Genomic DNA, 125,012 nt, shown 5'->3' on the forward strand with positions numbered 1-125,012 from the left:
TGGGAGTCTCACTGATTAACACTGAACCCTGTGGGAGTCTCACTGATTAACACTGAAACCTATGGGAGTCTCACTGATTAACACTGAACCCTGTGGGAGTCTCACTGATTAACACTGAACCCTATGGGATTCTCACTGATTAACACTGAACCCTGTGGGAGTCTTACTGATTAACACCGAACCCTATGGGACTCTCACTGATTAACACTGAACCCTATGGGAGTCTCACTGATTAACACTGAACCCTGTGGGAGTCTCACTGATTAACACTGAACCCTATGGGAGTCTCACTGATTAACACCGAACCCTATGGGAGTCTCACTGATTAACACTGAACCCTGTATGAGTCTCACTGATTAACACATAACCCTGTGGGAGTCTCACTGATTAACACTGAACCCTGTGGGAGTCTCACTGATTAACACTGAACCCTATGGGAGTCTCACTGATTAACACTGAACCCTGTGGAAGTCTCACTGATTAACACCGAACCCTAAGGGAGTCTCACTGATTAACAATGAACCCTGTGGGAGTCTCACTGATTAACACCGAACCCAATGGGAGTCTCAGTGATTTACACTGAACACTATGGGAGTCTCACTGATTAACACTGAACCCTGTGGGAGTCTCACTGATTAACACAGCACCCTGTGGGAGTCTCACTGATTAACACTGAACCCTATGGGAGTCTCACTGATTAACACTGAACCCTGTGGGAGTCTCACTGATTAACACTGAACCCTGTGGGAGTCTCACTGATTAACACTGAAACCTATGGGAGTCTCACTGATTAACACTGAACCCTGTGGGAGTCTCACTGATTAACACTGAACCCTATGGGATTCTCACTGATTAACACTGAACCCTGTGGGAGTCTTACTGATTAACACCGAACCCTATGGGACTCTCACTGATTAACACTGAACCCTATGGGAGTCTCACTGATTAACACTGAACCCTGTGGGAGTCTCACTGATTAACACTGAACCCTATGGGAGTCTCACTGATTAACACTGAACCCTGTGGGAGTCTCACTGATTAACACCGAACCCTATGGGAGTCTCACTGATTAACACTGAACCCTGTGGGAGTCTCACTGATTAACACAGAACCCTGTGGGAGTCTCACTGATTAACACTGAACCCTGTGGGAGTCTCACTGATTAACACTGAACCCTATGGGAGTCTCACTGATTAACACTGAACCCTATGGGAGTCTCACTGATTAACACTGAACCCTGTGGAAGTCTCACTGATTAACACCGAACCCTAAGGGAGTCTCACTGATTAACAATGAACCCTGTGGGAGTCTCACTGATTAACACCGAACCCAATGGGAGTCTCACTGATTAACACTGATCCCTGTGGGAGTCTCACTGATTAACACTGAACCCTGTGGGAGTCTCACTGATTAACACTGAACCCTGTGGGAGTCTCACTGATTAACACTTAACCCTATGGGAGTCTCACTGATTAACACTGAACCCTGTGGGAGTCTCACTGATTAACACTGAACCCTATGGGAGTCTCACTGATTAACACTGAACCCTATGGGAGTCTCACTGATTAACACTGAACCCTATGGGAGTCTCACTGATTAACACTGAACCCTGTGGGAGTCTCACTGATTAACACCGAACCCTATGGGAGTCTCACTGATTAACACTGAACCCTATGGGAGTCTCACTGATTAACACTGAACCCTGTGGGAGTCTCACTGATTAACACAGAACCCTGTGGGAGTCTCACTGATTAACACTGAACCCTATGGGAGTCTCACTGATTAACACTGAACCCTGTGGGAGTCTCACTGATTAACACTGAACCCTATGGGAGTCTCACTGATTAACACTGACCCCTATGGGAGTCTCACTGATTAACACTGAACCCTGTGGGAGTCTCACTGATTAACATTGAACACGATGGGAGTCTCACTGATTAACACTGAACCCTGTGGGAGCCTCACTGATTAACACTGAACCCTGTGGGAGTCTCACTGATTAACACTGAACCCTATGGGAATCTCACCGATTAACACTAAACCCTATGGGAGTCTCACTGATTAACACTGAGCCCTGTGGGAGTCTCACTGATTAACACTGAGCCCTGTGGGAGTCTCATCGATTAACACTGAACCCTATGGGAGTCTCACTGATTAACACTGAACCCTATGGGAGTCTCACTGATTAACACCGAACCCTATGGGAGTCTCACTGATTAACACTGAACCCTATGGGAGTTTCACTGATTAACACCGAACCCTATGGGACTCTCACTGATTAACACTGAGCCCTGTGGGAGTATCACTGATTAACACTGAACCCTATGGGAGTTTCACCGATTAACACTGAACCCTGTGGGAGTCTCACTGATTAACACTGAACCCTGTGGGAGTCTCACTGATTAACACTGAACCCTATGGGAGTCTCATTGATTAACACTGAACCCTGTGGGAGTCTCACTGATTAACACTGAACCCTATGGGAGTCTCACTGATTAACACCGAACCCTATGGGAGTCTCACTGATTAACACTGAACCCTGTATGAGTCTCACTGATTAACACATAACCCTGTGGGAGTCTCACTGATTAACACTGAACCCTGTGGGAGTCTCACTGATTAACACTGAACCCTATGGGAGTCTCATTGATTAACACCGAACCCTATGGGACTCTCACTGATTAACACAGAACCCTGTGGGAGTCTCACTGATTAACACTGAACCCTATGGGAGTCTCACTGATTAACACTGAACCCTGTGGGAGTCTCACTGATTAACACTGAACCCTGTGGGAGTCTCACTGATTAACACTGAAACCTATGGGAGTCTCACTGATTAACACTGAACCCTGTGGGAGTCTCACTGATTAACACTGAACCCTATGGGATTCTCACTGATTAACACTGAACCCTGTGGGAGTCTTACTGATTAACACCGAACCCTATGGGACTCTCACTGATTAACACTGAACCCTATGGGAGTCTCACTGATTAACACTGAACCCTGTGGGAGTATCACTGATTAACACTGAACCCTATGGGAGTTTCACCGATTAACACTGAACCCTGTGGGAGTCTCACTGATTAACACTGAACCCTGTATGAGTCTCACTGATTAACACATAACCCTGTGGGAGTCTCACTGATTAACACTGAACCCTGTGGGAGTCTCACTGATTAACACTGAACCCTATGGGAGTCTCATTGATTAACACCGAACCCTATGGGACTCTCACTGATTAACACAGAACCCTGTGGGAGTCTCACTGATTAACACTGAACCCTATGGGAGTCTCACTGATTAACACTGAACCCTGTGGGAGTCTCACTGATTAACACTGAACCCTGTGGGAGTCTCACTGATTAACACTGAACCCTATGGGAGTCTCACTGATTAACACCGAACCCTATGGGAGTCTCACTGATTAACACTGAACCCTGTATGAGTCTCACTGATTAACACATAACCCTGTGGGAGTCTCACTGATTAACACTGAACCCTGTGGGAGTCTCACTGATTAACACTGAACCCTATGGGAGTCTCACTGATTAACACTGAACCCTGTGGAAGTCTCACTGATTAACACCGAACCCTAAGGGAGTCTCACTGATTAACAATGAACCCTGTGGGAGTCTCACTGATTAACACCGAACCCAATGGGAGTCTCAGTGATTTACACTGAACACTATGGGAGTCTCACTGATTAACACTGAACCCTGTGGGAGTCTCACTGATTAACACAGCACCCTGTGGGAGTCTCACTGATTAACACTGAACCCTATGGGAGTCTCACTGATTAACACTGAACCCTGTGGGAGTCTCACTGATTAACACTGAACCCTGTGGGAGTCTCACTGATTAACACTGAAACCTATGGGAGTCTCACTGATTAACACTGAACCCTGTGGGAGTCTCACTGATTAACACTGAACCCTATGGGATTCTCACTGATTAACACTGAACCCTGTGGGAGTCTTACTGATTAACACCGAACCCTATGGGTCTCTCACTGATTAACACTGAACCCTATGGGAGTCTCACTGATTAACACTGAACCCTGTGGGAGTCTCACTGATTAACACAGAACCCTGTGGGAGTCTCACTGATTAACACTGAACCCTATGGGAGACTCACTGATTAACACTGAACCCTGTGGGAGTCTCACTGATTAACACTGAACCCTATGGGAGTCTCACTGATTAACACTGAACCCTATGGGAGTCTCACTGATTAACACTGAACCCTGTGGGAGTCTCACTGATTAACATTGAACACGATGGGAGTCTCACTGATTAACACTGAACCCTGTGGGAGCCTCACTGATTAACACTGAACCCTGTGGGAGTCTCACTGATTAACACTGAACCCTATGGGAATCTCACCGATTAACACTAAACCCTATGGGAGGCACACTGATTAACACTGAGCCCTGTGGGAGTCTCACTGATTAACACTGAGCCCTGTGGGAGTCTCATCCATTAACACTGAACCCTATGGGAGTCTCACTGATTAACAGTAAACCCTATGGGAGTCTCACTGATTAACACTGAACCCTATGGGAGTCTCACTGATTAACACCGAACCCTATGGGAGTCTCACTGATTAACACTGAACCCTATGGGAGTTTCACTGATTAACACCGAACCCTATGGGACTCTCACTGATTAACACTGAGCCCTGTGGGAGTATCACTGATTAACACTGAACCCTATGGGAGTTTCACCGATTAACACTGAACCCTGTGGGAGTCTCACTGATTAACACTGAACCCTGTGGGAGTCTCACTGATTAACACTGAACCCTATGGGAGTCTCACTGATTAACACTGAACCCTGTGGGAGTCTCACTGATTAACACTGAACCCTATGGGAGTCTCACTGATTAACACTGAACCCTATGGGAGTCTCACTGATTAACACTGAACCCTGTGGGAGTCTCACTGATTAACACTGAACCCTATGGGAGTCTCACTGATTAACACTGAACCCTGTGGGAGTCTCACTGATTAACACCGAACCCTATGGGAGTCTCACTGATTAACACTGAACCCTGTGGGAGTCTCACTGATTAACACAGAACCCTGTGGGAGTCTCACTGATTAACACTGAACCCTGTGGGAGTCTCACTGATTAACACTGAACCCTATGGGAGTCTCACTGATTAACACTGAACCCTATGGGAGTCTCACTGATTAACACTGAACCCTGTGGAAGTCTCACTGATTAACACCGAACCCTAAGGGAGTCTCACTGATTAACAATGAACCCTGTGGGAGTCTCACTGATTAACACCGAACCCAATGGGAGTCTCACTGATTAACACTGATCCCTGTGGGAGTCTCACTGATTAACACTGAACCCTGTGGGAGTCTCACTGATTAACACTGAACCCTGTGGGAGTCTCACTGATTAACACTGAACCCTATGGGAGTCTCACTGATTAACACTGAACCCTGTGGGAGTCTCACTGATTAACACTGAACCCTATGGGAGTCTCACTGATTAACACTGAACCCTATGGGAGTCTCACTGATTAACACTGAACCCTATGGAAGTCTCACTGATTAACACCGAACCCTAAGGGAGTCTCACTGATTAACACCGAACCCTATGGGAGTCTCACTGATTAACACTGAACCCTATGGGAGTCTCACTGATTAACACTGAACCCTGTGGGAGTCTCACTGATTAACACAGAACCCTGTGGGAGTCTCACTGATTAACACTGAACCCTATGGGAGTCTCACTGATTAACACTGAACCCTGTGGGAGTCTCACTGATTAACACTGAACCCTATGGGAGTCTCACTGATTAACACTGACCCCTATGGGAGTCTCACTGATTAACACTGAACCCTGTGGGAGTCTCACTGATTAACATTGAACACGATGGGAGTCTCACTGATTAACACTGAACCCTGTGGGAGCCTCACTGATTAACACTGAACCCTGTGGGAGTCTCACTGATTAACACTGAACCCTATGGGAATCTCACCGATTAACACTAAACCCTATGGGAGTCTCACTGATTAACACTGAGCCCTGTGGGAGTCTCACTGATTAACACTGAGCCCTGTGGGAGTCTCATCGATTAACACTGAACCCTATGGGAGTCTCACTGATTAACACTGAACCCTATGGGAGTCTCACTGATTAACACCGAACCCTATGGGAGTCTCACTGATTAACACTGAACCCTATGGGAGTTTCACTGATTAACACCGAACCCTATGGGACTCTCACTGATTAACACTGAGCCCTGTGGGAGTATCACTGATTAACACTGAACCCTATGGGAGTTTCACCGATTAACACTGAACCCTGTGGGAGTCTCACTGATTAACACTGAACCCTGTGGGAGTCTCACTGATTAACACTGAACCCTATGGGAGTCTCATTGATTAACACTGAACCCTGTGGGAGTCTCACTGATTAACACTGAACCCTATGGGAGTCTCACTGATTAACACCGAACCCTATGGGAGTCTCACTGATTAACACTGAACCCTGTATGAGTCTCACTGATTAACACATAACCCTGTGGGAGTCTCACTGATTAACACTGAACCCTGTGGGAGTCTCACTGATTAACACCGAACCCAATGGGAGTCTCACTGATTAACACTGATCCCTGTGGGAGTCTCACTGATTAACACTGAACCCTGTGGGAGTCTCACTGATTAACACTGAACCCTGTGGGAGTCTCACTGATTAACACTGAACCCTATGGGAGTCTCACTGATTAACACTGAACCCTGTGGGAGTCTCACTGATTAACACCGAACCCTATGGGAGTCTCACTGATTAACACTGAACCCTGTGGGAGTCTCACTGATTAACACAGAACCCTGTGGGAGTCTCACTGATTAACACTGAACCCTGTGGGAGTCTCACTGATTAACACTGAACCCTATGGGAGTCTCACTGATTAACACTGAACCCTATGGGAGTCTCACTGATTAACACTGAACCCTGTGGAAGTCTCACTGATTAACACCGAACCCTAAGGGAGTCTCACTGATTAACAATGAACCCTGTGGGAGTCTCACTGATTAACACCGAACCCAATGGGAGTCTCACTGATTAACACTGATCCCTGTGGGAGTCTCACTGATTAACACTGAACCCTGTGGGAGTCTCACTGATTAACACTGAACCCTGTGGGAGTCTCACTGATTAACACTGAACCCTATGGGAGTCTCACTGATTAACACTGAACCCTGTGGGAGTCTCACTGATTAACACTGAACCCTATGGGAGTCTCACTGATTAACACTGAACCCTATGGGAGTCTCACTGATTAACACTGAACCCTATGGAAGTCTCACTGATTAACACCGAACCCTAAGGGAGTCTCACTGATTAACACCGAACCCTATGGGAGTCTCACTGATTAACACTGAACCCTATGGGAGTCTCACTGATTAACACTGAACCCTGTGGGAGTCTCACTGATTAACACAGAACCCTGTGGGAGTCTCACTGATTAACACTGAACCCTATGGGAGTCTCACTGATTAACACTGAACCCTGTGGGAGTCTCACTGATTAACACTGAACCCTATGGGAGTCTCACTGATTAACACTGACCCCTATGGGAGTCTCACTGATTAACACTGAACCCTGTGGGAGTCTCACTGATTAACATTGAACACGATGGGAGTCTCACTGATTAACACTGAACCCTGTGGGAGCCTCACTGATTAACACTGAACCCTGTGGGAGTCTCACTGATTAACACTGAACCCTATGGGAATCTCACCGATTAACACTAAACCCTATGGGAGTCTCACTGATTAACACTGAGCCCTGTGGGAGTCTCACTGATTAACACTGAGCCCTGTGGGAGTCTCATCGATTAACACTGAACCCTATGGGAGTCTCACTGATTAACACTGAACCCTATGGGAGTCTCACTGATTAACACCGAACCCTATGGGAGTCTCACTGATTAACACTGAACCCTATGGGAGTTTCACTGATTAACACCGAACCCTATGGGACTCTCACTGATTAACACTGAGCCCTGTGGGAGTATCACTGATTAACACTGAACCCTATGGGAGTTTCACCGATTAACACTGAACCCTGTGGGAGTCTCACTGATTAACACTGAACCCTGTGGGAGTCTCACTGATTAACACTGAACCCTATGGGAGTCTCATTGATTAACACTGAACCCTGTGGGAGTCTCACTGATTAACACTGAACCCTATGGGAGTCTCACTGATTAACACCGAACCCTATGGGAGTCTCACTGATTAACACTGAACCCTGTATGAGTCTCACTGATTAACACATAACCCTGTGGGAGTCTCACTGATTAACACTGAACCCTGTGGGAGTCTCACTGATTAACACCGAACCCAATGGGAGTCTCACTGATTAACACTGATCCCTGTGGGAGTCTCACTGATTAACACTGAACCCTGTGGGAGTCTCACTGATTAACACTGAACCCTGTGGGAGTCTCACTGATTAACACTGAACCCTATGGGAGTCTCACTGATTAACACTGAACCCTGTGGGAGTCTCACTGATTAACACTGAACCCTATGGGAGTCTCACTGATTAACACTGAACCCTATGGGAGTCTCACTGATTAACACTGAACCCTATGGAAGTCTCACTGATTAACACCGAACCCTAAGGGAGTCTCACTGATTAACACCGAACCCTATGGGAGTCTCACTGATTAACACTGAACCCTATGGGAGTCTCACTGATTAACACTGAACCCTGTGGGAGTCTCACTGATTAACACAGAACCCTGTGGGAGTCTCACTGATTAACACTGAACCCTATGGGAGTCTCACTGATTAACACTGAACCCTGTGGGAGTCTCACTGATTAACACTGAACCCTATGGGAGTCTCACTGATTAACACTGACCCCTATGGGAGTCTCACTGATTAACACTGAACCCTGTGGGAGTCTCACTGATTAACATTGAACACGATGGGAGTCTCACTGATTAACACTGAACCCTGTGGGAGCCTCACTGATTAACACTGAACCCTGTGGGAGTCTCACTGATTAACACTGAACCCTATGGGAATCTCACCGATTAACACTAAACCCTATGGGAGTCTCACTGATTAACACTGAGCCCTGTGGGAGTCTCACTGATTAACACTGAGCCCTGTGGGAGTCTCATCGATTAACACTGAACCCTATGGGAGTCTCACTGATTAACACTGAACCCTATGGGAGTCTCACTGATTAACACCGAACCCTATGGGAGTCTCACTGATTAACACTGAACCCTATGGGAGTTTCACTGATTAACACCGAACCCTATGGGACTCTCACTGATTAACACTGAGCCCTGTGGGAGTATCACTGATTAACACTGAACCCTATGGGAGTTTCACCGATTAACACTGAACCCTGTGGGAGTCTCACTGATTAACACTGAACCCTGTGGGAGTCTCACTGATTAACACTGAACCCTATGGGAGTCTCATTGATTAACACTGAACCCTGTGGGAGTCTCACTGATTAACACTGAACCCTATGGGAGTCTCACTGATTAACACCGAACCCTATGGGAGTCTCACTGATTAACACTGAACCCTGTATGAGTCTCACTGATTAACACATAACCCTGTGGGAGTCTCACTGATTAACACTGAACCCTGTGGGAGTCTCACTGATTAACACTGAACCCTATGGGAGTCTCACTGATTAACACTGAACCCTGTGGAAGTCTCACTGATTAACACCGAACCCTAAGGGAGTCTCACTGATTAACAATGAACCCTGTGGGAGTCTCACTGATTAACACCGAACCCAATGGGAGTCTCAGTGATTTACACTGAACACTATGGGAGTCTCACTGATTAACACTGAACCCTGTGGGAGTCTCACTGATTAACACAGAACCCTGTGGGAGTCTCACTGATTAACACTGAACCCTATGGGAGTCTCACTGATTAACACTGAACCCTGTGGGAGTCTCACTGATTAACACTGAACCCTGTGGGAGTCTCACTGATTAACACTGAAACCTATGGGAGTCTCACTGATTAACACTGAACCCTGTGGGAGTCTCACTGATTAACACTGAACCCTATGGGATTCTCACTGATTAACACTGAACCCTGTGGGAGTCTTACTGATTAACACCAAACCCTATGGGACTCTCACTGATTAACACTGAACCCTATGGGAGTCTCACTGATTAACACTGAACCCTGTGGGAGTCTCACTGATTAACACAGAACCCTGTGGGAGTCTCACTGATTAACACTGAACCCTATGGGAGACTCACTGATTAACACTGAACCCTGTGGGAGTTTCACTGATTAACACTGAACCCTATGGGAGTCTCACTGATTAACACTGAACCCTATGGGAGTCTCACTGATTAACACTGAACCCTGTGGGAGTCTCACTGATTAACATTGAACACGATGGGAGTCTCACTGATTAACACTGAACCCTGTGGGAGCCTCACTGATTAACACTGAACCCTGTGGGAGTCTCACTGATTAACACTGAACCCTATGGGAATCTCACCGATTAACACTAAACCCTATGGGAGGCACACTGATTAACACTGAGCCCTGTGGGAGTCTCACTGATTAACACTGAGCCCTGTGGGAGTCTCATCCATTAACACTGAACCCTATGGGAGTCTCACTGATTAACAGTAAACCCTATGGGAGTCTCACTGATTAACACTGAACCCTATGGGAGTCTCACTGATTAACACCGAACCCTATGGGAGTCTCACTGATTAACACTGAACCCTATGGGAGTTTCACTGATTAACACCGAACCCTATGGGACTCTCACTGATTAACACTGAGCCCTGTGGGAGTATCACTGATTAACACTGAACCCTATGGGAGTTTCACCGATTAACACTGAACCCTGTGGGAGTCTCACTGATTAACACTGAACCCTGTGGGAGTCTCACTGATTAACACTGAACCCTATGGGAGTCTCACTGATTAACACTGAACCCTGTGGGAGTCTCACTGATTAACACTGAACCCTATGGGAGTCTCACTGATTAACACTGAACTCTATGGGAGTCTCACTGATTAACACTGAACCCTGTGGGAGTCTCACTGATTAACACTGAACCCTATGGGAGTCTCACTGATTAACACTGAACCCTGTGGGAGTCTCACTGATTAACACCGAACCCTATGGGAGTCTCACTGATTAACACTGAACCCTGTGGGAGTCTCACTGATTAACACAGAACCCTGTGAAAGTCTCACTGATTAACACTGAACCCTGTGGGAGTCTCACTGATTAACACTGAACCCTATGGGAGTCTCACTGATTAACACTGAACCCTATGGGAGTCTCACTGATTAACACTGAACCCTGTGGAAGTCTCACTGATTAACACCGAACCCTAAGGGAGTCTCACTGATTAACAATGAACCCTGTGGGAGTCTCACTGATTAACACCGAACCCAATGGGAGTCTCAGTGATTTACACTGAACACTATGGGAGTCTCACTGATTAACACTGAACCCTGTGGGAGTCTCACTGATTAACACTGAACCCTGTGGGAGTCTCACTGATTAACACTGAACCCTATGGGAGTCTCACTGATTAACACTGAACCCTGTGGGAGTCTCACTGATTAACACTGAACCCTATGGGAGTCTCACTGATTAACACTGAACCCTATGGGAGTCTCACTGATTAACAGTGAACCCTGTGGGAGTCTCACTGATTAACACTGAACCCTATGGGAGTCTCACTGATTAACACTGAACCCTGTGGGAGTCTTACTGATTAACACCGAACCCTATGGGAGTCTCACTGATTAACACTGAACCCTATGGGAGTCTCACTGATTAACACTGAACCCTGTGGGAGTCTCACTGATTAACACTGAACCCTGTGGGAGTCTCACTGATTAACACAGAACCCTGTGGGAGTCTCACTGATTAACACTGAACCCTATGGGAGTCTCACTGATTAACACTGAACCCTGTGGGAGTCTCACTGATTAACACTGAACCCTATGGGAGTCTCACTGATTAACACTGAACCCTATGGGAGTCTCACTGATTAACACTGGACCCTGTGGGAGTCTCACTGATTAACACTGAACCCTATGGGAGTCTCACTGATTAACACTGAACCCTATGGGAGTCTCACTGATTAACACTGAACCCTGTGGGAGTCTTACTGATTAACACCGAACCCTATGGGAGTCTCACTGATTAACACTGAACCCTATGGGAGTCTCACTGATTAACACTGAACCATGTGGGAGTCTCACTGATTAACATTGAACCCTATGGGAGTCTCACTGATTAACACTGAACCCTATGGGAGTCTCACTGATTAACACTGAACCCTGTGGGAGTCTCACTGATTAACACTGAACCCTATGGGAGTCTCACTGATTAACACTGAACCCTGTGGAAGTCTCACTGATTAACACCGAACCCTAAGGGAGTCTCACTGATTAACAATGAACACTGAGGGAGTCTCACTGATTAACACCGAACCCAATGGGAGTCTCAGTGATTTACACTGAACACTATGGGAGTCTCACTGATTAACACTGAACCCTGTGGGAGTCTCACTGATTAACACTGAACCCTGTGGGAGTCTCACTGATTAACACTGAACCCTATGGGAGTCTCACTGATTAACACTGAACCCTTTGGGAGTCTCACTGATTAACACTGAACCCTATGGGAGTCTCACTGATTAACACTGAACCCTATGGGAGTCTCACTGATTAACACTGAACCCTGTGGGAGTCTCACTGATTAACACTGAACCCTATGGGAGTCTCCCTGATTAACACTGAACCCTGTGGGAGTCTTACTGATTAACACCGAACCCTATGGGAGTCTCGCTGATTAACACTGAACCCTATGGGAGTCTCACTGATTAACACTGAACCCTGTGGGAGTCTCACTGATTAACACAGAACCCTGTGGGAGTCTCACTGATTAACACTGAACCCTATGGGAGTCTCACTGATTAACACTGAACCCTATGGGAGTCTCACTGATTAACACTGAACCCTATGGGAGTCTCACTGATTAACACTGAACCCTGTGGGAGTCTTACTGATTAACACCGAACCCTATGGGAGTCTCACTGATTAACACTGAACCCTTTGGGATTCTCACTGATTAACACTGAACCATGTGGGAGTCTCACTGATTAACACTGAACCCTATGGGAGTCTCACTGATTAACACTGAACCCTATGGGAGTCTCACTGATTAACACTGAATCCTGTGGGAGTCTCACTGATTAACACTGAACCCTATGGGAGTCTGACTGATTAACACTGAACCCTGAGGGAGTCTCACTGATTAACACCGCACCCAATGGGAGTCTCAGTGATTTACACTGAACACTATGGGAGTCTCACTGATTAACACTGAACCCTGTGGGAGTCTCACTGATTAACACTGAACCCTGTGGAAATCTCACTGATTAACACTAAACCCTATGGGAGTCTCACTGATTAACAATGAACCCTGAGGGAGTCTCACTGATAAACACCGCACCCAATGGGAGTCTCAGTGATTTACACTGAACACTATGGGAGTCTCACTGATTAACACTGAACCCTTTGGGATTCTCACTGATTAACACTGAACCATGTGGGAGTCTCACTGATTAACACTGAACCCTATGGGAGTCTCACTGATTAACACTGAACCCTATGGGAGTCTCACTGATTAACACTGAACCCTGTGGGAGTCTCACTGATTAACACTGAACCCTATGGGAGTCTCACTGATTAACACTGAACCCTATGGGAGTCTCACTGATTAACACTGGACCCTGTGGGAGTCTCACTGATTAACACTGAACCCTATGGGAGTCTCACTGATTAACACTGAACCCTATGGGAGTCTCACTGATTAACACTGAACCCTGTGGGAGTCTTACTGATTAACACCGAACCCTATGGGAGTCTCACTGATTAACACTGAACCCTATGGGAGTCTCACTGATTAACACTGAACCATGTGGGAGTCTCACTGATTAACATTGAACCCTATGGGAGTCTCACTGATTAACACTGAACCCTATGGGAGTCTCACTGATTAACACTGAACCCTGTGGGAGTCTCACTGATTAACACTGAACCCTATGGGAGTCTCACTGATTAACACTGAACCCTGTGGAAGTCTCACTGATTAACACCGAACCCTAAGGGAGTCTCACTGATTAACAATGAACACTGAGGGAGTCTCACTGATTAACACCGAACCCAATGGGAGTCTCAGTGATTTACACTGAACACTATGGGAGTCTCACTGATTAACACTGAACCCTGTGGGAGTCTCACTGATTAACACTGAACCCTGTGGGAGTCTCACTGATTAACACTGAACCCTATGGGAGTCTCACTGATTAACACTGAACCCTTTGGGAGTCTCACTGATTAACACTGAACCCTATGGGAGTCTCACTGATTAACACTGAATCCTGTGGGAGTCTCACTGATTAACACTGAACCCTATGGGAGTCTCACTGAATAACACAGAACCCTATGGGAGTTTCAGTGATTATCACAGAACCCTGTGGGAGTCTCACTGATGAACACTGAACCCTGTGGGAGTCTCACTGATTAACACTGAACCCTATGGAAGTCTCACTGATTACCACTGAACCCTGTGGGAGTCTCACTGATTAACACTGAACCCTGTGGGAGTCTCACTGATTAACACCGAACCCTATGGGAGTCTCACTGATTAACACTGAACCCTATGGGAGTCTCATTGATTAACACTGAACCCTGTGGGTGTCTCACTGATTAACACTGAACACCCTATGGGAGTCTCACTGATTAACACTGAACCCTGTGGGAGTCTCACTGATTAACACTGAACCCTATGGAAGTCTCACTGATTACCACTGAACCCTGTGGGAGTCTCACTGATTAACACTGAACCCTATGGGTGTCTCACTGATTAACACTGAACCCTGTGGGAGTCTCACTGATTAACACTGAACCCTATGGGAGTCTCACTGATTAACACTGAACCCTGTGGGAGCCCCACTGATTAACACTGAACCCTATGGGAGTCTCACTGATTAACACTGGACCCTGTGGGAGTCTCACTGATTAACACTGAACCCTGAGGGAGTCTCACTGATTAACACCGCACCCAATGGGAGTCTCAGTGATTTACACTGAACACTATGGGAGTCTCACTGATTAACACTGAACCCTTTGGGATTCTCACTGATTAACACTGAACCATGTGGGAGTCTCACTGATTAACACTGAACCCTATGGGAGTCTCACTGATTAACACTGAACCCTATGGGAGTCTCACTGATTAACACTGAACCCTGTGGGAGTCTCACTGATTAACACTGAACCCTATGGGAGTCTCACTGATTAACACTGAACCCTATGGGAGTCTCACTGATTAACACTGGACCCTGTGGGAGTCTCACTGATTAACACTGAACCCTATGGGAGTCTCACTGATTAACACTGAACCCTATGGGAGTCTCACTGATTAACACTGAACCCTGTGGGAGTCTTACTGATTAACACCGAACCCTATGGGAGTCTCACTGATTAACACTGAACCCTATGGGAGTCTCACTGATTAACACTGAACCATGTGGGAGTCTCACTGATTAACATTGAACCCTATGGGAGTCTCACTGATTAACACTGAACCCTATGGGAGTCTCACTGATTAACACTGAACCCTGTGGGAGTCTCACTGATTAACACTGAACCCTATGGGAGTCTCACTGATTAACACTGAACCCTGTGGAAGTCTCACTGATTAACACCGAACCCTAAGGGAGTCTCACTGATTAACAATGAACACTGAGGGAGTCTCACTGATTAACACCGAACCCAATGGGAGTCTCAGTGATTTACACTGAACACTATGGGAGTCTCACTGATTAACACTGAACCCTGTGGGAGTCTCACTGATTAACACTGAACCCTGTGGGAGTCTCACTGATTAACACTGAACCCTATGGGAGTCTCACTGATTAACACTGAACCCTTTGGGAGTCTCACTGATTAACACTGAACCCTATGGGAGTCTCACTGATTAACACTGAACCCTATGGGAGTCTCACTGATTAACACTGAACCCTTTGGGAGTCTCACTGATTAACACTGAACCCTATGGGAGTCTCACTGATTAACACTGAACCCTATGGGAGTCTCACTGATTAACACTGAACCCTGTGGGAGTCTCACTGATTAACACTGAACCCTATGGGAGTCTCCCTGATTAACACTGAACCCTGTGGGAGTCTTACTGATTAACACCGAACCCTATGGGAGTCTCGCTGATTAACACTGAACCCTATGGGAGTCTCACTGATTAACACTGAACCCTGTGGGAGTCTCACTGATTAACACAGAACCCTGTGGGAGTCTCACTGATTAACACTGAACCCTATGGGTGTCTCACTGATTAACACTGAACCCTGTGGGAGTCTCACTGATTAACACTGAACCCTATGGGAGTCTCACTGATTAACACTGAACCCTGTGGGAGCCCCACTGATTAACACTGAACCCTATGGGAGTCTCACTGATTAACACTGGACCCTGTGGGAGTCTCACTGATTAACACTGAACCCTGAGGGAGTCTCACTGATTAACACCGCACCCAATGGGAGTCTCAGTGATTTACACTGAACACTATGGGAGTCTCACTGATTAACACTGAACCCTTTGGGATTCTCACTGATTAACACTGAACCATGTGGGAGTCTCACTGATTAACACTGAACCCTATGGGAGTCTCACTGATTAACACTGAACCCTATGGGAGTCTCACTGATTAACACTGAACCCTGTGGGAGTCTCACTGATTAACACTGAACCCTATGGGAGTCTCACTGATTAACACTGAACCCTATGGGAGTCTCACTGATTAACACTGGACCCTGTGGGAGTCTCACTGATTAACACTGAACCCTATGGGAGTCTCACTGATTAACACTGAACCCTATGGGAGTCTCACTGATTAACACTGAACCCTGTGGGAGTCTTACTGATTAACACCGAACCCTATGGGAGTCTCACTGATTAACACTGAACCCTATGGGAGTCTCACTGATTAACACTGAACCATGTGGGAGTCTCACTGATTAACATTGAACCCTATGGGAGTCTCACTGATTAACACTGAACCCTATGGGAGTCTCACTGATTAACACTGAACCCTGTGGGAGTCTCACTGATTAACACTGAACCCTATGGGAGTCTCACTGATTAACACTGAACCCTGTGGAAGTCTCACTGATTAACACCGAACCCTAAGGGAGTCTCACTGATTAACAATGAACACTGAGGGAGTCTCACTGATTAACACCGAACCCAATGGGAGTCTCAGTGATTTACACTGAACACTATGGGAGTCTCACTGATTAACACTGAACCCTGTGGGAGTCTCACTGATTAACACTGAACCCTGTGGGAGTCTCACTGATTAACACTGAACCCTATGGGAGTCTCACTGATTAACACTGAACCCTTTGGGAGTCTCACTGATTAACACTGAACCCTATGGGAGTCTCACTGATTAACACTGAACCCTATGGGAGTCTCACTGATTAACACTGAACCCTTTGGGAGTCTCACTGATTAACACTGAACCCTATGGGAGTCTCACTGATTAACACTGAACCCTATGGGAGTCTCACTGATTAACACTGAACCCTGTGGGAGTCTCACTGATTAACACTGAACCCTATGGGAGTCTCCCTGATTAACACTGAACCCTGTGGGAGTCTTACTGATTAACACCGAACCCTATGGGAGTCTCGCTGATTAACACTGAACCCTATGGGAGTCTCACTGATTAACACTGAACCCTGTGGGAGTCTCACTGATTAACACAGAACCCTGTGGGAGTCTCACTGATTAACACTGAACCCTATGGGAGTCTCACTGATTAACACTGAACCCTATGGGAGTCTCACTGATTAACACTGAACCCTATGGGAGTCTCACTGATTAACACTGAACCCTGTGGGAGTCTTACTGATTAACACCGAACCCTATGGGAGTCTCACTGATTAACACTGAACCCTTTGGGATTCTCACTGATTAACACTGAACCATGTGGGAGTCTCACTGATTAACACTGAACCCTATGGGAGTCTCACTGATTAACACTGAACCCTATGGGAGTCTCACTGATTAACACTGAATCCTGTGGGAGTCTCACTGATTAACACTGAACCCTATGGGAGTCTGACTGATTAACACTGAACCCTGAGGGAGTCTCACTGATTAACACCGCACCCAATGGGAGTCTCAGTGATTTACACTGAACACTATGGGAGTCTCACTGATTAACACTGAACCCTGTGGGAGTCTCACTGATTAACACTGAACCCTGTGGAAATCTCACTGATTAACACTAAACCCTATGGGAGTCTCACTGATTAACAATGAACCCTGTGGGAGACTTACTGATTAACACCGAACCCTATGGAAGTCTCACTGATTAACACTGAACCCTATGGGAGTCTCACTGATTAACACTGAACCATGTGGGAGTCTCACTGATTAACATTGAACCCTATGGGAGTCTCACTGATTAACACTGCACCCTATGGGAGTCTCACTGATCAACACCGAACCCTATGAGAGTCTCACTGATTAACACTGAACCCTATGGGAGTCTCACTGATTAACACTGAACCCTGTGGGAGTCTCACTGATTAACACTGAACCCTATGGGAGTCTCACTGATTAACACTGAACCCTGTGGGAGTCTCACTGATTAACACTGAACCCTATGGGAGCCTCATTGATTAACACAGAACCCTATGGGAGTCTCACTGATAAACACCGAACCCCATGGGAGTTTCACTGATTAACACAGAACCCTATGGGAGTCTCACTGATTAACACCGAACCCTATGGGAGTCTCACTGATTAACACTGAACCCTATGGGAGTCTCATTGATTAACACTGAACCCTGTGGGTGTCTCACTGATTAACACTGAACCCTGTGGGAGTCTCACTGATTAACACTGAACCCTGTGGGAGTCTCACTGATTAACACTGAACCCTATGGAAGTCTCACTGATTACCACTGAACCCTGTGGGAGTCTCACTGATTAACACTGAACCCTATGGGTGTCTCACTGATTAACACTGAACCCTGTGGGAGTCTCACTGATTAACACTGAACCCTATGGGAGTCTCACTGATTAACACTGAACCCTGTGGGAGCCCCACTGATTAACACTGAACCCTATGGGAGTCTGACTGATTAACACTCAACCCTGTGCGAGCCCTACTGATTAACACTGAACCCTATGGGAGTCTCACTGAATAACACAGAACCCTATGGGAGTTTCAGTGATTATCACAGAACCCTGTGGGAGTCTCACTGATGAACACTGAACCCTGTGGGAGTCTCACTGATTAACACTGAACCCTATGGAAGTCTCACTGATTACCACTGAACCCTGTGGGAGTCTCACTGATTAACACTGAACCCTGTGGGAGTCTCACTGATTAACACCGAACCCTATGGGAGTCTCACTGATTAACACTGAACCCTATGGGAGTCTCATTGATTAACACTGAACCCTGTGGGTGTCTCACTGATTAACACTGAACACCCTATGGGAGTCTCACTGATTAACACTGAACCCTGTGGGAGTCTCACTGATTAACACTGAACCCTATGGAAGTCTCACTGATTACCACTGAACCCTGTGGGAGTCTCACTGATTAACACTGAACCCTATGGGTGTCTCACTGATTAACACTGAACCCTGTGGGAGTCTCACTGATTAACACTGAACCCTATGGGAGTCTCACTGATTAACACTGAACCCTGTGGGAGCCCCACTGATTAACACTGAACCCTATGGGAGTCTGACTGATAAACACTCAACCCTGTGCGAGCCCTACTGATTAACACTGAACCCTATGGGAGTCTCACTGAATAACACAGAACCCTATGGGAGTTTCAGTGATTATCACAAAACCCTGTGGGAGTCTCACTGATGAACACTGAACCCTGTGGGAGTCTCACTGATTAACACTGAACCCTATGGAAGTCTCACTGATTACCACTGAACCCTGTGGGAGTCTCACTGATTAACACTGAACCCTGTGGGAGTCTCAGTGATTAACACTGAACCCTATGGGAGTCTCACTGATGAACACTGAACCCTGTGGGAGTGTCAGTGATTAACACTGACCCCTATGGAAGTCTCACTGATTAACACTGAACCCTGTGGGAGTCTCAGTGATTAACACTGAACCCTGTGGGAGTCTCACTGATTAACACTGAACCCTATGGGAGTTTCACTGATTAACACTGAACCCTATGGGAGTCTCATTGATTAACACTGAACCCTGTGGGAGTCTCACTGATTAACACTGAACCCTATGGGAGTCTCATTGATTAACACTGAACCCTGTGGGAGTCTCACTGATTATCACAGAACCCTGTGGGAGTCTCACTGATTAACACTGAACCCTATGGGAGTCTCACTGATTAACACTGAACCCTATGGGAGTTTCACTGATTATCACAGAACCCTGTGGGAGTCTCACTGATGAACACTGAACCCTGTGGGAGTCTCACTGATTAACACTGAACCCTATGGGAGTCTCACTGATTATCACAGAACCCTGTGGGAGTCTCACTGATGAACACTGAACCCTGTGGGAGTCTCACTGATTAACACTGAACCCTATGGGAGTCTCACTGATTAACACTGAACCCTATGGGAGTCTCACCTGCAGCGCGAGGCGTGTGGGCCCTGAGTTCCGTCCCGTCGCGATGCACTGGAACGTCGCGTTCTGCCCCGCGTTCACCTCCACGTTCCCCAACTGCAGGAAGTGGGGGGCCTTGTCTGTATGTGCGAGAGTGGGGGGCGGGCGGGGGGGGCGGGCAAGAGTTCAGAGATTTGTGATCATCATCAGCCACGATTTATCCACTGCTGGACGAAGGCCCCCCTTAAGCCTTCGCCATGGTTCCACGGTCCTGCCTTCCAACGATCCACCTGTAGTGTTGAGTCTATGGGTGGTAGTGTTGAGTTATTGTTAAATGAGAATCGCAGTTCCTATGATTACTGTTGTAAAATAGTTTATTGAGCTTTTTTTTGGTGATTTCGAAAACATAGGGTTAATCTATCTTATGGTTGGTATTGTTTGACATGCATCACACTGGGATTTGAGCATACAGCGTTGTAATACTTTTTTAAAAAGATTTGCTGGTTTATCCATCATCAACACCATCACCCATCATCAACACTCCGGTAATCAATACATGTTCTTACGGAACATTCTTAATCTATAAGTAAATTAAATGTATATTCTTAGTTTTTTCGGTAAAGTCACGTTGAAAAAACTAAGAATATGAATTACTGCAGTCACGAAAGCTTTAAATCAAAATTTAAATTAAACGTAATTGAGGATTCAGGCTTTGCCTAGAAAAAGGTTAGTAGGCCTCAAGCATTAGGCCTAACGGTTTAAACTTTAATTTGGCTACCCAACTAAGGTGTTTAAAAACTTAATTGCAGAGATCGATAGGTGGCAGATCTTCAGTCACCCCTAAATCTGTTAGTGCATTTTTTACTAATTTGAGGATTAATTCTCACGCCGCAGGCTTCGTCTATCGTCAGTGTGAGTGTGAGGTTGTCAGTGTGTGAGTGTGAGGTTGTCAGTGTGTGTGAGATTGTCAGCCTGTGTGAGTGTGAGGTTGTCAGTGTGTGAGTGTGAGGTTGTCAGTGTGTGTGAGATTGTCAGTGTGTGTGAGTGTGAGATTGTCAGTGTGTGTGAGTGTGAGGTTGTCAGTGTGTGTGAGGTTGTCAGTGTGTGTGAGGTTGTCAGCCTGTGTGAGTTTGAGGTTGTCAGTGTGTGTGAGGTTGTCAGTGTGTGAGTGTGAGGTTGTCAGTGTGTGAGTGTGAGGTTGTCAGTGTGTGTGAGATTGTCAGTGTGTGTAAGTGTGAGATTGTCAGTGTGTGTGAGTGTGAGGTTGTCAGTGTGTGTGTGAGGTCTTTGCGTGGGAGCGGTTGGCACCACGCGGGCTAGGCCGCAGGCTTTCGGCCGTCTGCTCCCTGAGTCGCTGCGATTTTTATATTTTATTATTTTTAATTGTGATTTAGTGTGCCGTGTGTATAATGTGTACACGTGTGTATAATGTATGTGTATAATGTGTACATGTGTGTTTAATGTGCGTATAATGTGTTCGTGTGTATATGTGTATCATGTGTATAAGTGTGTGTATAGGTCTATGTATAATGTATGTGTATATGAAGTGTGTGTATATTGCGCACTGTGTTGGTGTGTACTGTTGAGAAGAGTTGAATGGACTTAGTGTGTCACTACCCAACCACGTGTCTCTCTCCCCGTGTCCCTCTCCTTGTGTCTGTGTCTCCCCGTGTCTCTCTCCTCGTGTCTGTGTCCTTGTGTCTCTCTCCAATAGTGTCTCTCCCCGTGTCTCTGTATCCTAGTTGTCTCTGTCTTTTTCCCGTGTCTCTCTCCCCGTGTCTCTCTCCCCGTGTCTCTCTCCCCGTGTCTCTCTCCCCGTGTCTCTCTCCCCGTGTCTCTCTCCCCGTGTCTCTCTCCCCGTGTCTCTCTCCCCGTGTCTCTCTCCCCGTGTCTCTCTCCCCGTGTCTCTCTCCCCGTGTCTCTCTCCCCGTGTCTCTCTCCCCGTGTCTCTCTCCCCGTGTCTCTCTCCCCGTGTCTCTCTCCCCGTGTCTCTCTCCCCGTGTCTCTCTCCCCGTGTCTCTCTCCCCTTGTCTCTCTCCCCGTGTCTCTCTCCCCGTGTCTCTCTCCCCGTGTCTCTCTCCCCGTGTCTCTCTCCCCGTGTCTCTCTCCCCGTGTCTCTCTCCCCGTGTCTCTCTCCCCGTGTCTCTCTCCCCGTGTCTCTCTCCCCGTGTCTCTCTCCCCGTGTCTCTCTCCCCGTGTCTCTCTCCCCGTGTCTCTCTCCCCGTGTCTCTCTCCCCGTGTCTCTCTCCCCGTGTCTCTCTCCCCGTGTCTCTCTCCCCGTGTCTCTCTCCCCGTGTCTCTCTCCCCGTGTCTCCCTCCCCGTGTCTCCCTCCCCGTGTCTCCCTCCCCGTGTCTCCCTCCCCGTGTCTCTCTCCCCGTGTCTCTCTCCCCGTGCATGTCTCCCCGTGCATGTCTCCTAGTGTCTCTTCGTGTCTCTTTCCCGTGTCTCTCTCCCCGTGTCTCTCTCCCCGTGTCTCTCTCCCCCAAACACGAACGATACAACAACACGACGTTCGGAGTGCAAAGTTGAGAGAGAGAGAGAGAAATGAGAATTTTCCCGGCGGGCGTAACTGGGTGGGGCCGTGGGCTTCCGGTTATTGTAGCGGCGGAGAGCATGATCCATCCACTGCTGCCCTGAGGGCAGAGAGAGTCGTGATCCATCCACTGCTGCCCTGAGGGAGCCCCGTGCTCTGTCCACTGCTGCCCTGAGGGAGAGCCGTGCTCTGTCCACTGCTGCCCTGAGGGAGCCCCGTGCTCTGTCCACTGCTGCCCTGAGGGAGAGCCGTGCTCTGTCCACTGCTGCCCTGAGGGAGCCCCGTGCTCTGTCCACTGCTGCCCTGAGGGAAAGCCGCGCTCTGTCCACTGCTGCCCTGAGGGAAAGCCGCGCTCTGTCCACTGCTGCCCTGAGGGAAAGCCGCGCTCTGTCCACTGCTGCCCTGAGGCAGGGCCGTGCCCCGTCCACTGCTGCCCGGAGGGAGCCCCGTGCTCTCCACTACTGGCTTGAGGGAGAGCCGCGCTATCTCCACCACTGCCGTGAGGGAGCCAGACTCTCTCTCTCTCTCCTCTGCTGCCCTGAGGCAGGGTTGTGCTCCGTCCACTTCTGCCCTGAGAGAGAGAGTCGTGCTCTCTCCACTGCTGCCCTGAGAGAGACAGTCGTGCTCCATCCACTGCTGCCCTGAGAGAGAGAGTCGTGCTCTCTCCACTGCTGCCCTGAGAGAGAGTCGTGCTCTCTCCACTGCTACCCTGAGAGAGAGAGAGAGTCGTGCTCCATCCACTGCTGCTGCCCCGAGATGTCGCGGGCGCTGCCCCAGAGCAAGGAGGCGCTGCTGCAGTCGTTCAACAAGCGGCTCAAGGCGGACGTGCGCTCCATCCTGGACAACTTCACGGAGATCATTCGAGACGGCCGAGGGTTGTGAATGAAGAGTTCCCTGTGTTGGCTTCAGTGGGGCCGTCTGGACGGGCAGCAGAGAGACGAGAGGCCAAGAAACGACATTCCAGTCGTGGGCTGAGCTCAAGGAGGGCTAGCTCGAGCACCATCCTGCGGCGGGGAAAGGAGGTGGTGCAAGCGGTTCAGCCGAGCCCACAACAGCCAAGAATCTGCTGTCTGGGAGAGGGGGGTGGGCGCTGTTAAACCCTAGCACGTGGGCGAGAAGCCGTGCATGTGTGACGAGTGCGGCAAGACGTTTTCTCGCACTCGGCCTACAAGTATATATATTTTTTTCTATTTCCACTTGTGTGTAAATCTGTGTATACCCCGGATATTTTAGAGATGGCAATTCTCCTGCTGTGTCTCCTACTGCTGTCCCTCCCGGCCATATCTAGTGCCACACTCAACTCTACAAACGGCTACCCTCGTTATTTTGCGTCCATACTTGTTGCTCGATTTGCCACTACACCTGCAAATGAAACAGCTTATAGACACTTCTACACTCCATCATTGTATCCTTTTAAACCCTATCTTTGTCCCATTACTTCACCAGCACTCCTTCCAAACTTCATTCTGCTCTTAAAAATAACACCATCTGCGAGCTGCTGATATTCGTCCAAGGTTCGCCGCTCTTCATCCTTTCACAGAAAATACTTATGCAAACTGTTACTTCTACTTTTCTTATTCCTGGGTGGTATTGAGCTTCATCCTGGCCCAAATGAAAAGAGCTCGTATAATTCTGTAGATTTTTCTGGCAGGAAAGGTGTTGGTGTTCTACATGTCAACATCAGAGGGCTTGTGATTAAAGTAAGTCAACTAAAACTAGAAGTGGCAAATCTTGATCCGGACATTTTTTGCCTAACAGAAACATTTCTCACTCCTGCCGTCAATGACTTGCAGATTACGATTGAAAACTACAACCTTTTTCGGCTTGACCGAGGATCTAAAGGAAGTGGAATTGCCATCTATGTTCGTAACACTATTGCATGTTCACCAGCTCACTCCTTGTTTAAAAAATGTTGCTTTGAAGGTCTGGCTCTCAGAATAACTCTCCCAAATAATCAACAGATATTGGTAGTGTGCTGCTATAGACCGCCTTGTGGGAAGGATGTTGAAGCTGCATCGGCACTGAGAGAGCTTTTTGGGGGCCTCCCTAAAGGTGAAATAATTTTAGTGGGTGATCTAAATTGGAATTGGCTAAACCCGCCGGCCGTGGCCACAAATTTTACAGATGAATTTAACTTGTTTCAATTAATAAATGTCCCCACAAGACCCAACCTAAAAAATCCGGGACAGTCAACTCTGCTTGACGTCCTATTGACAAATGCCCCTCACAATTTCGCACTGACTGGTGTTCTGGGTAATAACCATAGTGATCACTCCTTCATTTTTGGTGTGAGATCATCAGCCAGACCCAAAGCCCCCCCTAAAATTGTTGAGAAGCACTCTTTGAGGCACTTCAGCACTCAGGCATTTACAAATGATGTGCTTCACTCGGATATTGATAAGGTCTGTGATATCCCCAACCTGACTACGGCTTGGGAGACTTTCAGGTACACGTTTCTCCAAATTCTTAACAAACATGCTCCGTTGGTTAGATTTAAAACTAAAGGCAACCGCCCACCATGGTATGATCCTTTGATTACAAAGCTCATGAAAACTAGGGACAAGGCTTGGGCATGTGCTCAGAAAAGTAATTTGGTAAATGACTGGCTAGAATACAGGATTTTAAGGAATAGATGCGTAAAAAAATACGGCATCCAAAAATGCCTATTTTTCCTCCACTCTCCTGGAATCACATGGAAATGCCAGGATTTTTTGTAAAACAATCAAATCTATCGAAAAGGCATCCAAAACAGAAAATCTTCCCGTTGAGCTTCACCGAAATGGGGAATATTTTTCAGATCCCAAAAAAATAGTTGACAATTTTAACCTTCATTTTTCTGAAGCTGGTCACCTTTTTGATAATGTATTGGGAGTCACCCCTGCTCCTGCAAATTCCTACACCCCTGTCCAAACATTAAACGAATTTAGTTTCCAACCAATCCACGAAAGTAATCTTCTGAATCAACTGCCCTACCTCAAAGGGTCCTCCTCTACCGGAGCAGATAGTTTTTCCGTCTTTGCTCTACTAACTGTTGGTCACCTAATATACAAACCTATAGCCCATATTTTCAACCTGTCCATCAAAGAAGCATCAGTTCCTCTAGAATGGAAACATTCCTATGTCCGTCCACTTCACAAAGGGGGCCCTAAAGATGATCCCAATAACTACCGACCTATCTCAATTTTGTCCCCATTGATGAAAATTTTTGAAAAATTATTGAACTACCAAATTAGCAGTTTCCTGTCCACCAACAATCTACTACATCTAAAACAATCTGGGTTTTGGAAAAAATACAGCACCACATCTGCTGCATTAGACTCTTTGAATCAAATTTACAATAGCCTTGATAATAAGCAGTACTGTGCCTGTCTTTTTCTTGACCTGTCCAACGTTTTGATACAGTTGACCACAACACCCTGCTTAGTAAACTAAGTTGCCTCGGTTTTTCCGAGAACACAGTACAATGGTTAAAAAATTACCTCTTTTCTCGCTCCCAAACTGTATTCACAGATGGTTGGAGGTCAAACAGTGTTAAGATAACAAGAGGGGTTCCACAGGGTTCCATCCTTGGCCCCCTCTTGTTCTCTCTTTATGTCAATGACTTGGGCACTGAACTGGATCATTCCAGGGTAAATCTTTTTGCAGATGACACGATACTGATTACTGCTGGCCGCTCTCCAGATGACGTAATTGTTAAGCTCCAGGGTGATTTCAACAAACTACAACATCAGCTAGTTTCTCTTAAACTAGTCCTGAATACCTCCAAAACCAAGGTGCTATGCTTCTCTCCGGGACTAAAGCAGGAAGTTATTTTTCCCCAATTACATTCCTTGAATAATTATCAAATAGAGCAAGTCAAGATCTATAAGTATCTTGGGGTCATCCTGGATTCAAAACTTAGTATTGAAGATCACATTGATTATATTGGTAAAAAGACAAAAATAAAAATTGGTTTTCTGTATCGACACAAGCACTGCTTCCCCCCAATGTTCCGTTTGGAATTGATCAAAGCTACCATACTGCCTCTACTTGACTACTGTGACATCGTGTATAAATCAGCCCCAAGTACTGTACTGAAGAAGCTTGATTCCATCTATCACTCGGCCTTAAGATTTGCATTGAACTATCCATATAGGACTCACCACTGTGATCTCTACATTGGGTCAAACTTAACATCTCTTAATGTCCGACGGCTTGTGCACCAGATCTTATTTATTCACGAGGCACTTACAAAAAATTCCGCAGACTACCTACTGGATCTCCTCTCTGTTTCAAAGAACAAATTTGACCTCAGGTCTTCGCTCATTTACCAGCTTCACATTCCCTATTGCCGTACAAAAACTGGAGGAAGGGCCTTTGCTATTAATGCCCCCAGGGTCTGGAATGCTATTGCCAATAAACTTCAACTTGAATCACTACCTATGAGATCTTCACTCAAAACTGCTCTAGAGGAGTTGTACAACCCTAGCTGCCACTGCTATTCAGTGGCCTAAAATATGGCTCTAGATTGTGGTGTTATAATTTATTTATGTAGTTTATTGTTAAAAATTCGGTCACAGTCCCTATGATCACTGTTACATTGGATTTATGACTTTTATTTTGGTGATTTCGAAAAGTTTTGTTTTGTTTTGGCCATGTTTTTTGTTTATTGTAGTACGGAGTTGTCTTGTGGTTGTTGTTGTTGTTATTTGACTTGCATCCCACTGGGATTTTTGCACACAGCGTTGGTGTATGGTGCTATTTCAGGAATATTTTGATATTTTTTTCCTGTATTTTCTGTTTGCACAGTCACATAATCACTTTAAGATGTTTTCTTGTTCATGTTTTTGTTTGTTGCGGTTGCACCCGATTTAAGAGCCGAATGGCTCACAGGGCTATACCAAATAAATGAACTATGAACTATGAGTTTATTGCGACGAGTTCGGCACCCACGCCCCATCCCTCCACTTATGGGACAGGCTCATTAACATAAATTATTTAAGTTACAGAGCCGCCCATTGTGGGAGGGGAGTGTCTTATTCCCGCAAGTGACGTCATGTCACCGCCTCCTGCCGCGTGACGTCACGAGGTAACAGGAATCTGCCGCTCCGCGCGTGAACTGAAATCCGAGGTGAGAAATTATCATCGCGGTTATGGTGGTTGTGGTTGTTGTGGTGGTTGTTGTGGTGGTGGTGGTTGTGGTGGTGGTTGTGGTGGTGGTTGTGGTGGTGGTGGTTGTGGTGGTGGTTGTGGTGGTTGTTGTGGTGGTGGTGGTTGTGGTGGTGGTTGTGGTTGGTGGTTGTGGTGGTGGTTGTTTACCGAGCTAGAGCCTCGCTCTCTCTGTCGTAGGGATGTCAATTGAGTATCAGCGAGCATGGAAGCGATGTCCAGGTTGGAACTTTACAGCGCGGGGCCTAGCCACGTGGGATATTGCCTCCTGCCCTGGCCTGATCGCGTTTGCTTCAATTCTCTCGCTTAGTTGAGCAATCTTTGTAAGAAAGTAATCAACCAGGCTATGCGTTACTTGTGTGTTGACCGACTCTCTGTGTTGCATTACATTTCCTAATTGTACTCAGTTTTATTAAGTGTGCTTTTTCTCTGTGTGTGTGATCGTTTTATTATTATTTACTGCAGTCACCAAAGCTCCAATCTCTCATTGACACAAGGCCATAATTATAATATATTATAATTATAATTAATTATAATATATAATATATTATAATAATTATAATATATATTGGAGGGGACATCCCCCCCAATAATCAAATATGCTCAAAATGCCCCCCCCCCCTCCCCAATATATTGCTATAGCAATATACAATATATAATATTGCTATAAAAATGTTTTCTAAATATTAATTGCGATGCTTTGTTAATAAATACAACGATTTGCTAAACCTTGGCAACAAAATCTGGACTTGTCTTCATATAACAATGCATAGATTTCTGTTTATATGATTGCGCTGTACTTTATGAATCCCTAATCTCTGCCATTACATACTATGAAACAAGAAAAGTAAAAAAAACTGAGCAATGTAATACAATACACTCTTTGACATTATTGTATCAAATAATGCAAAATCCATCCCATGTGTTAGTGAAATTTGTTAATATTTTATGCAGGAAATGGCAGGAAATGAGTTTTCAAATTTACATTTTTTTCTGGGGGGGGTTCCCAGACCCCCTGGAAGATTTGGTCCCCCCCAATGTTGACTCCATGGCTACGGCCTTGCATTGACTTGCTAATTTCTCTACCCCCCCTCTCTCTCTATATTTAAGGCCTCATCACAGAGGCGTTGTATTTCTGTGTGCCTATGTGTGTATCTCTCTCTGTGTGTCTCTGTGTTATCTCTCTCTGTCTACGTGTCTCCGTGTCTGTGTTTTGTCTCTCTCTCAAATTGAGCAATCTTTGGAAGAACGTTATCAACCAGCTGGGGTGCTGTTGACTGTTACGTTAGCCGACTCTCTGTGTTGTATTGCATTACGTTTCTAAGTTTTACTAGGTTCTCTCTTTTTCACTTGTACCTGATGATGATTGCTTGTGTTGCAATCAAAACGTCGCATGCTATTTGCACACAGCGATGGTGTACGGTGCTTATTGTGGAATATTTTGCTGTTTTTCCCTGGAATTCTGTTTGCACAGTCACATAGTCACTTTAAGATGTTTTCTTGTTCATGTTTAAGTTTTTTGATTGTTGCGGTTGCACCCGATTCAAGAGCCGAATGGCTCACAGGGCTATACCAAATAAATGAAACTGAAGCTGTAATTTAATTTATTTATTTATTTCTACTTGACTTTACCGAAAGAACCGAAGAGAATCTTGCTTTAGTTTAAATTTCTCTTCACCTGCCTCGCTACTCTGTAACTTTGTTTTGTTTTAAATATTCACAGTCTTATTTTTATTTTTTTTACCAGGCCACGCCCACGTTGAGCTGGTGAAACCGGTCTTGTTTTCAGAAGCAACCTGCCCACAACAACAATAACAACAAGGTGGGGCTTGTCAACAGCGTGGCGGTGTTCACTCTGGGCGCGTGGCGGTGTTCACTCTAGACGCGTGGCGGTGTTCACTCTAGACGCGTGGCGGTGTTCACTCTAGATGCGTGGCGGTGTTCACTCTAGACGCGTGGCGGTGTTCACTCTAGACACGTGGCGGTGTTCACTCTAGACGCGTGGCGGTGTTCAATCTAGACGTGTGGTGGTGTTCACTCTAGACGTGTGGCGGTGTTCACTCTAGACGTGTGGCGGTGTTCACTCTGGATGCATGGCGGTGTTCACTTTGGGCGCGTGGCCGTGTTCACTCTCTACATGTGGAGAGGAAACCCGGTGATCGGGAAGGAAATCCATGCGACCACGGGGAGAGTGAGAGAGACAGGCAGCCTCGGCTGTGTTGATTTATCCTCAATGAATTACTTGGTGGAGTGAGGAAGCATTAATACTGAGCAGGTGAAGGTGGCCAGGCATGGGTCTGGACACACCACCACCTGTGAATCATGCCAGTGTGTGACAGTGGTGGAGCCAGTGGGGGTGGGGTGGCACGTTCCTCCCCAACGATCCGATCGAAATCCCTAATTTCGATCGGATCCTTGGGGTTTATTAGTAACTAGCTTCACTACCCGGCTTCGCCCGGGACTTGGATTCTTGTCTTGGATACATTTCATATTCCTTTATATTTCAACTGAAAAACCCAGAAATGTTGATGCTCGCACGAAGGAAAAAAGCCGAAACAAATCAAGTAACCTAAATCGGATGTTTTCACTAATGGAAATTTAACCTTAATCCACTTCTACGCAAGGTCGATTTTGGCCACTCGGGAAGGGAATGACGTGGCGAGCTGAAAATAGTCGCGTTCACTTAGAAATTCCAGACAGCATGAGCTGTGAAAATTTCATGACGCCAGAGCACAGCGTTGGAGAGGTTTTGCTGCGTCACACAAACAGGTGTAATGTTCTGCTTTATATTTAAGATAGCCGTTGTACCCGTTCTTCGCACGGATATGTATTGAAACTCCGAGAAGCCAATGGCTTCATCAGCCAGGAGCGAAGCGCCACCTAAAATCTCCCGGCACGCTGTTAACACCTCCTAGAAGTACAGCGCACGAAGAGCCATATGGTAGGGGTAAACATTACAGAGCGCTTAACTCAGGTGTGTTGCGGGTTGACTCCACAAACGTCATGGTCATTCCCCCACCCTCCTCCCCCTCCCCCCCAGAATTTAAAAGTCTATTTTTATTATTTTTACGTTGTGTACAATATGGAACCTACCGACATGCCAAGTCTCAAGTGTGTAGCATGTTGGGAAGTATGCTAAACATTTCGACCAGACACACATATCCACACATTTTCCTTTTTATATATATAGATAAATCAGCATTTTGCGACCCCCACTGCCACCCTGTGGCATATTATTACGTGCCAGGGACTCTATGAGAGGACAACAGTCCGAGTCCATAATTGGCAATAATTAACGGCAAAGCAGTTACAAGCGACTCAGAGAATTGTGCGCAGTTGCGTATACAGTACACGACTTCCCTGATGGCAAACACCTTCAGCGAGCGTGATGCCTTTCACACGCATTGATTAAAAAGCAAGGGACAAGTCAAATTTTGATTTAAAGCTTTCGTGACTGCAGTAATTCATATTCTTAGTGCTTTCGGTAAAGTCACGTTGAAGGGAAACAATAAAATACTAATATATATAAAACAATAAAAATTCTCACGACGTTTCGACCATAACACAACTGTTTGTGTTATGGTCGAAACGTCGTGAGAATTTTTATTGTTTTATATATATTTTATTATTTTATTGTTTCCCTTCAACGTGACTTTACCGAAAGAGCTAAGAATATAAGGGACAAGTCCTTAGTAACAACTCCTTACGAACAACTCCCTACTTACTAACAACTCCCTACTAACAACTCTTTACGTACTAACAACTCCCTACTTACTAACAACTCCTTACTTACTAACAACTCCTTACTTACTAACAACTCTTTACTTACTAACAACTCTCTACTTACTAAGAACTCCTCTCATTTTTCATTGCTGGAGGGGTTGCCCCTCCCACCTGAAAATCCTGGCTCCACCTCTGAGTGTGTGGCAGTGTCAAGTTTGTATTTGCAGTAAAGTCTATTAACTCTATTAGAGTATGGCGGTTATCGCAAAACAGTAGTTTATTTAGTTTTTCTCCGGAACTCTTTGTAAGAATGGAGTCAGGAAGTTATCACAGCAAACGTGCAGCTGAAGTCGGAACTGTTCATCCCAGCATTCAAGGACATCTGTGCCTGGCTTCACACCTCTAAGTTGCAATTGAACATTAATTTATGCATTTCTGCATAACACTAATAGTATTATTTTCAACACCCTTTGCTATGTCAGCTGAATTTAGCTTTCATAAATGTTCCTTTTGAAGCCAGAAAGCCGAAATTGTGTGCTCGGAGTTTTGGGTTAACATTCATTTTGAAGATACGAGGGCTTCCAGGCACGATTGTGACATTTGCCCACTCATTGTGTGCCATAACAGCCCGTGTGATGAATTTGGGACGCTTTTTCACTACAACATGAATATATGAATAAGTATAGACATGTAAGTCACGTGTGACTGTGTGTATGCATTCCTCTGTGCATCGATACTGACGTGTAGATGGTGTGGATATTTTTTTTTCTCTCTGCAGCTGTCGCTTCCTCTGCAGAATTTGTCTCATGGAGCAAAGGCACTCGGCGCGGCTCGGTGCAAAAAGGCAGAAATGCGTCCGGCGTGAAAACAACCCGGATCGTACTGGAGATTTGACACGGCACCAGATAACTCGCACAGGAGATGAACCCTTCAAGTGCAGTGTGTTTGGGAAGGCGTTTACACAGTCATCAAGTCTTGTAGCACACCAGAGAACACACACGGGAGAGAAACCCTTCAAGTGTAGTGTGTGTGGGAAGGCGTTTGCACAGTCATGTACTCTTAAAAAACACCAGAGAACACACACGGGAGAGAAACCCTTCAAGTGTAGTGTGTGTGGGAAGGCGTTTGCACATTCATCTACTCTTAAAAGACACCAGAGAACACACACGGGAGAAAAACCCTTCAAGTGCAGTGTTTGTGGGAAGGGGTTTGCGCAGTCATCTGCTCTTGTAACACACCAGAGAACTCACACGGGAGAGAAACCCTTCAAGTGCAGTGTGTGTGGGAAGGCGTTTACAGATTCATCTGCTCTTGTAGCACACAAGAGAACACACACGGGAGAGAAACCCTTCAAGTGCAGTGTGTGTGGGAAGGCGTTTGCACAGTCATGTACTCTTGTAGAACACCAGAGAACACACACGGGAGAAAAACCCTTCAAGTGCAGTGTGTGTGGGAAGGCATTTGCACATTCATCAAATCTTCATGTACACCAGAGATCTCAAAAGCATCAGAAGATCCACAAGGAGTGGAGTCTGAAATCAACTTGTGAAAGTCAAAGTGCCGCAATGAGCCCATCCCTCATGAAACAAGAACCGGAAGAAAATCCCAGCCTGGACACTTTTAAAGGTATCGAGGTAAAATATGAAGAGGTGAAGGTGAAATGTGAAGAAGTGATGATGAAGAGCGAAGTAGTGAAGGTGAAATGTGAAGAAGTGATGGTGAAGAGCGAAGAAGTGAAGGTCAAATGTGAAGAAGTGAAGGTCAAATGTGAAGAAGTGATGGTGAAGAGCGAAGAAGTGAAGGTCAAATGTGAAGATGAAGATTCAACTCCAAAATCGGACCTTCACATCGATGGAGGCAACGTGAAGCAGGAGGATAATTCTGACTGAGGCAGAGCGAGGCAACTCCCAGCAGTTCGTGGAAGTGGAAGTGTGGGTGGACTTCCTCCGAGACAATACAAAGTCAAATGGAGACCCGGTAGATGTGTAAGCTTGAGACGATGTCGCTCCAATAGATGCACCTTTGTCACAGGCCTTTAATGACAAGAATGTGAAGTTGAACACTCAATTCCTAGGATCAACCAGCAGGGTAACAGTGGCCAGTCTTTGTGGACCTGTGGGTTGGGTAGATCTCTAACCAGGAGCGAATGCCAATAAGCTCCCAAGCGTTGACTATGTTATCATAATTGCATTTATATGGTGCTTGCTTTATCGCCTCTGGCAATTCGGAGTTTTGCGTCGTATCTCGTCTCAAACACTCGAAGAGCATCCCCAAGTAGCAGCTGCCCCTGTGTGGCACAAGGTGGTGGCCCTGCACCGGCCTGCATGTGGACAAGAGCCTGTCAGTAGGGGGTGATTGTTGATGTGGCATCTCAGTTGTGGAGTTTGTAGGTAATGTTTAGAATTTGGTACATTTTGACCCAGATGCCAGCAGGCAATGGTCTACTCGTTTTGAATGACACAATAGAATGTTGTATATACATTGTTAAGCATACGGTGTGTATGTTTTAAAATAGCTTCTTAGTACGATGTAACCTGATGCAGTATATTTCAGTGCAGTATTTCAGTTTTGTTAATATTCCTGTCAATAATTTAGAATGAATACTTGTCTGAATGTGTGCGCACATGTAACATTTTGCCTATGAGGGTCAAACATTGAATAAGTGATGCTTGGACAAAGTGTGTATTTTGGAAGTAACCTGTACAGATAACTCAGGTGAGACTCATTGTTCTTGTGATACAGGTCAAAGGGTGTTTTTGTGTTTTCAGGAAGCATCTCCCTCTGGAGCAACTCATTGTTTTTTTAAATAGGCAGCACACTCGGATCATTTATCAGTTACAAGGCATACCACTCAAAAGTTACACATAGAGGAGATACATTCTCTACAACACGAATTATAATTTTGTATTACGTGTTGACGTAGGTTTTGTCGAATTAGCACGAGAAATGGTCCTTGCTGATTAACGTCTGGATGTTCACAACCAAGGGTTGAAGCAAGCCTGACCGCCTGCGGCGCCCCTCACAACCATTTACGGCCTTGGGCCAGGAAAGTCACGAAAAGAATTGCACACGAACGACGCCTCCACGCAAGCTGCCGATGCTCCGTTTTGAAGTTTGAAAATGAAACAACTTTGTACTGTATTATTTTTTTGAATTAGATAATTGTATTTCTTCATTAAAAGCTTATTCATTGAAAACGATATTTCGTGTGAATTTCCTCTCGTCGTTAAGTAGATGGCCTTGCCGGGGGTTCGGTTCGATGCGGACTTTCACCTGGTTGGGATCGCGGGATCGAGATGAGGCGACACAGAGCTGGCCGTGCGACGAGACCGCCGTCCGCAGATCGAACGTCTGTCCCTGCGCCTCCGTCATTAATGCAGGGGGCGCATTGGTTTGCAACGCCTCCTGCATGAAAACTCTCTGCATGTGGAGTGGGATCCAGAGGGAAATCAACACAACCACAGGGAGAGAGAGAGAGAGAGACACGCAAACTCCAAATATACAGCAAGCGTCAGGGTCGGGTTCGTACCCACGACTTCCTGTATGCCAGGAGAGGTAGTTAACATCTCACCACATGGAGAGAGAGACACGCAGCCTCAGCGATGTTGATTGATCTTCAATTAATTACTTGGTGGAGTAAGGAAGCATTAATACTGAGTGAATGAAGGTGGCCAGGCATGCGTCTGGACACACCACCAACTGTTTACCATGCCAGTGTGTGACAGTGTGAAGTTTGCATTTGCAGTAAAGTCTATTAACTGTATTGAGCACGGAGGTTGCATCAAAACAGTTTATTTTTGTTTTCCTCTGGAACTCTTTGTAAGAATGTAGTCAGGAAGTTATCACAGCAAACGTGCAGCTGAAGTCGGAACTGTTCATCCCAGCATTCAAGGACATCTGTGCCTGGTTTCACACCTCTAAGTTGTGATTGAACATTCATTTATGAATTTCTGCATAACACAAATAGTATTATTTTCCACACCCTTTGCTATGTCACCTGAATTTAGCTTTTATAAATATTCCTTTTGAAGCCAGACAGCCGAAATTGTGTGCTTGGAGTTTTGGGTTAACATTCATTTTGAAGATACGAGGGCTTCCAGGTACGTTTATGACCATTAGCCCTCTCATTGTGTGCCGTAACAGCCCGTGTGATGAATTTGGGACACTTTTTCACTATATCATGAATATACGAATAAGTATAGACATGTAAGTCACGTGTTACTGTGTGTATGCATTCCTCTGTGCATCGATACTGACGCGTAGATTGTGTGTATGTTATGTTTCTGTCTGCAACTGACGCTTCCTCTGTTGCTTCCTCTGCAGAATTTGTCTGATGGAGCAAAGGCACTCGGTGCAGCTCGGTGCAAAAAAGCAACAATGCGACCAGTGTGCATACAGCACGGATCGTAGTGACCATTTGACACGGCACCAGAGAACTCACACAGGAGAGAAACCCTTCAAGTGCAGTGTGTGTGGGAAGGCGTTTGCACAGTCATTTACTCTTGTAGCACACCAGAGAACACACACGGGAGAGAAACCCTTAAAGTGCAGTGTGTGTGGGAAGGCGTTTGCACAGTCATTTACTCTTGTAGCACACCAGAGAACACACACGGGAGAGAAACCCTTAAAGTGCAGTGTGTGTGGGAAGGCATTTGCACATTCATCAAATTTTCATGTACACCAGAGATCTCAACAGCATCAGAAGATCCACAAGGAGTGGAGTCTGAAATCAGCTTGTGAAAGTCAAAGTGCCGCAATGAGCCCATCCCTCATGAAACAAGAACTGGAAGAAAATCCCAGCTTGAACACTTTTAAAGGTATCGAGGTGAAACATGAAGAGGTGAAGGTGAAATGTGAAGAAGTGATGGTGAAGAGCGAAGAGGTGAAGGTGAAATGTGAAGAAGTGTTGGTGAAGAGCGAAGAAGTGAAGGTGAAATGTGAAGAAGTGATGGTGAAAAACGAAGAAGTGAAGGTCAAATGTGAAGATGAAGCTTCAACTCCACAATGGGACCTTCACATCGATGGAGGAAACGTAAAGCAGGAGGAGAATTCTGACTGAGGCAGAGCGAGGCAACTCCCAGCAGTTCGTGGAAGTGGAGGTGTGGGTGGACTTCCTCCGAGACAATACAAAGTCAAATGGAGACCCGGTAGATGTGTAAGCCAGAGACGATGTCGCTCCAATAGATGCACCTTTGTCACAGGCCTTTAATGACAATAATGTGAAGTTGAACACTCAATTCCTAGGATCAACCTGCAGCGTAACAGTGGCCAGTCTTTGTGGACCTGTGGGTTGGGTAGATCTCTAACCAGGAGCGAAAGCCAATAAGCTCCCAAGCGTTGACTATGTTATCATAATTGCATTTATATGGTGCTTGCTTTATCGCCTCGGCAATTCGGAGTTTTGTATTGTATCTCGTCTCAAACACTCGAAGAGCATCCCCAAGTAGCAGCTGCCCCTGTGTGGCACAAGGTGGTGGCCCTGCACCGGCTTGCATGTGGACAAGAGCCTGTCAGTAGGGGGCGATGGTTGATGTGGCATCTCAGTTGTGGAGTTTGTAGGTAATGTTTAGAATTTGGTACATTTTGACCCAGACGCCAGCATGCAATGGCCTACTCGTTTCGAATGACAATAGTATGTTGTACATACACTGCTAAACAGACGGTGCGTATTTTTAAAAATATCTGCTTGTTAATACGATGTAACCTGATACAGCACAATTCAGTGCAGTAATACAATTTTGTTAAAATGACTCAATAATTTAGAATGAATACTTGTCTGATTGTGTGCGTACATGTAACATCTTGTCAATAAGGGTCATACATTAAATAAGTCATGTTAGGACAAAGTGTGTGTTTTGGATGTAACCTGTACAGACAACTCAGGTGAGACTCATTGTTCTTGTGATACAGGGCAAAAGGTATTTTAGTGTTTTCAGGAAGCATCTCCCTCTGGATCAACTCATTGTCTTTGAAATAGGCAGCACACTCGGATCATTCATTAGTTACACGTAGAGGAGATACATTCTCTACAACACGAATTATAATTTTGTATTACGTGTTGACGTAGGTTTTGTCGAATTAGAACAAAAAATGGTCCATGCTGATTAACGTCTGGATGTTCACAACCAAGGGTTGAAGCAAGCCTGACCGCCTGCGGCGCCCCTCATAACCATTTACGGCCTTGGGCCAGGAAAGTCACAAAAAGAATTGCACACGAACGACGCCTCCACGCAAGCTCCCGATGCTCCGTTTTGAAGTTTGAAAATGAAACAACTTTGAATTGTATTATGTTTTTGAATTAGATAATTGTATTTCTTCATTAAAAGCTTATTCATTGAAAACGATATTTCGTGTGAATTTCCTCTCGTCGTTAAGTAGATGACCTTGCCGGGGGTTCGGTTCAATGCGGACTTTCACCTGGTTGGGATCGCGGGATCGAGATGACGCGACACAGCTGGCCGTGCGACAAGACCGCCGTCTGCAGATCGAACGTCTGTCCCTGCGCCTCCGTCATTAATGCAGGGGGCGCATTGGTTTGCAACGCCTCCTGCATGAAAACTCTCTGCATGTGGAGTGGGATCCAGAGGGAAATCAACGCGACCACGGGGAGAGAGAGAGAGAGAGACACGCAAACTCCAAATATACAGCAAGCGTCAGGGTCGGGTTCGTACCCACGACTTCCTGTAAGCCAGGAGAGGTAGTTAACATCTCACCACATGGAGAGAGAGACACGCAGCCTCAGCGATGTTGATTGATCTTCAATTAATTACTTGGTGGAGTAAGGAAGCATTAATACTGAGTGAATGAAGGTGGCCAGGCATGCGTCTGGACACACCACCAACTGTTTACCATGCCAGTGTGTGACAGTGTGAAGTTTGCATTTGCAGTAAAGTCTATTAACTGTATTGAGCAGGGAGGTTGCATCAAAACAGTTTATTTTAGTTTTACTCTGGAACTCTTTGTAAGAATGGAGTCAGGAAGTTATCACAACACACGTGCAGCTGAAGTCGGAACTGTTCATCCCAGCATTCAAGGACATCTGTGCCTGGCTTCACACCTCTAAGTTGTGATTGAACATTCATTTATGCACTTCTGCATAACACATAGTATTATTTTCCACACCCTTTGCTATGTCACCTGAATTTAGCTTTTATACATATTCCTTTGGAAGCCAGACAGCCGAAATTGTGTGCTCGGAGTTTTGGGTTAACATTCATTTTGAAGATACGAGGGATTCCAGGCACGTTTATGACATTTGCCCTGTCATTGTGTGCCATAACAGCCCATGTGATGAAATTGGGACACTTTTTCACTATATCATGAATATATGAATAAGTATAGACGTGTAAGTCACGTGCTACTGTGTGTATATGCATTCCTCTGTGCATCGATACTGACGTGTAGATGGTTTGGATATTCTTTTGTTTCTGTCTGCAGCTGACGCTTCCTCTGTTGCTTCCTCTGCAGAATTGGTCTGATGGAGCAAAGGCACTCGGCGCAGCTCGGTGCAAAAAGGCATCAATGTGACCGTTGTGCATACAGCACGGATCGTACTGAACATTTGACACGGCACCAGAGAACTCACACGGGAGAGAAACCCTTCAAGTGCAGTGTGTGTGGGAAGGCGTTTGCACATTCATCTGCTCTTGTAAGACACCAGAGAACACACACGGTAGAGAAACAATTCTAGATTTAAAGCTTTCGTGACTGCTAGGATCCATACTCTTTGGTTCTATTGGGTAAAGTCACGTAGTTGAAAATAAAATAACAAAAAATCACAACGTTTCGGCCACAACACAAGCGGCCTTCATCAGGTGAAGGGACGAGACTGTCTGGAGGACAGCGCTGGAGTGGGAGAAGCCACGCTTAGATCACGACCTTTAAGCTGTGTGAGAAGAAAAAGACCAGGCGCCTTGACAAAGGAATTAGCATATAATTTAGCATTGAAATGGCTCATTGAAATAGCTAAGTTAAAGTATACACATCCGCAGAGGTACCCCTTGACAAAGGAATTAGCGCTGGAGTGGAAGAAGCCACGCTTAGATCACGACCTTTAAGCTGTGTGAGAAGAAAAAGACCAAGCGCCTTGACAAAGGAATTAGCATATAATTTAGCATTGAAATGGCTCATTGAAATAGCTAAGTTAAAGTATACACATCTGCAGAGGTACCCTTTGACAAAGGAATTAGCATCGAATTTAGCATTAACATTAACACAGATAATTCTGTGACCAGTTACAAGCTAATCACTCAGCTATTTCAATGCTAAATTAGGTGCTAATTCCTTTGTCAAAGGGTACACACACAGCAGATAAACCCTTCAAGTGCAGTGTGTGTGAGAAGGCATTTACATTTTCATCTGCTCTGGTACAACAACAACCGCCATTCGCCACTAAGTGGCGGTGACGTCACCACGACGCTTGTGCCAGGCCATGTGCACCGTGAGGCCACGTGAAGTGTCGAACGCCCGCTGGCAGGAGGTCACTGGGCAGATCCAGGTGCCACGGGTCGACTGACTGAGATGACTGGCTGATGCACCACCTGTGCCCCCTACTGTGCCAACCTGCTGTGCTTTAGCCACCCGGCGCTCCGCTCGTTGTTCTGAGCGTCGCTCCTCCACCCTCCGTTGTTGTTGGAGGGCGACTGCCTCCAACTGCCCAGTAGCATCCTTCACGAGCCTCCTCCACAGAGGCCGATCTTGACACCGCTGGTACCAGTCATCGGCAAGTCCACTCAGCTCCACGTCCTCCTGTACCACATCACTCCATCTCTTCTCTAGTCCGTGCCGCGCCCGCTTAGCCCCCTCAATCCGGCCAAACAAAAGCTGTTTCGGCATGCGGTGGCTGGGCATGCGGGCTACATGACCCAGCCATCGCAGCCTTGCCTGCCGGAGGAGCTCACCGATGGGACCCTGCCCAGATCTTTCAAGGATTTGTGAGCTCCTCACACAATCCAGTCTGGTTAAACCCAGGATGGATCGTAGGCAGGCCAGCCTAAATGTTTCTAACCGGCGAAGATGTTCCACTAGGGGGGTCCACGTTTCGCAAGCGTAGAGAAGGGAGGGAATGACCGTGGCCGAGAAGACCTGAAGCTTAGTGCGGAGCGACAGACCAGGTAGCTTCCACACAGCGTTACGCCACCGATGAAAAGATATTGCCGCTCGACTGATTCGGAGTGAGACCTCTGCTGTTAAACTGGAGCCAGTCATAAGCACACTGCCCAGGTATGGGAAACTCTCCACTCTCTCCACAACTGCCCCATCACCGATTGGGAGTTGTGGGGGTGGAGTGTCCGATGGTACAAAATACCCAGGCAGGTGCTTAGTTTTGGTGGGGCTGATGTTAAGGCCCCACCTCTTAGTGGCACGCTCCAGTCTCAGCAGCAGCGTCTCCAACTCCTCCTCTGACTGAGCAGCTATTACCAAATCATCAGCATACATAACGTGGTTGAGCAATAGGGAGCCATCCCTTGACCGCACCCGGGCATCGATTAGCCTCTCATTATATCTGTACCATATGGAGATTCCCCCGGTACAGCTATTGAAGGCTTCACGAACTACGTGGTCAAAATAGATGTTAAATAATGTGGGAGCCAGAGGACATCCCTGTCGCACCCCAAGGTGTACAGGGAATGGCTCTGACTCCCGGCCACGTAGTTTTACCCGGGCCCGCTCACCATCATGAAGGTCCTTAATGATCGTGAGCAGAGGGTCAGGTACTCCAAAAGCACGAAGAACGACCCAGAGCCCAGGCCTACTGATGGTATCATAGGCCTTGACCAGGTCAATAAAGCAGAGATGTAGGTCTTGTTGGAATTCCCTACACCTCTGCTGTAGCAGACGGACAGAAAATATGGCATCTGTGCAGGACCGCCCTTTCCTGAAACCGCATTGGGGCTCCGCAAGCCTCTCCTCAGCATGCCTGGCAAGGCGATGCTGAATAATCCTTGCCAGGACCTTTCCCGGCACACTGAGGAGTGAGATGCCCCTGTAGTTGTTACAGTCTGTGCGGTCCCCCTTCTTAAAAAGGGGGACCACCAGGGCATCCTTCCAATCCTGCGGAACCCGTCCAGTGGTCCAGACTGTTATGATGTCATATAGGGCAGTCTGTGCACAAACGCCACCCTCCCTCAGCATTTCGCTTGGGAGATCATCTCTGCCCGCTGCCTTTCCTGGTCTCAGACTCCGGATCGCCTTCAATACTTCTTCAGCAGATGGCACCTCAGCCAGCCACTCACAGGGGGTGACTTCTTCCAATATTTGAGGCACCGCAGCCTCAGCAGGGTCATCCTCACTTTGTGCCACGATGTTTTCCTGGCTGAGGGATTTTCCCTCCCCCAGGACCTCACAGAAATGCTCAGCAAATCTGCGAACCTGTTCCTGGGGTCGGAGATTGGATCACCGTTTTTTCCCCTAATGATGGTAATAGGTGTGGCGCTGCAGGTTACTTTTTTGATGGAGTTAAATAGAGATTTGTGATCACGGGCCACTGAGGCAGACTCCATCTCCTCAGCAACCCGCGACCACCACCCATCCTTGCAGCGCCTCACGGCTCTCCGAACCTCCGAGCGAAGGCTGCGGTAAGCCTCCTCATTCTCTGATGTGGGATTCTGTAGCCGATGACAGTGGGCCTGTCGCTTTTTCTCAACCATCCTGAACACCTCCTCTGTCAGCCAGGGTCTCTGGGGAGGTCTGGACCGCGTACCCAAAGCAGCCATTGCAGCTGCATGAGTCACAGTCCTAAACCTCGCCCATTTACCCTCGACATCAGGAGGAGTCGGGGACGATGCCAATCCCAGCCGCAAGCGATGATGAAATTCTCGCTTGCAACTTTCATCAGATAACTGAGACCAGGCCACTTTATGTTGGAATGGGGTCCTGGGTGTACACCCACCACCGGAGTGTTCTCTGGTGTGTGGTAACACACCAGAGAACACACACGGGAGAGAAAACATTCAAGTGCAGTGTGTGTGGGAAGGCGATTGCACAGTCACCAAATCTTCATGTACACCAGAGATCTCAAAAACATCGGAAGATCCACAAGGAGTGGAGTCTGAAATCATCTTGTGGAAGTCAAAGTGCCGCAATGAGCCCACCCCTCATGAAACAAGAACCGGAAGAAAATCCCAGCCTGGACACTTTTAAAGGTATCGAGGTAAAATATGAAGAGGTGAAGGTGAAATGTGAAGAAGTGATGGTGAAGAGCGAAGAAGTGAAGGTAAAATGTGAAGATGAAGATTCAACTCCAAAATCGGACCTTCATATCGATGGAGGCAACGTGAAGCAGGAGGAGAATTCTGACTGTGAGGCAGAGCGAGGCAACTCCCAGCAGTTTGTGGAAGTGGAAGTGTGGGTGGACTTCCTCCGAGACAATACAAAGTCAAATGGAGACCCGGTAGATGTGTAAGCTGGAGACGATGTCGCTCCAATAGATGCACCTTTGTCACAGGCCTTTAATGACAAGAATATGAAGTTGAACACTCAATTCCTAGGTTCAACCTGCAGGGTAAGAGCGGCCAGTCTTTGTGGAACTGTGGGTTGGGTAGATCTCTAACCAGAAGCGAAAGCCAATAAGCTCCCAAGCATTCACTAGAGTCTATTAATTCCATTTATAGGGTGCTTGCTTAATCGCCTCTGGCAATTCGGAGTTTTGTATCGTATCTCGTCTCAAACACTCGAAGAGCATCCCCAAGTAGCAGCTGCCCCTGTGTGGCACAAGGTGGTGGCCCTGCACCGGCCTGCATGTGGACAAGAGCCTGTCAGTAGGGGGTGATGGTTGATGTGGCATCTCAGTTGTGGAGTGTGTAGGTAATGTTTAGAATTTGATACATTTTGACCCAAACGCCAGCATGCAATGGCCTACTCGTTTAGAATAACACAATAATATGTTGTACATACACTGTTAAGCAGACGGTGTGGTCTTTTTAAAAATATCTTCATGTTAATACGATGTAACCTGATGCAGTATATTTCAGTGCAGTAATAACATTTAGTTAAAATGACTCAATAATTGATAATGAATACTTGTCCGATTGTGTGCGTACATGTAACATTTTGTTTGTAAGGGTCAAACATTGAATAAGTGATGCTTGGACAAAGTGTGTGTTTTGGAAGTAACCTGTACAGATAACTCAGGTGAGACTCATTGTTCTTGTGATACAGGTCAAAGGGTATTTTTGTGTTTTCAGGAAGCATCTCCCTCTGGATCAACTCATTGTCTTTGAAATAGGCAGCACACTCGGATCATTCATCAGTTACAAGGCATACCACTCAAAAGTTACACGTAGAGGACATACATTCTCTACAACACGAATTATAATTTTGTATTACGTGTTGACGTAGGTTTTGTCGAATTAGCACGAGAAATGGTCCTTGCTGATTAACGTCTGGATGTTCACAACCAAGGGTTGAAGCAAGCCTGACCGCCTGCGGCGCCCCTCACAAACATTTACGGCCTTGGGCCAGGAAAGTCACGAAAAGAATTGCACACGAACGACGCCTCCACGCAAGCTCCCGATGCTCCGTTTTGAAGTTTGAAAATGAAACAACTTTGAATTGTATTATTTTTTTGAATTAGATAATTGTATTTCTTCATTAAAAGCTTATTCATTGAAAACGATATTTCGTGTGAATTTCCTCTCGTCGTTAAGTAGATGGCCTTGCCGGGGGTTCGGTTCGATGCGGACTTTCACCTGGTTGGGATCGCGGGATCGAGATGAGGTGACACAGAGCTGGACGTGCGACAAGACCGCCGTCCGCAGATCGAACGTCTGTCCCTGCGCCTCCGTCATTAATGCAGGGGGCGCATTGGTTTGCAACGCCTCCTGCATGAAAACTCTCTGCATGTGGAGTGGGATCCAGAGGGAAATCAACGCAACCACAGGGAGAGAGAGAGAGAGACACGCAAACTCCAAATATACAGCAAGCGTCAGGGTCGGGTTCGTACCCACGACTTCCTGTATGCCAGGAGAGGTAGTTAACATCTCACCACATGGAGAGAGAGACACGCAGCCTCAGCGATGTTGATTGATCTTTAATTAATTACTTGGTGGAGTAAGGAAGCATTAATACTGAGTGGATGAAGGTGGCCAGGCATGCGTCTGGACACACCACCAACTGTTTACCATGCCAGTGTGTGACAGTGTGAAGTTTCCATTTTCAGTAAAGTCTATTAACTGTATTGAGCACGGAGGTTGTATCAAAACAGTTTATTTTAGTTTTCCTCTGGAACTCTTTGTAAGAATGGAGTCAGGAAGTTATCACAGCACACGTGCAGCTGAAGTCGGAACTGTTCATCCCAGCATTCAAGGACATCTGTGCCTGGCTTCACACCTCTAAGTTGCGATTGAACATTAATTTATGCATTTCTGCATAACACAAATAGTATTATTTTCAACACCCTTTGCTATGTCAGCTGAATTTAGCTTTCATAAATATTCCTTTTGAAGCCAGAAAGCCGAAATTGTGTGCTCGGAGTTTTGGGTTAACATTCATTTTGAAGATACGAGGGCTTCCAGGCACGTTTATGACATTTGCCCTCTCATTGTGTGCCATAACAGCCCGTGTGATGAAATTGGGACACTTTTTCACTATATCATGAATATATGAATAAGTGTAGACGTGTAAGTCACGTGTTACTGTGTGTATGCATTCCTCTGTGCATCGATACTGACGTGTAGATGGTGTGGATATTCTTTTGTTTCTGTCTGCAGCTGTCGCTTCCTCTGTTGCTTCCTCTGCAGAATTGGTCTGATGGAGCAAAGGCACTCGGTGCAGCTCGGTTCAAAAAGGCATCGATGCGACCGTTGTGCATACAGCACGGATCGTAGTGACCATTTGACACGGCACCAGAGAACTCACACAGGAGAGAAACCCTTCAAGTGCAGTGTGTGTGGGAAGGCGTTTGCACATTCATCTACTCTTGTAGCACACCAGAGAATTGCCTCTGGCAATTCGGAGTTTTGCATCGTATCTCGTCTCAAACACTTGAAGAGCATCCCAAGTAGCAGCTGCCCCTGTGTGGCACAAGGTGGTGGTCCTGCACCAGCCTGCATGTGGACAAGAGCCTGTCAGTAGGGGGCGATGGTTGATGTGGCATCTCAGTTGTGGAGTTTCTAGGTAATGTTTAGAATCTGATAAATTTTTACCCAAACGCCAGCATGCAATGGCCTACTCGTTTTGAATGACACAATAATATGTTGTACATACACTGTTAAGCAGACGGTGTGGTTTTTTTTAAATATCTTCATGTTAATACGATGTAACCTGATACAGCATATTTCAGTGCAGTAATACAATTTAGTTAAAATTACTCAATAATGTATAATTAATGCTTGTCTGATTGAGTGCCTACATGTAACATTTTGTCTATAAGGATCAAACATTGAATAAGTGATGTTAGGACAAAGTGTTTTTTGGAAGTAACCTGTACAGATAACTCAGGTGAGACTCATTGTTCTTGTGATACAGGTCAAAGGGTATTTTTGTGTTTTCAGGAAGCATCTCCCTCTGGATCAACTCATTGTCTTTGAAATAGGGAGCACACTCGGATCATTCATCAGTTACAAGGCATACCACTCAAAAGTTACACTTAAAGGAGATACATTCTCGACAACACGAATTATAATTTTGTATTACGTGTTGACGTAGATTTTGTCTAACTAGGACAAGAAATGGTCCTTGCTGATTAACGTCTGGATGTCCGTAACGGTTGAAGCAAGCCCGGCTGCTGTTGAGACGCTGTGCACCAATAAGGGTCCACATGTGGCTTGCACTGAATCAATATTGCACTCCCAGAAGGCCGTGGAAGTTATAGTTTGTGTAAAACATTCCTTTGTTTCGTGGAGAGATCGATAAATGAAAGATGTCATGTCTGCTGATCTGCTTCATAGCAAGGAGGTAATTTTAACAGCACATTTGGAATGCATTTTTTTGGTACAGATTTGTATTTGGTTACAAGGCAGAGCACATCTACTAGATACATTATCCACAACAACACTCGTTAGAATTAGATAATTGTGTTTCTTCATTAAAAGCTTATTAATTGAAATCGACATTTCGTGTGAATTTCCTCTCGTCGTTAAGTAGATGGCCTTGCCGGGGGTTCGGTTCGATGCGGACTTTCACCTGGTTGGGATCGCGGGATCGAGATGAGGCGACACAGAGCTGGCCGTGCGAGAAGATTCCAACACGATCGAACGTCTGTCACTGCGCCTCCGTCGTTCATGCGGGGGGTGTGTATGTTTGCAGCACCCCCTGCATGAAAACGACGGAACGTGCAGCGTTAGTCACGAAGTTGTGCGTAAGCGCCATAACCAGGCGCTGTAAGCTGACCTGCCACCACGTTCACGGGTTAACAGGGGGCAGCCGAGAGAGAGCGAGGTGCGTAGGGGTCGACCAAAGGTTAAACCCCCCGGCCCCCCCCCGTGACCGGAGACTAACACCCCTGACCCCCCACCCGTCCCTAAGGCCCCTTAAGATAAGACCTTCCAGAAGGTTCTGGGAGGGGGGGGGTGAGGAGGGGATGGATGACCTTGACCTGGGGTTAAAAGCCCGCCCCTCTGGACGGGCTGGGCAGTGTTCACCAACTCAAGCCTGAAGACATCCGAAGACCTGAAGACTGGACCAGCACCTGGGGACCCTCAACCGAGGCTCTTGTTAGAGCCGGGTTGTAGCGGACCAGAGGTGAGCTCCCGTACCCTGGCTGGAACGGGTCGTCCAGTCTTCCCTTAACGCCGGGCTAAGGGACCCGTGGGTAGCAGAGCCCGGAGTGTACAGGCTGCGATAGAAGGGAGGCTTCGATTTAAAGCTTTTGTGACTGCAAGGATTCATCTTCTTTGGTTCTTTCGGTAAAGTCACGTAGAATGAGAATAAAATAATTGATAAAATAAAATAGCACAATAAAAATTCTCACGACATTTCGGCCACAACACAAGCGGCCTTCAAAACGAACAAAATCATCTAATTCAACAGCATTAATTGATCAGACCAAAGAGTTATCGTTGAAACCCTCTGCTGCCAGACCACCAAGATTATATGGCCTTCCAAAGATACACAAAGAAGATACACCCCTTCGTCCCATCGTCTCTACTATCAACTCCCCCACCTATAAACTGGCACATTTTCTTACTGATATACTGCGACCTTTCACTGGAAAAACCACCTCTGCGGTACTAAATTCTACTCACCTGGTATCGACAATCAAAGGCATTTCCCTGTCCCCAGACGACCTGCTTGTCAGTTTTGATGTATATTCTTAGTTTTTTCGGTAAAGTCACGTTGAAGAGAAACAACAAAATAACAAAATATATATAAAACAATAAAAATTCTCACGACGTTTCGACCATAACTCAAACGGTCATCATCAGGTGTGTCGGTTTGCATAAATTTATTTAGAAAACGGCATATTTATTTATTTATATAAAAATAACGTTTGCGTCACACGCAACGATTGGCTGTTTGCCAGGACTAGTCCATCTATTTTTTTTGAAAAGAGGAGGGGGGAGACGAAATTTGTTTTTATGTATGCTGTCTGAAAGCCACTGTAAGCGTGAACAATCAATCAAGAACTGAAATGATTTATCAAATCTTTCCAATGATTGCTAAGATAGAATCCATCTTCTCGGTTGAAATTGTCTCTGTGTTTGTATATGTGGATAGCCTCATGAACGAATCTCTCATGGAAGCCAGATGGCTTACAAAGAACCTCCGTCTTGGAAAAGTCAATGGCATGTGAGCCTACTGAATTAGAACAATGATCTGCTACGGCCGAGGTGTTGGTCCTACCGTGTTTAAGGTCTGCTTTATGTTCACGAATGCGGTCCGAGATATGGCGTTTGGTTTCTCCAATGTAACTACTACCACAGAGGCAACTTAGTTTGTAGACACCAGGGTATTGTATGTCCGGAATCACATCTTTTACAGACGGAACCAGATCACGGATTTTATGTAATGTGTTGAAACGGACCTGGATCTTGTGTTTATTCAAGATTTTGGAGATCTTTTTTGTGATCCCAGCAATGTAGGGTAAAGTGATGGTTTTGAAAGGCTCCTCAAGAGGGTTCTTCTTCATGGTTTGAGTGATAGCTTTGCGGATTGTATAGTCGGAGTAACCATTAGCCCTAAGAGCTTGGTGTACGTGCTTGAGTTCACTGCTTATGTGTTCCTGGTCGGATATGCATTGGGCTCTATGATACAGAGTCTTGATGAGAGAATTCTTCTGTGATGGATGGTGGTGGGAATCCGGTTTCAGATAAGCATCCGTATGGGTAGCTTTCCTGTAGACAGAGTGGCTCATTGAACCATCAGGTCTCTTTTTAATTAGGACATCCAAAAAAGGTATCTTGCCATCTATTTCGACTTCCATGGTAAATCTGATGGCTGGGTGTATGGAATTGATGTGGTCGAAGAATTGGTCTAGAGCAGGCCGGCCATGTGGCCAGATGACAAAAGTGTCATCCACGTACCTCTTCCATAAGGTTGGGCGCAGAGTGGCAGTCTGGATGGCGTCAGTCTCAAATTTCTCCATGAAAATGTTAGCTATAACTGGAGAAAGGGGGGAGCCCATTGGGGTGCCCTCAGTTTGTTTGTAGAAAGTTCCATTCCAAGTGAAGTATGTATTGGTTAAACAGTGTCTCACCAGGGGGGGTACCTCAGTGTTTAGTCCTTGATGAACCAAGTCTTCAATGATTGCAATGGTGTCAGGTACAGGAACCTTGGTGAATAAGGAAACTACATCAAAACTGACAAGCAGGTCGTCTGGGGACAGGGAAATACCCTTGATTGTTGATACCAGGTGAGTAGAATTTTGTACCGCAGAGGTGGTCTTTCCAGTGAAAGGACGCAGGATTTCAGACAAAAAACGAGCTAGTTTGTAGGTGGGGGAGCTGATAGTAGAGACTATGGGACGAAGAGGTGTATCAACTTTATGTATTTTTGGTAAGCCGTATAATCTTGGTGGCCTGGCAGCAGAAGGTTTCAATGAAAACTGTTTAGATTGATCAATTAATGCGGTTGAATCAGAAATTATTTTGTTGGTTTGTGTGACGAGGCTGTTGGTGGGATCTCTTTTTATTTTTGTATAACTACCATCGTCGAGTAATTCTTTAATTTTGTTGTTGTATTCTATTTTATCCATGATAACAGTAGCATTGCCTTTGTCAGCTGAGAGAACTACAATATCATTCCTCTTTTTTAATTTATATAATTCAAAACGCTCATTTTTGCTGAGGTTGCTAGCTGGCATCTTAGCGTTTTTGAGGGTTGCAGCGATTTCAGATCTTGCTACGTCTGCAGCGATGTGACCCAGGCCCCTGAGAGCAACGTCTACTTGGGCAATTATATCATTAACTGGTATGTGTTTAGGTGTGACTGCAAAGTTTAGACCTTTAGCTAAAACGGATTTCAGACCATCGGAAATAGAACTGTTACTGCGATTAATTACGACTTTATTAACGTCTAACTTTTTGGTGTGTGGGTCCGGTCTTTTGTTGAATAGGAGGTTAAATTTGGAAATCAGGTTTTCCTTACATTTGGTCGACATAGTAGCAGCTGAAGAGGCAGTCATATTGTCTACATGTTCCCAATCCGATGTGGACATTATTGCCGTCAATGATAAGTGTGATTTGTAGAGTGTCTTGTCTAACTGATCTAGTTCTGTGCGTATAAGTCTGATTTTTTCTGAGATAAGAGCTAAGCTAGTTTTGAAAAGAATTCGTTTCGCATTAGAAGAAGTTACAGTAGCAGAGGTGAGTGTAAATGCGATTGGTATTACCCCAGAGTCGCGGCATCTCTTCAGGAAGGTGAGAGACTCGATCAGCTGAGCTTTCTTATCCCGGAGTTTGTTGAAGGATCTTAAAGTTATGTGAAAACCCTCCCCGTAGAGGCGATTAAATTTTGATTTAAAGCTTTCGTGACTGCAGTAATTCATATTCTTAGTTTTTTCGGTAAAGTCACGTTGAAGAGAAACAACAAAATAACAAAATATATATAAAACAATAAAAATTCTCACGACGTTTCGACCATAACTCAAACGGTCATCATCAGGTGTGTCGGTTTGCATAAATGTATTTAGAAAACGGCATATTTATTTATTTATATAAAAATAACGTTTGCGTCACGCGCAACGATTGGCTGTTTGCCAGGACTAGTCCATCTATTTTTTTTTAAAAGAGGAGGGGGGAGACGAAATTTGTTTTTATGTATGCTGTCTGAAAGCCACTGTAAGCGTGAACAATCAATCAAGAACTGAAATGATTTATCAAATCTTTCCAATGATTGCTAAGATAGAATCCATCTTCTCGGTTGAAATTGTCTCTGTGTTTGTATATGTGGATAGCCTCATGAACGAATCTCTCATGGAAGCCAGATGGCTTACAAAGAACCTCCGTCTTGGAAAAGTCAATGGCATGTGAGCCTACTGAATTAGAACAATGATCTGCTACGGCCGAGGTGTTGGTCCTACCGTGTTTAAGGTCTGCTTTATGTTCACGAATGCGGTCCGAGATATGGCGTTTGGTTTCTCCAATGTAACTACTACCACAGAGGCAACTTAGTTTGTAGACACCAGGGTATTGTATGTCCGGAATCACATCTTTTACAGACGGAACCAGATCACGGATTTTATGTAATGTGTTGAAACGGACCTGGATCTTGTGTTTATTCAAGATTTTGGAGATCTTTTTTGTGATCCCAGCAATGTAGGGTAAAGTGATGGTTTTGAAAGGCTCCTCAAGAGGGTTCTTCTTCATGGTTTGAGTGATAGCTTTGCGGATTGTATAGTCGGAGTAACCATTAGCCCTAAGAGCTTGGTGTACGTGCTTGAGTTCACTGCTTATGTGTTCCTGGTCGGATATGCATTGGGCTCTATGATACAGAGTCTTGATGAGAGAATTCTTCTGTGATGGATGGTGGTGGGAATCCGGTTTCAGATAAGCATCCGTATGGGTAGCTTTCCTGTAGACAGAGTGGCTCATTGAACCATCAGGTCTCTTTTTAATTAGGACATCCAAAAAAGGTATCTTGCCATCTATTTCGACTTCCATGGTAAATCTGATGGCTGGGTGTATGGAATTGATGTGGTCGAAGAATTGGTCTAGAGCAGGCCGGCCATGTGGCCAGATGACAAAAGTGTCATCCACGTACCTCTTCCATAAGGTTGGGCGCAGAGTGGCAGTCTGGATGGCGTCAGTCTCAAATTTCTCCATGAAAATGTTAGCTATAACTGGAGAAAGGGGGGAGCCCATTGGGGTGCCCTCAGTTTGTTTGTAGAAAGTTCCATTCCAAGTGAAGTATGTATTGGTTAAACAGTGTCTCACCAGGGGGGGTACCTCAGTGTTTAGTCCTTGATGAACCAAGTCTTCAATGATTGCAATGGTGTCAGGTACAGGAACCTTGGTGAATAAGGAAACTACATCAAAACTGACAAGCAGGTCGTCTGGGGACAGGGAAATACCCTTGATTGTTGATACCAGGTGAGTAGAATTTTGTACCGCAGAGGTGGTCTTTCCAGTGAAAGGACGCAGGATTTCAGACAAAAAACGAGCTAGTTTGTAGGTGGGGGAGCTGATAGTAGAGACTATGGGACGAAGAGGTGTATCAACTTTATGTATTTTTGGTAAGCCGTATAATCTTGGTGGCCTGGCAGCAGAAGGTTTCAATGAAAACTGTTTAGATTGATCAATTAATGCGGTTGAATCAGAAATTATTTTGTTGGTTTGTGTGACGAGGCTGTTGGTGGGATCTCTTTTTATTTTTGTATAACTACCATCGTCGAGTAATTCTTTAATTTTGTTGTTGTATTCTATTTTATCCATGATAACAGTAGCATTGCCTTTGTCAGCTGAGAGAACTACAATATCATTCCTCTTTTTTAATTTATATAATTCAAAACGCTCATTTTTGCTGAGGTTGCTAGCTGGCATCTTAGCGTTTTTGAGGGTTGCAGCGATTTCAGATCTTGCTACGTCTGCAGCGATGTGACCCAGGCCCCTGAGAGCAACGTCTACTTGGGCAATTATATCATTAACTGGTATGTGTTTAGGTGTGACTGCAAAGTTTAGACCTTTAGCTAAAACGGATTTCAGACCATCGGAAATAGAACTGTTACTGCGATTAATTACGACTTTATTAACGTCTAACTTTTTGGTGTGTGGGTCCGGTCTTTTGTTGAATAGGAGGTTAAATTTGGAAATCAGGTTTTCCTTACATTTGGTCGACATAGTAGCAGCTGAAGAGGCAGTCATATTGTCTACATGTTCCCAATCCGATGTGGACATTATTGCCGTCAATGATAAGTGTGATTTGTAGAGTGTCTTGTCTAACTGATCTAGTTCTGTGCGTATAAGTCTGATTTTTTCTGAGATAAGAGCTAAGCTAGTTTTGAAAAGAATTCGTTTCGCATTAGAAGAAGTTATCCACATATACAAACACAGAGACAATTTCAACCGAGAAGATGGATTCTATCTTAGCAATCATTGGAAAGATTTGATAAATCATTTCAGTTCTTGATTGATTGTTCACGCTTACAGTGGCTTTCAGACAGCATACATAAAAACAAATTTCGTCTCCCCCCTCCTCTTTTCAAAAAAAATAGATGGACTAGTCCTGGCAAACAGCCAATCGTTGCGCGTGACGCAAACGTTATTTTTATATAAATAAATAAATATGCCGTTTTCTAAATAAATTTATGCAAACCGACACACCTGATGATGACCGTTTGAGTTATGGTCGAAACGTCGTGAGAATTTTTATTGTTTTATATATATTTTGTTATTTTGTTGTTTCTCTTCAACGTGACTTTACCGAAAAAACTAAGAATATGAATTACTGCAGTCACGAAAGCTTTAAATCAAAATTTAATCGCCTCTACGGGGAGGGTTTTCACATAACTTTAAGATCCTTCAACAAACTCCGGGATAAGAAAGCTCAGCTGATCGAGTCTCTCACCTTCCTGAAGAGATGCCGCGACTCTGGGGTAATACCAATCGCATTTACACTCACCTCTGCTACTGTAACTTCTTCTAATGCGAAACGAATTCTTTTCAAAACTAGCTTAGCTCTTATCTCAGAAAAAAAATCAGACTTATACGCACAGAACTAGATCAGTTAGACAAGACACTCTACAAATCACACTTATCATTGACGGCAATAATGTCCACATCGGATTGGGAACATGTAGACAATATGACTGCCTCTTCAGCTGCTACTATGTCGACCAAATGTAAGGAAAACCTGATTTCCAAATTTAACCTCCTATTCAACAAAAGACCGGACCCACACACCAAAAAGTTAGACGTTAATAAAGTCGTAATTAATCGCAGTAACAGTTCTATTTCCGATGGTCTGAAATCCGTTTTAGCTAAAGGTCTAAACTTTGCAGTCACACCTAAACACATACCAGTTAATGATATAATTGCCCAAGTAGACGTTGCTCTCAGGGGCCTGGGTCACATCGCTGCAGACGTAGCAAGATCTGAAATCGCTGCAACCCTCAAAAACGCTAAGATGCCAGCTAGCAACCTCAGCAAAAATGAGCGTTTTGAATTATATAAATTAAAAAAGAGGAATGATATTGTAGTTCTCTCAGCTGACAAAGGCAATGCTACTGTTATCATGGATAAAATAGAATACAACAACAAAATTAAAGAATTACTCGACGATGGTAGTTATACAAAAATAAAAAGAGATCCCACCAACAGCCTCGTCACACAAACCAACAAAATAATTTCTGATTCAACCGCATTAATTGATCAATCTAAACAGTTTTCATTGAAACCTTCTGCTGCCAGGCCACCAAGATTATACGGCTTACCAAAAATACATAAAGTTGATACACCTCTTCGTCCCATAGTCTCTACTATCAGCTCCCCCACCTACAAACTAGCTCGTTTTTTGTCTGAAATCCTGCGTCCTTTCACTGGAAAGACCACCTCTGCGGTACAAAATTCTACTCACCTGGTATCAACAATCAAGGGTATTTCCCTGTCCCCAGACGACCTGCTTGTCAGTTTTGATGTAGTTTCCTTATTCACCAAGGTTCCTGTACCTGACACCATTGCAATCATTGAAGACTTGGTTCATCAAGGACTAAACACTGAGGTACCCCCCCTGGTGAGACACTGTTTAACCAATACATACTTCACTTGGAATGGAACTTTCTACAAACAAACTGAGGGCACCCCAATGGGCTCCCCCCTTTCTCCAGTTATAGCTAACATTTTCATGGAGAAATTTGAGACTGACGCCATCCAGACTGCCACTCTGCGCCCAACCTTATGGAAGAGGTACGTGGATGACACTTTTGTCATCTGGCCACATGGCCGGCCTGCTCTAGACCAATTCTTCGACCACATCAATTCCATACACCCAGCCATCAGATTTACCATGGAAGTCGAAATAGATGGCAAGATACCTTTTTTGGATGTCCTAATTAAAAAGAGACCTGATGGTTCTATGAGCCACTCTGTCTACAGGAAAGCTACCCATACGGATGCTTATCTGAAACCGGATTCCCACCACCATCCATCACAGAAGAATTCTCTCATCAAGACTCTGTATCATAGAGCCCAATGCATATCCGACCAGGAACACATAAGCAGTGAACTCAAGCACGTACACCAAGCTCTTAGGGCTAATGGTTACTCCGACTATACAATCCGCAAAGCTATCACTCAAACCATGAAGAAGAACCCTCTTGAGGAGCCTTTCAATACCATCACTTTACCCTACATTGCTGGGATCACAAAAAAGATCTCCAAAATCTTGAATAAACACAAGATCCAGGTCCGTTTCAACACATTACATAAAATCCGTGATCTGGTTCCGTCTGTAAAAGATGTGATTCCGGACATACAATACCCTGGTGTCTACAAACTAAGTTGCCTCTGTGGTAGTAGTTACATTGGAGAAACCAAACGCCATATCTCGGACCGCATTCGTGAACATAAAGCAGACCTTAAACACGGTAGGACCAACACCTCGGCCGTAGCAGATCATTGTTCTAATTCAGTAGGCTCACATGCCATTGACTTTTCCAAGACGGAGGTTCTTTGTAAGCCATCTGGCTTCCATGAGAGATTCGTTCATGAGGCTATCCACATATACAAACACAGAGACAATTTCAACCGAGAAGATGGATTCTATCTTAGCAATCATTGGAAAGATTTGATAAATCATTTCAGTTCTTGATTGATTGTTCACGCTTACAGTGGCTTTCAGACAGCATACATAAAAACAAATTTCGTCTCCCCCCTCCTCTTTTAAAAAAAAAAATAGATGGACTAGTCCTGGCAAACAGCCAATCGTTGCGCGTGACGCAAACGTTATTTTTATATAAATAAATAAATATGCCGTTTTCTAAATAAATTTATGCAAACCGACACACCTGATGATGACCGTTTGAGTTATGGTCGAAACGTCGTGAGAATTTTTATTGTTTTATATATATTTTGTTATTTTGTTGTTTCTCTTCAACGTGACTTTACCGAAAAAACTAAGAATATGAATTACTGCAGTCACGAAAGCTTTAAATCAAAGTTTTGATGTAGTTTCCTTATTCACCAAGGTTCCTGTACCTGACACCATTGCAATCATTGAAGACTTGGTTCATCAAGGACTAAACACTGAGGTACCCCCCCTGGTGAGACACTGTTTAACCAATACATACTTCACTTGGAATGGAACTTTCTACAAACAAACTGAGGGCACCCCAATGGGCTCCCCCCTTTCTCCAGTTATAGCTAACATTTTCATGGAGAAATTTGAGACTGACGCCATCCAGACTGCCACTCTGCGCCCAACCTTATGGAAGAGGTACGTGGATGACACTTTTGTCATCTGGCCACATGGCCGGCCTGCTCTAGACCAATTCTTCGACCACATCAATTCCATACACCCAGCCATCAGATTTACCATGGAAGTCGAAATAGATGGCAAGATACCTTTTTTGGATGTCCTAATTAAAAAGAGACCTGATGGTTCAATGAGCCACTCTGTCTACAGGAAAGCTACCCATACGGATGCTTATCTGAAACCGGATTCCCACCACCATCCATCACAGAAGAATTCTCTCATCAAGACTCTGTATCATAGAGCCCAATGCATATCCGACCAGGAACACATAAGCAGTGAACTCAAGCACGTACACCAAGCTCTTAGGGCTAATGGTTACTCCGACTATACAATCCGCAAAGCTATCACTCAAACCATGAAGAAGAACCCTCTTGAGGAGCCTTTCAAAACCATCAATTTACCCTACATTGCTGGGATCACAAAAAAGATCTCCAAAATCTTGAATAAACACAAGATCCAGGTCCGTTTCAACACATTACATAAAATCCGTGATCTGGTTCCGTCTGTAAAAGATGTGATTCCGGACATACAATACCCGGTGTCTACAAACTAAGTTGCCTCTGTGGTAGTAGTTACATTGGAGAAACCAAACGCCATGTCTCGGACCGCATTCGTGAACACAAAGCAGACCTTAAACACGGTAGGACCAACACCTCGGCTGTAGCAGATCATTGTTCTAATTCAGTAGGCTCACATGCCATTGACTTTTCCAAGACAGAGGTTCTTTGTAAGCCATCTGGCTTCCATGAGAGATTCGTTCATGAGGCTATCCACATTTACAAGCACAGAGACAATTTCAACCGAGAAGATGGATTCTATCTTAGCAATCATTGGAAAGATTTGATAAACCATTTCAGTTCTTAATTGATTGTTCACGCTTACAGTGGCTTTCAGACAGCATACATTATTAAAAATTTCGTCTCCCCCCTCCTCTTTTCAAAATGTAGATGGACTAGTCCTGGGCAAACTGCCAATCGCTGCGCGTGACGCTAACGTTTTTTATAAATAAATAAATGCGCCGTTTAAAAATAAATTTATGCAAACCAACACACCTGAAGATGACCGTTTGAGTTATGGTCGAAACGTCGTGAGAATTTTTTTATTGTTTTATATATATTTTATTATTTTGTCGTTTCTCTTCAACGTGACTTTACCGAAAAAACTAAGAATATGCAATGACCTGTGCGTTGTGAATGACACAACGCTGTTTTACAGCTGCCGTGAAGCAGACTGCGCATATTGTGGTGAATGTTACTGGGGTAGCCAGATGTGTCTGTCGGATTTGAACCTTGAACCTCTGCCATAAATAGAGAATGTGCTACCATATTCTTGGTTCTTTCAGTAAAGTTACGCAAATAGAAAACAAAAAAGAAAAACATTTTTTGGGAAATAATAAATTGATGAAAAGATGCCATTGGTCAACTGACTGAGATGACTGCGTCCCCCCACAGTGTACACACACAGTGTACACACACACAGTGTACACACACAGTGTACACACACACAGTGTACACACACAGTGTACACACACAGTGTGTACACACACACTGTGTACACACACAGTGTACACACAGTGTACACACACACAGTGTACACACACAGTGTACACACACAGTGTACACACACACAGTGTGTACACACACTGTGTACACACAGTGTACACACACACACAGTGTACACACACAGTGTACACACACACAGTGTGTACACACAGTGTACACACACACAGTGTACACACACAGTATACACACACACAGTGTACACACACACAGTGTACACACACAGTGTACACACACAGTGTACACACACACAGTGTACACACACAGTGTACACACACAGTGTACACACACACAGTGTACACACAGTGTACACACACAGTACACACACACAGTGTACACACACACAGTGTACACACACACAGTGTACACACACTGTGTACACACACACAGTGTACACACACACAGTGTACACACACACACAGTGAACACACACAGTATACACACACACAGTGTACACACACACAGTGTACACACACAGTGTACGTACACTGTGTGTGCACACACAGTGTACACACACAGTGTACACACACACAGTGTACACACACACAGTGTACACACACAGTGTACACACACACAGTGTACACACACATACACTGTACACACACACAGTGTACACACACAGTGTACACACACAGTACACACACACAGTGTACACACACACAGTGTACACACACACAGTGTACACACACAGTATACACACACAGTGTACACACACACAGTGTACACACACACAGTGTACACACACACACACTGTACACACACACAGTGTACACACACAGTACACACACACAGTGTACACACACAGTGTACACACACACAGTGTACACACACACACAGTGTACACACACACAGTGTACACACACAGTATACACACACACAGTGTACACACACACAGTGTGTACACACACACAGTGTACACACACACAGTGTACACACACACATTGTACACACACACACAGTGTACACACACAGTGTACACACACAGTACACACACACAGTGTACACACACAGTGTACACACACACACAGTGTACACACACACACAGTGTACACAGACAGTGTGCACACACAGTATACACACACACAGTGTACACACACACAGTGTACACACACACAGTGTACACACACACACAGTGTACACACACAGTGTACACACACACAGTGTATACACACAGTGTACACACACACAGTGTACACACACACACAGTGTACACACAGTGTACACACACACAGTGTACACACAGTGTACACACACACAGTGTACACACAGTGTACACACACACAGTGTACACACAGTGTACACACACACAGTGTACACACACACAGTGTGTACACACACACAGTGTACACACACACAGTGTACACACACACACACACTGTACACACACACACAGTGTGCACACACAGTATACACACACACAGTGTACACACACACAGTGTACACACACAATGTACACACACAGTGTACACACACACACAGTGTACACACACACAGTGTACACACACACAGTGTATACACACAGTGTACACACACACACAGTGTACACACACACACAGTGTACACACAGTGTACACACACACAGTGTACACACAGTGTACACACACACAGTGTACACAGTGTACACACACAGCGTACACACACACAGCGTACACACACAGTGTACACACACACACAGTGTACACACACACACTGTGTTAATGCCCACGTTGTTGTTGCTGAGCTCACACACCCAAGGGGTCTCTGATCAAGGGAGGGAGCAATGGAAAATGAATCCTGCTCTGTGACGTCACCGTCACCACTCAGCATTACCTCATCGGCGTGAAACGCCAGGGGGAGGTGTACCTCGCTAGTGACGTCATGTCACCAAGGTGTTCACCCCACCCCGTCCACCGTGCCCTTGAGCATGACGTCACCTCTGCCTGAGTCACTTCCGTTGTCTGTTCAAGTACAATCCTTATTTGGGCAAAGCTACTCCAACGTAATTTATTTAAATTAAGACCCGCTCGTTGCGAGAGGGGAGTGTCTTGTTCCCCGCAAGTGACGTCATGTCACCTCCTGCTGCCACGTGACGTCACGAAGTAACAGGAATCTGCCGCTCCGCGCGTGAACTGAAATCCGAGGTGAGAAATTCTCATCGCGGTTGTGGTGGTTGTGGTTGTTGTTGTGGTTGTTGTGTTTGTGGTGGTGGTTGTTGTGGTGGTGGTTGTGGTGGTTGTTGTGGTGGTTGTTGTTGTGGTGGTGGTTGTTGTGGTGGTGGTTGTTGTTGTTGTGGTGGTTGTTGTTGTGGTGGTGGTTGTGGTTGTTGTTGCGGTGGTTGTGGTGGTGGTTGTTGTGGTTGTGGTGGTGGTTGTTTGAGTAGCAGCAAGCTTGGAAGCGATGTCCAGGTTGGAACTTTACAGCGCGGGGCCTAGCCACGCGGGATCTTGCCTCCTGCCCTCGCCTGATCGCGTTTGCTTCAATTCTCTCGCTTAGTTGAGCAATCTTCGTAAGAAAGTAATCAACCAGGCTATGCGTTACTTGTGTGTTGACCGACTCTCTGTGTTGCGTTACATTTCCTAATTGTACTCAGTTTTATTAAGTGTGCTTTCTCTCTCTCTGTGTGTGCTCGTTTTATTATTATTTACTGCAGTTACCAAAGTTCCAAATCTCTCATTGACACAAGGCCGTAATTATATATTATAATTATTATAATATAATTATAATATATTATAATAATATATATTAGGGGACACAACCCTCCCAATTATCAAATATGCTCAAAATATCCCCCCCAATATATTGCTATAGCAATATACAATATATAATATTGCTATAAAAATGTTTTATAAATAATAATTGCTATGCTATGTTAATAAAAACAACAATTTGCTAAACCTTGGCCACAAAATCTGGACTTGTCTTCATATAACAATGCATAGATTTCTGTTCATATGATTGCGTTGTACTTTATGAATCCCTGATCTCTGCCATTACATACTATGAAACAAGAAAAGTTAAAAAAGTTAAAACAGAGCAATGTAATACAATACAATATTAGACATGATTGTATCAAATAATACAAAATCCATCCCATGTGTTAGTGAAATTTGTTAATATTTTACGCAGGAAATGGCAGGAAATAAGTTTTCAAATTTACATTTTTTTCTGGGGGGGTTCCCAGACCCCCTGGAAGATTTGGTCCCCCCCAATGTTGACTCCATGGCTACGGCCTTGCATTGACTTGCTAATTTCTCTACACCCCCTCTCTCTCTATTTAAGGCCTCGACACAGAGGCGTTGTATTTCTGTGTGCCTATGTGTGTGTCTCTCTCTGTGTGTCTCTCTCTTTGTGTCTCTGTGTTATCTCTCTCTGTCTACGTGTCTCCGTGTCTGTGTTTTGCCTCTCTCAAATTGAGCAATCTTTAGAAGAACGTTATCAACCAGGTGGGGTGTTGACTGTTAGCCGACTCTCTGTGTTGTATTGCATTACGTTTCTAAGTTTACTAGGTTTGTTTTCTCTATCACTTGTACCTGATGATGATTGATTGTGTTGCAATCGAAACGTCGTATGCTATTTGCACACAGCGATGGTGTACGGTGCTTTTTGTGGAATATTTTTGCTGTTTTCCCCTGGATTTTCTGCTTGCACAGTCACAGTCACTTTAAGATGTTTTCTTGTTCATGTTTTTGTTTGTTGCGGTTGCACCCGATTCAAGAGCCGAATGGCTCACAGGGCTATACCAAATAAATGAAACTGAAACTATTATTTCACTTCTTTATTTTTTCTACGTGACTTTACCGAAAGAACCAAAGAGAATCTTGCTTAAGTTTTAATTTCTCTTCACCTGCCTCGCTACTCTGTAACTTTGTTTTGTTTTAAATATTCACAGTTTTTTTTATTTTTTTACCAGGCCACGCCCGCGTTGAGCTGTTATAAATATTCACAGGTTTTTTTTATTTTTTTACCAGGCCACACCCGCGTTGAGCTGCTGTACCGCTCTTGTTTTCAGAAGCGACCTGCCCACAACAACAACAACAAGGTGGGGCTTGTCAACAGCGTGGTGGTGTTCACTCTAGACGCGTGGCGGTGTTCACTCTAGACGCGTGGTGGTGTTCACTCTGGGCGCGTGGCGGTGTTCACTCTAGACGCGTGGCGGTGTTCACTCTAGACGTGTGGCGGTGTTCACTCTAGACGCGTGGCGGTGTTCACTCTAGACGTGTGGCGGTGTTCACTCTGGACGTGTGGCGGTGTTCACTCTAGACGTGTGGTGGTGTTCACTCTAGACGCGTGGCGGTGTTCACTCTAGACGCGTGGCGGTGTTCACTCTAGACACGTGGCGGTGTTCACTCTGGGCGCGTGGCGGTGTTCACTCTAGACGCGTGGCGGTGTTCACTCTAGACGTGTGGCGGTGTTCACTCTAGACGCGTGGCGGTGTTCACTCTAGACGTGTGGCGGTGTTCACTCTGGACGTGTGGCGGTGTTCACTCTAGACGTGTGGTGGTGTTCACTCTAGACGTGTGGTGGTGTTCACTCTAGACGCGTGGCGGTGTTCACTCTAGACGCGTGGCGGTGTTCACTCTAGACGCGTGGCCGTGTTCACTCTAGATGCGTGGCGGTGTTCACTCTAGACGCGTGGCGGTGTTCACTCTAGACGTGTGGCGGTGTTCACTCTGGACCCGTGGCGTTGTTCACTCTGGGCGCGTGGCGGTGTTCACTCTAGACGTGTGGCGATGTTCACTCTGGACGCGTGGCGGTGTTCACTCTAGACGAGTGGCGGTGTTCGCTCTAGACGCCTGGCGGTGTTCACTCTGGGCGCAAGGCGGTGTTCACTCTGGGCGCAAGGCGGTGTTCACTCTAGACGTGTGGCGGTGTTCACTCTAGATGTGTGGCGGTGTTCACTCTAGATGCATGGTGGTGTTCACTCTCTACATGTGGAGAGGAAACCCGGGGATCGGGAAGGAAATCCATGCGACCACGGGGAGAGTGAGAGAGACAGGCAGCCCCGGCTGTGTTGATTTATCCTCAATGAATTACTTGGTGGAGTGAGGAAGCATTAATACTGAGCAGGTGAAGGTGGCCAGGCGTGGGTCTGGACACACCACCACCTGTGAATCATGCCAGTGTGTGACAGTGGTGGAGCCAATGGGGGTGGGGTGGCACGTTCCTCCCCAACGATCCGATCGAAATCCCTAATTTCGATCGGATCCTTGGGGTTTATTAGTAACTAGCTTCACTACCCGGCTTCGCCCGGGACTTGGATTCTTGTCTTGGATACATTTCATATTCCCTTATATTTCACTGAAAAACCCGGAAATGTTGATGCTCGCACGAAGGAAAAAAGCCGAAACAAATCAAGTAACCTAAATCGGATGTTTTCACTCAAGGAAATTTAACCTTAATCCACTTCTACGCAAGGTCGATTTTGGCCACTCGGGAAGGGAATGACGTGGCGAGCTGAAAATAGTCGCGTTCACTTAGAAATTCCAGACAGCATGAGCTGTGAAAATTTCATGACGCCAGAGCACAGCGTTGGAGAGGTTTTGCTGCGTCACACAAACAGGTGTAATGTTCTGCTTTATATTTAAGATAGCCGTTGTACCCGTTCTTCGCACGGATATGTATTGAAACTCCGAGAAGCCAATGGCTTCATCAGCCAGGAGCGAAGCGCCACCTAAAATCTCCCGGCACGCTGTTAACACCTCCTAGAAGTACAGCGCACGAAGAGCCATATGGTAGGGGTAAACATTACAGAGCGCTTAACTCAGGTGTATTGCGGGTTGACTCCACAAACTTCATGGTCATTCCCCCACCCTCCTCCCCCTCCCCTCCCCCCCCCCCAGAATTTAAAAGTCTATTTTTATTATTTTTACGTTGTGTACAATATGGAACCTACCGACATGCCAAGTCTCAAGTGTGTAGCATGTTGGGAAGTATGCTAAACATTTCGACCAGACACACATATCCACACATTTTCCTTTATATATATAGATAAATCAGCATTTTGCGACCCCCACTGCCACCCTGTGGCATATTATTACGTGCCAGGGACTCTATGAGAGGACAACAGTCCGAGTCCATAATTGGCAATAATTAACGGCAAAGCAGTTACAAGCGACTCACAGAATTGTGCGCAGTTGCGTATACAGTACACGACTTCCCTGATGGCAAACACCTTCAGCGAGCGTGATGCCTTTCACACGCATTGATTAAAAAGCAAGGGACAAGTCAAATTTTGATTTAAAGCTTTCGTGACTGCAGTAATTCATATTCTTAGTGCTTTCGGTAAAGTCACGTTGAAGGGAAACAATAAAATACTAATATATATAAAACAATAAAAATTCTCACGACGTTTCGACCATAACACAACCGTTTGTGTTATGGTCGAAACGTCGTGAGAATTTTTATTGTTTTATATATATTTTATTATTTTATTGTTTCCCTTCAACGTGACTTTACCGAAAGAGCTAAGAATATAGGGGACAAGTCCTTAGTAACAACTCCTTACGAACAACTCCCTACTTACTAACAACTCCCTACTAACAACTCTTTACGTACTAACAACTCCCTACTTACTAACAACTCCTTACTAACAACTCCTTACTTACTAACAACTCTTTACTTACTAACAACTCCTTACTAACAACTCTCTACTTACTAACAACTCCTCTCATTTTTCATTGCTGGAGGGGTTGCCCCCCCTACCTGAAAATCCTGGCTCCACCTCTGAGTGTGTGACAGTGTCAAGTTTGTATTTGCAGTAAAGTCTATTAACTCTATTAGAGTATGGCGGTTATCGCAAAACAGTAGTTTATTTAGTTTTTCTCCGGAACTCTTTGTAAGAATGGAGTCAGGAAGTTATCACATCAAACGTGCAGCTGAAGTCGGAACTGTTCATCCCAGCATTCAAGGACATCTGTGCCTGGCTTCACACCTCTAAGTTGCAATTGAACATTAATTTATGCATTTCTGCATAACACAAATAGTATTATTTTCAACACCCTTTGCTATGTCAGCTGAATTTAGCTTTCATAAATGTTCCTTTTGAAGCCAGAAAGCCGAAATTGTGTGCTCGGAGTTTTGGGTTAACATTCATTTTGAAGATACGAGGGCTTCCAGGCACGATTGTGACATTTGCCCACTCATTGTGTGCCATAACAGCCCGTGTGATGAATTTGGGACGCTTTTTCACTACAACATGAATATATGAATAAGTATAGACATGTAAGTCACGTGTGACTGTGTGTATGCATTCCTCTGTGCATCGATACTGACGTGTAGATGTTGTGGATATTTTTTTTTCTCTCTGCAGCTGTCGCTTCCTCTGCAGAATTTGTCTCATGGAGCAAAGGCACTCGGCGCGGCTCGGTGCAAAAAGGCAGAAATGCGTCCGGCGTGAAAACAACCCGGATCGTACTGGAGATTTGACACGGCACCAGATAACTCGCACAGGAGATGAACCCTTCAAGTGCAGTGTGTGTGGGAAGGCGTTTACACAGTCATCAAGTCTTGTAGCACACCAGAGAACACACACGGGAGAAAAACCCTTCAAGTGCAGTGTTTGTGGGAAGGGGTTTGCGCAGTCATCTGCTCTTGTAACACACCAGAGAACTCACACGGGAGAGAAACCCTTCAAGTGCAGTGTGTGTGGGAAGGCGTTTACAGATTCATCTGCTCTTGTAGCACACAAGAGAACACACACGGGAGAGAAACCCTTCAAGTGCAGTGTGTGTGGGAAGGCGTTTGCACAGTCATGTACTCTTGTAGAACACCAGAGAACACACACGGGAGAAAAACCCTTCAAGTGCAGTGTGTGTGGGAAGGCATTTGCACATTCATCAAATCTTCATGTACACCAGAGATCTCAAAAGCATCAGAAGATCCACAAGGAGTGGAGTCTGAAATCAGCTTGTGAAAGTCAAAGTGCCGCAATGAGCCCATCCCTCATGAAACAAGAACCGGAAGAAAATCCCAGCCTGGACACTTTTAAAGGTATCGAGGTAAAATATGAAGAGGTGAAGGTGAAATGTGAAGAAGTGATGATGAAGAGCGAAGTAGTGAAGGTGAAATGTGAAGAAGTGATGGTGAAGAGCGAAGAAGTGAAGGTCAAATGTGAAGAAGTGAAGGTCAAATGTGAAGAAGTGATGGTGAAGAGCGAAGAAGTGAAGGTCAAATGTGAAGATGAAGATTCAACTCCAAAATCGGACCTTCACATCGATGGAGGCAACGTGAAGCAGGAGGATAATTCTGACTGAGGCAGAGCGAGGCAACTCCCAGCAGTTCGTGGAAGTGGAAGTGTGGGTGGACTTCCTCCGAGACAATACAAAGTCAAATGGAGACCCGGTAGATGTGTAAGCTTGAGACGATGTCGCTCCAATAGATGCACCTTTGTCACAGGCCTTTAATGACAAGAATGTGAAGTTCAACACTCAATTCCTAGGATCAACCTGCAGCGTAACAGTGGCCAGTCTTTGTGGACCTGTGGGTTGGGTAGATCTCTAACCAGGAGCGAATGCCAATAAGCTCCCAAGCGTTGACTATGTTATCATAATTGCATTTATATGGTGCTTGCTTTATCGCCTCTGGCAATTCGGAGTTTTGCGTCGTATCTCGTCTCAAACACTCGAAGAGCATCCCCAAGTAGCAGCTGCCCCTGTGTGGCACAAGGTGGTGGCCCTGTACCGGCCTGCATGTGGACAAGAGCCTGTCAGTAGGGGGTGATTGTTGATGTGGCATCTCAGTTGTGGAGTTTGTAGGTAATGTTTAGAATTTGGTACATTTTGACCCAGATGCCAGCAGGCAATGGTCTACTCGTTTTGAATGACACAATAGAATGTTGTATATACATTGTTAAGCATACGGTGTGTATGTTTTAAAATAGCTTCTTGTTAGTATGATGTAACCTGATGCAGTATATTTCAGTGCAGTATTTCAATTTTGTTAATATTCCTGTCAATAATTTAGAATTAATACTTGTCTGATTGTGTGCGTACATGTAACATTTTGCCTATGAGGGTCAAACATTGAATAAGTGATGCTTGGACAAAGTGTGTGTTTTGGAAGTAACCTGTACAGATAACTCGGGTGAGACTCATTGTTCTTGTGATACAGGTCAAAGGGTATTTTTGTGTTTTCAGGAAGCATCTCCCTCTGGAGCAACTCATTGTTTTTTTAAATAGGCAGCACACTCGGATCATTTATCAGTTACAAGGCATACCACTCAAAAGTTACACATAGAGGAGATACATTCTCTACAACACAAATTATAATTTTGTATTACGTGTTGACTTAGATTTTGTCTAACTAGGACTAGAAATGCTCCTTGCTGATTAACGTCTGGATGTTCACAACCAAGGGTTGAAGCAAGCCTGACCGCCTGCGGCGCCCCTCACAACCATTTACGGCCTTGGGCCAGGAAAGTCACGAAAAGAATTGCACACGAACGACGCCTCCACGCAAGCTCCCGATGCTCCGTTTTTGAAGTTTGAAAATGAAACAACTTTGAATTGTATTATTTTTTTGAATTAGATAATTGTATTTCTTCATTAAAAGCTAATTCATTGAAAACGATATTTCGTGTGAATTTCCTCTCGTCGTTAAGTAGATGGCCTTGCCGGGGGTTCGGTTCGATGCGGACTTTCACCTGGTTGGGATCGCGGGATCGAGATGACGCGACACAGAGCTGGCCGTGCGACGAGACCGCCGTCCGCAGATCGAACGTCTGTCCCTGCGCCTCCGTCATTAATGCAGGGGGCGCATTGGTTTGCAACGCCTCCTGCATGAAAACTCTCTGCATGTGGAGTGGGATCCAGAGGGAAATCAACGCGACCACGGGGAGAGAGAGAGAGAGACACGCAAACTCCAAATATACAGCAAGCGTCAGGGTCGGGTTCGTACCCACGACTTCCTGTATGCCAAGAGAGGTAGTTAACATCTCACCACATGGAGAGAGAGACACGCAGGCTCAGCGATGTTGATTGATCTTTAATTACTTGGTGGAGTAAGGAAGCATTAATACTGAGTGGATGAAGGTGGCCAGGCATGCGTCTGGACACACCACCAACTGTTTACCATGCCAGTGTGTGACAGTGTGAAGTTTGCATTTTCAGTAAAGTCTATTAACTGTGTTGAGCACGGAGGTTATATCAAAACAGTTTATTTTAGTTTTCCTCTGGAACTCTTTGTAAGAATGGAGTCAGGGAGTTATCACAACACACGTGCAGCTGAAGTCGGAACTGTTCATCCCAGCATTCAAGGACATCTGTGCCTGGCTTCACACCTCTAAGTTGTGATTGAACATTCATTTATGCACTTCTGCATAACACATAGTATTATTTTCCACACCCTTTGCTATGTCACCTGAATTTAGCTTTTATACATATTCCTTTGGAAGCCAGACAGCCGAAATTGTGTGCTCGGAGTTTTGGGTTAACATTCATTTTGAAGATACGAGGGATTCCAGGCACGTTTATGACATTTGCCCTGTCATTGTGTGCCATAACAGCCCATGTGATGAAATTGGGACACTTTTTCACTATATCATGAATATATGAATAAGTATAGACGTGTAAGTCACGTGCTACTGTGTGTATATGCATTCCTCTGTGCATCGATACTGACGTGTAGATGGTTTGGATATTCTTTTGTTTCTGTCTGCAGCTGACGCTTCCTCTGTTGCTTCCTCTGCAGAATTGGTCTGATGGAGCAAAGGCACTCGGCGCAGCTCGGTGCAAAAAGGCATCAATGTGACCGTTGTGCATACAGCACGGATCGTACTGAACATTTGACACGGCACCAGAGAACTCACACGGGAGAGAAACCCTTCAAGTGCAGTGTGTGTGGGAAGGCGTTTGCACATTCATCTGCTCTTGTAAGACACCAGAGAACACACACGGTAGAGAAACAATTCTAGATTTAAAGCTTTCGTGACTGCTAGGATCCATACTCTTTGGTTCTATTGGGTAAAGTCACGTAGTTGAAAATAAAATAACAAAAAATCACAACGTTTCGGCCACAACACAAGCGGCCTTCATCAGGTGAAGGGACGAGACTGTCTGGAGGACAGCGCTGGAGTGGGAGAAGCCACGCTTAGATCACGACCTTTAAGCTGTGTGAGAAGAAAAAGACCAGGCGCCTTGACAAAGGAATTAGCATATAATTTAGCATTGAAATGGCTCATTGAAATAGCTAAGTTAAAGTATACACATCCGCAGAGGTACCCCTTGACAAAGGAATTAGCGCTGGAGTGGAAGAAGCCACGCTTAGATCACGACCTTTAAGCTGTGTGAGAAGAAAAAGACCAAGCGCCTTGACAAAGGAATTAGCATATAATTTAGCATTGAAATGGCTCATTGAAATAGCTAAGTTAAAGTATACACATCTGCAGAGGTACCCTTTGACAAAGGAATTAGCATCGAATTTAGCATTAACATTAACACAGATAATTCTGTGACCAGTTACAAGCTAATCACTCAGCTATTTCAATGCTAAATTAGGTGCTAATTCCTTTGTCAAAGGGTACACACACAGCAGATAAACCCTTCAAGTGCAGTGTGTGTGAGAAGGCATTTACATTTTCATCTGCTCTGGTACAACAACAACCGCCATTCGCCACTAAGTGGCGGTGACGTCACCACGACGCTTGTGCCAGGCCATGTGCACCGTGAGGCCACGTGAAGTGTCGAACGCCCGCTGGCAGGAGGTCACTGGGCAGATCCAGGTGCCACGGGTCGACTGACTGAGATGACTGGCTGATGCACCACCTGTGCCCCCTACTGTGCCAACCTGCTGTGCTTTAGCCACCCGGCGCTCCGCTCGTTGTTCTGAGCGTCGCTCCTCCACCCTCCGTTGTTGTTGGAGGGCGACTGCCTCCAACTGCCCAGTAGCATCCTTCACGAGCCTCCTCCACAGAGGCCGATCTTGACACCGCTGGTACCAGTCATCGGCAAGTCCACTCAGCTCCACGTCCTCCTGTACCACATCACTCCATCTCTTCTCTAGTCCGTGCCGCGCCCGCTTAGCCCCCTCAATCCGGCCAAACAAAAGCTGTTTCGGCATGCGGTGGCTGGGCATGCGGGCTACATGACCCAGCCATCGCAGCCTTGCCTGCCGGAGGAGCTCACCGATGGGACCCTGCCCAGATCTTTCAAGGATTTGTGAGCTCCTCACACAATCCAGTCTGGTTAAACCCAGGATGGATCGTAGGCAGGCCAGCCTAAATGTTTCTAACCGGCGAAGATGTTCCACTAGGGGGGTCCACGTTTCGCAAGCGTAGAGAAGGGAGGGAATGACCGTGGCCGAGAAGACCTGAAGCTTAGTGCGGAGCGACAGACCAGGTAGCTTCCACACAGCGTTACGCAACCGATGAAAAGATATTGCCGCTCGACTGATTCGGAGTGAGACCTCTGCTGTTAAACTGGAGCCAGTCATAAGCACACTGCCCAGGTATGGGAAACTCTCCACTCTCTCCACAACTGCCCCATCACCGATTGGGAGTTGTGGGGGTGGAGTGTCCGATGGTACAAAATACCCAGGCAGGTGCTTAGTTTTGGTGGGGCTGATGTTAAGGCCCCACCTCTTAGTGGCACGCTCCAGTCTCAGCAGCAGCGTCTCCAACTCCTCCTCTGACTGAGCAGCTATTACCAAATCATCAGCATACATAACGTGGTTGAGCAATAGGGAGCCATCCCTTGACCGCACCCGGGCATCGATTAGCCTCTCATTATATCTGTACCATATGGAGATTCCCCCGGTACAGCTATTGAAGGCTTCACGAACTACGTGGTCAAAATAGATGTTAAATAATGTGGGAGCCAGAGGACATCCCTGTCGCACCCCAAGGTGTACAGGGAATGGCTCTGACTCCCGGCCACGTAGTTTTACCCGGGCCCGCTCACCATCATGAAGGTCCTTAATGATCGTGAGCAGAGGGTCAGGTACTCCAAAAGCACGAAGAACGACCCAGAGCCCAGGCCTACTGATGGTATCATAGGCCTTGACCAGGTCAATAAAGCAGAGATGTAGGTCTTGTTGGAATTCCCTACACCTCTGCTGTAGCAGACGGACAGAAAATATGGCATCTGTGCAGGACCGCCCTTTCCTGAAACCGCATTGGGGCTCCGCAAGCCTCTCCTCAGCATGCCTGGCAAGGCGATGCTGAATAATCCTTGCCAGGACCTTTCCCGGCACACTGAGGAGTGAGATGCCCCTGTAGTTGTTACAGTCTGTGCGGTCCCCCTTCTTAAAAAGGGGGACCACCAGGGCATCCTTCCAATCCTGCGGAACCCGTCCAGTGGTCCAGACTGTTATGATGTCATATAGGGCAGTCTGTGCACAAACGCCACCCTCCCTCAGCATTTCGCTTGGGAGATCATCTCTGCCCGCTGCCTTTCCTGGTCTCAGACTCCGGATCGCCTTCAATACTTCTTCAGCAGATGGCACCTCAGCCAGCCACTCACAGGGGGTGACTTCTTCCAATATTTGAGGCACCGCAGCCTCAGCAGGGTCATCCTCACTTTGTGCCACGATGTTTTCCTGGCTGAGGGATTTTCCCTCCCCCAGGACCTCACAGAAATGCTCAGCAAATCTGCGAACCTGTTCCTGGGGTCGGAGATTGGATCACCGTTTTTTCCCCTAATGATGGTAATAGGTGTGGCGCTGCAGGTTACTTTTTTGATGGAGTTAAATAGAGATTTGTGATCACGGGCCACTGAGGCAGACTCCATCTCCTCAGCAACCCGCGACCACCACCCATCCTTGCAGCGCCTCACGGCTCTCCGAACCTCCGAGCGAAGGCTGCGGTAAGCCTCCTCATTCTCTGATGTGGGATTCTGTAGCCGATGACAGTGGGCCTGTCGCTTTTTCTCAACCATCCTGAACACCTCCTCTGTCAGCCAGGGTCTCTGGGGAGGTCTGGACCGCGTACCCAAAGCAGCCATTGCAGCTGCATGAGTCACAGTCCTAAACCTCGCCCATTTACCCTCGACATCAGGAGGAGTCGGGGACGATGCCAATCCCAGCCGCAAGCGATGATGAAATTCTCGCTTGCAACTTTCATCAGATAACTGAGACCAGGCCACTTTATGTTGGAATGGGGTCCTGGGTGTACACCCACCACCGGAGTGTTCTCTGGTGTGTGGTAACACACCAGAGAACACACACGGGAGAGAAAACATTCAAGTGCAGTGTGTGTGGGAAGGCGATTGCACAGTCACCAAATCTTCATGTACACCAGAGATCTCAAAAACATCGGAAGATCCACAAGGAGTGGAGTCTGAAATCATCTTGTGGAAGTCAAAGTGCCGCAATGAGCCCACCCCTCATGAAACAAGAACCGGAAGAAAATCCCAGCCTGGACACTTTTAAAGGTATCGAGGTAAAATATGAAGAGGTGAAGGTGAAATGTGAAGAAGTGATGGTGAAGAGCGAAGAAGTGAAGGTAAAATGTGAAGATGAAGATTCAACTCCAAAATCGGACCTTCATATCGATGGAGGCAACGTGAAGCAGGAGGAGAATTCTGACTGTGAGGCAGAGCGAGGCAACTCCCAGCAGTTTGTGGAAGTGGAAGTGTGGGTGGACTTCCTCCGAGACAATACAAAGTCAAATGGAGACCCGGTAGATGTGTAAGCTGGAGACGATGTCGCTCCAATAGATGCACCTTTGTCACAGGCCTTTAATGACAAGAATATGAAGTTGAACACTCAATTCCTAGGTTCAACCTGCAGGGTAAGAGCGGCCAGTCTTTGTGGAACTGTGGGTTGGGTAGATCTCTAACCAGAAGCGAAAGCCAATAAGCTCCCAAGCATTCACTAGAGTCTATTAATTCCATTTATATGGTGCTTGCTTAATCGCCTCTGGCAATTCGGAGTTTTGTATCGTATCTCGTCTCAAACACTCGAAGAGCATCCCCAAGTAGCAGCTGCCCCTGTGTGGCACAAGGTGGTGGCCCTGCACCGGCCTGCATGTGGACAAGAGCCTGTCAGTAGGGGGTGATGGTTGATGTGGCATCTCAGTTGTGGAGTGTGTAGGTAATGTTTAGAATCTGATACATTTTGACCCAAACGCCAGCATGCAATGGCCTACTCGTTTTGAATGACACAATAATATGTTGTACATACACTGTTAAGCAGACGGTGTGGTCTTTTTAAAAATATCTTCATGTTAATACGATGTAACCTGATGCAGTATATTTCAGTGCAGTAATAACATTTAGTTAAAATGACTCAATAATTGATAATGAATACTTGTCCGATTGTGTGCGTACATGTAACATTTTGTTTGTAAGGGTCAAACATTGAATAAGTGATGTTAGGACAAAGTGTGTGTTTTGGAAGTAACCTGTACAGATAACTCAGGTGAGACTCATTGTTCTTGTGATACAGGTCAGAGGGTATTTTTGTGTTTTCAGGAAGCATCTCCCTCTGGATCAACTCATTGTCTTTGAAATAGGCAGCACACTCGGATCATTCATCAGTTACAAGGCATACCACTCAAAAGTTACACGTAGAGGACATACATTCTCTACAACACGAATTATAATTTTGTATTACGTGTTGACGTAGGTTTTGTCGAATTAGCACGAGAAATGGTCCTTGCTGATTAACGTCTGGATGTTCACAACCAAGGGTTGGAGCAAGCCTGACCGCCTGCGGCGCCCCTCACAACCATTTACGGCCTTGGGCCAGGAAAGTCACGAAAAGAATTGGACACGAACGACGCCTCCACGCAAGCTCCCGATGCTCCGTTTTGAAGTTTGAAAATGAAACAACTTTGTACTGTATTATTTTTTTGAATTAGATAATTGTATTTCTTCATTAAAAGCTAATTCATTGAAAACGATATTTCGTGTGAATTTCCTCTCGTCGTTAAGTAGGTGGCCTTGCCGGGGGTTCGGTTCGATGCGGACTTTCACCTGGTTGGGATCGCGGGATCGAGATGACGCGACACAGAGCTGGCCGTGCGACGAGACCGTCGTCCGCAGATCGAACGTCTGTCCCTGCGCCTCCGTCATTAATGCAGGGGGCGCATAGGTTTGCAACGCCTCCTGCATGAAAACTCTCTGCATGTGGAATGGGATCCAGAGGGAAATCAACGCGACCACGGGGAGAGAGAGAGAGAGACACGCAAACTCCAAATATACAGCAAGCGTCAGGGTCGGGTTCGTACCCACGACTTCCTGTATGCCAGGAGAGGTAGTTAACATCTCACCACATGGAGAGAGAGACACGCAGCCTCAGCGATGTTGATTGATCTTCCATGAATTACTTGGTGGAGTAAGGAAGCATTAATACTGAGTGGATGAAGGTGGCCAGGCATGCGTCTGGACACACCACCAACTGTTTACCATGCCAGTGTGTGACAGTGTGAAGTTTGCATTTGCAGTAAAGTCTATTAACTGTATTGAGCACGGAGGTTGTATCACAACAGTTTATTTTAGTTTTCCTCTGGAACTCTTTGTAAGAATGGAGTCAGGAAGTTATCACAACACACGTGCAGCTGAAGTCGGAACTGTTCATCCCAGCATTCAAGGACATCTGTGCCTGGCTTCACACCTCTAAGTTGTGATTGAACATTCATTTATGCATTTCTGCATAACACAAATAGTATTATTTTCAACACCCTTTGCTATGTCACCTGAATTTAGCTTTCATAAATATTCCTTTTGAAGCCGGACAGCCGAAATTGTGTGCTTGGAGTTTTGGGTTAACATTCATTTTGAAGATACGAGGGCTTCCAGGCACGTTTATGACCATTAGCCCTCTCATTGTGTGCCGTAACAGCCCGTGTGATGAAATTGGGACGCTTTTTCACTATATCATGAATATACGAATACGTATAGACGTGTAAGTCACGTGTGACTGTGTGTATGCATTCCTCTGTGCATCGATACTGACGTGTAGATGGTGTGGATATTCTTTTGTTTCTGTCTGCAGCTGACGCTTCCTCTGTTGCTTCCTCTGCAGAATTGGTCTGATGGAGCAAAGGCACTCGGCGCAGCTCGGTGCAAAAAGGCATCAATGTGACCGGTGTGCATACAGCACGGATCGTACTGAACATTTGACACGGCACCAGAGAACTCACACAGGAGAGAAACCCTTCAAGTGCAGTGTGTGTGGGAAGACATTTGCACGTTCATCTGCTCTTGTATCACACCAGAGAACACACACAGGAGAGATACCCTTCAAGTGCAGTGTGTGGGAAGGCTTTTGCACAGTTATCTACTCTTGTAAGACACCAGAGAACACACACGGGAGATAAACCCTTCAAGTGCAGTGTGTGTGGGAAGGCATTTGCACATTCATCAAATTTTCATGTACACCAGAGAACAGACAAGCATCAGAACATCCACAAGGAGTGGAGTCTGAAATCATCTTGTGAAAGTCAAAGTGCCGCAATGAGCCCATCCTTCATGAAACAAGAACTGGAAGAAAATCCCAGCCTGGACACTTTTAAAGGTATCGAGGTAAAATATGAAGAGGTGAAGGTGAAATGTGAAGAAGTGATGGTGAAGAGCGAAGAAGTGAAGGTAAAATGTGAAGATGAAGATTCAACTCCAAAATCGGACCTTCACATCGATGGAGCCAACGTGAAGCAGGAGGAGAATTCTGACTGAGGCAGAGCGAGGCAACTCCCAGCAGTTTGTGGAAGTGGAGGTGTGGGTGGACTTCCTCCGAGACAATACAAAGTCAAATGGAGACCCGGTAGATGTGTAAGCTGGAGACGATGTCGCTCCAATATATGCACCTTTGTCACAGGCCTTTAATGACAAGAATGTGAAGTTGAACACTCAATTCCTAGGATCAACCTGCAGCGTAACAGTGGCCAGTCTTTGTGGACCTGTTGGTTGGATAGATCTCTAACCAGGAGCGAAAGCCAATAAGCTCCCAAGCGTTGACTATGTTATCATAATTGCATTTATATGGTGCTTGCTTTATCGCCTCGGCAATTCGGAGTTTTGTGTCGTATCTCGTCTCAAGCACTCGAAGAGCATCCCCAAGTAGCAGCTGCCCCTGTGTGGCACAAGGTGGTGGTCCTGCACCGGCCTGCATGTGGACAAGAGCCTGTCAGTAGGGGGTGATGGTTGATGTGGCATCTCAGTTGTGGAGTTTGTAGGTAATGTTTAGAATTTGATCAATTTTGACCGAGACGCCAGCAGGCAATGGTCTACTCGTTTTGCATGACACAATAGAATGTTGTTCATACACTGTTAAGCAGACAGTGCGTATTTTACACGCTTTTTATTTAACTCACTCCGTCTGTTGTCATATACAAAAAAAATATTGTAACTCAATTTTTAGAATGAACACTTGTCTGAGTGTGTGCATACATGCAACATTTTGTCTATAAGGGTCAAACATTGATTAAGTGATGTTTGGACAAAGTGTGTGTTTTGGAATTAACCTGTACAGATAACTCAGGTGAGACTCATTGTTCTTGTGATACAGGTCAAAGGGTATTTTTGTGTTTTCAGGAAGCATCTCCCTCTGGCGCAACTCATTGTTTTTTAAATAGGGAGCACACTCGGATCATTCATCAGTTACAAGGCATACCACTCAAAAGTTACGTGTAGAGGAGATACATTCTCGACAATACGAATTATAATTTTGTATTACGTGTTGACGTAGATTTTGTCTAACTAGGACAAGAAATGGTCCTTGCTGATTAACGTCTGGATGTCCGTAACGGTTGAAGCAAGCTCGGCTGCTGTTGAGATGCTGTGCACCAATAAGGGTCCACATGTGGCTTGCACTGAATCAATGATGCACTCCCAGAAGGCTGTGCTAGTTATAGGTTGTGTAAAACATTCCTTTGTTCCGTGGAGAGATCAATAAATGAAAGATGTCGTGTCTGTTGATCTGCTTCATAGCAAGGAGGTAATTTTAACAGCACATTTGGAATGCATTTTTGGTACAGATTTGTATTCGGTTACAAGGCAGAGCACATCCAGTAGATACATTCTCCACAACAACACTCATTAGAATTAGATAATTGTATTTCTTCATTGAAAGCTTATTAATTGAAATGGACATTTCGTGTGAATTTCCTCTCGTCGTTAAGTAGATGGCCTTGCCGGGGGTTCGGTTCGATGCGGACTTTCACCTGGTTGGGATCGCGGGATCGAGATGAGGCGACACAGAGCTGGCCGTGTGAGAAGACCGCCGTCTCCAGATCGATTCCAGCACGATCGAACGTCTGTCCCTGCGCCTCCGTCATTCATGCAGGGGGCGCATAGGTGTGCAGCGTTCGTCACGAAGTTGTGCGTAAGCGCCATAACCAGGTGCTGTAAGCTGACCTGCCACCACGTTCACGGGTCAACAGGGGGCAGCCGAGAGAGCGAGGTGCGTAGGGGTCGACCAAAGGTTAAACCCCCGCCCCCCCCCCGTGACCGGAGACTAACACCCCTGACCCCCCACCCGTCCCTAAGGCCCCTTAAGATAAGACCTTCCAGAAGGTTCAGGGAGGGGGGGGGGTCAGGAGGGGATGGGTGACCCCGACCTGGGGATAAAAGGCCGGCCCTTTGGACGGGCCGGGCAGTGTTCACCAACTCAAGCCTGAATACATCCGAAGACCTGAAGACTGGACCAGCACCCGGGGACCCTCAACCGAGGCTCTTGTTAGAGCCGGGTTGTAGCGGACAAGAGGTGAGCTCCCGTACCCTGGCTGGGACGGGTCAGGACCCAACACTTATATAAAAGAGTATAGCCAGTGGGTTTTGAAAATACCTTCGTCTTAAAGAAATTAATTTCGCGTGATCCCACCGCATTAAAACAATGCTCAGCTGAGCGGGGCAAGCCACGGTGGGGGGGGTCACCTTCTTTGTCACGTGCCGTAGCTCACGTGACTTCTGCCGCGACAATGTCTGGATGTTTTCGCCTGAGGACGACCGCTCGTGTTACGATCAAAACGTCGCGATTTTTTATTATTATTTAATTTTTCCTACCTTCGTGACTTTACTGGCAGAACCAAAGAGTATGAAAGACGTCTTGTCTGCTGATCTTGTTCATATCTGTGTACATCGATATCCCACATTGCTTACACGTACACACCACACACAATGAAATAAATAGAAACTAGAACGACTTCTGGAGATGGGCAAAGATTCAGTTCAGTTCAGTTTATTTTGGTATAGTCCTGTGAGCCATTCGTCTCTTGAATCGGGTGCAACCACAACAAAAACACGAACAAGAAAAACATCTTAAAGTGACTATGTGACTGTGCAAACACAAAATCCATGGGAAAAAAACAGCAAAAATATTCCTGAAAAAAGCACCGTACACCAACGCTGTGTGCAAAAAATCCCAGTGGGATGCAACTCAAACAACAACAACATACTCTTTGGTTCTATTCGGTAAAGTCACGTAGGTAAAAATAAAACAACAAAAATCACGACGTTTCGGCCACAACACAAGCGGCCTTTATCAGGTGAAGGGACCAGACTGTCTCGAAGACTGCGCTGGAGTGAAACAGAGCCAAGCTCAGACCACGGCCTTTAAGCTGTGTGAGAGGGATTAAGGTGCCTTGACAAAAGATTTTTTTTTAATGCCAATTCCTTTGTCAAGGCACCTTAATCCCTCTCACACAGCTTAAAGGCCGTGGTCTGAGCTTGGCTCTGTTTCACTCCAGCGCAGTCTTCGAGACAGTCTGGTCCCTTCACCTGATGAAGGCCGCTTGTGTTGTGGCCGAAACGTCGTGATTTTTGTTGTTTTATTTTTTACCGACGTGACTTTACCGAATAGAACCAAAGAGTATGGATCCTTGCAGTCACGAAAGATTCAAATCTAGAATTGATAGCCTCTACGGGGAGGGTTTTCACCTATCTGTTAGAGCTTTTAACAGACAACGGGACAAGACGTCACAGCTCATCGAGACGCTCACCTTCCTCAAAAGATGTCGCGACCACAAGGTAATACCCATCGCCTTCACACTCACTTCTGCTGCTGTGTCCTCACCGAATTCTAAACAGATTCTGTTTAAGTCCAGCCTCTCTTTAATCTCAGAGAGGATAAGACTACTACGTTTTGAACTCGATACTTTAGACAGGACTCTCCTACAAGCTCATTTAACGTTAACACAAAAAATGTCACCTTCTGATTGGAACCACGTAGACAACACGACTGCTTTTTTTGCCGATTCACTTTCAATCAGATGCAAAGCTAAATTCAACCACCTGTCAAAGAAAAAACCCGGTTCCACATATCACCAAACTAAACGCTGACAAAATTGTTATCAATCAGAGTAGCACTCCGATTTCAGACAATCTGAAAACAGTATTGGCTAAAGGACTACATTTCGCTGTCACCCCAAAACATATACCGATAGATGATATCATTTCTCAGGTCCATGTAGCCCGCAAAGGTATAGCACACATCCAAGCAGACGTCGCAAGAGCTGAAATAGCTACTATTCTTAAGAATGCTAAGAAACCCGTGAGCAACATCAGCAAAGATGAACGCTCAGAACTCGCGAAATTAAAAGAGAGACATGATATAGTCATCCTCTCAGCCGACAAGGGCAATGCCACTGTAATTATGGATCAAAACTCATACAACAATCAAATTCAGGACCTACTCAATGATGGTAGTTACTCAAAAATTAAAAATGACCCTACTAATAGCCTAACTATGCAAACCAACAAGATCATCACAAGTTCGACCTTCCTAATCGAACCAACTAAACGTCCCTCCCTAAAACCTTCTGCTGCAAGACCCCCTAGATTCTACGGTCTTCCAAAGATTCATAAAGAAGGCACTCCACTACGATCCATCGTATCCACGATCAACTCCCCTACCTCTAAGCTAGCACGTTTTCTGTCGGATACCTTGCTACCTTTCACTGGCAAGACCTCCTCAGCAGTACTTAACTTAGCCCAATTGGTTTCTATGGTCAAAGATGTTGTACTGTCCCCTGACGATATCCTTGTCAGCTTCGATGTGGTCTCCTTGTTCAAAATTTGGTACAACATGGACTAAACCCCGAGGTACCTACGCTGGTCAGACACTCCCTCACCAACACGTACTTTAGCTGGAATGGTTCCTTCTACAAGCAAAATGAGGGTACTCCCATGGGTTCCCCCTTGTCACCAGTGATAGCCAATGTTTTCATGGAGAAATTTGAATCGGACGCCATCCAGATTTCCACCCTCAGTCCTTTCCTGTGGAAGAGATATGTGGATGACACTTTCGTCATTTGGCCACATGGCCTCCCAGCTCTGAACCTTTTCCTACACCACATCAATTCCAGACATCCCGCCATCAAATTCACCATGGAAGTGGAGAAAGATGGCAAGCTACCATTCTGAGATGTTCTGTTTGAGAGGAGACCTGATGGCTCATTGGGGCATTCTGTCTACAGGAAACCCACCCACACAGATTCCTACTTGAAACCTGATTCCCACCACCACCCAGCCCAAAATAATTATCTCATCAAAACTTTATACCATAGGGCTTATTGCATTTCGGACCAACACCACCTGACCAGTGAATTGAAACATGTACACCTGGCCCTCAAAAAGGAATGGATACTCTGACCGTACCATCCGCCAAGCTGTTTCTCCCTCCATACAGAAACAACCACTTGATACTCTGGTCAAAACCATCACACTACCATATATAGCAGGCGTTACTAAAAAAGATTTCAAAAATTCTAAACAAACACAAGATCCAGGTCCGGTTCAATACAGTACACAAAATTCGTGATCTGATCCCATCCGTGAAGGATGTCATTCCTGACTTACAGTACCCCGGGGTTTACAAATTGAGTTGTACCTGCGGTGATTGCTAAATCGGGGAGACGAAACGACATGTCTCTGACCGAATTCGTGAGCACAAATCAGATTTGAAACACGGCAAAACGAATTCTTCTGCCGTAGCTGATCATTGTTACAATGCTGTGGGTGATCACGATATAATTTTCACCGATACCAAGGTTCTTTGCAAACCCACGTTTTTTTTTTTATCAGAGATTTGTTCACGAGGCAATTCAGATCTACAAACACAGACACAATTTCAACCGAGAAGATGGTTTAAAATTAAGCAACCATTGGAAAGATGTTCTAAATCGAACCAAACATTAAACTAATTTCAATGGTACAGTATATTTTTTCAAGTAGTGGTACCCCAAACTTTCGCAGCACATGCGGACGCATGTGCACCCGCATGTTCACCCTCTCTACACCTTTCATCATGCTAAGTCCGCCAATTAAATGCGAATTTTTTTTGTTTATGCTAATTCCTTTGTCAAGGAACCTTGTTTCCTCGCACACAGCTTAAAGGTCACGGTCTGAGCTTGGCTCTGTTTCACTCCAGCGCTGTCCTCGAGACAGTCTGGTCCCTTCACCTGATGAAGGCCGCTTGTGTTGTGGCCGAAACGTCGTGATTTTTTGTTATTTTATTTTTACCTACGTGACTTTACGGAATAGAATCAAAGAGAATGGATCCTTGCAGTCACGAAAGCTTCAAATCTAGAACAACAACCACAAAAACTTAGATTTAAGGCCATCAGTCTAACTCCGTACGACAACAAAACAAACATGTCCAAACCAAAAAACGTTTTCCAAATCACCAAAAAATAAAGCCATAATTGCAACGTAACAGTGATCACAAGGACTGTGACCGAATTTTTACAATAAACTGCATAAATAACATGTAACACCAAACCCTAGAGCCATAGCTGGCTGCATGAGTTACTCCACAACAACAAAAGCATCGGTCGGAGTTTCAAATTTTTCAATGCACCTTTAAGATCAGTACGCTAAATCAAAATACAGATAAACATTTTATTTTATGCCAATGAATAGCAGTGGCAGCTTGGGGTGTACAACTCCTCTAGAGCAGTTTTGAGAGAAGATCTCATTGGTAGCGATTCAAGTTGCAGTTTATTGGCAATAGCATTCCAGACTCTGGGGGCATCAATAGCAAAGGCCCTTCCACCAGTTTTTGTATGGCAATAGGGAATGTGAAGCTGGTAAATGAGCAAAGACCTGAGGTCAAATTTGTTCTTTGAAACAGAGAGGAGATCCAGCAGGTAGTCTGCGGACTTTTTTGTAAGTACATCGTGAATAAATAAGATCTGGTGCACAAGCCGTCGATTGAGGAATCTCTTTCAATGGAGCGAGTTAAGTGTGTTCGATTCAACATCTCTCTGTCCGCCTGTGTCTCTGTGCGCCTCTGTGTCTCTCTCTGCCTGTCTCTCTGTCTCTGTCTATCTTTCTCTGTCTCTGTGTTCCTCTTGTCTGTGTCTGTCCGCCTGTCTGTCTGTCTGCGTCTGTCTATCAGCGTCTGTCCAACCGAAGTCAACGACTGTCAGGAGCAGCAGGCGCCCGTTCAGCTCCCACGGCTACACGCCACTCAAACTTGCTCCCAACACACAAAGTCAAAGATCCCCCGTATATCCTGGACAGACTGTTGGGGCAAGTGCTGTTAGTGAGCACCTATCACAAAGACAAAGATCCCCCGTATAGCCTGGACAGAATGTTGTTGCAAGTGCAGTTAGTGAGCACCTAACACAAAGACAAAGATACCCCGTATAGCCTGCACAGAATGTAGCGGCAAGTGATGTTAGCGAGCACCTATTAAGGGTGGGACGGCACACGAGGGGGTGGGTGGCCAGCACCACGCCCGGCCGCCTTTGTCTCCCTAGTGGCGATGTTTACACACCGCACCGGGGTACTCGTTTGAGGCTGAGTCGACGTAGGGGAGGCTCAGGACCGGTTCAGAAAATCGCCACTGGCGGTGTTGGCCACGAGCGGGAATGGAACTCGGCTGGTCGGGAGTGGAGCGCTCACTACGTCACTGCCGCTCCCCTTCCGTCAACAAACTTGAACTCTGACCCCGCTCTCGGACGTCACTGCTCAGCGTGACCTCATCGGCGTCAAACGCGAGGGGGCGGTGGGCCTCGCAAGTGACGTCATGTCACCAAGGTATTCGCCTCACCCTCGACCACCGCGCTCTTGAGCGTGACGTCGCCTCCAGGTATGGGCCGGTCCAATTAGAATAATTTATTCAAGTTAAGGAGCCCCTTGATGTGGGAGGGGTGTGACTTGTACTCCGGAAGTAACGTCACGGCACCTCCTGACGCGTGACGTCACGAGTTAACCGGAAGCTTCCGCTCCGCGCGTGAACTGAAATCCGAGGTGTGAAATTCTCATCGCGGTTGTGGTGGTTGTGGTGGTGGGTGTGGTTGTGGTGCTTGTTGTTGTTTACCGAGGTATAGCCTCGCTCTCTCTCTCGTAGGGATGTCAATTGAGTAGCAGCGAGTTTGGAAACGATGTCCAGGTTGTAACTTTACAGCGCAGGGCCTAGCCACGCGGGGCCTTGCCTCCTGCCCTCGCCTGATTGCATTCGCTTCCATTCTCTTAAGTTAAATTTGTCTTGACCTGGCTCACTACTTTGTCACTTTGCATATTCACACAGTGTTGTATTCTTTGTTTTTTACCAGGCCACTCCCGCGTTGAGCTGCTACACCGCTCTTGTTTTCAGAAGCGACCTGCCCACCACACAAGGTGAGGCTCGTCAACAGCGTGGCGGTGTTCACTCGAGACGCGGGGCGAGCCACGTGGGGGGGAGGGGGTCACCTTATCTTAGTCACGTGACGTAGCTCACGTGACTTCTGCCGCGACAATGTCTGGATGTTTTCGCCTGAGGACGACCGCTCGAAACGTCGTGATTTATTATTTTAATTTATTTTTTCTACCTTCCGTGACTTTACCAAAAGAACCAAAGTGTATGGAAGACGTCTTGTCCGCTGATCTTGTTCATATCTGTGTACATCGATATCCCACATTGCTTACACGTACACACCACACACAATGAAATAAATAGAAACTAGAACGACTTCCGGGGATGGGCAAAGATTGAGGAATCTCTTTTCTATGGAGCGAGTTAAGTTTGTTCGATTCAACATCTCTCTGTCCGTCTGTGTCTCTGTTCCCCTCTGTGTCTCTCTCTCGCTGACTGTGTCTCTGTCGTCTCTGTATCTTTCTTTCTGTGTTCCTCTTGTCTGTGTCTGTCCACCTCTCTCTTGTCAGTCTCTGTGTGTGTCTCTGTCAGCGTCTTTCCAACCGTGTTCAACTACTGTCAGTAGCAACATGCGCCCACAACTACACGCGACTCAAACTTGCTCCGAGTCTCTGTGTGTACATTGAACTTATTTCGCACCGTACGTAGCCAAACCTGCACAGTAGGAGCGGCTGGTAGCTGTGGAGCTGTGGGCTGGGTACATCTGTCAGCAGGAGCGAGAGACAATGAAGCTCCCAAGCATTCACTACGTTACCAACATCATATTTGCACTCATAAGTCGCTTGCCTAACTGCCTCGGCAACTCGGTGTTTCGTATCGAATCTCATCTCAAACAATCGAAGGACCCCTCCCTAAGTGGCAGCTGCCCCTGTGTGGCACAAGGTGGCCCTGCACAGGCCTGCACGTGGACATGAGTCTGTCGGTAGGGGGCGATCATTGACGCGCCATCTCCCTTGTGTAGTTTCTGGATAATGTTTGGAATTGCCACAATTTTGACCGTGACACCAACATGCAATGGCCTGTGCGTTGTGAATGACACAACGCTATGTTTTACAGCTGCCGTGAAGCAGACTGCGCATATTGTGGTGATTGTTACTGGGGTAGCCAGGTGTGCCTGTCGGATTTGAACCGTGAACCTCTGCAGTAAATAGAGAATGTGCTACAATATTCTTGGTTCTTTCGGTAAAGTCACGTAAATAGAAAACACAAAAAAAATTATTATTTAAATTGTCATTTTGTTTTATTTACGTGACTTTACCGAAAGAACCAAGAATATTAATTCCTGCAGTCACGAAAGTTTCAAGTCAAAATAGAATTCGCCTCCACTCGGCTCGCCTCAATCTGCGTGGAGGCGTTGGGGGGGTCAGCCTGAGAGAACTTCCTTCCAGACGGCTCCACGCAGCTTCGTGCGGAGCGACAGGCCAGGGAGCTCCCACACAGCGTGGCGCAGCTGATGAACATTTATATTGTTGGTTCTGTCGGTGAAGTCACGTAGATAGAAAACAATAAAACATGAAAATTGGAAAATAATAAATTGATTAAAAGATGCCATTGGTCGACTGACTGAGATGACTGTGCCCACCACAGTATACACACACACAGTGTACACACACAGTGTACACACAGTGTGTGTGTACACACACAGTGTACACACACACACAGTGTACACACACAGTGTACACACACACAGTGTACACACACAGTGCACACACACACTGTGTACACACACAGTGTATACACACAGTGTACACACACTGTGCCCACCACAGTATACACACACAGTGTACACATACTGTGCACACACACACAGTGTACACACACAGTGCACACACACAGTGTACACACACAGTGTACACACACACACAGTGTACACACACTGTGCACACACACACACAGTGTACACACACAGTGTACACACACACAGTGCACAGTGTACACACACAGTGTATACACACACAGTGTACACACACTGTGCACACACACAGTGTACACACACACAGTGTACACACACACACAGTGTACACACACACAGTGTACACACACACACAGTGTACACACACACAGTGTACACACACACACAGTGTACACACACACACAGTGTACACACACACTGTACACACACAGTGTACACACACAGTGTACACACACACACTGTACACACACGCACTGTACACACACACAGTGTACACACACACACATTGTGTACACACACACATTGTGTACACACACACAGTGTACACACACACAAACAGTGTGTACACATTATTGTGTACACACACACAAACAGTGTGTACACTGTTTGTGTGTGTGTACACAATAATGTACACGTTGTTGCTGAGCTCACACACCCAAGGGGTCTCTGTTCAAGGGAGGGAGCAATGGAAAATGAATCTAAATCAACTTAAACTCCAACCACGTTCTGTGACGTCACCACTCAGCATTACCTCATCGGCGTGAAACGCCAGGGGGAGGTGTACCTCGCTATTGACGTAATGTCACCAAGGCGTTCACCCCACCCCATCCAACGTGCCCTTGAGCGTGACGTCACTCTTGCCTGGGTCACTTTCGTTATCCGTTTAAGTACAATCCTTATTTGGGCACAGCTACTCACGGTGACTGGCGGCTCATTAACATAATGTATTCGTGAAAGCCGTTGCGAGTTTATTGCGACGAGATCGGCACCCACGCCCAATCCCTCCACTTATGGGCCAGGCTCATTAACATAAATTATTTAAGTCCCAGAGCCGTTGATTGTGGGAGGGGCGTGTCTTGTTCCCCGCAAGTGACGTCAGGTCACCGCCTCCTGCCGCGTGACGTCACGAGGTAACCGGAATCTGCCGCTCCGCGCGTAAACTGAAATCCGAGGTGAGAAATTCTCATCGCGGTTGTGGTGGTTGTTGTGTTTGTGGTGGTTGTTGTGGTGGTTGTTGTGTTTGTGGTGGTTGTTGTGTTTGTGGTGGTTGTTGTTGTTTACCGAGGTAGAGCCTCGCTTTCTCTCTCGTAGGGATGTCAATTGAGTAGCAGCGAGCTTGGAAGCGATGTCCAGGTTGGAACTTTACAGCGCTGGGCCTAAGCACGTGGCGTCTTGCCTCCTACTCTCGCCTGATCGCGTTTGCTTCAATTCTCTCGCTTAGTTGAGCAATCTTCGAAAGAAAGTAATCAACCAGGCTATGCGTTACTTGTGTGTTGACCGACTCTCTGTGTTGCATTGCATTAGAATTCGTAATTGTACTCAGTTTCGATTTAAAGCTTTCGTGACTGCAATGATTCATCATCTTTGGTTCTTTCAGTAAAGTCACGTAGAATGAGAATAAAATAATACATTGATAAAATAAAATAACACAATAATATTCTCACGACGTTTCGGCCACAACACAAGCGGCCTTCATCAGGTGAAGGGACGAGACTGTCTGGTAGGACAGCGCTGGAGTGAAAGAGCCACGTTCAGATCACGACCTTTAAGCTGTGTGAGAGGAAACAAAGCGCCTTGACAAAGGAATTAGCATAGAATTTAGCATTGAAATGGCTGAGTGATTAGCTTGTGACTGCGGATGTGTATGCTTTAACTTTTAACATAGCTATTTCTGTGACCAGTCACAAGCTAATCACTCAGCCATTTCAATGCTAAATTCTATGCTAATTCCTTTGTCAAGGTGCTTTGTTTCCTCTCACACAGCTTAAAGGTCGTGATCTGAACGTGGCTCTTTCACTCCAGCACTGTCCTACCAGACAGTCTCGTCCCTTCACCTGATGAAGGCCGCTTGTGTTGTGGCCGAAACGTCGTGAGAATATTATTGTGTTATTTTATTTTATCAATTTATTATTTTATTCTCATTCTACGTGACTTTACCGAAAGAACCAAAGAAGATGTACTCAGTTTGTTTGATTAAGTGTGCTTTCTCTCTCTCTGTGTGTGTGTGTCCTCGTGTTATTATTATTTACTGCAGTTACCAAAGCTCCAAATCTCTCATTGACACAAGGCCGTAATTATAATAATTATAATATATTATAATAATAATTATATATATTGGGGGACACAACCCTCCCAATTATCAAATATGCTCAAAATGTCCTCCCCCCCCCAATATATTGCTATAGCAATATACAATATATAATATTGCTATAAAAATGTTTTCTAAATAATAATTGCTATGCTATGTTCATAAAAACAACAATTTGCTAAACCTTGGCCACAAAATCTGGACTTGTCTTCATATAACAATGCATAGATTTCTGTTTATATGATTGCGTTGTACTTTATGAATCCCTAATCTCTGCCATTACATACTATGAAAGAAGAAAAGTTAAAAAAGTAAAAACAGAGCAATGTAATTCAATATTAGACATGATTGTATCAAATAATACAAAATCCATCCCATGTGTTAGTGAAATTTGTTAATATTTTACGCAGGAAATGGCAGGAAATAAGTTTTCAAATTTACATTTTTTTCTGGGGGGGGGTTCCCAGACCCCCTGGAAGATTTGGTCCCCCCCAATGTTGACTCCATGGCTACGGCCTTGCATTGACTTGCTAACTTCTCTACCCTCCCTCTCTCTTTATTTAAGGCCTCGACACAGAGGCGTTGTTTCTCTGTGTGCCTATGTGTGTGTCTCTCTTTGTGTGTCTCTGTGTTATCTCTCTCTGTCTACGTGTCTCCGTGTCTGTGTTTTGCCTCTCTCTCAAATTGAGCAATCTTTAGAAGAACGTTATCAACCAGGTGGGGTGTTGTTGACTGTTACGTTAGCCGACTCTCTGTGTTGTATTGCATTACGTTTCTAAGTTTACTAGGTTTTTTTCTCTATCACTTGTACCTGATGATGATTGCTTGTGTTGCAATCGAAACGTTGTATGCTATTTGGATACAGCGATGGTGTACGGTGCTTTTTGTGGAATATTTTGCTGTTTTCCCCTGGATTTTCTGTTTACAGAGTCACATTGTCACTTCAAGATGTTTTCTTGTTCATGTTTAAGTTTTTTGATTGTTGCAGTTGCACCCGATTCAAGAGCCGAATGGCTCACAGGGCTATACCAAATAAATGAAACTGAAACTATTATTTAATTAATTTATTTATTTCTACGTGACTTTACCGAAAGAACCAAAGAGTATCTTGCTTAAGTTTTAATTTCTCTTCACCTGCCTCGCTACTCTGTAACTTTGTTTTGTTTTAAATATTCACAGTTTTTTTTTATTTTTTTACCAGGCCACGCCCGCGTTGAGCTGCTGTACCGCTCTTGTTTTCAGAAGCGACCTGCCCACAACAACAACAACAAGGTGGGGCTTGTCAACAGCGTGGTGGTGTTCACTCTAGACGCGTGGCGGTGTTCACTCTGGACGTGTGGCGGTGTTCACTCTAGACGTGTGGTGGTATTCACTCTAGATGCATGGTGGTGTTCACACTCTACATGTGGAGGGGAAACCCGGGTATTGGGAAGGAAATCCACACAACCACGGGGAGAGAGAGAAAGACACGCAGCTTCGACTGTGTTGATTGATCCTCAATGAATTACTTGGTGGGGTGAGGAACCATTAATACTGAGCAGGTGAAGGTGGCCAGGCATGGGTCTGGACACACCACCACCTGTGAACCATGCCAGTGTGTGACAGTGGTGGAGCCAGTGGGGGTGGGGTGGCACGTGCCCCCCCAACAATCCGATTGAAATCCCTAATTTTGATAGGATCATTGGGGTTTATTAGTAAATAGCTTCACTCCCGGCTTCGCCCAGGACTCGGATTCTTGTTTTGGATAAATTTCAAATTTCATATTCCCTTATCTTTCACTGAAAAACCCTGAAAAAATCGATGCTTGCAAGAAAGAAAAAAGCAGAAACAAATCAGGTTTCCTAAATCGGATGTTTTCACTCAAGGAAATTCAACCTTAACCCACTTCTACGTGAGGTCGATTTTGCCAACTCTGGAAGGGAATGACGTGGCGAGCTGAAAATAGTCGCGTTCACTTAGAAATTCCAAACAGCAGAAGCTGTGAAAATTTCATGACGCCAGAGCTCAGCGTTGGAGAGGTTTTGCTGCTTCACACAAACAAGCTGATGTAATTTCTGCCTTATATTTAAGATAGCTGTTGTACCTGTTCTTCGCACGGATTTGTATTGAGACTCCGAGAAGCCAATGGCTTCATCGGCCAGGAGCGAAGCGCCACCTAAAATCTCCCGGCACGCTGTTAACAGCTCTAGAAGTACGGCCCGCGAAGAGGCATATGGAAGGGGTAAGCATTGCAGAGCGCTTAACTCAGGTGTGTTGCGGGTTGACGTCACACACTCCATGGTCATTTCCCCCACCCCTCCCCCAAAATGCCAAAGTTTATTTTTATACTTTTTACATTGTGTACAGTATGGAACCTCGCCACATGCCAAATTTCAAGTGTGTAGCCTCTTGGGAAGTTTGCTAAACATTTTGAACAGTCACACGTATCCACACATTTCCCTTTTATATATATAGATAAATCAGCATTTTGCGACCCCCACTGCCACCGTGTGACATGTTATTACGTGCCAGGGACTCCATAATTGGCAATAATTAACGGCAAAGCAGTTACAAACGACTCACAGAATTGTGCGCAGTTGCGTATACAGTACACGACTTCCCTGATGACAAACACCTTCAGCGAGCGCGATGCCGATCACCCGCGTTGAATCAAAAGCAAGGGACAAGTCCTTACTTACTAACAACTCCTTACTTACCAACAACTCCTTACTAACAACTCCTTACTTACTAACAACTCCCAAAAATTTTCATTGCTGAAGGGGTTGCCCCATCTACCTGAAAATCCTGGCTCCACCTCTGAGTGTGTGACAGGGTCAAGTTTGTATTTGCATTAAAGTCTTTGTAAGAATGGAGTCAGGAAGTTATCACAGCACACGTGCAGCTGAAGTCGGAACTGTTCATCCCAGCATTCAAGGACATCTGTGCCTGGCTTCACACCTCTAAGTTGTGATTGAATATTCATTTATGCATTTCTGCATAACACAAATAGTATTATTTTCAACACCCTTTGCTATGTCATGTGAATTTAGCTTTCATAAATATTCCTTTTCAAGCAAAACAACTGAAAATGTGTGCTCGGAATTTTGGGTTAACATTCATTTTGAAGATACGAGGGCTTCCAGGCACGTTTATGACCATTAGCCCTCTCATTGTGTGCCATAACAGCCCGTGTGATGAATTTGGGACACTTTTTCACTATATCATGAATATATAGACGTGTAAGTCATGTGTTACTGTGTGTATGCATTCCTCTGTGCATCGATACTGATGTGTAGATTGTGTGGATATTTTTTTTCTGTCTGCAGCTGACGCTTCCTCTGTTGCTTCCTCTGCAGAATTTGTCTGATGGAGCAAAGGCACTCGGCGCAGCTCGGTGCAAAAAGGCATCAATGCGACCGTTGTGCATACAGCACGGATCGTACTGAACATTTGACACAGCACCAGAGAACTCACACGGGAGAGAAACCCTTCAAGTGCAGTGTGTGTGGGAAGGCGTTTGCCCAATCATCTACTCTTAAAAAACACCAGAGAACTCACACGGGAGATAAACCCTTCAAGTGCAGTGTGTGTGGGCTGGCGTTTACACAGTCATCTAATCTTGTAGCACACCGGAGAACACACACGGGAGAGAAACCCTTCAATTGCAGTGTGTGTGGGAAGGCGTTTACACAGTCATCTGCTCTTCTAGAACACCAGAGAACACACACGGGAGAGAAACCCTTCTTGTGCAGTGTGTGTGGGAAGGCGTTTTCACGTTCATTTACTCTTGTAACACACCAGAGAATACACACGGGAGAGAAACCCTTCAAGTGCAGTATGTGTGGAAAGGCGTTTGCACATTCATCTGCTCTTGTAAGACACCAGAGAACACACACGGGAGAGAAACCCTTCAAGTGCAGTGTGTGTGGGAAGGCGTTTGCACAGTCACCAAATCTTCATGTACACCAGAGAGCTCACAAGCATCGGAAGATCCACAAGGAGTGGAGTCTGAAATCATCTTGTGAAAGTCAAAGTGCCGCAATGAGCCCATCCCTCATGAAACAAGAACCGGAAGAAAATCCCAGCCTGGACACTTTTAAAGGTATCGAGGTAAAATATGTGGATGTGAAGGTGAAATGTGAAGAAGTGATGGTGAAGAGCGAAGAAGTGAAGGTGAAATGTAAAGAAGTGATGGTGAAGAGCGAAGAAGTGAAGGTGAAATGTGAAGATGAAAATTCTACTCCAAAATCGGACCTTCACATCGATGGAGGCAACGTGAAGCAGGAGGAGAATTCTCACTGTGAGGCAGAGCGAGGCAACTCCCAGCAGTTTGTGGAAGTGGAGGTGTGGGTGGACTTCCTCCGAGACAATACAAAGTCAAATGGAGACCCGGTAGATGTGTAAGCTTGAGACGATGTCGCTGCAATAGATGCACCTTTGTCACCGGCCTTTAATGACAAGAATGTGAAGTTGAACACTCAATTCCTAGGTTCAACCTGCAGCGTAACAGTGGCCAGTCTTTGTGGACCTGTGGGTTGGGTAGATCTCTAACTGGGAGCGAAAGCCAATAAGCTCCCAAGCGTTGACTATGTTATCATAATTGCATTTATATGGTGCTTGCTTTATCGCCTCTGGCAATTCGGAGTTTTGTATCGTATCTCGTCTCAAACACTCGAAGAGCATCCCCAAGTAGTAGCTGCCCCTGTGTGGCACAAGGTGGTGGCCCTGCACCGGCTTGCATGTGGACAAGAGCCTGTCAGTAGGGGGCGATGGTTGATGTGGCATCTCAGTTGTGGAGTTTGTAGGTAATGTTTAGAATTTGATACATTTTGACCCAGACGCCAGCATGCAATGGCCTACTCGTTTAGAATGACAATAGTATGTTGTACATACACTGCTAAACAGACGGTGCGTATTTTTAAAAATATCTGCTTGTTAATACGATGTAACCTGATACAGCACAATTCAGTGCAGTAATACAATTTTGTTAAAATGACTCAATAATTTAGAATGAATACTTGTCTGATTGTGTGCGTACATGTAACATCTTGTCAATAAGGGTCATACATTAAATAAGTCATGTTAGGACAAAGTGTGTGTTTTGGATGTAACCTGTACAGACAACTCAGGTGAGACTCATTGTTCTTGTGATACAGGGCAAAAGGTATTTTAGTGTTTTCAGGAAGCATCTCCCTCTGGATCAACTCATTGTCTTTGAAATAGGCAGCACACTCGGATCATTCATTAGTTACACGTAGAGGAGATACATTCTCTACAACACGAATTATAATTTTGTATTACGTGTTGACGTAGGTTTTGTCGAATTAGAACAAAAAATGGTCCATGCTGATTAACGTCTGGATGTTCACAACCAAGGGTTGGAGCAAGCCTGACCGCCTGCGGCGCCCCTCACAACCATTTACGGCCTTGGGCCAGGAAAGTCACAAAAATAATTGCACACGAACGACGCCTCCACGCAAGCTCCCGATACTCCGTTTTGAAGTTTGAAAATGAAACAACTTTGAATTGTATTATGTTTTTGAATTAGATAATTGTATTTCTTCATTAAAAGCTTATTCATTGAAAACGATATTTCGTGTGAATTTCCTCTCGTCGTTAAGTAGATGGCCTTGCCGGGGGTTCGGTTCGATGCGGACTTTCACCTGGTTGGGATCGCGGGATCGAGATGAGGCGACACAGAGCTGGCCGTGCGAGAAGACCGCCGTCTGCAGATTGAACGTCTGTCCCTGCGCCTCCGTCATTAATGCAGGGGGCGCATTGGTTTGCAACGCCTCCTGCATGAAAACTCTCTGCATGTGGAGTGGGATCCAGAGGGAAATCAACGCAACCACAGGGAGAGAGAGAGAGAGACACGCAAACTCCAAATATACAGCAAGCGTCAGGGTCGGGTTCGTACCCACGACTTCCTGTAAGCCAGGAGAGGTAGTTAACATCTCACCACATGGAGAGAGAGACACGCAGCCTCAGCGATGTTGATTGATCTTTAATTACTTGGTGGAGTAAGGAAGCATTAATACTGAGTGGATGAAGGTGGCCAGTCATGCGTCTGGACACACCACCAACTGTTTACCATGCCAGTGTGTGACAGTGTGAAGTTTGCATTTGCAGTAAAGTCTATTAACTGTGTTGAGCACGGAGGTTGTATCACAACAGTTTATTTTAGTTTTCCTCTGGAACTCTTTGTAAGAATGGAGTCAGGAAGTTATCACAACACACGTGCAGCTGAAGTCGGAACTGTTCATCCCAGCATTCAAGGACATCTGTGCCTGGCTTCACACCTCTAAGTTGTGATTGAACATTCATTTATGCATTTCTGCATAACACATAGTATTATTTTCCACACCCTTTGCTATGTCACCTGAATTTATCTTTTATACATATTCCTTTTGAAGCCAGACAGCCGAAATTGTGTGCTCGGAGTTTTGGGTTAACATTCATTTTGAAGATACGAGGGCTTCCAGGCACGTTTATGACATTTGCCCTGTCATTGTGTGCCATAACAGCCCGTGTGATGAAATTGGGACACTTTTTCACTATATCATGAATATATGAATAAGTATAGACGTGTAAGTCACGTGTTACTGTGTGTATATGCATTGCTCTGTGCATCGATACTGACGTGTAGATGGTGTGGATATTCTTTTGTTTCTGTCTGCAGCTGACGCGTCCTCTGTTGCTTCCTCTGCAGAATTGGTCTGATGGAGCAAAGGCATTCGGCGCAGCTCGGTGCAAAAAGGCATCAATGTGACCGTTGTGCATACAGCACGGATCGTACTGAACATTTGACACGGCACCAGAGAACTCACACAGGAGAGAAACCCTTCAAGTGCAGTGTGTGTGGGAAGGCGTTTGCACAATCATCTACTCTTAAAAAACACCAGAGAACACACACGGGAGAGAAACCCTTCAAGTGCAGTGTGTGTGGGAAGGCGTTTGCACAGTCATCTGCTCTTGTAGAACACCAGAGAACACACACGGGAGAAAAACCCTTTAAGTGCAGTGTGTGTGGGAAGGCGTTTGCACATTCATCTGCTCTTGTAAGACACCAGAGAACACACACGGTAGAGAAACAATTCTAGATTTAAAGCTTTCGTGACTGCTAGGATCCATACTCTTTGGTTCTATTGGGTAAAGTCACGTAGGTGAAAATAAAATAACAAAAAATCACGACGTTTCGGCCACAACACAAGCGGCCTTCATCAGGTGAAGGGACGAGACTGTCTGGAGGACAGCACTGGAGTGGAAGAAGCCACGCTTAGATCACGACCTTTAAGCTGTGTGAGAAGAAAAAGACCAGGCGCCTTGACAAAGGAATTAGCATATAATTTAGCATTGAAATGGCTCATTGAAATAGCTAAGTTAAAGTATACACATCCGCAGAGGTATCCCTTGACAAAGGAATTAGCGCTGGAGTGGAAGAAGCCACGCTTAGACACGACCTTTAAGCTGTGTGAGAAGAAAAAGACCAGGCGACTTGACAAAGGAATTAACATATAATTTAGCATTGAAATGGCTCATTGAAATAGCTAAGTTAAAGTATACACATCCGCAGAGGTACCCTTTGGCAAAGGAATTAGCATCGAATTTAGCATTAACTTTAATACAGCTATTTCTGTGACCAGTTACAAGCTAATCACTCAGCTATTTCAATGCTAAATTCGATACTAATTCCTTTGTCAAAGGGTACCTCTGCGGATGTGTATACTTTAACTTAGCTATTTCAATGAGCCATTTCAATGCTAAATTATATGCTAATTCCTTTGTCAAGGCGCTTGGTCTTTTTCTTCTCACACAGCTTAAAGGTCGTGATCTAAGCGTGGCTTCTTCCACTCCAGTGCTGTCCTCCAGACAGTCTCGTCCCTTCACCTGATGAAGGCTGCTTGTGTTGTGGCCGAAACGTGATTTTTTGTTATTTTATTTTCACCTACGTGACTTTACCCAATAGAACCAAAGAGTAAGGTAGAGAAACACTTCAGGTGCACTCCGTGCGGGATGGTGTTTGCACTTTCATCAAATCTTCATGTACACCAGAGAACACACACAGCAGATAAACCCTTCAAGTGCAGTGTGTGTGGGAAGGCATTTACATTTTCATCTGCTCTGGTAACACACCAGAGAACACACACGGGAGAGAAACCCTTAAAGTGCAGTGTGTGTGGGAAGGCGTTTGCACAGTCACCAAATCTTCATGTACACCAGAGAGCTCACAAGCATCGGAAGATCCACAAGGAGTGGAGTCTGAAATCATCTTGCGAAAGTCAAAGTGCCGCAATGAGCCCATCCCTCATGAAACAAGAACCGGAAGAAAATCCCAGCTTGGACACTTTTAAAGGTATCGAGGAAAAATATGTGGAGGTGAAGGTGAAATGTGAAGAAGTGATGGTGAAGAGCGAAGAAGTGAATGTGAAATGTGAAGAAGTGATGGTGAAGAGCCAAGAAGTGAAGGTAAAATGTGAAGATGATTCAACTCCAAAATCGGACCTTCACATCGATGGAGGCAACGTGAAGCAGGAGGAGAATTCTGACTGTGAGGCAGAGCGAGGCAACTCATAGCGGTTTGTGGAAGTGGAAGTGTGGGTGGACTTCCTCCGAGACAATACAAAGTCAAATGGAGACCCGGTAGATGTGTAGGTTTGAGACAATGTCGCTCAATAGATGCACCTTTGTCACAGCCCTTTAATGACATGAATGTGAAGTTGAACACTCAATTCCTAGGTGCAACCTGCAGGGTAAGAGCGGCCGGTCTTTGTGGACCTGTGGGTTGGGTAGATCTCTAATCAGAAGCGAGAGGCAGTAAGCTCCCAAGCATTCACTAGTCTAATAATTCCATTTATATGGTGCTTGCTTAATCGCCTCTGGCAATTCGGAGTTTTGCGTCGTATCTCGTCTCAAACACTCGAAGAGCATCCCCAAGTAGCAGCTGCCCCTGTGTGGCACAAGGTGGTGGCCCTGCACCGGCCTGCATGTGGACAAGAGCCTGTCAGTAGGGGGCGATGGTTGATGTGGCATCTCAGTTGTGGAGTTTGTAGGTAATGTTTAGAATTTGATACATTTTGACCCAGACGCCAGCATGCAATGGCCTACTCGTTTAGAATGACAATAGTATGTTGTACATACACTGTTAAGCAGACGGTGCGTATTTTTAAAAATATCTTCTTGTTAATACGATGTAACCTGATACAGCATAATTCAGTGCAGTAATACAATTTTGTTAAAATGACTCAATAATTTAGAATGAATACTTTGATTGTGTGCGTACATGTAACATTTTGTCAATAAGGGTCATACATTAAATAAGTCATGTTAGGACAAAGTGTGTGCTTTGGAAGTAACCTGTACAGATAACTCAGGTGAGACTCATTGTTCTTGTGATACAGGGCAAAGGGTACTTTTTGTGTTTTCAGGAAGCATCTCCCTCTGGAGCAACTCATTGTCTTTGAAATAGGGAGCACACTCGGATCATTCATTAGTTACACGTAGAGGAGATACATTCTCTACAACACGAATTATAATTTTGTATTACGTGTTGACGTAGATTTTGCCTAACTAGGACTAGAAATGCTCCTTGCTGATTTAACGTCTGGATGCTCACAACCGAGGCATGAAGCAAGCCTGACCGCCTGCGGCGCCCCTCACAACCATTTACGGCCTGGGGCCAGGAAAGTAACGAAAAAAAATTGCACATGAACGACGCCTCTACGCAAGCACCTGATGCTCCATTTGGAAGTTTTGAAATAACTTTGAATTGTATTATGTTTTGAATTAGATAATTGTATTTCTTCATTAAAAGCTTATTCATTTAAAACGACATTTCGTGTGAATTTTCTCTCGTTGTTAAGTAGATGGCCTTGCCGGGGGTTCGGTTCGATGCGGACTTTCACCTGGTTGGGATCGCGGGATCGAGATGAGGTGACACAGAGCTGGTCGTGCGAGAAGACCGCCGTCTGCAGATCGATTCCAACGCGATGGAACGTCTGTCCCTGCACCTCCGTCGTTCATGCAGGGGGCGCGAAGGTTTGTAGCGCCCCCTGCATGAAAACGACGGAACGTGCAGCGTTAGTCACGAAGTTGTGCGTAAGCGCCATAACAAGGCGCTGTAAGCTGACCTGCCACCACGTTCACGGGTCAACAGGGAGCAGCCGAGAGAGAGAGCGAGGTGCGTAGGGGTCGACCAAGGTAAACCCACGGCGCCCCCCCCCCCCCGTGACCGGGGACTAACACCCCTGACCCCCCCCCCCGTCCCTATGGTCCCTTAAGATAAGACCTTCCAGAAGGTTCTGGGGGGTGGGGGGGGGGGGGGTCAGGAGGGGAGGGGTGACCCCGACCTGGGGATAAAAGGCCGACCCTCTGGACGGTCCAGGCAGTGTTCACCAACTCAAGCCTGAAGACATCCGAAGACCTGAAGACTGGACCAGCACCCGGGGACCCTCAACCGAGGCTCTTGTTAGAGCCGGGTTGTAGCGGACCAGAGGTGAGCTCCCGTACCCTGGCTGGGACGGGTCGTCCAGTCTTCCCTTAACGCCGGGCTAAGGGACTTGTGGGTAGCAGAGCCCGGAGTGTGCAGGCTGCGATAGAAGGGAGGCTGTCTCTCCCGGAGGCTATCGGGTGGAGGGGGCCGTACCCCTTCGTGTTACAGTAGTGTGTAGAGCCGAGTTCGAAAGAGTTATAATAAACGCGTTGCCTCAACCAGACGTCTCCATGTGGTTAGTTAAGGACACAACACTTATATAAAAGAGTGTAGCCAGTGGGTTTTGAATTTTTTTAAATGCCAATTCCTTTGATCAAGGCACCTTAATCCCTCTCACACATCTTAAAGGCTGTGGTCTGAGCTTGGCTCTGTTTCACTCCAGCGCAGTCTTTGAGACAGTCTGGTCCCTTCACCTGATGAAGGCCGCTTGTGTTGTGGCCGAAACGTCGTGATTTTTGTTGTTTTATTTTTTACCGACGTGACTTTACCGAATAGAACCAAAGAGTATGGATCCTTGCAGTCTCGAAAGATTCAAATCTAGAATTGATAGCCTCTACGGGGAGGGTTTTCACCTATCTGTTAGAGCTTTTAACAGACAACGGGACAAGAAGTCACAGCTCATCGAGACGCTCATCTTCCTCAAAAGATGTCGCGACCACAAGGTAATACCCATCGCCTTCACACTCACTTCTGCTGCTGTGTCCTCACCGAATTCTAAACAGATTCTGTTTAAGGCCAGCCTCTCTTTAATCTCAGAGAGGATAAGACTACTACGTTTTGAACTCGATACTTTAGACAGGACTCTCCTACAAGCTCATTTAACGTTAACACAAAAAATGTCACCTTCTGATTGGAACCACGTAGACAACACGACTGTTTTTTTTGCCGATTCACTTTCAATCAAATGCAAAGCTAAATTCAACCACCTGTCAAAGAAAAAACCCGGTTCCACATATCACCAAACTAAACGCTGACAAAATTGTTATCAATCAGAGTAGCACCCCGATTTCGGACAATCTGAAAACAGTATTGGCTAAAGGACTAAATTTAGCTGTCACCCCAAAACATACCGATAGATGATATCATTTCTCAGGTCCATGTAGCCCGCAAAGGTATAGCACACATCCAAGCAGACGTCGCAAGAGCTGAAATAGCTACTATTCTTAAGAATGCTAAGAAACCCGTGAGCAACATCAGCAAAGATGAACGCTCTGAACTCGCGAAATTAAAAGAGAGACATGATATAGTCATCCTCTCAGCCGACAAGGGCAATGCCACTGTAATTGTGGATAAAAACTCATACAACAATAAAATTCAGGACCTACTCAATGATGGTAGTTACTCAAAAATTAAAAATGACCCTACTAATAGCCTAACTATAAAAAAAAACAAAAAGATCATCACAAGTTCGACCTCCCTAATCGAACCAACTAAACGTCCCTCCCTAAAACCTTCTGCTGCAAGACCCACTAGATTCTATGGTCTTCCAAAGATTCATAAAGAAGGCACTCCACTACGACCCATCGTATCCACGATCAACTCCCCTACCTATAAGCTAGCACGTTTTCTGTCGGATACCTTGCTACCTTTCACTGGCAAGACCTCCTCAGCAGTACTTAACTCAGACCAATTGGTTTCTACGGTCAAAGACGTTGTACTGTCCCCTGACGATATCCTTGTCAGCTTCGAAATGGTCTCCTTGTTCACCAAGGTCCCGGTACCTGATACCATTAATATATTTGAAAATTTGGTACAACATGGACTAAACCCCGAGGTACCTACGCTGGTCAGACACTGCCTAACCAACATCTACTTTACCTGGAATGGTTCCTTCTACAAACAAAATGAGGGTACTCCCATGGGTTCCCCCTTGTCACCAGTGATAGCCAATGTTTTCATGGAGAAATTTGAATCGGACGCCATCCAGACTTCCACCCTCAGACCTTCCCTGTGGAAGAGATATGTGGATGACACTTTCGTCATTTGGCCACATGGCCTCCCAGCTCTGAACCTTTTCCTACACCACATCAATTCCAGACATCCCGCCATAAAATTCACCATGGAAGTGGAGAAAGATGGCAAGCTACCATTCTTAGATGTTCTGTTTGAGAGGAGACCTGATGGCTCATTGGGGCATTCTGTCTACAGGAAACCTACCCACACAGATTCCTACTTGAAACCTGATTCCCACCACCACCCATCCCAAAACAATTATCTCATCAAAACTTTATCCCATAGGGTTCATTGCATTTCGGACCAACACCACCTGACCAGTGAATTAAAACATGTACCCCTGGCCCTCAAAAAGGAATGGATACTCTGACCGTACCATCAGCCAAGCTGTTTCTCCCTCCATACAGAAACAACCACTTGATACTCCGGTCAAAACCATCACACTACCATATATAGCAGGCGTTACTAAAAAGATTTTAAAAATTCTAAACAAACACAAGATCCAGGTCCGGTTCAATACAGTACACAAAATTCGTGATCTGATCCCATCCGTGAAGGATGTCATTCCTGACTTACAGTACCCCGGGGTTTACAAATTGAGTTGTACCTGCGGTGATTGCTATATCGGGGAGACAAAACGACATGTCTCTGACCGAATTCATGAGCACAAATCAGATTTGAAACACGGCAAAACGAATTCTTCTGCCGTAGCTGATCATTGTTACAATGCTGTGGGTGATCACGATATAATTTTCACCGATACCAAGGTTCTTTGCAAACCCACGTTTTTTTTTTAAATCAGAGATTTGTTCACGAGGCAATTCAGATCTACAAACACAGACACAATTTCAACCGAGAAGATGGTTTAAAATTAAGCAACCATTGGAAAGATGTTCTAAATCGAACCAAACATTAAACTAATTTCAATGGTACAGTATATTTTTTCAAGTAGTGGTACCCCAAACTTTCGCAGCACATGCGGACGCATGTGCACCCGCATGTTCACCCTCTCTACACCTTTCATCATGCTAAGTCTGCCAATTAAATGCGAATTTTTTTTGTTTATGCTAATTCCTTTGTCAAGGAACCTTGTTTCCTCGCACACAGCTTAAAGGTCGCGATCTGAGCGTGGCTGTGTTTCACTCCAGCGCTGTCCTCGAGACAGTCTGGTCCATTCACCTGATGAAGGCCGCTTGTGTTGTGGCCGAAACGTCGTGATTTTTTGTTATTATATTTTTACCTACGTGACTTTACCGAATAGAACCAAAAAGTATGGATCCTTGCAGTCACGAAAGCTTCAAATCTAGAACAACAACAACCACAAAAACTTAGATTAAGGCCATCAGTCTAACTGCGTACGACAACAAAACAAACATGTCCAAACCAAAACACGTTTTCCAAATCACCAAAAAATAAAGCCATAATTGCAACGTAACAGTGATCACAAGGACTGTGACCGAATTTTTACAATAAACTGCATAAATAACATGTAACACCAAACCCTAGGGCCATAGCTGGCTGCATGAGTTACTCCACAACAACAGAAGCATCGGTGGGAGTATCAAATTTTTCAATGCACCTTTAAGATCAGCACGCTAAATCAAAATACAGATAAACATTTTATTTTTTGCCAATGAATAGCAGTGGCAGCTTGGGGTGTACAACTCCTCTAGAGCAGTTTTGAGAGAAGATCTCACTGGTAGCGATTCAAGTTGCAGTTTATTAGCAATAGCATTCCAGACTCTGGGGGCATCAATAGCAAAGGCCCTTCCACCAGTTTTTGTACGGCAATAGGGAATGTGAAGCTGGAAAATGAGCGAAGACCTGAGGTCAAATTTGTTCTTTGAAACAGAGAGGAGATCCAGCAGGTAGTCTGCGGATTTATTTGTAAGTACATCGTGAATAAATAAGATCTGGTGCACAAGCCGTCGATTGAGGAATCTCTTTCAATGGAGCGAGTTAAGTGTGTTCGATTCAACATCTCTCTGTCCGTCTGTGTCTCTGTGCGCCTCTGTGTGTCTCTCTCTGCCTGTCTCTCTGTCTCTGTCTATCTTTCTGTCTGTGTGTTCCTCTTGTCTGTGTCTGTCCGCCTGTCTTGTCTGTCTGTCTGTGTTTGTCTATCAGCGTCTGTCCAACCATAGTCAACGACTGTCAGTAGCAGCAGGCGCCCGTTCAGCTCCCACGGCTACACGCCACTCAAACTTGCTCCCAACACACAAAGACAAAGATCCCCCGTGTAGCCTGCACAGAATGTTGGGGCAAGTGCAGTTAGCGAGCACCTATTAAGGGTGGGATGGCACACTTATTTGAGGCTGAGTCGACGTAGGGGAGGCTCAGGACCGGTTCAGAAAATCGCCACTGGCGGTGTTGGCCACGAGCGGGAATGGAACTCGGCTGGTCGGGAGCGGAGCGCTCAACACGTCACTGCCGCTCCTCTTCTGTCAACAAACTTGAACTCTGACCCCGCTCTCTGACGTCACCGCTCAGCGTGACCTCATCGGCGTCAAACGCAAGGGGGCGGTGGGCCTCGCTAGTGACGTCATGTCACCAAGGTATTCGCCTCACCCCCGACCTCCGCGCTCTTGGCGTGACGTCGCCTCTGCTCGGCCGCTGCCAATATCTGACCCAGTGCCAATCCTTATTTGGGCAAAGCTACGAACGGTGACTGGCGGCTCATTAACATAATGTATTCGTTAAAGCCGTCGTGAGTTTTTTTGCGACAGGTTCGGCACCCACGCCCCATCCAACCAGGATTGGGAGGGGAGTGTCTTGTACTCCGGAAGTGACGTCACATCACCTCCTGCCGCGTTACGTCACGAGGTCACCGGAAGCTACCGCTCCGCGCGTGAACTGAAATCCGAGGTGAGAAATTCTCATCGCGCTTGTGGTGGTGAGGTGGTTGTGGTGGTTGTTGTGGTGGTTGTGGTGGTCGTTGTGGTTGTTGTTGTTTCCCGAGGTAGAGCCTCGCTCTCTCTCGTAGGGATGTCAATTGAGTAACAGCGAGCATGGAAGCGATGTCCAGGTTGGAACTTTACAGCGCTGGGCCTAGCCACGTGGCGTCTTGCCTCCTGCCCTCGCCTGATCGCGTTTGCTTCAATTCTCTCGCTTAGTTGAGCAATCTTTGTAAGAAAGTAATCAACCAGGCTATGCGTTACTTGTGTGTTGACCGACTCTGTGTTGCATTACATTTCCTAATTGTACTCAGTTTTATTAAGTGTGCTTTTTCTCTGTGTGTGTGATCGTTTTATTATTATTTACTGCAGTTACCAAAGTTCCAAATCTCTCATTGACACAAGGCCGTAATTATATATTATAATAATTATAATATATTATAATAATATATATTGGGGGACACAACCCTCCCAATGATCAAATATGCTCAAAATGTCCCCCCCAATATATTGCTATAGCAATATACAATATATAATATTGCTATAAAAATGTTTTCTAAATAATAATTGCTATGCTATGTTAATAAAAATATCAATTTGCTAAACCTTGGCCACAAAATCTGGACTTGTCTTCATATAACAATGCATAGATTTCTGTTTATATGATTGTGTTGTACTTTATGAATCCCTGATCTCTGCCATTACATACTATGAAAGAAGAAAAGGTGTAAAAAGTAAAAACAGCAATGTAATACAATACACTCTTATACATTATTGTATCAAGTAAAATAAATTCCATCCCATGTGTTGGTGAATTTTAAAAATATTTTATGCAGGAAAATGGCAGGAAATTAGTTTTCAAATTTTTATTTTTTTCTGGGGGGGGGGACCCCAGACCCCCTGGAAGATTTGGTCCCCCCCAATGTTGACTCCATGACTACGGCCTTGCATTGACTTGCTAATTTCTCTACCCTCCCCCTCTCTCTATTTAAGGCCTCGACACAGAGGCGTTGTTTCTCTGTGTGCCTATGTGTGTGTCTCTCTCTGTGTGTCTCTGTGTTATCTCTCTCTGTCTCCGTGTCTGTGTTTTGTCTCTCTCTCAAATTGAGCAATCTTTGGAAGAACGTTATCAACCAGGTGGGGTGTTGTTGACTGTTACCTTAGCCGACTCTCTGTGTTGTTATTGCATTACGTTTCTAAGTTTAACTAGGTTTAATTTCTCTTTCACTTGTACCTGATGATGATTGCTTGTGTTGCAATCGAAATGTCGCACGCTATTTGCGCACAGCGTTGGTGTACGGTGCTTTTTGTGGAATATTTTGCTGTTTTTCCCTGGATTTTCTGTTTGCAGAGTCACATTGTCACTTCAAGATGTTTTCTTGTTCATGTTTAAGTTTTTTGATTGTTGCAGTTGCACCCGATTCAAGAGCCGAATGGCTCACAGGGCTATACTAAATAAATGAAACTGAAACTATTATTTAATTAATTTATTTATTTCTACTTGACTTTACCGAAAGAACCAAAGAGTATCTTGCTTTAGTTTAAATTTCTCTTCACCTGCCTCGCTACTCTGTAACTTTGTTTTAAATATTCACAGTCTTATTTTTATTTTTTTACCAGGCCACGCCCGCGTTGAGCTGGTGAAACCGGTCTTGTTTTCAGAAGCGACCTGCCCACAACAACAACAACAAGGTGGGACTTGTCAACAGCGTGGTGGTGTTCACTCTAGACGCGTGGCGGTGTTCACTCTGGGCGCGTGGCGGTGTTCACTCTAGACGCGTGGCGATGTTCACTCTGGACGTGTGGTGGTGTTAACTCTAGATGCATGGCGGTGTTCACTCTAGACGCGTGGCGGTGTTCACTCTAGACGCGTGGCGGTGTTCACTCTGGACGCGTGGCGGTGTTCACTCTAGACGCGTGGCGGTGTTCAATCTAGACGCGTGGCGGTGTTCACTCTAGACGCGTGGCAGTGTTCACTCTAGACGCGTGGCGGTGTTCACTCTAGACGTGTGGCGGTGTTCACTCTGGATGCATGGCGGTGTTCACTTTGGGCGCGTGGCCGTGTTCACTCTCTACATGTGGAGAGGAAACCCGGGGATCGGGAAGGAAATCCATGCGACCACGGGGAGAGTGAGAGAGACAGGCAGCCTCGGCTGTGTTGATTTATCCTCAATGAATTACTTGGTGGAGTGAGGAAGCATTAATACTGAGCAGGTGAAGGTGGCCAGGCGTGGGTCTGGACACACCACCACCTGTGAATCATGCCAGTGTGTGACAGTGGTGGAGCCAGTGGGGGTGGGGTGGCACGTTCCTCCCCAACGATCCGATCGAAATCCCTAATTTCGATCGGATCCTTGGGGTTTATTAGTAACTAGCTTCACTACCCGGCTTCGCCCGGGACTTGGATTCTTGTCTTGGATACATTTCATATTCCCTTATATTTCACTGAAAAACCCGGAAATGTTGATGCTCGCACGAAGGAAAAAAGCCGAAACAAATCAAGTAACCTAAATCGGATGTTTTCACTAATGGAAATTTAACCTTAACCCACTTCTACGTGAGGTCGATTTTGGCCACTCGGGAAGGGAATGACGTAGCGAGCTGAAAATAGTCGCGTTCACTTAGAAATTCCAAACAGCAGAAGCTGTGAAAATTTCATGACGCCAGAGCTCAGCGTTGGAGAGGTTTTGCTGCTTCACACAAACAAGCAGATGTAATTTCTGCTTCATATTTAAGATAGCAGTTCTACCCGTTCTTCGCACAGATTTGTATTGAGACTCCGAGAAACCAATGGCTTTATCGGCCAGGAGCGAAGCGCCACCTAAAATCTCCCGGCACGCTGTTAACAGCTCTAGAAGTACGGCCCGCGAAGAGGCATATGGAAGGGGTAAGCATTGCAGAGCGCTTAACTCAGGTGTGTTGCGGGTTGATGTCACACACTCCATGGTCATTTCCCCCACCCCTCCCCCAAAATGCCAAAGTTTATTTTTATACTTTTTACATTGTGTACAGTATGGAACCTCGCCACATGCCAAATTTCAAGTGTGTAGCCTCTTGGGAAGTTTGCTAAACATTTTGAACAGTCACACGTATCCACACATTTCCCTTTTATATATATAGATAAATCAGCATTTTGCGACCCCCACTGCCACCGTGTGACATGTTATTACGTGCCAGGGACTCCATAATTGGCAATAATTAACGGCAAAGCAGTTACAAACGACTCACAGAATTGTGCGCAGTTGCGTATACAGTACACGACTTCCCTGATGACAAACACCTTCAGCGAGCGCGATGCCGATCACCCGCGTTGAATCAAAAGCAAGGGACAAGTCCTTACTTACTAACAACTCCTTACTTACCAACAACTCCTTACTAACAACTCCTTACTTACTAACAACTCCCAAAAATTTTCATTGCTGAAGGGGTTGCCCCATCTACCTGAAAATCCTGGCTCCACCTCTGAGTGTGTGACAGGGTCAAGTTTGTATTTGCATTAAAGTCTTTGTAAGAATGGAGTCAGGAAGTTATCACAGCACACGTGCAGCTGAAGTCGGAACTGTTCATCCCAGCATTCAAGGACATCTGTGCCTGGCTTCACACCTCTAAGTTGTGATTGAACATTCATTTATGCATTTCTGCATAACACAAATAGTATTATTTTCAACACCCTTTGCTATGTCATGTGAATTTAGCTTTCATAAATATTCCTTTTCAAGCAAAACAACTGAAAATGTGTGCTCGGAATTTTGGGTTAACATTCATTTTGAAGATACGAGGGCTTCCAGGCACGTTTATGACCATTAGCCCTCTCATTGTGTGCCATAACAGCCCGTGTGATGAATTTGGGACACTTTTTCACTATATCATGAATATATAGACGTGTAAGTCATGTGTTACTGTGTGTATGCATTCCTCTGTGCATCGATACTGATGTGTAGATTGTGTGGATATTTTTTTTCTGTCTGCAGCTGACGCTTCCTCTGTTGCTTCCTCTGCAGAATTTGTCTGATGGAGCAAAGGCACTCGGCGCAGCTCGGTGCAAAAAGGCATCAATGCGACCGTTGTGCATACAGCACGGATCGTACTGAACATTTGACACAGCACCAGAGAACTCACACGGGAGAGAAACCCTTCAAGTGCAGTGTGTGTGGGAAGGCGTTTGCCCAATCATCTACTCTTAAAAAACACCAGAGAACTCACACGGGAGATAAACCCTTCAAGTGCAGTGTGTGTGGGCTGGCGTTTACACAGTCATCTAATCTTGTAGCACACCGGAGAACACACACGGGAGAGAAACCCTTCAATTGCAGTGTGTGTGGGAAGGCGTTTACACAGTCATCTGCTCTTCTAGAACACCAGAGAACACACACGGGAGAGAAACCCTTCTTGTGCAGTGTGTGTGGGAAGGCGTTTTCACGTTCATTTACTCTTGTAACACACCAGAGAATACACACGGGAGAGAAACCCTTCAAGTGCAGTATGTGTGGAAAGGCGTTTGCACATTCATCTGCTCTTGTAAGACACCAGAGAACACACACGGGAGAGAAACCCTTCAAGTGCAGTGTGTGTGGGAAGGCGTTTGCACAGTCACCAAATCTTCATGTACACCAGAGAGCTCACAAGCATCGGAAGATCCACAAGGAGTGGAGTCTGAAATCATCTTCTGAAAGTCAAAGTGCCGCAATGAGCCCATCCCTCATGAAACAAGAACCGGAAGAAAATCCCAGCCTGGACACTTTTAAAGGTATCGAGGTAAAATATGTGGATGTGAAGGTGAAATGTGAAGAAGTGATGGTGAAGAGCGAAGAAGTGAAGGTGAAATGTAAAGAAGTGATGGTGAAGAGCGAAGAAGTGAAGGTGAAATGTGAAGATGAAAATTCTACTCCAAAATCGGACCTTCACATCGATGGAGGCAACGTGAAGCAGGAGGAGAATTCTCACTGTGAGGCAGAGCGAGGCAACTCCCAGCAGTTTGTGGAAGTGGAGGTGTGGGTGGACTTCCTCCGAGACAATACAAAGTCAAATGGAGACCCGGTAGATGTGTAAGCTTGAGACGATGTCGCTGCAATAGATGCACCTTTGTCACCGGCCTTTAATGACAAGAATGTGAAGTTGAACACTCAATTCCTAGGTTCAACCTGCAGCGTAACAGTGGCCAGTCTTTGTGGACCTGTGGGTTGGGTAGATCTCTAACCAGGAGCGAAAGCCAATAAGCTCCCAAGCGTTGACTATGTTATCATAATTGCATTTATATTGTGCTTGCTTTATCGCCTCGGCAATTCGGAGTTTTGTGTCGTATCTCGTCTCAAGCACTCGAAGAGCATCCCCAAGTAGCAGCTGCCCCTGTGTGGCACAAGGTGGTGGCCCTGCACCGGCCTGCATGTGGACAAGAGCCTGTCAGTAGGGGGTGATGGTTGATGTGGCATCTCAGTTGTGGAGTTTGTAGGTAATGTTTAGAATTTGATCAATTTTGACCGAGACGCCAGCAGGCAATGGTCTCGTTTTTTCATGACACAATAGAATGTTGTTCATACACTGTTAAGCAGACAGTGCGTATTTTACACGCTTTTTATTTAACTCACTCCGTCTGTTGTCATATACAAAAAAAATATTGTAACTCAATTTTTAGAATGAACACTTGTCTGAGTGTGTGCATACATGCAACATTTTGTCTATAAGGGTCAAACATTGATTAAGTGATGTTTGGACAAAGTGTGTGTTTTGGAATTAACCTGTACAGATAACTCAGGTGAGACTCATTGTTCTTGTGATACAGGTCAAAGGGTATTTTTGTGTTTTCAGGAAGCATCTCCCTCTGGCGCAACTCATTGTTTTTTAAATAGGGAGCACACTCGGATCATTCATCAGTTACAAGGCATACCACTCAAAAGTTACGTGTAGAGGAGATACATTCTCGACAATACGAATTATAATTTTGTATTACGTGTTGACGTAGATTTTGTCTAACTAGGACAAGAAATGGTCCTTGCTGATTAACGTCTGGATGTCCGTAACGGTTGAAGCAAGCTCGGCTGCTGTTGAGATGCTGTGCACCAATAAGGATCCACATGTGGCTTGCACTGAATCAATGATGCACTCCCAGAAGGCTGTGCTAGTTATAGGTTGTGTAAAACATTCCTTTGTTCCGTGGAGAGATCAATAAATGAAAGATGTCGTGTCTGTTGATCTGCTTCATAGCAAGGAGGTAATTTTAAGAGCACATTTGGAATGCATTTTTGGTACAGATTTGTATTCGGTTACAAGGCAGAGCACATCCAGTAGATACATTCTCCACAACAACACTCATTAGAATTAGATCATTGTATTTCTTCATTAAAAGCTTGTTCATTGAAAACGACATTTCGTGTGAATTTCCTCTCGTCGTTAAGTAGATGGCCTTGCCGGGGGTTCGGTTCGATGCGGACTTTCACCTGGTTGGGATCGCGGGATCGAGATGAGGCGACACAGAGCTGGACGTGCGACAAGACCGCCGTCTGCAGATCGAACGTCTGTCCCTGCTCCTCCGTCGTTCATGCGGGGGGTGTGTAGGTTTGCAGCGCCCCCTGCATGAAAACGACGGAACGTGCAGCGTTAGTCACGAAGTTGTGCGTAAGCGCCATAACAAGGCGCTGTAAGCTGACGTGCCACCACGTTCACGGGTCAACGGGGGGCAGCCGAGAGAGAGAGAGCGAAGTGGGTAGGGGCCGGCCAAAGGTTAAACCTCTGGCCCCCGCCGTGACCGGAGACTAACACCCCTGACCCCCCACCCGTCCCTAAGGCCCATTAAGATAAGACCTTCCAGATGGTTCTGGGAGGGGGGGGGGTCAGGAGGGGAGGGGTGACCCCGACCTGGGGATAAAAGCCCGGCCGTCTGGACGGTCCAGGCAGTGTTCACCAACTCAAGCCTGAAGGCATCCGAAGACCTGAAGACTGGACCAGCACCCGGGGACCCTCAACCGAGGCTCTTGTTAGAGCCGGGTTGTAGCGGACCAGAGGTGAGCTCCCGTACCCTGGCTGGGACGGGTCGTCCAGTCTTCCCTTAACGCCGGGCTAAGGGACCCGTGGGTAGCAGAGCCCGGAGTGTGCAGGCTGCGATAGAAGGGGAGGCTGTCACTCCCGGAGGCTATCGTCGTGGAAGGGGCCGTACCCTTTGTGTTACAGTAGTGTGTAGAGCCGAGTTCGAAAGAGTTGTTATAATAAACGCGTTGCCTCAACCAGACGTCTCCGTGTGATTAGTTAAGGACACAACGCTTATATAAAAGAGTTTAGCCAGTGGGTTTTCAAAGTACCTTCGTCTTAAAGAAATTAATTTCGCGTGAGCCCACCGCATTAAAACGATGCTCAACAGAGCGGGGCGAGTCACGGTGGGGGGGGAGGGGGGTCACCTTATCTTTGTCACGTGACGTAGCTCACGTGACTTCTGACGCGACAATGTCTGGATGTTTTCGCCTGAGCACGACCGCTCGTGTTTCGATCGAAACGTGATTTAAGAGTATGAAAGACGTCTTGTCTGCTGAGCTTGTTCATATCTGTGTACATCGATATCCCACATTGCTTACACGTACACACCACACACAATGAAATAAATAGAAACTGGAACGACTTCCGGGGATGGGGAAAGATTGAGGAAACTCTTTCAATGGAGCGAGTTAAGTTTGTTCGATTCAACATCTCTCTGTCCGTCTGTGCCTCTGTTCCCCTCTGTGTCTCTCTCTCGCTGACTGTGTCTCTGTCGTCTCTGTATCTTTCTTTCTGTGTTCCTCTTGTCTGTGTCTGTCCACCTCTCTCTTGTCAGTCTCTGTGTGTGTCTCTATCAGCGTCTTTCCAACCGTGTTCAACTACTGTCAGTAGCAACATGCGCCCACAACTACACGCGACTCAAACTTGCTCCGAGTCTCTGTGTGTACATTGAACTTATTTCGCACCGTACGTAGCCGAACCTGCACAGTAGGAGCGGCTGGTAGCTGTGGAGCTGTGGGCTGGGTACATCTGTCAGCAGGAGCGAGAGACAATGAAGCTCCCAAGCATTCACTACGTTACCAACATCATATTTGCACTCATAAGTCGCTTGACTAACTGCCTCGGCAACTCGGTGTTTCGTATCGAATCTCATCTCAAACAATCGAAGGACCCCTCCCTAAGTGGCAGCTGCCCCTGTGTGGCACAAGGTGGCCCTGCACCGGCCTGCACGTGGACATGAGTCTGTCGGTAGGGGGCGATCATTGACGCGCCATCTCCCTTGTGTAGTTTCTGGATAATGTTTGGAATTGCCACAATGTTGACCGTGGCACCAACATGCAATGACCTGTGCGTTGTGAATGACACAGCGCTATGTTTTACAGCTGCCGTGAAGCAGACTGCGCATATCGTGGTGATTGTTACTGGGGTAGCCAGGTGTGCCTGTCGGATTTGAACCGTGAACCTCTGCAGTAAATAGAGAATGTGCTACAATATTCTTGGTTCTTTCGGTAAAGTCACGTAAATAGAAAACAAAAAAGAAAAAAAATTTGGGAAATAATAAATTGATGAAAGATGCCATTGGTCAACTGACTGAGATGACTGCGTCCCCCCACAGTGTGTACACACACAGTGTACACACACACAGTGTACACACACACAGTGTACACACACAGTACACACACACAGTGTACACACACAGTGTACACACACACACAGTGTACACACAGTGTACACACACACAGTGTACACAGTGTACACACACACACAGTGTACACACAGTGTACACACACACAGTGTACACACACACACTGTGTTAATGCCCACGTTGTTGTTGCTGAGCTCACACACCCAAGGGGTCTCTGATCAAGGGAGGGAGCAATGGAAAATGAATCCTGCTCTGTGACGTCACCGTCACCACTCAGCATTACCTCATCGGCGTGAAACGCCAGGGGGAGGTGTACCTCGCTAGTGACGTCATGTCACCAAGGTGTTCACCCCACCCCGTCCACCGTGCCCTTGAGCATGACGTCACCTCTGCCTGAGTCACTTCCGTTGTCTGTTCAAGTACAATCCTTATTTGGGCAAAGCTACTCCAACGTAATTTATTTAAATTAAGACCCGCTCGTTGCGAGAGGGGAGTGTCTTGTTCCCCGCAAGTGACGTCATGTCACCTCCTGCTGCCACGTGACGTCACGAAGTAACAGGAATCTGCCGCTCCGCGCGTGAACTGAAATCCGAGGTGAGAAATTCTCATCGCGGTTGTGGTGGTTGTGGTTGTTGTGGTGGTTGTTGTTGTGGTGGTTGTGGTGGTTGTTGTGGTGGTTGTTGTTGTGGTGGTTGTGGTGGTTGTTGTGGTTGTTGTGTTTGTGGTGGTGGTGGTTGTTGTGGTGGTGGTTGTGGTGGTTGTTGTGGTGGTTGTTGTTGTGGTGGTGGTTGTTGTTGTTGTGGTGGTTGTTGTTGTGGTGGTGGTTGTGGTTGTTGTTGTGGTGGTTGTGGTGGTGGTTGTTGTGGTTGTGGTGGTGGTTGTTTGAGTAGCAGCAAGCTTGGAAGCGATGTCCAGGTTGGAACTTTACAGCGCTGGGCTTAGCCACGTGGGATCTTGCCTCCTGCCCTCGCCTGATCGCGTTTGCTTCAATTCTCTCGCTTAGTTGAGCAATCTTCGTAAGAAAGTAATCAACCAGGCTATGCGTTACTTGTGTGTTGACCGACTCTCTGTGTTGCATTACATTTCCTAATTGTACTCAGTTTTATTAAGTGTGCTTTCTCTCTCTCTGTGTGTGTGCTCGTTTTATTATTATTTACTGCAGTCACCAAAGTTCCAAATCTCTCATTGACACAAGGCCGTAATTATAATATATTATAATAATTATAATATCTTATAATTATTATAATATATATTGGGGGACATAACCCTCCCAATTATCAAATATGCTCAAAATGTCCCCCCCCCAATATATTGCTATAGCAATATTTGCTATAGCAATATATATAATATTGCTATAAAAATGTTTTCTAAATAATAATTGCTCTGCTATGTTAATAAAAACAACAATTTGCTATACCTTAGCCACAAAATCTGGACTTGTCTTCATATAACAATGCATAGATTTCTGTTTATATGATTGCGTTGTACTTTATGAATCCCTGATCTCTGCCATTACATACTATGAAAGAAGAAAAGTTAAAAAAGTAAAAACAGAGCAATGTAATTCAATATTAGACATGATTGTATCAAATAATACAAAATCCATCCCATGTGTTAGTGAAATTTGTTAATATTTTACGCAGGAAATGGCAGGAAATAAGTTTTCAAATTTTTATTTTTTTCTGGGGGGGGAGGGGGTTCCCAGACCCCCTGGAAGATTTGGTCCCCCCCAATGTTGACTCCATGGCTACGGCCTTGCATTGACTTGCTAATTTCTCTACCCCCCCTCTCTCTCTATTTAAGGCCTCGACACAGAGGCGTTGTTTGTCTGTGTGCCTATGTGTGTGTCTCTCTCTGTGTGTCTCTCTCTGTGTGTCTCTGTGTTATCTCTCTCTGTCTATGTGTCTCCGTGTCTGTGTTTTGTCTCTCTCTCAAATTGAGCAATCTTTGGAAGAACGTTATCAACCAGGTGGGGTGTTGACTGTTAGCCGACTCTCTGTGTTGTATTGCATTACGTTTCTAAGTTTAACTAGGTTTAATTTCTCTTTCACTTGTACCTGATGATGATTGCTTGTGTTGCAATCGAAACGTTGTATGCTATTTGCACACAGCGATGGTGTACGGTGCTTTTTGTGGAATATTTTGCTGTTTTCCCCTGGATTTTCTGCTTGCACAGTCACAGTCACTTCAAGATGTTTTTCTTGTTCATGTTTTTGTTTGTTGCGGTTGCACCCGATTCAAGAGCCGAATGGCTCACAGGGCTATACCAAATAAATGAAACTGAAACTATTATTTCACTTCTTTATTTATTTCTATGTGACTTTACCGAAAGAACCAAAGAGTATCTTGCTTAAGTTTAAATTTCTCTTCACCTGCCTCGCTACTCTGTAACTTTGTTTTGTTTTAAATATTCACAGTCTTATTTTTATTTTTTTACCAGGCCACGCCCGCGTTGAGCTGCTGTACCGCTCTTGTTTTCAGAAGCGACCTGCCCACAACAACAATAGCCACAAGGTGGGGCTTGTCAACAGAGTGGTGGTGTTCACTCTAGACGTGTGGCGGTGTTCACTCTAGACGTGTGGCGGTGTTCACTCTGGGCGCGTGGCGGTGTTCACTCTAGACGTGTGGCGATGTTCACTCTGGACGCGTGGCGGTGTTCACTCTAGACGCGTGGCGGTGTTCACTCTAGACGCCTGGCGGTGTTCACTCTGGGCGCAAGGCGGTGTTCACTCTGGACGCATGGCGCTGTTCACTCTGGGCGCGTGGCGATGTTCACTCTGGACGCGTGGCGGTGTTCACTCTAGACGAGTGGCGGTGTTCGCTCTAGACGCCTGGCGGTGTTCACTCTGGGCGCAAGGCGGTGTTCACTCTAGACGTGTGGCGGTGTTCACTCTAGACGTGTGGCGGTGTTCACTCTAGACGCGTGGTGGTGTTCACTCTAGACGTGTGGCGGTGTTCACTCTGGATGCATGGCGGTGTTCACTCTAGACGCGTGGGGGTGTTCAATCTAGACGCGTGGCGGTGTTCACTCTAGACGTGTGTGGTGTTCACTCTAGATGTGTGGCGGTGTTCACTCTGGATGCATGGCGGTGTTCACTTTGGGCGCGTGGCCGTGTTCACTCTCTACATGTGGAGAGGAAACCCGGGGATCGGGAAGGAAATCCATGCGACCACGGGGAGAGTGAGAGAGACAGGCAGCCTCGGCTGTGTTGATTTATCCTCAATGAATTACTTGGTGGAGTGAGGAAGCATTAATACTGAGCAGGTGAAGGTGGCCAGGCATGGGTCTGGACACACCACCACCTGTGAATCATGCCAGTGTGTGACAGTGGTGGAGCCAGTGGGGGTGGGGTGGCACGTTCCTCCCCAACGATCCGATCGAAATCCCTAATTTCGATCGGATCCTTGGGGTTTATTAGTAACTAGCTTCACTACCCGGCTTCGCCCGGGACTTGGATTCTTGTCTTGGATACATTTCATATTCCCTTATATTTCAACTGAAAAACCCGGAAATGTTGATGCTCGCACGAAGGAAAAAAGCCGAAACAAATCAAGTAACCCTAATCGGATGTTTTCACTAATGGAAATTTAACCTTAATCCACTTCTACGCAAGGTCGATTTTGGCCACTCGGGAAGGGAATGACGTGGCGAGCTGAAAATAGTCGCGTTCACTTAGAAATTCCAGACAGCATGAGCTGTGAAAATTTCATGACGCCAGAGCACAGCGTTGGAGAGGTTTTGCTGCGTCACACAAACAGGTGTAATGTTCTGCTTTATATTTAAGATAGCCGTTGTACCCGTTCTTCGCACGGATATGTATTGAAACTCCGAGAAGCCAATGGCTTCATCAGCCAGGAGCGAAGCGCCACCTAGAATCTCCCGGCACGCTGTTAACACCTCCTAGAAGTACAGCGCACGAAGAGCCATATGGTAGGGGTAAACATTACAGAGCGCTTAACTCAGGTGTGTTGCGGGTTGACTCCACAAACGTCATGGTCATTCCCCCACCCTCCTCCCCCTCCCCCCCCCCCAGAATTTAAAAGTCTATTTTTATTCTTTTTACGTTGTGTACAATATGGAACCTACCGACATGCCAAGTGTCAAGTGTGTAGCATGTTGGGAAGTATGCTAAACATTTCGAACAGACACACATATCCACACATTTCCCTTTCATATATATATAGATAAATCAGCATTTTGCGACCCCCACTGCCACCGTGTGGCATATTATTACGTGCCAGGGACTCTATGAGAGGACAACAGTCCGAGTCCATAATTGGCAATAATTAACGGCAAAGCAGTTACAAGCGACTCACAGAATTGTGCGCAGTTGCGTATACAGTACACGACTTCCCTGATGGCAAATACCTTCAGCGAGCGTGATACCTTTCACACGCATTGATTAAAAAGCAAGGGACAAGTCAAATTTTGATTTAAAGCTTTCGTGACTGCAGTAATTCATATTCTTAGTGCTTTCGGTAAAGTCACGTTGAAGGGAAACAATAAAATACTAATATATATAAAACAATAAAAATTCTCACGACGTTTCGACCATAACACAACCGTTTGTGTTATGGTCGAAACGTCGTGAGAATTTTTATTGTTTTGTATATATTTTATTATTTTATTGTTTCCCTTCAACGTGACTTTACCGAAAGAGCTAAGAATATAAGGGACAAGTCCTTAGTAACAACTCCTTACGAACAACTCCCTACTTACTAACAACTCCCTACTAACAACTCTTTACGTACTAACAACTCCCTACTTACTAACAACTCCTTACTTACTAACAACTCCTTACTTACTAACAACTCCTTACTAACAACTCTCTACTTACTAACAACTCCTCTCATTTTTCATTGCTGGAGGGGTTGCCCCCCCTACCTGAAAATCCTGGCTCCACCTCTGAGTGCGTGACAGTGTCAAGTTTGTATTTGCAGTAAAGTCTATTAACTCTATTAGAGTATGGCGGTTATCGCAAAACAGTAGTTTATTTAGTTTTTCTCCGGAACTCTTTGTAAGAATGGAGTCAGGAAGTTATCACATCAAACGTGCAGCTGAAGTCGGAACTGTTCATCCCAGCATTCAAGGACATCTGTGCCTGGCTTCACACCTCTAAGTTGCAATTGAACATTAATTTATGCATTTCTGCATAACACAAATAGTATTATTTTCAACACCCTTTGCTATGTCAGCTGAATTTAGCTTTCATAAATGTTCCTTTTGAAGCCAGAAAGCCGAAATTGTGTGCTCGGAGTTTTGGGTTAACATTCATTTTGAAGATACGAGGGCTTCCAGGCACGATTGTGACATTTGCCCACTCATTGTGTGCCATAACAGCCCGTGTGATGAATTTGGGACGCTTTTTCACTACAACATGAATATATGAATAAGTATAGACATGTAAGTCACGTGTGACTGTGTGTATGCATTCCTCTGTGCATCGATACTGACGTGTAGATGGTGTGGATATTTTTTTTTCTCTCTGCAGCTGTCGCTTCCTCTGCAGAATTTGTCTGATGGAGCAAAGGCACTCGGCGCGGCTCGGTGCAAAAAGGCAGCAATGCGACCGGCGTGAAAACAACCCGGATCGTACTGGAGATTTGACACGGCACCAGATAACTCGCACAGGAGATGAACCCTTCAAGTGCAGTGTGTGTGGGAAGGCGTTTACACAGTCATCAAGTCTTGTAGCACACCAGAGAACACACACGGGAGAGAAACCCTTCAAGTGTAGTGTGTGTGGGAAGGCGTTTGCACAGTCATCTACTCTTAAAAGACACCAGAGAACACACACGGGAGAAAAACCCTTCAAGTGCAGTGTTTGTGGGAAGGGGTTTGCGCAGTCATCTGCTCTTGTAACACACCAGAGAACTCACACGGGAGAGAAACCCTTCAAGTGCAGTGTGTGTGGGAAGGCGTTTACAGATTCATCTGCTCTTGTAGCACACAAGAGAACACACACGGGAGAGAAACCCTTCAAGTGCAGTGTGTGTGGGAAGGCGTTTGCACAGTCATGTACTCTTGTAGAACACCAGAGAACACACACGGGAGAAAAACCCTTCAAGTGCAGTGTGTGTGGGAAGGCATTTGCACATTCATCAAATCTTCATGTACACCAGAGATCTCAAAAGCATCAGAAGATCCACAAGGAGTGGAGTCTGAAATCAGCTTGTGAAAGTCAAAGTGCCGCAATGAGCCCATCCCTCATGAAACAAGAACCGGAAGAAAATCCCAGCCTGGACACTTTTAAAGGTATCGAGGTAAAATATGAAGAGGTGAAGGTGAAATGTGAAGAAGTGATGATGAAGAGCGAAGTAGTGAAGGTGAAATGTGAAGAAGTGATGGTGAAGAGCGAAGAAGTGAAGGTCAAATGTGAAGAAGTGAAGGTCAAATGTGAAGAAGTGATGGTGAAGAGCGAAGAAGTGAAGGTCAAATGTGAAGATGAAGATTCAACTCCAAAATCGGACCTTCACATCGATGGAGGCAACGTGAAGCAGGAGGATAATTCTGACTGAGGCAGAGCGAGGCAACTCCCAGCAGTTCGTGGAAGTGGAAGTGTGGGTGGACTTCCTCCGAGACAATACAAAGTCAAATGGAGACCCGGTAGATGTGTAAGCTTGAGACGATGTCGCTCCAATAGATGCACCTTTGTCACAGGCCTTTAATGACAAGAATGTGAAGTTGAACACTCAATTCCTAGGATCAACCAGCAGGGTAACAGTGGCCAGTCTTTGTGGACCTGTGGGTTGGGTAGATCTCTAACCAGGAGCGAATGCCAATAAGCTCCCAAGCGTTGACTATGTTATCATAATTGCATTTATATGGTGCTTGCTTTATCGCCTCTGGCAATTCGGAGTTTTGCGTCGTATCTCGTCTCAAACACTCGAAGAGCATCCCCAAGTAGCAGCTGCCCCTGTGTGGCACAAGGTGGTGGCCCTGCACCGGCCTGCATGTGGACAAGAGCCTGTCAGTAGGGGGTGATTGTTGATGTGGCATCTCAGTTGTGGAGTTTGTAGGTAATGTTTAGAATTTGGTACATTTTGACCCAGATGCCAGCAGGCAATGGTCTACTCGTTTTGAATGACACAATAGAATGTTGTATATACATTGTTAAGCATACGGTGTGTATGTTTTAAAATAGCTTCTTAGTACGATGTAACCTGATGCAGTATATTTCAGTGCAGTATTTCAGTTTTGTTAATATTCCTGTCAATAATTTAGAATGAATACTTGTCTGAATGTGTGCGCACATGTAACATTTTGCCTATGAGGGTCAAACATTGAATAAGTGATGCTTGGACAAAGTGTGTATTTTGGAAGTAACCTGTACAGATAACTCAGGTGAGACTCATTGTTCTTGTGATACAGGTCAAAGGGTGTTTTTGTGTTTTCAGGAAGCATCTCCCTCTGGAGCAACTCATTGTTTTTTTAAATAGGCAGCACACTCGGATCATTTATCAGTTACAAGGCATACCACTCAAAAGTTACACATAGAGGAGATACATTCTCTACAACACGAATTATAATTTTGTATTACGTGTTGACGTAGGTTTTGTCGAATTAGCACGAGAAATGGTCCTTGCTGATTAACGTCTGGATGTTCACAACCGAGGGTTGGAGCAAGCCTGACCGCCTGCGGCGCCCCTCACAAACATTTACGGCCTTGGGCCAGGAAAGTCACGAAAAGAATTGCACACGAACGACGCCTCCACGCAAGCTCCCGATGCTCCGTTTTGAAGTTTGAAAATGAAACAACTTTGTACTGTATTATTTTTTTGAATTAGATAATTGTATTTCTTCATTAAAAGCTTATTCATTGAAAACGATATTTCGTGTGAATTTCCTCTCGTCGTTAAGTAGATGGCCTTGCCGGGGGTTCGGTTCGATGCGGACTTTCACCTGGTTGGGATCGCGGGATCGAGATGACGCGACACAGAGCTGGACGTGCGACAAGACCGCCGTCTGCAGATCGAACGTCTGTTCCTGCGCCTCCGTCATTAATGCAGGGGGCGCATAGGTTTGCAACGCCTCCTGCATGAAAACTCTGCATGTGGAGTGGGATCCAGAGGGAAATCAACGCGACCACGGAGAGAGAGAGGGAGAGAGACACGCAAACTCCAAATATACAGCAAGCGTCAGGGTCGGGTTCGTACCCACGACTTCCTGTATGCCAAGAGAGGTAGTTAACATCTCACCACATGGAGAGAGAGACACGCAGCCTCAGCGATGTTGATTGATCTTCAATTAATTACTTGGTGGAGTAAGGAAGCATTAATACTGAGTGGATGAAGGTGGCCAGGCATGCGTCTGGACACACCACCAACTGTTTACCATGCCAGTGTGTGACAGTGTGAAGTTTGCATTTGCAGTAAAGTCTATTAACTGTATTGAGCAGGGAGGTTGCATCAAAACAGTTTATTTTAGTTTTCCTCTGGAACTCTTTGTAAGAATAGAGTCAGGAAGTTATCACATCACACGTGCAGCTGAAGTCGGAACTGTTCATCCCAGCATTCAAGGACATCTGTGCCTGGCTTCACACCGCTACGTTGTAATTGAACATTCATTTATGCATTTCTGCATAACACATAGTATTATTTTCCACACCCTTTGATATGTCACTTGAATTTAGCTTTTATACATATTCCTTTTGAAGCCAGACAGCCGAAATTGTCTGCTCGGAGTTTTAGGTTAACATTCATTTTGAAGATACGAGGGCTTCCAGGCACGTTTATGACATTTGCCCTCTCATTGTGTGCCGTAACAGCCCGTGTGATGAAATTGGGACGCTTTTTCACTATATCATGAATATACGAATACGTATAGACGTGTAAGTCACGTGTGACTGTGTGTATGCATTCCTCTGTGCATCGATACTGACGTGTAGATGGTGTGGATATTCTTTTGTTTCTGTCTGCAGCTGACGCTTCCTCTGTTGCTTCCTCTGCAGAATTTGTCTGATGGAGCAAAGGCACTCGGCGCAGCTCGGTGCAAAAAGGCATCAATGTGACCGTTGTGCATACAGCACGGATCGTACTGAACATTTGACACGGCACCAGAGAACTCACACAGGAGAGAAACCCTTCAAGTGCAGTGTGTGTGGGAAGGCATTTGCACATTCATCAAATCTTTATGTACACCAGAGATCTCAAAAGCATCAGAAGATCCACAAGGAGTGGAGTCTGAAATCAGCTTGTGAAAGTCAAAGTGCCACAATGAGCCCATCCCTCATGAAACAAGAACTGGAAGAAAATCCCAGCTTGAACACTTTTAAAGGGATCGAGGTGAAACATGAAGAGGTGAAGGTGAAATATGAAGAAGTGATGGTGAAGAGCGAAGAAGTGAAGGTGATATATGAAGAAGTGTTGGTGAAGAGCGAAGAAGTGAAGGTAAAATGTGAAGATGAAAATTCTACTCCAAAATCGGACCTTCACATCGATGGAGGCAACGTGAAGCAGGAGGAGAATTCTGACTGTGAGGCAGAGCGAGGCAACTCCCAGCAGTTTGTGGAAGTGGAAGTGTGGGTGGACTTTTTTTGACACAATACAAAGTCAAATGGAGACCCGGTAGATGTGTAAGCTGGAGACGATGTCGCTCCAATAGATGCACCTTTGTCACAGGCCTTTAATGACAAGAATGTGAAGTTGAACACTCAATTCCTAGGATCAACCTGCAGCGTAACAGTGGCCAGTCTTTGTGCACCTGTGGGTTGGGTAGATCTCTAACCAGGAGCGAAAGCCAATAAGCTCCCAAGCGTTGACTATGTTATCATAATTGCATTTATATGGTGCTTGCTTTATCGCCTCGGCAATTCGGAGTTTTGTGTCATATCTCATCTCAAACACTCGAAGAGCATCCCCAAGTAGCAGCTGCCCCTGTGTGGCACAAGGTGATGGTCCTGCACCGGCCTGCATGTGGACAAGAGCCTGTCAGTCAAGGGCGATGGTTGATGTGGCAGTTGTGGAGTTTTAGGTAATGTTTAGAATTTGATCAATTTTGACCGAGACGCCAACATGCAATGGCCTACTCATTTTGAATGGTGCAATAATATGTTGTACATACACTGTTAAGCAGACGATGCGTATGTTTTAAAAAGAGCTTCTTGTTAGTACGATGTATCCTGATGCAGTATATTTCAGTGCAGTATTTCAATTTTGTTAAAATTCCTGTCAATAATTTAGAATGAATACTTGTCCGATTGTGTGCATACATGTAACACTTTGTCAATAAGGGTCATACATTGAATAAGTGATGCTTGGACAAAGTGTGTGTTTTGGAAGTAACCTGTACAGATAACTCAGGTGAGACTCATTGTTCTTGTGATACAGGGAAAAGGGTATTTTTGTGTTTTCAGGAAGCATCTCCCTCTGGATCAACTCATTGTCTTTGAAATAGGGAGCACACTTGGATCATTCATCAGTTACAAGGCATACCACTCAAAAGTTACACGTCGAGGAGATACATTCTCTACAACACGAATTATAATTTTGTATTACGTGTTGACGTAGGTTTTGTCGAATTAGCACGAGAAATGGTCCTTGCTGATTAACGTCTGGATGTTCACAACCGAGGGTTGGAGCAAGCCTGACCGCCTGCGGCGCCCCTCACAACCATTTACGACCTTGGGCCAGGAAAGTCACGAAAAGAATTGGACACGAACGACGCCTCCACGCAAGCTGCCGATGCTCCGTTTTGAAGTTTGAAAATGAAACAACTTTGAATTGTATTATTTTTGAGTTAGATAATTGTATTCATTAAAAGCTTATTAATTGAAAACGACATTTCGTGTGAATTTTCTCTCGTCGTTAAGTAGGTGGCCTTGCCGGGAGTTCGGTTTGATGCGGACTTTCACCTGGTTGGGATCGCGGGATCGAGATGAGGCGACACAGAGCTGGCCGTGCGAGATCGCCATCTGCAGATCGATTCCAGCGCGATCGAACGTCTGTCACTGCGCCTCCGTCGTTCATGCAGGGGGCACTTAGGTTTGCAGCGTTCGTCACGAAGTTGTGCGTAAGCGCCATAACAAGGCGGTGTAAGCTGACCTGCCACCACGTTCACGGGTCATCAGGGGGCAGCCGAGACAGAGAGGTGTGTAGGGGTCGACCAAAGGTTAAACCCCCGCCCCCCCCCCCCCCCCCGTGACCGGAGACTAACACCCCTGACCCCCCACCCATCCCTAAGGCCCCTTAAGATTAGACCTTCCAGAAGGTTCTGGGAGGTGGGGGGGGGGGTCAGGAGGGGAGGGGTGACCCCGACCTGGGGATAAAAGGCCGGCCCTCTGGACGGGCCGGGCAGTGTTCACCAACTCAAGCCTGAATACATCCGAAGACCTGAAGACTGGACCAGCACCCGGGGACCCTCAACCGAGGCTCTTGTTAGAGCCGGGTTGTAGCGGACCAGAGGTGAGCTCCCGTACCCTGACTGGGACGGGTCGGGACCCAACACTTATATAAAAGAGTATAGCCAGTGGGTTTTGAAAATGCCTTCGTCTTAAAGAAATTAATTTCGCGTAAGCCCACTGCATTAAAACAATGCTCAGCTGAGCGGGGCGAGCCACGGTGGGGAGGGGGGTCACCTTATCTTTGTCACGTGCCGTAGCTCACGGGACTTCTGCGCGACAATTTCTGGATGTTTTCGCCTGAGGACGACCGCTCGTGTTGCGATCGAAACGCCGCGATTTATTTATTTTTTATTATTTTATTTTTGCTACCTACGTGACTTTACTGACAGAACCAAAGAGTATGAAAGACGTCTTGTCTGCTGATCTTGTTCATATCTGTGTACATCGATATCCCACATTGCTTACACGTACACACCACACAATGAAATAAATAGAAACTGGAACGACTTCCGGGGATGGCCAAAGATTCAGTTCAGTTTATTTTTGTATAGCCCTGTGAGCCATTCGGCTCTTGAATTGGGTGCAACCACAACAAAAACACGAACAAGAAAAACATCTTAAAGTGACTATGTGACTGTGCAAACAGAAAATCCATGGAAAAAAAACAGCAAAAATATTCCTGAAAAAAGCACCGTACACCAAGGCTGTGTGCAAAAAATCCCAATGGGATGCAAGTCAAACAACAACAACATACTCTTTGGTTCTATTCGGTAAAGTCACGTAGGTAAAAAATAAAACAACAAAAATCACGACGTTTCGGACACAACACAAGCGGCCTTCATCAGGTGAAGGGACCAGACTGTCTCCTTTGTCAAGGGGTACCTCTGCGGATGTGTATGCTTTAACTTAGCTATTTCAATGAGCCATTTCAATGCTAAATTATATGCTAATTCCTTTGTCAAGTCGCTTGGTCTTTTTCTTCTCACACAGCTTAAAGGTCGTGATCTAAGCGTGGCTTCTCCCACTCCAGCGCTGTCCTCCAGACAGTCTCGTCCCTTCACCTGATGAAGGCCGCTTGTGTTGTGGCCGAAACGTCGTGATTTTTTGTTATTTTATTTTCACCTACGTGACTTTACCCAATAGAACCAAAGAGTATCATTTCTCAGGTCGATGTAGCCCTCAAAGGTATAGGACACATCCAAGCAGACGTCGCGAGAGCTGAAATAGCTACTATTACTGGTAGGAACGAAGTTGTAAACTGAGTGTACCAGCCTGCAATAGATTAATGTGTCCGTCCGTCCCCTTTCAATACTTTAACGAAGTGAAATCTCGTGCTGTTGGGTGTAAAATCAGCAATAATCTCTCTGTGTGTGGCGTTTGAATGTGATCGCTGCATTGCGTGTGATGTTAATCCTCTTCATAATTTAACCGTTTATTTACGTGATATATTTTTTTATTTACGTGATATATATTTTTTATATTTACGTGATATATATTTTTTATATTTACGTGATATATATTTTTATTTACGTGATATATATATTTTTATATTTACGTGATACATATTTTTTTATATTTACGTGATATATATTTTTTAAAGTGCAAAATAAAACACGCAGGCACACATCCCTCGTGTCCTGGCGGGCCCCGGGCCCAAGCGCAAGCGTAGGGCCTGCCTTGCCTGATTTCGCTGCCGGACAAAAGCCCTCGTCGTCCCGGCGCTCCCCGGGCCCGCGCCAGGGCCTGCC

The 125,012-nt window shown here is 45.7% G+C and overlaps 3 protein-coding genes across 9 annotated transcripts; all 3 read left to right on the forward strand.

Moving 5' to 3' along the window:
• The first annotated feature begins 28,228 nt into the window (after positions 1-28,228).
• On the forward strand, positions 28,229-35,302 carry LOC142908274 (uncharacterized). 3 transcript variants are annotated; one of them, XM_076058747.1, is made up of 3 exons: positions 28,229-28,344; positions 30,130-30,204; positions 32,884-35,302. In XM_076058747.1, exon 3 carries the CDS (start codon positions 32,912-32,914, stop codon positions 33,992-33,994), a length of 1,083 nt encoding a protein of 360 aa, XP_075914862.1. In that variant the 5' UTR covers positions 28,229-28,344; positions 30,130-30,204; positions 32,884-32,911; the 3' UTR covers positions 33,995-35,302. The 3 variants fall into 3 exon arrangements, with proteins under 3 accessions (XP_075914862.1, XP_075914864.1, XP_075914863.1); XM_076058749.1 differs by having other exon boundaries at positions 28,229-28,302; XM_076058748.1 differs by lacking the exon at positions 28,229-28,344 and adding an exon at positions 28,470-28,604.
• Positions 35,303-60,255: 24,953 nt separating this feature from the next.
• On the forward strand, positions 60,256-119,749 carry LOC142908275 (uncharacterized). Of its 5 annotated transcripts, none has more exons than XM_076058751.1 (3): positions 60,256-60,630; positions 104,935-105,006; positions 107,316-109,677. In XM_076058751.1, the coding sequence occupies exon 3, from the start codon at positions 107,326-107,328 to the stop codon at positions 108,361-108,363; it is 1,038 nt and encodes a 345-aa protein (XP_075914866.1). In that variant the 5' UTR covers positions 60,256-60,630; positions 104,935-105,006; positions 107,316-107,325; the 3' UTR covers positions 108,364-109,677. The 5 variants fall into 5 exon arrangements, with proteins under 5 accessions (XP_075914866.1, XP_075914869.1, XP_075914865.1 ...); XM_076058754.1 differs by lacking the exons at positions 104,935-105,006; positions 107,316-109,677 and adding exons at positions 62,458-62,528; positions 65,799-68,052 and having other exon boundaries at positions 60,443-60,630; XM_076058750.1 differs by lacking the exon at positions 60,256-60,630 and adding an exon at positions 102,106-103,285.
• On the forward strand, positions 86,305-93,568 carry LOC142908276 (uncharacterized). Its single transcript, XM_076058755.1, has 3 exons — positions 86,305-86,866; positions 89,204-89,274; positions 91,338-93,568. Exon 3 carries the CDS (start codon positions 91,348-91,350, stop codon positions 92,383-92,385), a length of 1,038 nt encoding a protein of 345 aa, XP_075914870.1. The 5' UTR covers positions 86,305-86,866; positions 89,204-89,274; positions 91,338-91,347; the 3' UTR covers positions 92,386-93,568.
• Positions 119,750-125,012: the final 5,263 nt, after the last annotated feature.

Source organism: Petromyzon marinus (genome assembly GCF_048934315.1).
Source record: "Petromyzon marinus isolate PM22_M1 ecotype Great Lakes invasive population chromosome 78 unlocalized genomic scaffold, UKy_Petmar_22M1.pri1.0 chr78_unloc.1, whole genome shotgun sequence".
In the NCBI taxonomy this organism is placed as follows: domain Eukaryota; kingdom Metazoa; phylum Chordata; class Hyperoartia; order Petromyzontiformes; family Petromyzontidae; genus Petromyzon; species Petromyzon marinus.

What these genes read in the sequence shown, in the direction of transcription:
- LOC142908276 (XM_076058755.1), top strand. Translation starts at nt 91,348, where the DNA reads ATGGAGCAAAGGCACTCGGCGCAGCTCGGTGCAAAAAGGCATCAATGC.
- LOC142908275 (XM_076058751.1), top strand. Translation starts at nt 107,326, where the DNA reads ATGGAGCAAAGGCACTCGGCGCAGCTCGGTGCAAAAAGGCATCAATGC.
- LOC142908274 (XM_076058747.1), top strand. Translation starts at nt 32,912, where the DNA reads ATGGAGCAAAGGCACTCGGCGCGGCTCGGTGCAAAAAGGCAGAAATGC.